Raw genomic sequence first — 144,179 nt, forward strand, 5'->3', positions numbered from 1 at the left:
CCGAACATAGAAATCCCAAATTATAGAAAAACGAACATAGAGACAACCCACCCAACTCACGCGCTGACCATACTTAAACAAAGATATAATAACAGAACTAAGGTCAGAACGTGACAGTTATTGGAGCACATGTATAGCCTACATTAGATTATGTCAAACGGCAGCCAAGCATCAATTATCACGTCACCAGAATAAGACCCTCGATATTTATTGGAAAGGCGCATCAAGCTCATCACCATGGACTTTCACCACACTGTGAAGTTCATCATCATTTATTTCATCTGTTGCCTAATAAACTGCATGCTTTCCCGACGAGTCGTAGTGGGAGGACCACACAACATGTCATTGCGTGACTCCAAATTTTAATTTAATATGATGGTTATTTTATCAGTATTTGCGCATAAAAGCATGTCTACCGACATTTATCACATAATTAATTTTACTGACACAAAAATAGTCCACCTTGTTTAGCATATTTTGTTTGGTTGACATTTGGAAAGTTTACTGACATTGATTCTTTCCATCAGGCCTGTCATTAAATGTTTTATCCAACATGTACTTTACTCACATAAAAAGATTGGATGGTTAGTGTGAACTTTTTTCTTATTATTTTTTATCCTTTTCTCTGAAGTGTCCACTCCACATCATACACTTGGCTAGAGTTTACTGATAAGATTGACAGACAAGAAGAGTAGAGAGTAGCTTTATGCCTGTCTGTCTCTCTTTCTTTCGCTCTGTCTCGCTCACTGACTCACTCAGTTTCAATTCAACTTCAATTTGCTTTATTGGCATGATGTATTGATACATGTTGCCAAAGCACAATGTTACTCACTCGCTCTGTCCATCCCTGCTCTCTCTCTCTTTCTTTTTATCTCCCTCTTGCTCATACTCTTATCGCTCTGAGTAAATTGCGCAGGGCTTCTCATTTCTCAAATGAAGGCAATTGTCCATTTTAATTCTGTCACATGACAGCTCAGAACATGGGAAGGGAAGAGCACTCCTGAGATGACAGTGACATATGCAATGGGCTTAATTACAATCAAACAGAGCAGGAGGCTTAGAGAAGGGATTTGGCCTTTGACCAAAGTTACACTCACTCCGTACAAAACCATGTCACGTCGTTGCCACTCAAAAATATCAATCAATCAATCAAATGTATTTATAAAGCCTTTCTTACATCAGTTGATGTCACAAAGTGCTGTACAGGAACCCAGCCTGAAACCCCAAATAGCAAGCAATGCAGGTGTGGAAGCACGGTGGCTAGGAAAAACTCCCTAGAATGGCCGGAACATAGGAAGAAACTAGAGAGGAACCAGGCTATGGAACCAGGCTACATAGAGAGGAACCAGGCTATGAGGGGTGACCAGTCTTCTTCTGGCTGTGCCGGGTGGAGATTATAACAGAGCATAGCCAAGATGTTAAAATGTTCATACTCACCTTTCCCTCTACCACACGATACAAAACAACACAATAACCAAAAAACTTCACCACTTCTACAAACGTATTTCCAAAACATCTTCCCCAGCTATACAGACAGCCCCCCCCCCCCCCCCCCAACACATGTCCTGAAACATCTCCACACTTTTTATGATTTTATAGAACTCAAGGTGCACAGAGACCATCCCATTAAATAATAGTAAAAGATCTGTTATCCCCCCACTATTGACCCTGTTACTCCTTGTTATCCAACTTTTCCTGAGCAAACAGAAAATTCAACAAAACACATTTGGCCTTTTCCTTATTTGAATACTTGTACGTCATTATAAACATCCCAACAGTAAAAACCACCTCCCAAACTCTCACAGACATTAATGGCATTAACCTGACTCACACAGAAAACACATGAATCCCAGTTTCTCTCATAACACAGAAAGGACACTCCTGCCCGACTCCCGGTTCAACCCGTGCCAACCGACTCCCGGTTCAACCCGTACCAATCAGAAACATGAACACTTGCCTCCGGAACGAAACAACGTGCTTAACGACATCTGCCTGAAAACTTGCCGAGAATACATGAACAACGCTAGCAAACTTACCAAAACGACTCAGCTCTTTCCTGATTTGATCATCTGTAATAAAAAGGAAAAAGGAATAAAAAGGAAATGTGCAACTACCGCCCTTGTCGAAGGGGTAGAAAGAGGTGAAATTGGCACCAACACACCCCTTACAAATATTCCACTAGCAATTAGCCTACCAACCAAATTTTCTCTTTTCATGAATACAACGACAGCTTTGTTCATTCTGGAAGCAGAATGTATAAATTCAGCTCCTACCTGTTCAGCGACTGCGAGCAGAACCTCCTCCACCTTAACTCCATTCTCAGGAACACACTTGAATCCATGCCGTAACGACAGAAACTCCTCCGCGCTAGGCTGAGAAGCCATCGCGCACAACACACCTTCCAAACCCCAGGAAACTAACTCTGTCCTCTTCCACCCTAACTTTGAAAAAACCTGTGGAGACCACTAAAACAAATAGTGCATTAACCCACCAACATAGAAAATAAAAATTGAAAGAAAAGACCAAGACAGAATCCAGAGAAAATGACTTAAATTCACACAGGACACCGGATGAGACAAGAGAAATACTCCAGATATAACAGACTGACCCTAGCCCCCCAACACATAAACTATTGCAGCATAAATACTGGAGGCTGAGACAGGAGGGGTCGGGAGACACTGTAGCCAGGGGTCGGAACCACCAACTTACCATCCTGAGACAAGGCCAAGTACAGCCCACGAAGATCTCCCCCACGGCACGAACCCAAGGGGGGGGCGCCAACCCGGACAGGAAGATCACATCAGTGAATCAACTCACTCAAGTGGCGCACTCCTCCTAGGGACGGCATGGAAGAGCACCAGTAAGCCAGTGACTCAGCCCCTGTAATAGGTTTTGAGGCAGAGAATCCCAGTGGAGAGAGGGGAACCGGCCAGGCAGAGACAGCAAGGGTGGTTCGTTGCTCCAGTGCCTTTCCATTCACCTTCACGCTCCTGGGCCAGACTGCACTCAATCATTGGACCTACTGAAGAGATGAATCTTCAATAAAGACTTAAAGGTTGAGACCGAGTCTGCATCTCTCACATGGGTAGGCAGACCATTCCATAAAAATGGAACTCTATATGAGAAAGCCCTGCCTCCAGCTGTTTGCTTAAAAATTCTAGGGACAGTAAGGAGGCCTGCGTCTTGTGACCGTAGCGTACGTGTAGGTATCGTCGTGGGAATATTCAGTCAATAATATTTCACAAATGCCCGAGCTTGTGCGTTCAAATCGACTTTTATTACAATATAATTAAAGCCGAGCTGGTTCATGAAAACAACTTTTTCCAGTCTTGGCACATACTTCTTATACATTTTTCCTCCTTACGTCACACGTCACACACAGTAACTCCTCTTAATGACTCATCTCCTCTGGCATTTAGCCACCGTTATCTTAATTCCTTGCACTAATTTTAGTTTGGTTTCATATTAGGGCATGGCAACTGTAGAGCCACACCAATAGTTCAAAAATACATGTTCTCGACTAAGACGGGTGCATGTCTAATGGTGTCTAATGACCTAGAGCACATAGAGAGTGCACTAGTCTTGCGGACTATCCTGAAATGTATAATGGCCACACATGTTCTGGAAAATTCTCAATTGTATGTACTGCAGGACCAAATCGGAAAGATAGGTAGGAGCAAGCCCATGTAATGCTTTGTAGCAGTAATACCTTGAAATCAGCCCTAGCCTTCACAGGAAGCCAGTGTAGGGAGGCTAGCACTGGAGTAATATGATCAAATGTTTTGGTTCCATTCAGGATTCTAGCAGCTGTGTTTAGCACTAACTGACGTTTATTTAGTGCTTTATCTGGGTAGCCGGAAAGTAGAGCATTGCAGTAGTCTAACCTAGAAGTAACAAAAGCATGGATACATTTTTCTGCATTATTTTTGGACAGAAAGTTTCAGATTTTTTGCAATGTTACGTAGATGGAAAAAAGCTGTCCTTGAAACAGTCTTGATATGTTCGTCAAAAGAGAGATCAGGGCCCAGAATAATGCCGAGGTCCTTCACAGTTTTATTTGAGACGACTGTACAACGAAGATTAATTGTCAGTTTCAACAGAAGATCTCTTTGTTTCTTGGGACCTAGAACTAGCATCTGTGTTTTGTCCTAGTTTAAAAGTAAAGAATTAGCTGCCATCCACTTCCTTATGTCTGAAACAAACTTGTCCGTGTAGACCAATTTGGGTTTCCAATCTCTCCAAAAGAATGTGGTGATCGATGGTATCAAAAGCAGCACTAAGGATTAGGAGTATGAGGACAGATGTAGAGCCTCGGTCTGACGCCATTAAAAGGTAATTTACCACCTTCACAAGTGCAGTCTGTCCTATCATGGGTTCTAAAACCAGACTGAAGCGTTTCGTATACATTGTTTGTCTTCAGGAAGGTTGTGAGTTGCTGTGCAATAGCTTTCTTTAAAAACAATGTGGCATCCACTTAATTGTTTTTAGACCCAGCAGGAGTGTTCTCTCTCTCCTACATAAAGACTGTAAACTGGGCTTCCAAACACGCTGGAGTGTTTGTCTAATCGACTGAGGAGGCACTGTGGAGCTGTGATGGCCAGCTTTACTAAGAGTCACATCATTTAGCATGCATATCACAGCTACAGCTCAGTGAAGGCATACGACTTCACACACACAATGACTTTCCCATTTAATTTGAATGATGGACCTGTGTGTTTTAAACATGTGCCAAATAATCTTCACTGAGAATGCATCTGTTCTGTGTGACTGAGTGTGTGCGTATGTTGGTACATGTGCGGGTGTGCACATCTGAAGTCACACAGCTCTGAGTCATCTCGGAATCACACTGCCATGCCAAGACTAACATTATGCAGCTGCATGAGTCTTAGCGTTTAAAACCATAACCCTTACTGTGTTTTATGATAACACATCATTAAAATATACTATCATGCCACAACAAAATGCAGTATTCATCGCACTCATTTCCCAAATACTCAATATGCAATATAAGATTACGCTAAAGAGCAGCAGGCTATTACTCTGGCCAGATCTATAACTGAATCAGTAGGTCAATTGAATAGCTGTGCACATATACTGCCCCCCCCCCCCCCCCCCCCCCCCCACCAGCGCCACCCACCATGAATATACTTCCAATCAACCATCTTGCCACATAGAAAAAGCCCTCTATTTTCCCTCAATCTGATTGATATCCAGTGCCTTCAGAAAGTATTCACACCTCTTGACTTTTTCCACATTTTCTTGTGCTACAGTTACAACATAAAATTGATTTAATTTAGATTTTTTTTATGCTGAAATGTCTTGAGTTAATAAGCATGCAACCCCTTTTGTTATGGCATGCCTAAATAAGTTCAGGAGTAAAAATGTGCTGAACAAGTCACATAATAAGTTGCAAGGTCTCACTGTATAACAATAATAGTGTTTAAAAATTTTTTTTATGACTGCCTCATCTCTGTACACCACACATACAATTTTCAGTAAGGTCCCTCAGTCAAGCAGGGAATATCATACACCGATTCAACAACAAAGATCAGAGAGGTTTTCCAAAGCCTGCTCAGGGATATAACCAAGAGGCCAATGGTGACATTAAATGGCGGTGATAGGAGAAAACTGAGGGTGAATCAATAACATTGTAGTTACTTCACAATACTAACCTAATTGACAGAAAATATTCCAAAACATGCATTCTGTTTGCAACAAGAAACTAAAGTAATACTGCAAATAAATGTGTAAAAGCAATTAACTTTTTGTCCTGAATACAAAGTGTTATGTTTAGGAGAAATCCAATAAAACCCATTACTGAGTACCACTGTCCAAATTTTTAAACACAGCGATGGCTGCATCATGTTATGGGTATGCTTGTAATTGTTAAGGACTATGGAGTTTTTCAGGATAATAAAGAAACGGAATGTAACTAAGCACAGGCAAAATCCTAAAGGAAAACCTGGTTCAGTCTGCTTTCCACCAGACACTGGGAGATGAATTCATCTTTCAGCAGGACAATAACCTAAAACACAAGGCCAAATCTACAATACAGTTGCTTACCAAGAAGACAGTGAATGTTCCTTAGGGGCCGAGATAGAGTATTGACTTAATTCTGCTTGAAAATAAATATAAAGCAAGATCTGAAAATGGTTGACAAGCAATGATCGACAACCCATTTGACAGAGCTTGAAGTTAGAAAATAATAATAGCCAAATGTTGCCCAGAAAGACTCAGCTGTAACTGACGAATACTTATCTAATGAAGATATATTAGTTTTATTTTTCCTAATTGTTTGTACATAATAATTATGACAATTCAATTAATTTTAATCCCACTTTGTAACACAACTAAATGTGGAAAAAGTAAAGGGGTGTGAATACTTTCTGAAGGCATTGTGGATAGTCATATGGTGAGACGTGCATTCATGCAATTACACACACAGGCATCCTGGCACCTACGATGGTGGGTGGCTGAGTTAGGGGGAGAGAGAGGAGGAGGAGAAGTAGGAGGAGGAGTGGTGTATTAATAAGATATGTAATAAAAAACAGGAACAACTACAGTTGGTACACTGGAGCAGAGAGGTAAAGAGAGGGGAGAAAATGGAGGATAAAAGGCAGAACAAGGAGTGAAAACAAATCAACTTCACAAGTTTTTTTGTTTTGGATTAAGCCCTTAACTTTGAGGAAAAATAGGAGTTTAGCCTCTAGGAAACAAGCAAACAAATAAACATTTAACATGACCTTTTGCTAGGGGTCCCTGGGGGTGTGAGTGTGCATGTGCGTGCATGTGTTAGTTGGGGAGGATTGTTTGTTTACCAATCCCTTTTAACGAGGACATGTGTCAGAGCCCCTCCATCACCATGGTCATGGGCGGAGGAGTGTGGTGGTACCACAGTGAGGGGCTGGGTGATTATCCCCACCAGGGAGCCAGGAAAGGGGCTGAAGCTGGGATTTAAAGCCTGGCTGCCTGCACACACAGTCTTCTCCTCTCCGCTCCTGTCCTCTACACACCCAGAGTTAAATTAGAGATGTTGTCAATCCTGCCTACGCTAACCCAGTTCCTAGCTATACATTTCTCTCAGTTTTATTAACTCAGATTTTCACTCTCTCTCTGAGCCACCCATTTTCTGGATTAGTTGACTTCAAACGTATCTGAGGAATTTTGAGTCTCATCGATTGCATATAGAAAACAATTGACAAATCTCTATTGACTCAATGACGAAAAACAGTCACAAGTTCATTACAACATGCAACCATGTGAAGAATGACACTTCACTTTTATCCTTCATCATCCTTCTGTGTCTTTCACTTCTCTCTTTGGCTCTATGTGCAGCTGGGAAATAACAATGATAGCTCTAGGCATCTCTGGCACAGTTGACATTTCTCATTTTCTCCTCCCTTCACTTTACACCCAAATTAAGTCATTTCTTTTGAATTTTTTATTGTTCTGTCCATCTCACACTGTAAACAACTCCAAACGCTGCAGGTAAGAGAGAGGAGATGAAGGCACACAGTAAGCCATTCTATATTGAATGAATATCCTGCAGACGATGCCTCTCACTTGTTGCACAGTCAGGGGGTACCCATGTTTGCATCACTAACTCTGCAGGCATTTATCTAATTAGGAGAGAAATATTGGGGTAGTGTCCTTCAGCCTATTACCTCCTCATTCTGGGCAGCACTGGATTGCAATCGTGGTGTAGTAAAATAATCCAGTCCAGTCTAATGAATTACAGTGTAGACTAATCCAAGTATAGGCTATGAAACAATGTAAATGGAGAAAAAGGCTAAAATGTGGTCAGCGTCAGATCAAAATAGTGGAACGAAATCTCTGGGTGAACGGAGGAGTTGTCAATGGTGCTGTCATTCAATGTCCTTTATTTACCTTGTTTGTAATGAGCACAGGAGTTTTGGCGCATGACACTTTCAACTTTAGCTAACCATCCTAAAATCTCATTAGAAATTAGGTGTTTTTGTTGTAACAGTAATGTTATAGGCTTATATGCTATTCAGCTACGTTATAAAAAACAACAACTAATCGTTAGTGTAGTCTAACAGACCCTGCGTCCCAACCAAGAGTCACTATAGGCTAAAGATCCCAAGCAGCGCTACAGTAACTTCCAGAGAGAGTCAGGCTTTATGGTGGCCACTCTGGTTTGGGTATCCTCAGCAGAATGGTGTTGCTGTAAACAAAGTGGTCACATATCATTCTGGATTCCACTGCCGCACGAGCAGGTTGGTGGAGTTTTATGAACATCAAGGTAGACAGGTGAAATTTGTTTTTCAACGTTCGGAAGTTGTCAAGTCTCCGATGGGCCTCTGCAGTGCCTACAGTTCTTCATAATTCGAGAGAATACAGGGAAGAAACCACTATTTACCTACTATTTACGCCCTCCTCCCCCCGCAAGAAAATCGCAGCAGCCCCACCCCAAACAACTTCCCGCAGCTATATGTGTATGTGTGCGTGGGTATGGGAGTGTGTATGGGCGTGCTTGAGTGTGTGTGTCTGAGTATAGAGGTTGTTGCCATTAACAACACTCCTGTACATGTGTCAACCTTGTAAGTCCTTGTTGAAAGATTCACAGCTGAAAGATTTTCTTTATAATAACTCAGTTTTATCTCAATTCCAGTCGAGTTTTAGAGCCAAGCATAGTACAATTACTGCTGCAAGTAAGGTTGTAGGTGATATTCTAGATGCTCAGGACTTATGGAAGGCCTTCGACACTGTTGACCATGCCCTGCTGTTGTATAGACTAAAAAAGGTTTTGATACATTGGACTGGTTCCAAAACTACCTTTCTGACAGAACACAGTGTGTAGCTCACTATGGTATGAAATCTGAGTTTTGAAGGCTTACAAAAGGAGTTCCCCAGGGCTCAATTTTAGGTCTGACCCTTTTTAAACTGTAAATAAATTATATAGGGAAGACTGTTGACTCTGTGTCATCAGCATGCAGATGGAGATTTGCAATCATTTATTCTAGCTCATTTAATATTGAGAAGGCTTTTTCGGACTTACAGTTGACTTACAGTTATTCAAAGGTAGCTTTTCCAATTGAAACTTGTGCTTAATGCAAGGAAAACAACGTTCATGGTTTTCTCTTCCCTGAAAGTAAACAGATGGAGTCACTTGCAGATTTGAACTATAACAGGCATTTTGGGATTTGGTTAGATGAAAAGCTGAATTTTAAACAGCACATTGATAACTTTACCAAGAAACTGAGTTAGAAATTGGGTTTCTATTTCAGGAACAACTCTTGCTTTTCAATGTTAGTCAGAAAGGATCTTGTTCAAACTTTTTTTTTGATCAGTGCTGGATTATGGTGATATTGTCTATATGCAGGCCTCATCAAGAACCGTGAAGACTCTGGACACACTGTATCATGGTGCTTTAAGATTACACATGCTAGATCACTGACCCATCACTGTGATCTGTATGCTATGGTGCAATGAACCTGTCTTTCCACCAGGAGGCTAAAGCACTGGTACACTTTTGTGTACAAAGCACTGATGGGACAACTCCCTTTGTATCTCTGTTCCTTACTGTCCAGATCTTTAACTCGTGACACTCGTGACATCTTCAATTGTATCTTTAACTCGTCTTTTGTGTGTGTTTGGTATTTTCCTGTAATATTTTATGGACACGTTGCTATTTCCCTGTTTTGCCTTTTTGCCAGGTTGCCCTTGCAAAATAGGTTTTTAACATCAATGTGTTTTACCTGGTTAAATTGGTTAAAAGGTAAAAAATAAAAAATACAAATGTTAAAAGTCCTCATAAACCAAAGACACAGCGTGAACAGTTGAATGGCTCCAGGAGCTAAGTACATGACATGGACTAACACAAAGAACTACCTCTTTCCCTACTGTATTTATTTTATTTATTTATTTTGCTCCTTTGCACCCCATTATTTTTATTTCTACTTTGCACATTCTTCCACTGCAAATCTACCATTCCAGTGTTTTACTTGCTATATTGTATTTACTTTGCCATCATGGTCTTTTTTTGCCTTTACCTCCCTTATCTCACCTCATTTGCTCACATTGTATATAGACTTGTTTATACTGTATTATTGACTGTATGTTTGTTTTATTCCATGTGTAACTCTGTGTCGTTGTACAGTGCCTTGCGAAAGTATTCGGCCCCCTTGAACTTTGCGACCTTTTGCCACATTTCAGGCTTCAAACATAAAGATATAAAACTGTATTTTTTTGTGAAGAATCAACAACAAGTGGGACACAATCATGAAGTGGAACGACATTTATTGGATATTTCAAACTTTTTTAACAAATCAAAAACTGAAAAATTGGGCGTGCAAAATTATTCAGCCCCTTTACTTTCAGTGCAGCAAACTCTCTCCAGAAGTTCAGTGAGGATCTCTGAATGATCCAATGTTGACCTAAATGACTAATGATGATAAATACAATCCACCTGTGTGTAATCAAGTCTCCGTATAAATGCACCTGCACTGTGATAGTCTCAGAGGTCCGTTAAAAACGCAGAGAGCATCATGAAGAACAAGGAACACACCAGGCAGGTCCGAGATACTGTTGTGAAGAAGTTTAAAGCCGGATTTGGATACAAAAAGATTTCCCAAGCTTTAAACATCCCAAGGAGCACTGTGCAAGCGATAATATTGAAATGGAAGGAGTATCAGTCCACTGCAAATCTACCAAGACCTGGCCGTCCCTCTAAACTTTCAGCTCATACAAGGAGAAGACTGATCAGAGATGCAGCCAAGAGGCCCATGATCGCTCTGGATGAACTGCAGAGATCTACAGCTGAGGTGGGAGACTCTGTCCATAGGACAACAATCAGTCGTATATTGCACAAATCTGGCCTTTATGGAAGAGTGGCAAGAAGAAAGCCATTTCTTAAAGATATCCATAAAAAGTGTTGTTTAAAGTTTGCCACAAGCCAACTGGGAGACACACCAAACATGTGGAAGAAGGTGCTCTGGTCAGATGAAACCAAAATTGAACTTTTTGGCAACAATGCAATGGCGTAAAAGCAACACAGCTCATCACCTTGAACACACCATCCCCACTGTCAAACATGGTGGTGGCAGCATCATGGTTTGGGCCTGCTTTTCTTCAGCAGGGACAGGGAAGATGGTTAAAATTGATGGGAAGATGGATGGAGCCAAATACAGGACCATTCTGGAAGAAAACCTGATGGAGTCTGCAAAAGACCTGAGACTGGGACGGAGATTTGTCTTCCAACAAGACAATGATCCAAAACATAAAGCAAAATCTACAATGGAATGGTTCAAAAATAAACATATCCAGGTGTTAGAATGGCCAAGTCAAAGTCCAGACCTGAATCCAATCGAGAATCTGTGGAAAGAACTGAAAACTGCTGTTCACAAATGCTCTCCATCCAACCTCACTGAGCTCGAGCTGTTTTGCAAGGAGGAATGGGAAAAAATTTCAGTCTCTCGATGTGCAAAACTGATAGAGACATACCCCAAGCGACTTACAGCTGTAATCGCAGCAAAAGGTGGCGCTACAAAGTATTAACTTAAGGGGGCTGAATAATTTTGCACGCCCAATTTTTCAGTTTTTGATTTGTTAAAAAAGTTTGAAATATCCAATAAATGTCGTTACACTTCATGATTGTGTCCCACTTGTTGTTGATTCTTCACAAAAAAATACAGTTTTATATCTTTATGTTCGAAGCCTGAAATGTGGCAAAAGGTCGCAAAGTTCAAGGGGGCCGAATACTTTCGCAAGGCACTGTATGTGTCGAACAGCTTTGCTTTATCTTGGCCAGGTCGCAATTGTAAATGAGAACTTGTTCTCAACTTGCCTACCTGGTTAAATAAAGATGAAATAAAATAAATAAACACAGTGGGTGTAACTGTTTATTCAGCACCACTTGGGGACAAAATTACACTTCAGCACCATGGACAGCGCAACCCTCAACACAGCCTGCTAGAAACAGGGAATCCTTCACCGCATAGGGAAAGAGTGGCATTGGGGAAAGGGTCTGGAGAGACTACTGTAGCTACTAACATTCCCAGTTCCCTCCCACCTTCCCTCACCCTTTCCCTCCTCCTTTCCCTCTTCCCTTCCCTCACCACCTTCTTCTCTTGTCCATTCCCTCCCCCATTCGCTCCACCCTTTCTCTCCACCCTTACCTGAGCCACTTCAGAAATGTTTACCTTTTCGATACCTAACCTTTTTAAACTGAAATTAGTACTTCCAGATGTAGTCTGCCACATGATAGCTGTATTGTTCACCTTGCTGGTTGAATCCTCAAAACACATCTGCCCCATGGGAACGGCTTGAAGTGTGATCGTGTCTGACAGGTTTGCTTTATTTCCTTCCTAGATGCCTTCTTCCAATTTCCAGGTTGCCGTGTTCTAAGATCAGCAGATTTGACCGCCTTGAGATCAGGATAATGCACACCTGCTTTAATCTTTTCAAGAGCAACACTGAAGGCAAAAAGCTAAAATGTCCACATGTACAGTATATCTGGGTGCAGGCCTTGCTGGGATTTTAGATAAGAGTTGGCAACACACATATGATACTGCATCCCCAACACATTGACATCGTCTCCACATCCCTCTACAGCAAACAAGTAAGTGACAGAGCAGACTTAGAGCGTGCTGATTGGATGGCAACCAGAAGCACAATGATTCCCTTGTGAGTTTCTGAGACAGTGTGGCTGTCTTCAAAGATGCATGTTTCTCTCCTGCCATGACAACATCCATCCGCAGCCTCGCCCGTCATCACATCTGCATTCCGCCCCACCAGGCCTCCATACACCGGCATCGCCGCTCATCAGGCAGCCCAGCGGAATATGACCTTTATCCAATCAACAGGGTCAGAACCAGTGAGACAGTTTTAGAGATGGAGCAGGCCGAGTGCTTGTCTGCCTGTCAGCCATTAACCAATCCTGACAGGTTTGTGTCTGAGTGGAGCGTGGGCGGCCCGAGACGGTAAACACACGCAGGCTGCTGCCTGTTCATTTTGAGAGGGGTCATTAACGTCCTTAGCACCTCAATATTAATAAATCATATCACTACGCCACAGATACCACAGAATCTGATAGACAATGGAGATGAGTGACACAAAACAGCTTCCACAATACTGATGTGCAGACAGAGACTAGAGGGAGAGAAATAGAGGGAGAGAGTCATGATAGGAGGAAAGAGAGAGAGAGAAATAAATGATGGGAGGGCAGAGGAGAGATGGGTTGTAGATAAATGTGCAATGTTCTGGAGCGGTATAGAAAAGAGGGGAGGATTTGAGCAAAGAGAAGAAGATCAATAGTGAGTGGGTTTTTAGAGACACGCTGAGAATCACTCCAAACTGGGAGATATTAAAACAAGCCTAGACAGACAAATACCCCTAAGGTTATTGATGCCTAGAGAAGAGATCTCATTTCAACCACAGAGTCCTGAGGAGAATTGACTTATGCCTTTAAGATCAATTCAGTGAAAGCACTAATGCCATCTCAATACTATGCTATAATTACAGTTCCTTGCTAACGTCTTCACATTTGATTGTGATACAAATTGGGATTAAATTGTACGTGTCCTTTTTTTTGTCAATAATCTACACAAAATACTCTGTAATGTCAAAGTGGAAGAATTTAGTTATACATTTTTAAAAAGATTAATAAAACAATAACAACTAAAATATAGTCATTGCGTAAGAATTCAGCTCCCTGAGTCAATACATGTTAGAAACACCTTTGTCATGAATTACAGCTGTGAGTCTTCTTGGGTAAGTCTCTAAGAGCTTTCCACTCCTGGAATGTGCAATATATGCCCATTTATTATTTTCACAATACTTCAAGCTCTGTCAAGATGTTGGGGATCATGGATAGACAGCAATTTTCAAGTCTTGCCAAAGATTTCAAGCATATTTAATTAAAAACTATAACTTGGCCACTCAGGAATATTCATTGACTCCAGCATAGATGTGGCCTTGTGTTGTAGGTTATTTTCCTGCTGGAAGGTGAATTCCTCTCCCAGTCTCTGGTGTAAACCAGACTGGAGCAGGTTTACCTCTAGGATTTTGCCTGGCTCCATTTCCCATTTCTTTTTATCCTGAAAAATGACCCAGTATTTACAGATGTCAAGCATACTGTCACACCCTGGTCAAAGTATTTTGTGTTTATCTTTATTTATTTGGTCAGGCCAGGGTGTGGCATGGGTTTTTGTATGTGGTGTGTATGTATGGGGATTGTAGCTAGTGGGGTGTTCTAGCTAAGTCTATGGCTGTCTGAAGTGGTTCTCAATCAGAGGCAGGTGTTTATCGTTGTCTCTGATTGGGAACCATATTTAGGCAGCCATATTCTTTGAGTTTGTCGTGGGTGATTGTCCTTAGTGTCATTGTTCTGTGTTAGGTTACACAAGTATAGGCTGTTTCGGGTTTCGTTAAGTTTATTGTTTTGGTAGTGTTTGTGTTTAGTGTGTTACTTCATTAAACATGGATTGCAATAGACACGCCGCATTTTGGTCCGACTCTCCTTCTCATCAAGAAAACCGTTACAGAATCACCCACCACAAAAGGACCAAGCAGCGTGTCAACAGGCAGGAGCAGCGCGAGGAGATGCGCAATAAGGATTTCTGGACATGGGAGGAAATCCTCGACGGGAGAGGACCCTGGGCTAAACCAGGGGAGTGTAGCTGCACCAAGGTGCAGCAGGAGAAGGAACAGAGGCAGCAGGAGCAGCAGCAGCTGCAGTGGGAGAGGCTGCACCACCTGGAGAAATGGACATGGGAGGAAGAACTGGACGGTAAAGGACCCTGGGCTCAGCCTGGAGAATATTGCCGCCCCAAGGAAGAACTGGAGGCTGCGAAAGCTGAGAGGCGCAGATATGAGGAGGCAGCTCGACGTAGCGGATGGAAGCCTGAGAGGCAGCCCCAAAAATGTCTTGGGGGGGGGGGCTAACAGGGAGTATGGCTACGCCAGGTAGGAGACCTGGGCAGACTCCCTGTGCTTACCGGGGGGCTAGAGAGACCGGACAGGCACCGTGTTATGCAGTGGTGCGCACGGTGTCTCCAGTGCGGGTGCATAGCCCGGTGCGGTATATTCCAGCTCCGCGTGTCGGCCGGGCTAGATTGAGCGTCGAGCCTAATGCCATGAAGCCGGCTCTACGCAGCTGGTCCCCAGTGCGTCTCCTTGGGCCGGCTTACATGGCACCAGCCTTGCGCTCGGTGTCTCCGGTTCGCCTGCATAGCCCAGTGCGGGCTATTCCACCTCGCCGCACTGGCAGGGCGACCGTGAGCCTTCAACCAGGTAAGGTTGGGCAGGCTCGGTGCTCAAGAGCTCCAGTGCGCCTGCACGGTCCGGTCTACCCAGTACCACCTCCTCACCCCAGCCCTCCGGTAGCAGCTCCCCGCACCAGGCTTCCTGTGCGTGTCCTCGGCCCAGTACCACCAGTGCCAGCACCACGCATCAGGCCTACAGTGCGCCTCGCCTGTCCAGCGCTGTTGGAGCCCTCCTCCTCTCCAGTGCTGTCGGAGTCTCCCGCCTGTTTAGCGCTGTTAGAGCCTTCCTTCTCTACAGCGCTGCTGGAGTCTCCCGCCTGTTCAGAACTGCCAGTTAGCATAGAGCTGCCAGTTAGCATAGAGCTGCCAGTTAGCATAGAGCTGCCAGTTAGCATAGAGCTGCCAGTTAGCATAGAGCTGCCAGTTAGCATAGAGCTGCCAGTTAGCATAGAGCTGCCAGTTAGCAAGGAGCTGTCAGTCTGCATAGAGCTGCCAGTCTGCAAGGAGCTGCCAGTCTGCAAGGAGCCGCCAGAGCTGCCTGTCTGCAGGATGCCGCCAAAGCTGCCAGTCTGCAAGGAGCCGCCAGAGCTGCCAGTCTGCAAGGAGCCGCCAGAGCTGCCAGTCTGCAAGGAGCCGCCAGAGCTGCCAGTCTGCAAGGAGCCGCCAGAGCTGCCAGTCTGCAAGGAGCCGCCAGAGCTGCCAGTCTGCAAGGAGCCGCCAGAGCTGCCAGTTAGCATGGAGCAGCCAGGGCCGCCAGTCAGTATGGAGCAGCCAGGGCCGCCAGTCAGTATGGAGCAGCCAGGGCCGCCAGTCAGCATGGAGCAGCCAGGGCCGCCAGTCAGCATGGAGCAGCCAGGGCCGCCAGTCAGCATGGAGCAGCCAGTCAGCATGGAGCAGCCAGTCAGCATGGAGCAGCCAGAGCTGCCAGTCAGCATGGAGCAGCCAGTCAGCATGGAGCAGCCAGAGCTGCCAGTCAGCATGGAGCAGCCAGTCAGCATGGAGCAGCCAGAGCTGCCAGTCATCATGGAGCAGCCAGTCAGCATGGAGCAGCCAGAGCTGCCAGTCGACCAGACTCTCCCAGATCTGCCAGTCGACCAGACTCTCCCAGATCTGCCAGTCGACCAGACTCTCCCAGATCTGCCAGTCGACCAGACTCTCCCAGATCTGCCAGTCGACCAGACTCTTCCAGATCTGCCAGTCGACCAGACTCTTCCAGATCTGCCAGTCGACCAGACTCTTCCAGATCTGCCAGTCGACCAGACTCTTCCAGATCTGCCAGTCGACCAGACTCTTCCAGATCTGCCAGTCGACCAGACTCTTCCAGATCTGCCAGTCGACCAGACTCTTCCAGATCTGCCAGTCGACCAGGATCTGCCAGTCAGCCAGGATCTGCCAGTCAGCCAGGATCTGCCGAAACCACCCGCCAGCCAGGATCTGGTAGATTCATCAACCTGCCTGAGCTTCCTCTCACTCCTGAGCTTCCTCTCACTCCTGAGCTTCCCCTCAGTCCCGAGCTGCCTCAGTCCCGAGTTGCCCCTCAGTCCCGATCTGCTCCTCAGTCCAGTGGGGTTCTGGGTGAGGACTACTAGGCCATGGTCGGCGGCGAGGGTGGACTATCCAGGGACGCGAGGAGAAGGGACTAAGACATTGATTGAGTGGGGTCCACGTCCCGCGCCGGAGCCGCCACCATGGACAGACGCCCACCCGGACCCTCCCTATTGTTTTGAGGTGCGTTCGGGAGTCCGCACCTTAGGGGGGGGGTTCTGTCACACCCTGGTCGAAGTATTTTGTGTTTATCTTTATTTATTTGGTCAGGCCAGGGTGTGGCATGGGTTTTTGTATGTGGTGTGTATGTATGGGGATTGTAGCTAGTGGGGTGTTCTAGCTAAGTCTATGGCTGTCTGAAGTGGTTCTCAATCAGAGGCAGGTGTTTATCGTTGTCTCTGATTGGGAACCATATTTAGGCAGCCATATTCTTTGAGTTTGTCGTGGGTGATTGTCCTTAGTGTCATTGTTCTGTGTTAGGTTACACAAGTATAGGCTGTTTCGGTTTTCGTTAAGTTTATTGTTTTGGTAGTGTTTGTGTTTAGTGTGTTACTTCATTAAACATGGATTGCAATAGACACGCCGCATTTTGGTCCGACTCTCCTTCTCATCAAGAAAACCGTTACACATACCCATACAATGATGCAGCCACCACCATGCTTGAAAATAAGGAGGCAGTTACTCCGTGATGTGTTGTGTTGAATTTGCCCCAAACATAAGGCTTTGCATTTAGGCCAAAACGTTCACTTATTTGCTGCTTTCTTGGCAGTATTATGGTATTATTCTGTATATTTGTATTCTTCTTTTACTCTTTCATTTAGGTCATTATTGTGGAGTTGCTCCAGCCTCAGTTTTCTCCCATCACAGCCACTGAACTCTTTAGCTGTTTTAAAATTCCCAATGGCCTCATGGTAACATCCCTGAGCAGTTGCATTCCTGTTCTGCAGCTCAGTTCAGAAGGACGACTGTACCTTTGATGTGGTGGTTTAATACATACTCCACGGCCTCATTATTAACTTGACCCAAAAGAGATGTTGAATGACTGATTTGTTATTGTTAGCCATCTACCAATCGCTGCCCTTCTTTATGACTCTTTCAAAAAGCTCCCTGGACTTTGTAGTTGAATCTGTACTTGAAATTCAATACTTGACTGAGGTACCTTAGATGTTGTATGAATGGGCGATTCAAAAATCATGTCAACCCCTATTATTTTACACACAGTGAGTCCATGCAACTTGTTATGGGATTTGTTAAGCCAAAGTTTACTCCTGAATATTCAGGCTTGCCTAAAAAAGGTTGGTGAATACTTATACAGCGATGTAGGCTGAGAGTCAGGGAGGGAATACATTAAATCAATAAATGAACAAAACAAGACACAAACAGCGCACCGACATGAAACAGGAACAATGATGACTGGGGAAGAAACCAAAGGGAGTGACATATAAAGGGAAGGTAATCAACGAGGTGATGGAGTCCAGGTGAGTGTCACTGTTGCGTAGAACGATGGTGACAGGTGTGCGCCATAACGAGCAGCCTGGTGATCTAGAGGCTGGAAAGGGAGCACATGTGACAGTACCCCCTCCCCGACGCGAGGCTCCAGCCACAGTATTCCAACTACAGGGACGATCCCGGGGATCAGCTGCGGACAGCTCGCCTCCGCTGAGGCGCGTGAACCTGACGAACCGGCTGAGGTGTGAGAGCCTGATGAGCCGGCTGAGACCTCCCCAGTTGCCTGGGTCGAGGCATGGGAACCTGTTCACCCCAAGTTCTCATTTACAACTGTGACCTGGCCAAGATAAAGCAAAGCAGTGCGACACAAACAACAACACAGAGTTACATATGGGATAAACAAACGTACAGTCCATAACACAATAGGAAAAATACATGTATATACAGTGTGTGCAAATGAGGTAAGATTAGGGAGGTAAGGCAATAAATAGGCCGTAGTGGTGAAGTAATTACAATTTAGCAATTAAACACTGGAGTGATAGATGTGCAGAAGATGAATGTGCAAGTAGAAATACTGGGTTGCAAAGGAGCAAAAATAAATAAATAAATAACAATATGGGGATGAGGTAGTTGGATGGGCTATTTACAGATGGGCTATGTACAGATGCAGTGATCTATGAGCTGCTCTGACAGCTGATGCTTAAAGTTAGTGAGGGATATATGAGTCTGATCAGTGATTGATTCAGTGATTCAGTGATTTTTTCAATTCGTTTCAGTCATTGGCAGCAGAGAACTGGAAGGAAAGACGGCCAACGAGGAATTGGCTTTGGGCTACGGGTGGGTGTTGCTATGGTGACCAATGAGCTGAGATAAGGCGGAGCTTTACCTAGCAAAGACTTATAGATGACCTGGAGCCAGTGGGTTTGGCGACGAATATGAAGTGAGGGCCAGCCAACAAGAGCATACAGGTCACAGTGGTGGGTAGAATGTGGGGCTTTGGTGACAAAACGGATGACACTGTGATAGACTGCATCCAATTTCCTGAGTGGAGTGTTGGAGGCTATTTTATAAATTACATCACCGAAGTCGAGGATCGGTAGGATAGTCAGTTTTACAGGGTATGTTGGGCAGCGTGAGTGAAGTAGGCTTTGTTGCGAAATAGGAAGCCGATTCCAGATATGTTTTTGGATTGGAGATGCTTGATGTGAGTCTGAAAGGAGAGTTTACAGTCTAACCAGACACCTAGGTATTTGTAATTGTCCACATATTCTAGGTCAGAATGATGCTGGATGGGCGGGTAGGTGCGGGCAGCCATCGGTTGAAGAGCATGCATTCAGTTTTGCTTGCATTTAAGAGCATTTGGAGACCACGGAAGGAGAGTTGCATGGCATTGAAGCTCGTCTGGAGGTTAGTTAACACAGTGTCCAAAGAAGGGCCAGAAGTATACAGAATGGTGGCGTCTGCGTAGAGGTGGATCAGAGACTCACCAGCAGCAAGAGCGACATCATTGATGTATACAGAGAAAAGAGTCGGCCCGGGGATTGAACCCTGTGGCACCCCCATAGAGACTGCCAGAGGTCCGGACAACAGGCCCTCTGATTTGACACACTGAACTCTATCAGAGAAGTAGTTGGTGAACCAGGTGAGGCATTCATTTGAGAAACCAAGGCTGTTGAGTCTGCCAACAAGAATGTGAGGATTGACAGAGTCGAAAGCCTCGGCAGTATTGTCTTTTATTGATTGCGGATATTGATATCGTTTAGGATCTTGAGTGTGGCTGAGGTGCACCCATGACCAGCTCGGAAACCAGATTGCATAACGGAGAAGGTACGGTGGGAATGGAAATGGTCGGTGATCTGTTTGAACCTGTCTAGGACTGGGGTTCCCCTCGCCAACAGCCAATGAAATTGCAGGGCGCCAAATACAAATCAACAGAAATCTCATTAATCAAATTTCTCAAACATACTCAAACAAGTATTAGGCACCATTTTAAAGATACAATTCTCGTTAATCCAGCCACAGTGTTTGATTTCAAAAATGCATTACAGTGAAAGCTCCACAAACGATTATGTTAGGTCACCACCAACTCACAGAAAAACCCAGCCATTTTTCCAGCCAAAAAGGAGTCAAAAAGCACAAATAGAGAAAATGAATCACTGACCTTTGATGATCTTCATCAGATGATACTCATAGGACTTCCTGTTACACAATACATGTATGTTTTGTTTGGTAAAGTTCATATTTATATCCAAAAATCGTATTTTACATTGGTGTGTTATGTTCAGTAGTTCCAAACATGCAGTGATATTGTGGAGAGCCACATGAATTCACAGAAATACTCATTATACATGTTGATGAAAATACAATTTTTAGACATGGAAATTTAGATTCACTTCTCCTGCAACCGCTGTGTCAGATTAATAAAAAAAAAAAAACTTTACGGAAAAAGCTTAATCTGAGAACGGCGCTCAGAGCCCAAACCAGCCAGAGAAATATCCGCCATGTTGGGTAGTCAAATGTATTCATAAATAGCATTATAAATATTCACATACCTTAGATGATCTTCAAGGTAAGTCAGAATGCACTCCCAGGAATCGCAGTTCCACAATAAATGCTTGTTTTGTTCGATAATGTCCATCATTTATGTCCATTTATGTCCAATAGCTTCTTTTGTTAGGGCGTTTGGTAAACAAATCCAAATGCGCGATCTTGTCCATTCGGAAAGTTATATTACAGGTTGAAGAAACTTGTCAAACTAAGTATAAAATCAATCTTTAGGATGTTTTTATCATAAAAGTTCAATAATGTTCCAACCGGAGAATTCAATTGTCTGTAGAAAAGCAATGGAACGACAGCTACCTCTCAAGTGAAAGTGGGTGACTGAGAACGAGGCTGTAGGCAGACCACTGACTCAAAGAGCTCCCATCCGATCCCACATCACAGTAGAAGCCTGAAACAACGTTCTAAAGACGGGTGACATCTAGTGGAAGCCTTAGGAAGTGCAACATAACCAATATCTCACTGTGTATTCAATAGGGATGAGTTCAAAAACTACAAACCTCAGATTTCCCACTTCCTGTTTGGATTTTTTCTCAGGTTTTTGCCCGCCATATGAGTTCTGTTATACTCACAGACATCATTCAAACAGAGTGTTTTCTATACAACAACAATAATAATAATAATATAATATAGTATAATAATAATATGCATATATTAGCATCTGGGACTGAGTTCACTCTGGGCACGCTATTCATCCAAAAGTGAAAATGCTGCCCCCTATCCCAAAGAAGTTAACTTGGCTTTCGAAGAGCTTAGAAAGGCAGGGTAGAATAGATATAGGTCTGTAACAGTTTGGGTCTAGAGTGTCTCCCCCTCTGAAGAGGGGGATGACCACGGCAGCTTTCCAATCTTTGGATCTCAGACGATACGAAAGAGAGGTTTATAACAGGCTAGTAATAGGGGTTGCAACATTTACGGCGGATAAATTTAGCAAGAGAAGGTCCAGGTTGTCTTGCCCAGCTGATTTGTAGGGGTCCAGAATTTAAAACTCTTTCAGAACATCCGCTATCTGGATTTGGGTGAAAGAGAAATAGGGGAGGTTTGGGCAAGTTGCTGTGGGGGGTGCAGGGCTGTTGACCGGGGTAGGGTTAGCCAGGTGGAAAGCATGGCCAGCCATAGAAAAATGCTTATTGAAATTCTCAATTATCATGGATTTATCGGTGTTGAGTGTTTCCTAGCCTCAGTGCAGTGGGCAGCTGGGAGGAGGTGCTCTTATTCTCCATGGACTTTACAGTGTCACATAACTTTTTGGAGTTAGCGCTACAGGATGCAAATTTCTGTTTGATAAAACTAGCCTTTGCTTTCCTAACTGCCTGTGTATATTGGTTCCTAACTTCCCTGAAAAGTTGCATATCGCGGGGGCTACTCGATGCTAATGCAGTTTGCCACAGGATGTTTTTGTGCTGGTCAAGGGCAGTCAGGTCTGGAGTGAACCATGGGTTATATCTGTTCCTGGTTCTACATTTTTTGAATGGGGCATACTTAATTAAGATGGTGAGGGAAGCACTTTTAAAGAATAACCAGGCATGTTCTATTGACGGAATGAGATTAATATCATTCCAGGTCGTTTAGAAAGGCCTGCTCGCTGAAGTGTTTTACGGAGCGTTTGACAGTGATGAGGGGTGTTCGTTTGACCGCAGACCCATTATAGACGCAGGCAATGAGGCAGTGATAGCTGAGATCCTGGGTGAAGACAGCAGAGGTGTATTTAGAGGGCAGGTTGGTCAGGATGATATCTATGAGGGTGCCCGTGTTTACAGATTTGGGGTTGTACCTGGTGGGTTCATTGATATTTTGTGTGAGATTGAGAGCATCTAGCTTAGAATGTAGGACGGACGGGGTGTTATTAAGCATATCACCTAACAATACGAGCTCTGAAAATAGATGTGGGGGCAATCAATTCACATATGGTGTCCAGGGCACAGCTGGTGGCAGAAGGTGGTCTATAAGAAGCGGCAACGGTGAGAGACTTGTTCCTGGAAAGGTGGATTTTTAGGAGTAGAAGCTCGAATTGTTTGGGCACAGACCTGGATAGTAATACAGAACTCTGCAGGCTGTCTCTGCATTAGATTGAAACTCCGCCCTCTTTGGCAGATCTATCTTGTTGGAAAGTGTTATAGTTAAGGATGGACATTTCAGGATTGTTGGTGGCCTTCCTATGCCAGGATGCAGACACGGCTAGGACATACAGGTTGGCAGAGTGTGCTAAAGCAATGAGTTAAACAAACTTAGGGGTGAGGCTTCTAATGTTATGCATGAAATGCATGCATGAAACCAAGGCTTTTACGGTTACAGAATTCAAGAAATGAGGGCACCTTGGGAATGGGAGTGGAGCTAGGCACTGCAGGGCCTGGATTAACCTCTACATCACCAGAGGAACAGAGGAGGAGTAGGATAAGGGTACGGCTAAAGGCTATAAGGACTGGTCGTCTAGTGCATTCGGAACAGAGAGTAAAAGGAACAGGTTTCTGGGCGTGGAAGAATAGATTCAAGACATAATGTACAGACAAGGGTATGGTAGGATGTGAATACAGTGGAGGTAAACTTAGGCATTGCGTGACGATGAGAAAGGTTTTGTCTCGTTTAGATCAGGTGAGGTCACCTGGTGAGGTCAGCTAAGGAATATTGAGCAGGGCTGGAGTCTCTACAGTGAAAAAAGACAATAATCCCTAACCAAAACAGCAACGGACCAGACATATTTACATTAGGGAGAGGCATACGTAGCCGAGTGATCATAGGGACCAGTGGGAGGCTAGACGAGCTGGAGACACGGCGATTCAGACAGCTAGCGGGCCGGGGCTAGCAGGCTAGCAGAAGGGGGGACATCGCGATGGAAGAAAGTCTGTTGTAGCTCCCTCGGACGGTTAAATCGGCAGACCAGTCGTATTGGATTGGCAGGGCTCCGCGTAGGCAGTAAAAGGGTCCAGGCCAATTGGCAAAATAGGTATTGTAGCCCAAGAAATTGGCTGATGGTTCTCTTCAGCTAGCAGTCCGATATGCTCTAGACAGCTAGCGGGCCGTGGCTAGCAGGCTAGCGGATGGGCTTTCAGGGGACGTCGTGACGGAGGAGCCTGTTGACACCCCTCGGGCGGATTACCTCGGTAGACCACACGTGGTGGAATCGGCGGGGCTCCATGTCGGGCAGTAAAAGGGGTCCAGGCCAATTGGCAAAATATGTATTGTAGCCCAAGGAGTGGCTGATGGAGCTCTTAAGCTAGCCGGGGGCTGGGCCTAGCACGAGACTAGTTCCAGGCTCACTAGCACTTGCTTCGGGACAGATACGTTAGCCAGCGGGGTAGCCACTTGGATAGAAGCTAGCTAGCTGCGATGATCCAGGTCATAAGGTTCAGAGCTTGCGGTAGGAAACCGGAGATGGAGAAAGAGCAGTCCGGTAAGCTCTGGGTTGAAACGCGCTGATGACGCGCTGATGCGCTGATGACCGCTAGCTGTGGCTAACTGACTAGCTTCTGTTGGGGCTTTCCGGTTCTAAAGAATAGAAAATAGCAGATCCATACCACATTGGGTGAGGTGGGTTGCAGGAGAGTATGTTGAAACTGATGTTAAAATATAAAAAAATATATATGAAGGAAAAAAAAGATATATACACAACAAGATGAAGACAAAGTCGTCTGAACTGCTTCGCCATCTTTGTTCAACTAAATAATTGTTTCTACCGCAGTTTTTTTAAAGATACAGTGCCTTGCGAAAGTATTCGGCCCCCATGAACTTTGCGGCCTTTTGCCACATTTCAGGCTTCAAACATAAAGATATAAAACTGTATTTTTTTGTGAAGAATCAACAACAAGTGGGACACAATCATGAAGTGGAACGACATTTATTGGATATTTCAAACTTTTTTGACAAATCCAAAACTGAAAAATTGGGCGTGCAAAATTATTCAGCCCCTTTACTTTCAGTGCAGCAAACTCTCTCCAGAAGTTCAGTGAGGATCTCTGAATGATCCAATGTTGACCTAAATGACTAATGATGATAAATACAATCCACCTGTGTGTAATCAAGTCTCCGTATAAATGCACCTGCACTGTGATAGTCTCAGAGGTCCGTTAAAAGCGCAGAGAGCCTCATGAAGAACAAGGAACACACCAGGCAGGTCCGAGATACTGTTGTGAAGAAGTTTAAAGCCGGATTTGGATACAAAAAGATTTCCCAAGCTTTAAACATCCCAAGGAGCACTGTGCAAGCGATAATATTGAAATGGAAGGAGGATCAGACCACTGCAAATCTACCAAGACCTGGCCGTCCCTCTAAACTTTCAGCTCATACAAGGAGAAGACTGATCAGAGATGCAGCCAAGAGGCCCATGATCACTCTGGATGAACTGCAGAGATCTACAGCTGAGGTGGGAGACTCGGTCCATAGGACAACAATCAGTCGTATATTGCACAAATCTGGCCTTTATGGAAGAGTGGCAAGAAGAAAGCCATTTCTTAAAGATATCCATAAAAAGTGTTGTTTAAAGTTTGCCACAAGCCACCTGGGAGACACACCAAACATGTGGAAGAAGGTGCTCTGGTCAGATGAAACCAAAATTGAACTTTTTGGCAACAATGCAAAACGTTATGTTTGGCGTAAAAGCAACACAGCTGAACACACCATCCCCACTGTCAAACATGGTGGTGGCAGCATCATGGTTTGGGCCTGCTTTTCTTCAGCAGGGACAGGGAAGATGGTTAAAATTGATGGGAAGATGGATGGAGCCAAATACAGGACCATTCTGGAAGAAAACCTTGAAGGAGTCTGCAAAAGCCATGAGACTGGGACGGAGATTTGTCTTCCAACAAGACAATGATCCAAAACATAAAGCAAAATCTACAATGGAATGGTTCAAAAATAAACATATCCAGGTGTTAGAATGGCCAAGTCAAAGTCCAGACCTGAATCCAATCGAGAATCTGTGGAAAGAACTGAAAACTGCTGTTCACAAATGCTCTCCATCCAACCTCACTGAGCTCGAGCTGTTTTGCAAGGAGGAATGGGAAAAAATGTCAGTCTCTCGATGTGCAAAACTGGTAGAGACATACCCCAAGCAACTTACAGCTGTAATCGCAGCAAAAGGTGGCGCTACAAAGTATTAACTTAAGGGGGCTGAATAATTTTGCACGCCCAATTTTTCAGTTTTTGATTTGTTAAAAAAGTTTGAAATATCCAATAAATGTCGTTCCACTTCATGATTGTGTCCCACTTGTTGATTCTTCACAAAAAAATACAATTTTATATCTTTATGTTTGAAGCCTGAAATGTGGCAAAAGGTCGCAAAGTTCAAGGGGGCCGAATACTTTCGCAAGGCACTGTATCATGAAGAACTGAAAAAGTGTTGCTAGTGCTCTCAACTTTGCTGCCCTGAAGTTAACAAGTGCTATCGACAAAGATCAGTGGGAACAAAATTGTAATGGACTACTTTCTGGATGATGATGTACACACACACTCATGAATTTATATAGAAACTTTCCCTCACACGTTACAATATTACATTCTGACAACAACGCCCGCGTCGCGTGTGCGAGCATGGCAAAATAAATGTACACATACATGTTATTTAATCATTGCTCCCACACTGCCTTCGCCCGTCAACGAGCGTCTGCGTAGCCAGGCGTTAAAATAGAACTTAGTTCTATTTGTGATGATTGACACGCTGCAGGTCCTGCCTCTCCCATCTCCTCATTGGTTTTTAGAGCATATACCCACCTGAGTGATTGAAAGATGAACTGAGGTCCACACTCTGTCCAGTTGGTGGTGGTAATACACCTTAAAATTGGATTCCAACCGCCGTATAAAGTCCAAAGAAGAAGAAGAAGAAGAAGAAGCCTGAAGGAGGAGCGATTACTTGAAACAAACTCTGTTTACCCTTTTATCTGTGGATTAATTGTCAGAGTAGAGGACCTTGTGCATTTCCGGTAAAATAACAACCCAATGTTTATATCCCAGGACAAATTAGATAACAACAGCTAGCTAGTTAAATTGCCATAAATATTTAATGCTTTTCGACCTGTCCCCAAATTAATATAGTTGGTTCAGAGTTTGTTTTGATATTTCAACCTGTGTGTCCTGATCGCGTCTTGTGTGGGTGTACAAAATCAACATGCATGCGATGGCACACGCACCGTGTGGTCAGCATGTTATGCCCCTCATGCGTCATTACTGTCACCTCACCATTGACCTTCCTCCTCTCCAACCATACCAGTTCCTGGACTCTGGATGTAAGTCTGACTGGATCAGTAGACTTTGATCCAATTATCTGATCAAGCAGATAATCAATCTCATCTGTTCCCATCTGGGTAAATCAAAGCCAGCGTGAAAGTGATCTTTCCTGAGCCACAGCGTACACACACATATGCACACACACACACACACATATGCACACACACACACACACACACACACACACACACACACACACACACGCACACGCACACGCACACACACGCACACATCAATAAGTGTTCATTGTTCTGTATCAAAATATGTCTGACAATGTTTACAACCCTGATCTGAATATACATTTTAAGATTACATTTTTGTGAATCAGCACTCACTATGTATCTGATCTGAGATAGCGAAGGGGGAGCAGTTCTGGCTGCTCATGTAATCACAGGCAAATAAAGGCAGCCTTCACTCAACTGAACAATGAATGGCTCTAGTAAACAGTACAAATTATGTATGATTGTGAAGAGCTTTAGTTAGACCTGGACTGCAGTGCTGTTGATTACAATCAGTGAATTTCTAATTAATTTCTAAGAAGGTCTGTCAGAATGTATGCTATACATCGTTATTTATAGCACACTTCCTGACAGACCTTTCTGTGAATACATGTGAAACTCGAGCATTAATGGGGCAATCTGCAGTTGCTACATCCATTTTTTTCCTTATAAATGAATGATGTACCCATTGATTCTTGAAGAACAGAAGTTATAAATCCCTCATGAGTTTAGTTCAACTGTTGTACCTGTCACACCCTGACCTTAGAGATCCTTTTTATGTCTCTATTTTGGTTTGGCCAGGGTGTGAGTTGGGGTATGTTTTGTGTTCTATGTTTTCTATTTCTGTGTGTTTGACCGGGTGTGGTTCTCAATCAGAGGCAGTTGTCTATCGTGGTCTCTGATTGAGAACCATACTTAGGTAGCCTTTTCCCACCTGTGTTTTGTGGGTAGTTTTCTGTTTGTGACTGCAGCAGACAGAACTGTTTCGAGCGTTGTCATTCAGTGGTCAGTTCTATTAATAAATCATGAACACTTACCATGCTGCGCTTTGGTCCACTTCTTCATGCAACAATGACCGTTACAGTACCCTGTCAGAACCCAAAATACAAGGTTGTTTTACACCAATGTTTGTAAACATAGTAAATGTAAACAAACACTACATAGCCTCAAAACATTGTTAAAACTATACTTTTTACATCATGGATGATCAGCTCTTTCTTTGAATTTGAGAGTTGTTGCATTTCTCCAGCCCCATCCCTCAGCTTTTTACCAAAACAAGCTTTGTTATTGTTTCAACTGCTGATTGCTGGTTTAATGATCATAAGAATGTACAGGCTATTTTACATCATGCATTTTACTTGCTATGCATGTACAGCGTGTTTATTACTTACTTGATTCGATTTATGTTGCACTTATCCAGATGCTTAAAAAACATTCCATTGTAAGTGCATCTGTATGTCTACTTAGCCTATGTGTGACCATATGTGTAGACAGCAGAAAGAGTCAACACATGTGCCAAATCATCTCAGTCATGACTCACGCCCCTGCGGCTACTAAAGGAGGGCCTTCGGACCGATGTAATGGATCCAGTGCCAAGCGGTGTGTGTTTGTGTGTTGTGGCTATCCCCCTGCCTGCTTGGTCTTGTCACACACTGCACACAGAGAGATATTGGAAGGCATGCAGTGAGTACCTTATTCAGCCGGATATCAGCACATGGTTCACTGTCTTGTTAGAACAGTATCGATCAAGCCTGAAACGCTTAACACTGGCCTGGCCGTCGGCCATGGAAGTATGCAGCTCACTGAATGATCTGTAATATATCATTACATTCAGGGCTTCGATCAATCAGACATGCACTGCAGTGTTCCAATGGTAGGAAACAAACCTTTTGTCCTGTAGTCAAATCAAAGCTTCAGGGTACTGTAAAGGGCAGGTTGACTCATAGCATCTATGGGTTGACTTCTCTCACTGGTGCAGGTTCTAGTTTTCATATTAAGATACTCTATGTGTATAGACACCTGTACGTGACCTGGTTTCCTGGACATGAGTGGCATGGCCCCTTACTGCCATGGACAATGGATCATATCAGAATCGATAAACCACTAAACCATGCCAGTCAACACATGGTCCATATTGTCCATAACTTTTCCTGCTCCTGACCTGAATCCTTTTCCATCATGCATTCATCAGTAAAGAAAGATGAACTGCATGTTCTTTACATATTTGAGAGAATACTATTCAGTATGTATGGTGTAAGTGCTCATTTCCCAGTATATTGTCTTTGTACCTCTGGTTCATTGCCAAGGGCTAGGAAAACCTTTAAAGACAATGTATGAGCTATTCAGAGCATCCATCAAAATAATATACACTGAGTACAAAACATTGGGAACAACGTCATAATATTGAGTTGCACTCCCTTTTTCCCTGAGAACAGCCTCAATTTGTCAGAGCATGGACTCTACAAGGTGTCGAAAGTGTTCCGCAGGGATGCTGGCCCATGCTGACTCAAATGCTTCCCACTGTTGTGTCAAGTTGTCTGGATGTCCTTTGGGTGGTGGTACATTATTGATACACACAGTAAACTGTAGAGCGTGAAAAACTCAGCAGCATTTCAGTTCTTGAAACACACAAACTGGTGCGCCTGGCACCTACTATCATACCCCTTTCAAAGGCACTTAAATATTTTGTCTTGCCCAGTCACCCACTGAATGGCACACATACACAATTCATGTCTCAAGGCTTAAAAATCCTTCTTTAACCCGTCTCCTCCCCTTCATCTACACTGATTGAAGTGGATTTAACAAGTGATATCAATAAGGGATCATAGCTTTCACCTGGATTCACCTGGTCAGTCATGAAAGAGCAGGTGTTCCTAATGTTTTGTGCAGTGACATTCGGTCAGGGTAGGCAGGGAAGGCAGTGCCTACCCTGTGAAAATGAATGAAAAAAGAACTGCAATGAAAAATATTGCATGATCAAATCGATTTCTGAACTAGTACTTCCCAAATGTGCAGGGATCTGGTAGAAAATGCTCTCTATGTTTGTTTGGTCAGGGTGTGACTTGGGTGGGAAAGTCTATGCTTTCTGGTTCTTTGTTTTTGGCCGGGTATGCGTTGTCTCTGATTGGGAATCATACTTAGGCAGCCTTTTTTCCTTTTCTCATTTGTGGGTTGTTGTCTTTGTTAGTGGCATGTATAGCCTTACAGAGCTTCACGTTCGTTTTGTTGTTTATTGTTTTGTTGGCGACATTTAAAAATAAAAGAATGTACGCTTACCATGCTGCACCTTGGTCTCCTTCTTCATCCGACGACAGCCGCTACAGGAGGCCAGAGGCTATTCAAACTCCAAACTCAATGCAAGGCATTGACATGACTAGCACGTGTGTTTCTACCTTATACTGCCAGCTAACAAAGGCAGAGCGCTTAGCTACCTTTCATGTGTCAATATGTCCCATTAATTTCCATTGCATTTAAATAATAAACATTTGTGCTTATTGGCATGAAAAATATTATGGGATAGGCAGGAGCATAGACAGAGCTCAGCCCTGCCTCTGGACATTACACATTTGTTTTACTGCTAGCTAAAGTAAGTGGAATGGAATCATCGGAAAGACTGGCTCTGTGGCTGCGCTGCTAGCAGCCGACTCTACTGCTTCCCCTGCCTGCTGTTTTGCACCAGTGACAGTGTGTGGACAAGTTACTGCAACTTGAACAACTTGCCTATAGCACTCAACAAGCATGAGAAATCTGTGTCTCACATCCAAAGCTTACGGATAGATCTGGCATTGAATGAACAACAGAGATTGCACATCAGCATGCACAATGCAAAGGTAAAAGAGAACCGTGAGATTTTGAAAGATCTAGCTACATCATGCATTTTGTTGGCATTTCATGGTAACAATGAGATTGCCAGCTCATCAAACAGGCCAAAGGGCAGCTATGCGAAACTATTACATGCCTTTGCTGAAAAAAAGGAACAGTTAGCAACCCATTTAGAGACGCCACCGTGTTTGCTTTTTGCACATGGCCTATGATGGAATTTTCAATGAAACTGATGCTCTCTTCCGTGTTCTGCAGAACAAAGTGATGGATATTGCTTTCTGAGGTACCAGTATCAGTGACACAATGAAAGCACCGGAACAGAAACAACAAGACTAGTTTCTATGAGCGATTTGAGCAGAAATGCAAGGAACTGGGCCTGGCAGAAAGAGAAACTCGTAGTAAACAGCCGATCAGAGTATAGGGGGGCGAATCTACTACAACATACTGGACAATATCATTGTTCAAAGGAGAGCCAGGTTTGACCACTTTGGTGAACTTGACAAATGACCTGGACAGCTCTTCAGCTTTTTGTTCCAGCATGACCTGATACAGACTGTCCCCGAGGCGACAAAGTTACTGCAGCTGGTCCTCACTATACCAGCCACAACAGTATCTGAAACAAATAAAGACATACTGTTGAATCGGGACTGATCAAGGACGACTCTCATCCCTTGCCAACATCTCCATCACTTCGAAACCGAGAAACTTTTAAAACTGAGAGCCAACAGGGAAAGTGCTTACCTGGCCTCAGACCTCACCACACTTCACTGAGCCCTACCATGTTCTGATCTATAGGGATGTCTTCCGGGATCATGTCAGGAAGTAACTCCGGTAATAACTCCGACATATGTCTGGGTTGATTAATTAACACTTGGCTCTATGTAAACACATTAGACATTCTCATTCCAGGAGAGAAAAACAGGTTCAATGTATCTTTCTTGTCTCTCGTGTCTCCTCCTCCCCTCCCACCTTCAGCATCATTGAGGACACGCTCTTCCCATATGCACCTGATGATAGATCATCTGTGCTAACGGTGCGCAGCAGACGGGTGATAATTTGCAGAGCGCTACACTTGAACACCATCCACCACCTGCACATGAGCCACATGTCATGCGGATTAATGCCGAAACTGATGAAGGCACGGTGGAATCAATCCCAACGCAGAACACGACATATGAAGCGTAAATCTAATTAACACACTGCCAGCAAACAAGATAGAGAGACACAGGTAAACCACATGTGGAGCTACACAGTGACATGTCCACAGGTGGGTAGAGGACTGGGATATAATTCACCAGTAATGTTTGTGGAAGGAGTAGGAGGGAGGGGTTGTTTTCCTACATTGATGAACATTAACTCAGCCTGATGAGGCTGCTGGGGTGGATGTTATGCTTATATACAATAATAATGGACAAAAAAAGCAAGGGTAAAATATATATATATTTTTTTTAAAACAAGGGTTCAGTACCAGATCAATTATGATGCAAGATTTCAGATGCTGATGATCTACTTTTTATTTTATTTTACCTTTATTTTACCAGGAAGGGCTCATTGAGATTTAAAATCTCTTTTTCAAGAGCGTCCTGGCCAAGATAGGCAGCACCAAGTCATTACAAAAATGACAGACAAACAACATGGAAAAACTACAAGTAATATAGTAAAAACCATTGAATTCACAAGAGTATAACAAAATCAAAAATAGCAAATTAAAAACATTGACAGGTCAGGGAATCAGTCTCAAGATCATTCATCAGTGATTTAAAAATAAGGCGTTTTAAGGCGTTCCAAGACGATGGCGCAGAGTACATAAAAGCCCTTTTACCAGATTCAGTTCGGACATTTGGAACAGTTAGCAGGATAAAGTCCAGAGAATGAAGAGAGTACCCACCACATTTCTGAACAATAAAAATGCCCAAATGAAAAGGTAGTAAACCCAAAATGGCTTTGTAAATAAAAGTATACCAGTGCCTGAGCCTACGAGTGACTAGAGAAGGCCAGCCAACCCTGGTATACAAAGTGGAGTAGTGCGTAAGGGTTTTGCAGTTTAAAATAAATCTCAAAGTGCCATGGTAAAGGGTGTCAATTGGTCTCAAACACTGAGAGGAAGCATTCATATATAAAATATCCCCATAGTCTAGTAAAGGCATAAATGTTGCTGATACTAGCCTCCTTCTGGCTTCAAAAGAAAAACAGGCCTTATTCCTAAAATAAAATCCCAATTTCAGCTTCAATTATGCAATTTAAAAGAGAGGCCGTCATCAATTAAAATTCCAAGATATTTATATGTGGTTACAACCTCAATCTCCTTGTCCTGACAGGTAGTAATAGGTGAAAGGTTCAGAGGTCTATTTCTTGCTTTACAAAACACCATTATTTTAGTTTTGTCAGTATTGAGGATACGCTTCAATTGACACAAGGTATGTTGAACAGTATAAAAAGCAGTTTGCAAGTTCTGGAAAGCTTTTGTAAGAGACGAGGCACAACAGTAAATAACAGTATCATCAGCATAAAAATGAAGTTGCGCATTTTGGACATTTTTGTCTAAATCATTTATATAAATAGTGAATAAGAGAGGACCAAGTACAGAGCCTTGGGGCACACCATTAAACACAGACAATTTAACAGACGTAAGCCATCAAATTGAGTGCACCGAGTTCTATCAGACAGATAGTTAGCAAATCATGCAACTGCATGCTCTGAAAGACCTACACTCGACAATCTCTGCCTTAGTATAGCATGATCAACTGTATCAAAAGCCTTAGAGAGATCAATAAAAAGTGAGACACAGTGCTGCTTTTTGTCAAGGGCTTCAGTGATATAATTTAAAACCTTCATGGCTGCTGTAATTGTGCTATGCTTCTTCCTGAAGCCCGATTGGTACATTGATAAAATAGAGTTAGTAAATAAAAACTCTCTTAGCTGTTCACTCACAAGGGTTTCAAGTATTTTCACCAGGGGTGACAGCTTTGAGATTGGCCTATACTGAATTAAAAAGAGTTGGATCTCCCCCTTTTAAAAGTGGTAGGACAAATGCTGATTTCCAGATTTTCGGAATTTCATTACATTCCAGGGTTAGATTGAACAGATATGTAAATGGTTCAGCTATGAAATCAGCTGCCAGATTGAAAAAGCAGGGATCCAAAAAATAAGGACCTTCAGGCTTTCTCTGATCTAAGGATTTCAGGGCTTTATGTACCACCTGCACTGATAATGGCAAAAAGCTAAAAGTTTGACCAGCTCTCACTGGTTCATCCACACAGGGTTGTGCAGAGACAGAGGATACTGAATCAAACAGCCTACCAGATGATACAAAGTGCTCATTGAAACAATTCAGCATTTCAGTTTTGTCATATACAGCAACAGAGCCCTTCAAAACACATGACGGTAATTCCTTAACATTACTGTTACCAGACATAGACTTACTGACGATCTACACATATTATTCTCTAATTACTATCCAAGACCAAGTGACATCAATTTTCCAAATATAGAAGATGAACGTACCGAACTACAAATGACCTGTATTATTGAAAGCCTACAGTGTTAAACCAGAAAATCCTGGATGGAGGATGGAAGAGTATCTTGATAAAAACAGGAAACCAGACAAAACATAATCTACTTAACTTTGGAGAAAACCCAGCATACACAAATACAGTCATTGAAAAACTCCAAAACCTCATTGATCTTGATGCTGAGGACTGAGGTCCTGTCAAGAGACGTCTCCAGCATGTGTACTGACCCCTGAACCTTCCATATGAGCTCTATGTATCCTTAGACCAGTTCCTCACACAAATCAAAATAAACAAAAATGTATTGGTTGCATACACAATTAAGCAGATGTTATATCGGGTGCAGCGAAATGCTCCTCAAGCAATGCAGTAGAAATGTTAGAACAAATTTAAATTACAGTCCAAATCAATCAAATGTATTTATAAAGCCCTTCTTACATCAGCCAATGTCAAAGTGCTGTACAGAAACCCAGCCTAAAACCCAAAACAGCAAGCAATTCAGGTGTAGAAGCATCGTGGCTAGGAAAACTCCCTAGAAAGGCCAGAACCTAGAAAGAAACGTAGAGAGGAACCAGGCTATGAGGGGTGGCCAGTCCTCTTCTGGCTGTGTCGGGTGGAGATTATAACAGAACATGGCCAAGATGTTCAAATGTTCATAGATGACCAGCAGAGTCAAATAATAATAATCACAGTGGTTGTCGAGGGTGCAACAAATAACACTATACAATCTGTGCAAGGGATGAACGAACATAAGATATACCATGTATGATATGTGCAACAATAGATACTGTATATTAGGGCGAGGTCTGTCTAGTGCAGTGGCGTGTATTCATGGATGCAAGGCTTCTCCGAAAAATTGAAAAATATATATACAGTACCACTCAAAAGCGAGAACACACATACTCATTTAATGTTTTTTCTTTATTTTTACTATTTTCTACATTTTAGAATAATAGTGAAGATATCAAAACTATGAAATAACACATATGGAATCATGTAGTAACCAAAAAAGGGTTTTATTTTATATTTTATATTTCTCAAAGTAGCCACCCTTTGCCTTGATGACGACAGGGACACTCTTGGCATTCTCTCAATCAGCTTAATGAGGTAATCACCTGGAACACATTGTTAAATATTAATTAGAGGAATTTCTTTCCTTCTTAATGCGTCTGAGCCAATCAGTTGTGTTGTGACAAGGTAAGGGTGGTAGACAGAAGAGAGCCCTATTTGGAGACCAAGTCCATATTATGGCAAGAACAGCTCAAATAAGCAAAGAGAAACAACAGACCATCATTACTTTAAGACATGAAGGTCAGTCAATTCGGAATATTTCAACAACTTTGAAAGTTTCTTCAAAAGTGTGCAAAACTGTCATCAAGGCGGCTACTTTGAAGAATCTAAAATATAAAAATTATTTGTTTAACCGTTTTCTATATGTGTTATTTCAAAGTTTTGATGTCTTCACTATTTTAATTTTTTATTTTACCTTTATTTAACTAGGCAAGTCAGTTAAGAACAAATTCTTATTTCCAATGACTGCCTTGATCAGGGGCAGAATGACAGATTTTTACCTTGTCAGCTCGGGGATTTAATCTTGCAACCTTTCAGTTGTAAGTCCAACGCTCTAACCACTAGGCTACCTGCTGCCCAGGCATGCAACAGGTATACAATGTATAAAATAGTACAAATAAAACAAAGGTAAGTCCAAACTTTTGACTGGTACTGTAATTACTTGCAGAGTGGAATCTTTTGTTTAGACATGTAGCTAGCTAGCTAAACAATTAACCATAATCACAACTCAAACGTTACTACCCTGCATGAATCTGCAGGTAACTAACCAACCAGGTTCAACCAGGTTCAGCAAACTTCCAAGATGGCGTAGCAGTCGGACGTGTGTTTATATTTTAATATCACTTTCCATCTACGAACTGAATATACTCTCCTGCAACCCGCCTCACCCAATGTGGTACGGATCTGCTATTTTTTATACTTAAGAACCGGAACCCCCATCAAAAGCTAGCCAGCTAACTGGCTACTAGCTAGTAGTCAGTTAGCATTCTGCTGGGCCCATCTCCCGGATAGCCGAAGAGGTCCATTAGCCACTATTAGGGCTTCAAAACCTATTTTGCCGATTGGCCTGGACCCCCGCCGAACCATCACGACTGGACGACGTGATTCGCCTGAGGGGGTTTCTCAACTGGCTCCTGCGTCGCGACGTCCCCTGAATGCCCATCCGCTAGCCTGCTAGCCGCGGCCCGCTAGCTGTCTAGAGCACATTGGACTGTTAGCTTAAGAGGCTCATCGGACAAATTCTTTGGCCACTATACCTATTTTGCCAATTGGCCTGGTATACAACACGGAGCCCTGCTGATCCGCCTGCCAACGTAACAGCATGAAGGGGCCACAACAGACTTTCTTCCATCGCAACGTTCCTCAAAGGCCCTTCTGCTAGCTTGCTATCCCGGGCCTGCTATCTGCCTGAAGCCACTCACTGGACTTCTATGATCACTTGGCTACGCATGCCACTCCCTAACATCAATATGCCTTGTACAATGGTGTTTTGGTTAGTAATTATTGCCTTATTTCACTGTAGAGCCTCTAGCCCTGCTCGATACGCCTTAGTTAACACTTTAGTCCCACCTCCCACACATGCGGTGATATCACCTGGTTTAAATGATATTTCTAGAGACAATATCTCTTTCATCGTCACTCTATGCAGAGGTTTACCCCGAATGTATTCACATCCTACAATTCCTTTGTCTGTACATTATGCCTTGAATCTATTCTACCGTGCTCAGAAATCTGCTCCTTTTTAACTCTCTGTTCTGAATGTACTAGACGACCAGTTCTTTTAGCATTTAGCCGTACCCTTATCCTACTCCTCCTCTATTCCTCTGGTGATGTGGACGTTAATTCAGGCCCTGCAGTGCCTAGCTGCACTCCCATTCTCCAGGCGCTCTCATTTGTTGACTTCTGTAACCGTAAAAGCCTTGGTTTCATGCATGTTAACATTAGAAGCCTCCTCCCTAAGTTTGTTTTATTCACTGCCCTAGCACACTCTGCCAACCTGTATGTCCTAGTTGTGTCTGAATCCTGGCTTAGGAAGACCACCAAAACCCTTGAAATGTCCATCCCTAACTAGAACATTTTCTGACAAAAAAGAACTGCCAAATGGGGCAGAGTTGCAATTTACAGCAGGAATAGCCTGCAGTGTTCTGTATTACTATCCAGGTCTGTGCCCAAACAATTTGAGCTTCTGCTTTAAAAAATCCACCTCTCCAGAAACAAGTCTCTTACCATTGCCACTTGCTATAGACCACCTTCGGCCCCCAGCTGTGCCCTTCACACAATATGTGAATTGATTGCCCACCATTTATCTTCAGAGCTCGTGATGTTAGGCGACCTAAACTGGGACTTGCTTAATAATACCCCGGCCATCCTACAATCTAAGCTTGATGCTCTCAATCTCGCACAAATTATCAATGAACCCACCAAGCACAACCCCGAATCCGTAAACACGGGCACCCTCATAGATATCATCCTAACCAACCTGCCCTCCAAATACACCTCTGCTGTCTTCAACCAGGATCTCAGCAATCACTGCCTCATTGCCTGCGTCCGTATTAGGTCTGCGGTCAAGCGACCACCCCTCATCACTGTCAAACGCTCCCTAAAACACTTCAGCGAGCAGGTCTTTCTAATCGAACTCATTCCGTCAGTAGAGGAGGCCTGGTTATTCTTCAAAAGTACCACGGATGCCAAGGTTACTCTTAGTTTGAAGATGTAATCTGGGGCCTTCTATGTGTTCTCTTTTCGACTGTCTGCATATTTGCAATCAAACGCTATAATTCTTGCCATCTCCCTCGCTATCATACTCTAATTCCACTGATTTCAAAACTCAGTCCTCCAGAAAGTGGAGAGCAACACTTGCGCAGTTCTACTATGTGATGTCTTTCAAAAAAACATAATTAGAAAAGATTACCTACACATACTGACCAGCATATTATAGACAGAAAAGCATGTCCAGCCCATCCATGATCTCAGCCAATCATGGCTAGCAGGATGGTTGCTAACTTTTTCCATGGCTAAACCAACTAGGCTCGTAATTTAACAATTGCATTCGTATTTACAGATGGCATACCAGTTGGTTATTAAGGAAGATGAAAGTTCACAGGCATTTCTGGCAAAAAAACTCATTTTAATTAAAAAAAAAGTTTACGTTCAAATGGCGCTCCTGTGAAGTACTGACGTGTGACCTACGCCTAGTCACAATTGTCTTTGTTTTTGGGAAGAATTATGTGAGGTTATATGTGTTGTTATTGGAGATGCGTCTTGGCCAGTTTAGCTCAGAAAATGACACACTCGTCAATCTGGCGCCATAGGCGGCCGCCTAATCCTGCTTAATGAGCGGGCCGCCCGTGGATGGGACCATGTCAGGTCCATGTCAGGTCCAAGGAACTTGAAGCTTTTTACCCTCCCTACTGCAGTCCTGTCGATATCAATGGGTGATCTCCCATCTGTCTCCTGTAGTCCATAATGCGCTCCTTGGTTTTGTTGACATTGAGGGAGAGGTTATTATCCTGGCCCCACTCCGCCAGGGCTCTAACCTCCTCCCTGTAGGCTGTCTCGTCATTGTTGGTGATCAGGCCTACCAGTAACACGTCGTCAGCAAACTTGATGATTGAGTTGGAGTCGTGCGTGGCCCCGTAGGTGGCCTTACGGGATAAATAAAACCCACCTACCGTACAATAATACCTATCTGAATTATGAAAATTCATCAGAAAAGGAAAGGGCACTTTGTGAAGACATATTCCCTTGAAGTGGGAACTGTGAAGGCATTCTCTAAAGAATCTGATGTTTCTCTGCTAGTTACTTATTTAGACTCCTGGACGGTCAGTGTGGCTGTGGTTAATCATTGATGCTGCCTTGATGCCTTTGAGTGGGTGAAATGCCATGCAGCCATTGTTGGCTCCTTTACAAAGAGTGTCAGACCACGGGCTCCAGTTGGTGTCCCACTGAGACTAGCAGACACACAGGTCTTCAGACGAGACAACAGGCCTCCCTCTTTTTCAGACTCCTGATACAGACAATGAAGAAGAATTTACTTATTAATAGTCCTGTTTCCTGGCATTTAGGAGAGAATGACAGTGAAAGACCAATGCTGAAAGAACCAGCTCAATATTGAAGCTCATGCAAACAAACACACTCAGTGCTGTAAATCCACAAACAAATAAATAGGGCCGGGACGGTACCAGTATCACAATGCTCATTAGTATCGTGGCAAGGAAACAAAACACAAAGCAGATTCAACTTCTTTAGGAAAACAGCCCTAATGTTGGAAACAAACATCATTGTGTTGCCTAGTTAAAGAAAGGTGAAATAAAAAAATAATAAATTAAATGTTGTCATCCAGAGTCACATATATTTATTTTCCAATCTCTAAGCACACATTATTTTACAAACATCAGGTTTTTAAAGGATCAAAGAGTTTGGTCTGCTTCGTGGTTTCATTTTTTCCATGGAACATATAGTGTAATATTGGTATCGTCCCGGCCCTACAAATAAGTGCAACTGTTGAACGAAAGCTATTTAAATTACATGCAAAACAAAGTGAATGAGCCTGAGGGTCAGAGTCCAATTTTGGTGGGGATCTCCTCACTGACATGATAGGAGAGACAAAATGTGGCAATGAGTCAATGAAGAATGAGTCAGGAAAATAAACAATTGTGTGGCTTACCCATAGAGATGGCCTTGAAAAAAACCTGTAGAACTGTTCGTAGGGGAGAGTGAAAACATTCCCCGGTTTGTCTCTAGCTGCCATGGTAGATATTTTGTACCTTTTTATTTACCTTTATTTAACTAGGCAAGTCCATTAAGAAAAAATCTTATTTTCAATGATGGCCTAGGAACAGTGGGTTAACTGCCTGTTCAGGGGCAGAAGGACAGATTTGTACCATGTCAGCTTGGGGGTTTCAACCTTTCAGTTACTAGTCCAATGCTCTAACCACTAGACTACCCTGTACCTTCATTTTGACAGGGAATCATATTGAGACAGAGGTCTATTTTTTTCTCTTTTTCAATACAAAAAATACACACATAAAATATACGAATATGAAATGCCTAACCGAAATAGGAGGCACCAATACATCAAATTGTAGAGCATTTTATGATTAGTGCACAAGTGAGGTGTACAAAAATGAAAAGCTTTTTTGGCTAACTGCAGTGACCAAAGGAATTCCTTGTGACCAGGTAATATGGACGTTTTTGTAAAAGAGCTTTATACATTAAAAGAACACAATGCTTCGACCTATGTGACATCAGAGAGGGCCAACCTACTTTCTGGTAGAGAATGCAGTGATGAGTACTAAACCTGTCGCCCGTAATAAAAGTAAGTGTCCTTTAAACTGCATCTAACAGCTTTAATAAAGTGGCAGTTGCATTCATATAGATGACGTCACCATAGTCTAGTACCGGTAGGAACGTCGACTGAATGATCTGCTTTCTACTATTCTACAATTATCATGTGGTGGATATGGTGGAGATCATGTGTTCATATGCAAATCCCAAAAGTTTGAGTAAAGACTTTAGAGAAGGTTGATGGGATGGTGAGAGAAAACGGATGGCGGATATGGCCATGAAAATAACAAGATATTCCAGAAGGCTGACAACAATCAGAGAGGAGCAAGATAAAACATTGAGAGGAGCAGACAGACATTGATGAGGCCAGAGTGTAGGCAGAGCAGATGCTCACAGGAGATTTTCTACAGGCTGTGGCGAGAAGAACATATACAAGGGGAGCAATTTCCTCTGTCCATGTGTATGGTGGAAAGAGTGAGGGGCTGCGCGCAGATAGGTCAGGGAGGTGCAGCTCTACAATCAGACATAACCTAAATGTTAAAAGTGACTGCTCGAGGTGCCGTAATAGGAGCAGCGACATATGGGTGTGCTATCCTGACAAAACACAGAGAGACTTTGGTTAGACAATTACTACCATCAGCAGTGATCAATTATAGTAATTGTTAACCCTTTTCTTGTTACACTTTATGGTAGCTTCTATGATCTGGCAAATCTGATCATCATAACTGTGTTCTCAAAATATGAAAACATGGGTTAAGAATTGTAGTGGTGGAGTGTATAAAGCAAACATTTTACCCTGTCAATAGCTCACTAGAACTTTGCAAGTTCTAGGCACATGTATTTCTGCACATATTTAAACTTATGTTATTATCAACAAAAGAAACATCTAAATCATGGTCTTTTGGTGTTACTTCATTCTACAGTAAAGTAAGAATTTAAAGTGGCAATATGTAACTTTTTGTCCGACCTGACTAAATTCACATAAAAATGTGAGTTATAGATATATCATTCTAGTCTAAGAAGGAGTAGATCTGTTCTATATGCGCTATTTCTATGCTTACCATTCTTAAGTTATGTTTTTACTTTTGGTTTTGTACACCAGCTGAAACAACAATATTTTTGGTTATGGAAAATAATATTTCACAGCGGTTTAGATAGTATAGTAGAGAATTATTGTACTATGATATTTTGTCACAAACTGAAATTAGGCGAAATGTTTAAGTTTTAGCAACTACGAAATGGCGGAACAATTTCTACATATTGCAACTTTAAATTGTGAGGTAAAAGGTGTTGCCTTGTTTAATGAGTTGTGTGCTGACACATCATATTGTCACATGGAATAATGCGGTAGAGACGAAACAGGTATGGGGAGTAAAACATTTAATATAGAATGGACATGGAACGAGCCAGGAACAGCGTCAGCAAACGAGTAACACAAACTAAAAACAATCCATGCAGAAGTGGGGAACAGAGCAGGGGAACTGGCAAATATAGGGGAGGTAATAACAGGTGATGAGAGAGCCCAGGTGAGTCCAATATCGCTGATGCGCGTGACGAGGGAAGACAGGTGTGTGTAATGGATGGAAGGAGTGCGTGATGCAGGGCAAGCCTGGCGCCCTCAAGCGCCAGGGGGGGAAGAGTGGGAGCAGACGTGACACATATACTGTATTAATACAAAACAATATATGTTAAAAGTGAAATATTAGCTTTGTCTGAAGACCCCCCAAAAAAACATGACCTGAAAGTGACTCATTAGCCTTGCTGGATTCACTTTTGTCAGCTGGTTGGTTATGGCAGAGTTTCCGCCATAACAATGGGAGTCATTGTCCCAACGGCAGGAAGGCAGGCAATGTGCTTTTTGGTCTGCTTATCGTGGACAGATTTTGACTGTAAACCTACTCACTTCGCCTCTTCCTCTCTGGTTATGCTGTCAAGCAGGAGAGCGTGTTTGGGACACTCATAGTCGGTAGGTAGTTAGTTAGTTGTCTTTTGCGTCGGTGCACAAAGGTTTAATAATGTTAACCAGGTAGTTTTGAGCCAGATAACATTAACAACTAATTTAGCTAGCTAGCTAGATAAAAGTTTCCTTATGCCATTTTTCTGCAGATCATTGCTAGTAACATAGTTTGTATCTTAGCTAGCTAACTTTACATGTTGCACATAGACACAAGTTAGCTAGCCATACAGGGCCTTCAGAAAATATTCACACCCCTTCACTTTTTCCAGATTTTGTTGTGTTACAAAGTGGAATTTAATTTAATTTAACTGTCATTTTTGTCATTGATCTACACATAATACTCTAATGTCAACTTGGAAGAAAAATTATAACATTTACAAAATGTATTATAGAAAATAAAACACTAGTAGGGAAAGGGGATACCTAGTCAGTTGCACAACTGAATGCACTCAACCAAAATGTAACCCAACCCCTCTGAATCAGAGCGTCGCGGGGGGCTGCTTTAATTGAAGCCCATGTCATCGGCGCACAGGGAACAGCTTCTGTTTGGGGTTAACTGCCTTGCTCAAGGGTGGAACGGAAGAATTTTCCACCTTGCAGGCTTAAACCAGCGACCTTTTCAGTTACTGGCCCAACTTTCTTAACTGCTAGACTACCTGCCTCTGTATCTTGAAAAGAGAGAGAGAGTGAGAGAGCTGGCTACAGTGCATTCTGAAAGCATTTGGACACCTTCCTTTTTTCTACATTTTGTTACCTTAGTCTTATTCTAAAATGGATTCAATAAATAAAAATCCTCATCAATATACATTCAATACCCCATAATGACAGAATAAAAACAAGTTTATAAATGTTGGTAAATTTATAAAAAAAATGAAAACAGAAAACATAAGTATTCAGACCCTTTGCTGTGAGAACCGAAATTGAGCTCAGCTGCATCCAATTTCCATTGATCATCCTTGAGATGTTTCTGCAACTTGATTGGAATCTGTGGTAAATGCAATTGATTGGACATGATTTTGAAAGGCACACACCTGTCTTTATAAGGTCCCACAGTTGACAATGCATGTCAGAGCAAAAACCAAGCCATGAGGTCGAAGGAATTGTCTGTAGAGCTCCGAGACAGGATTGTGTCGAGGCACAGATCTGGAAAAGGGTACCAAATCATGTCTGCAGCATTGAAGGTCCCCAAGAACACAGTGGCGTCCATCATTCTTAAATGGAAGAAGTTTGTAACCACCAAGACTCTTCCTAGAGCCGGCCGCATGGCCAAACTGAGCAATCGGGGGAGAATGGCCTTGGTTAGGGAGGTAACCAAGAACCCAATGGTCACTCTGACAGAGCTCCAGAGTTCCTCTGTGGAGATGGGAGAAGCTTCCTGAAGGACAACCATCTCTGCAGCACTCCACCAATCAGGCCTTTTATGGTAGAGGGGCCAGATGGAAGCTACTCCTCAGTAAAAGTCACATGACAGGCACCTAAAAGACTCTAAGACCATGAGGAACAAGATTCTCTGGTCTGATGAAACCAAGATTGAACTCCTTGGCCTGAATGCCAAGCGTCACGTCTGGGGGAAACCTGGCACCATCCCTACGGTGAAGCATGGTGATGGCATCATGCTGTGGAGCGGTTTTTCAGCGGCAGGGACTGGGAGATGAACAGAGCAAAGTACATTAATGAAAACCTGATCCAGAGCACTCAGGACCTCATGATTTGGACGAAGCTTATAGCGTCATACCCAAGAGGAATCGAGGCTGTAATCGCTTCCAAATTTGTTTCAAAAACGTACTGAGTAAAGGGTCTGAATAGTTATGTAAATGTGATGAGTTTTTTATTTTTAATACATTTTCAAAAAAAACTAGCTGTTTTTGCTATGTCATTATGGGGTATTGTGTGTAAATTGAAGAGGGGGAGAATGAATAAGGGTGTAACATAACAAAACGTGGAAAAGTCAAAGGGTCTGAATTCTTTCCGAATGCACTGTATATTTGATTGTATAGTTTAGCCTACTAGTTTAGCCTACTCAAACACGCTGCTCAACCAAATAGGGATGCTACAGTATGTTAGCTAGCTGGCTAAGGCTATCCAACACTGGAACTCTTCCATGTCAAGGTAAGATTTTGGTTTAATGAATTTATTGCCACCACTGTAACTGCTAAACTGCTGTCTGACTGTACTCCATGATTGTAGCGGGTTTACTAATGACTTAGTTCTAGTAGCTATGTTGACTATGAGGTGACAAAAATGTGTAGCGGTTAGCAGTCATGATATGAACGTTTGGCTCTGAAAGTTATTTTTGCCTGGCCACAGACAGCTGATGTGTTGTGCACTGAAGTCCATAAGCAAAGGGAAAATGTGAGTGGAGGAGAGCGCGTAGTAATGATGATCAAGTAAATTGATCAAGCTGTCTTTATATGGCTGCTATGAAAGTGAATTGTGTTTGCGAGTGATTAGGAGTGTATTCTTTCCGCCAATTCTGTTGAAATGTTTTTTTTCTTAAACGGAAGCAAACTGAACACGCATACCTGAATTTGTCCAATAGAAACTCTAATTTGCAACTGTTGGACTACTGATTACACCCTAGATCAGCTAGATGCAAGCAAGAGTGTGCAAGGCGTTATTGAATGCGTCACTGTCTGTCACCTTGATTACTCAAAAATTCTCCCGACCTGTGCACCTACGTTGTAAACTTTCACACATAGGCTAGGTTGTAGCAACCTCATGATCGGTAAAGAGAAAATTCTGCTATCATGTAGTAGCCTAAACCTATTGATATTGAGTTGGGTGAATGGAATATGAATAAGTCATCCAATATGCTGTAATAGAAATAAGGCCATGATATTAAAATAAATCATCCTCCCTCATTTTAAACGTCACTGACTGCCACTGCCCAGTGATGCATGATGCAGCCACCACCATGCTTGAAATATGAAGAGTAGTACTCAGTGATGTGCTATGTTGGATTTGCCCCAAACATAACTCTTTGTATTCAGGACATAATGTTAATTTCTTACAGTTTTAATTTAGTGCCTTATTGCAAACAGGATGCATGTTTTTGGAATATCTTTATTCTGTACAGGTTTCCTTATTTTACCTCTGTCATTTAGGTTAGTATTGTGGAGTAACTACAATGTTGTTGATCCCTCCTCAGTTTTCTCCTATCACAGCCATTAAACTCTGTAACTGTTTTAAAGTCACCATTGGTTAAATCGGTTTCCTTCCTCTCCGGCAACTGAGTTAAGACTATATCTTTGTACCATACACAATCCAAAGTGTCACGACTTTCGCCGAAATCGGTCCCTCTCCTTGTTCGGGCGGCGCTCGGCGTCACCGGCCTTCTAGCCATCGCCGATCCACTTTTCATTTCCATTTATTTTGTCTTTGTTTTACACACCTGGTTTCAATTCCCCAATTACATGTTCATTATTCAACCCTCTGTTTTCCCCATGGTTTTTGTGTGTGATTGTTTTATGTATGTTCAGTCCGTTATCGTGTGCGCTCTATTACGACATGTTATTGGAATATTTGAGTAAAGTTACTTGTGTTACTCATCTCTGCTGTCCTGCGCCTGACTCTTCTGCACCAGCTACACCCAGACCATTACACAAAGTGTAATTAATAACTGCAACAAGCTCAAAGATATAATCAATGTCTGCTTTTTTTTACCCATCTACCAATGGGTGCCCTTCTCTGCAAGGTACTGCTCGACTGAGGGACCTTACAGATAATTGTATGTGTGGTGTACAGAGAGGAGGTAGTCATTAAATAATTATTTTAAACACTATTGTTGCACATAGAGTGAGTTCTTGCAACTTATTATGTGACTTGTTGAGCAAATTTAGGCTTGCCATAACAAAGTGGTTGAATACTTCGATTTAAGACATTTCTGCTTTTCATTTTTATTTAATTTGTAAACTTTTGCGAAAACATAATTCCACTTTGATATTATGGGGTATTGTATGTAGGCTAGTGACATAACATCTCAATTTCATACATTTTAAATTCAGGCTGGAACACAACAAAACGTGAAAAAAGTCAAGGGGTGTGAATACTTTCTGAAGGCACTGTATGTAAGGGTGAGTGGGAGTCAGTGCAAAAAAGTTATTCAGAGCAGGTGTGAATAGTCATTGAAAATACTCTCTAATGGGCAGGTGACTGTCTGTGGTCTATTGAACAATCAGATGTTCTGGGTAGGGCTGCAATGGAGGTAGAGAATTGCTCCTGTTTTTGTTCTGACTGCGCTTTTTCTGCCCATAAGCTTGCTTGGCCCTAATCAGGTCCTCAAACTCAGGGGAGCGCCAGGGTGGGGAGGTTATAAAAAATGCATCAGGGTCCTCTGGGTCATGACACCATGCCTTCAGTTGCCCCCGCAAATTGCTGCTTCTCTTCAGCAGAGAGTTCTTTTGACCAACTGGCCAGAGCTTGTGAAATTAGTCAACAAACTTGATTATCAAAGCTGAAAAAGCACACTCTAAAATCTGGGGAATAAGTGTCAACTTTGTACTTGTACAGTATTTAAATGTTTGCATTAGTTTACATTTATAAACATACCTGTCTCTGGTGAAGATGCCTTCGTTTCTTTGCTGTCTGAGGTTTCTGACGACTTATCTTATCTTATCTTGTCTTTCAGTCCAATACCAATTTGCAGCTGCATTTGAGGAGTCAGTGTAGTTTATTAGCCATGGCTATATGCATCAAAATCCTTGTGAAAATTGTAAGATGTAGAACTGTTATGGACTGACTATGTCTTTATTGGACTACTCCCCTTCATAATCTGCCATGCTCCGCTCTCCATCTGTGTATCGTAATCTCAGTTGACTGACCAGCAGACCCAGTACACAGGTGTTGTGTGGACTCTTCTTCCTAAAACATGAAGTTCAGTTCATGCATGATATTCGCACCACTCTTTCATGTAACAATGCTAAGGTAACCATCATACTACAACATACCCTGATGGCTTAATTTTTTTTTTTAAATACACATATACATGTACTGTATATAGTACCAGTCTAAGGTTTGGCCACACCTACTCATTCTGTCACGCCTGCCCCCGCTCTCCCTTCCTTGCACTCGCTCTCCCTCCCTGGCACTCGAGGGCGCCAGGCTGCCCAGCACTACGCACTCCTAATACCATCATTATACGCACCTGTTTCCCTCGTCACGCACATCAGCGATTCTGTTTCCCTCGTCACGCACACCTGCTTTCATTTCCTCCCCTATATCTGTCTGTTCCCGAGGTTGTTCCCCGCTTCAACATAATTGTTGTTTGTCGTTGTGTTACCCGGTTCTAACGCTGTTCTTGTCCTTGTCTGTGCAATATTAAATGTTCACTCTCCGTACCTGCTTCTCTACTCCAGCGTCGGTTCTTACACATTCCAAATATGTCAAGGCTCATCAACACTTTTTTGGTTACTACAGGATTTCATGTGTTATTTCATAGTTTTGATGTCTTCACTATTATGCTACAATGTAGAAAATAGTAAAAAATAAAGAAAAACCCTTGAATGAGTAGGTGTGTCCAAACTTTTGACTAGTAATGTAGATCAAATAGATATGCAATCAAGACATGCTACATTTTCACTTTGACTTAGACTGTAATCCCAATTCTGTCTATCTTGCTCTGCTTCTCCTTACAACAAAAATGCATTATTAGCCATTATCATTTGCCTTTCCAAATGTAATTTGTCAGCTTTCCTTCATTTTTTTATGGAAAAGATAGCAGAGTAAATATATGTTTTAATATCATCAACAACACCTTTCTCAGATATTGAAATGGATGGCACTTCTGATTTTTAATCTTTCTCTGCTATTCGAGTGTCACTGTTGACAAATGCATGGAATTTATTAAATGTCTCCTGAGATCTCACCTGTGGGATAATGCTAATATTTCAACCCCCCTTTTGCAAGTAAACGGATCGTGCCTCCATCTGGCGACCATTTAGATAAAAGAGTTCTCAGCTGAGGTACCAAATTTCATTCAGGAATATGAAGTATTGAATAAGAAGAGGTGGGTGAAAAACTCACTTTAGCAAGCATTGGCCAATCAAAACCTAATATAGATGTGACTAACCATACAATTATTACATCTAGGCTAATTAGATCAAGATCTGTCTTTCTCATCCACAAAGCCTTGAGCCATGAATAGCTGTTAAGCAGAGCTCTTCTGGCTCTGAAGAGAGGCTATACTGTAGATAAGTACACTGGTAAATATTAATATAGGTGGTTGTGACAGACTGGGACTGGAGCCTGCAGACAGAGCAGAGTAGCCCTCCAGCGTAGCCAGGCCCGTTGATTAGCCTGGCCTGAGGACAGCGAGTGAGTCAAGAAAGAACCCCATCTCCCTCAGCAGACAAATGTCAGTTTACAGGGTTATAAGATAAGAATCCCTCATTGACAGATAGCAAGAACTTCTCAGTTTGACAAATGTGTCAATGTTAAAATTACGCCAAGCATCCATCCAGCTGAGAGCCAGCACACAATGAATGCTACAGTGTTGAATCCACACAATATAGCTCACTGTGCACTGAAGCAGATAAACAAGGATGGATTCTGAGAATTATCTTTTTTAAATGCTGTATTAAAAACAACTTGTGGAGATGTGTCTGAGGTTAACTGTGTGCAACATCAGACTTGCCTGCCTCAGTGGGCTCTAAAGCAGCAGATACGACATCCCATCGCCTTTCAGAGGCTCGGCGACATTCTTTCCTTTTCTTTGCGTTTGGGTCATCATCACCAGGCGACTCACTATGCGCAATCTACCGTTTATGGTTTCCAGCTGTGAAAGAGTTTTTCTTTTTAACCTCTGCACACTGTGGGGAGAGTGTGTGAGTTATGCACCTGTAACAACATGTGTGGAGCATACCAGCGCCCACTTCTTCCCACCTATGTCATCATCAACTTTGCAACAAGATGTCACGGTTTTACCAATTTCAATTTAGATTCTGACTTTTATCCACGTTTCTCGAAAAGTTACATTTTTAAGTTGCTCCAAATGTCAAATTTGTATTTTTTTTCACACCCTGGGTTGCTCCTCCTACTCCGCCGCATCGTTCAGAATGGTTGAGAGAGAAAGAGAGACTTTTGGTCTTTCTTTAATGAAACATTCTCATTTCATCAAAGCCCCCCCCCCCCCCTTAAAATAAAACACCAAAATGTATCCTGTAGAGAGAGCTATCATCTACACACAACCCACTGGGCACACACTGCTTGAATCAACGTTGTTTACATGTCATTTCAATTAAATTATGTTGAACCGACGTGGAATATCAAATAAAATTGTATTCGTCAATGCATCGAATACAACAGGTGTAGGTAGACCTTACCTTGAAATGCTTACTTACGAGGCCCTAACCAACAATGCAGTTTAAACAAATATGGATAAGAATAAGAAATAAAAGTAACAAATAATTAAAGAGTAGCAGTAAAATAGCAATAGCGAGACTACATACAGGGGGGTACAGATACAGAGTCAATGTGCAGGGGCACAGGTTAGTTGAGGTAGAGTTATTAAAGTGACTATGCATAGATGATAACAACAGAGAGTAGCAGCGGTGTAAAAGAGGGGGAGGGGGGATGCAAATAGTCTGGGTAACCATTTGATTAGATGTTCGGGAGTCTTATGGCTTGAAGCTGTTTAGAAGCCTCTTGGACCTAGACTCGGCGCTCCGGTACCGCTTGCCGTGTGGTAACAGAGAGAAGAGTCTATGACTAGGGTGGCTGGAGTCTTTGACAATTTTTAGGGCCTTCCTCTGACACCGCCTGGTATAGAGGTCCTGGATGGCAGGAAGCTAGGCCCCAATGATGTACTGGGCCTTTCAATGACAGCCTAGGAACAGTGGGTTAACTGCCTGTTCAGGGGTAGAACGACAGATTTGTACCTTGTCAGCTCAGGGATTTGAACTTGCAATCTTTCGGTTACTAGTCCAACGCTCTAAACACTAGGCTACCCTGCCGCCCCAGATTTTGGGTCATCACAGCGTGATCACACAGTCTTCTGCAACAGCTGGTGCTCTCAAGCATGTTTCAGTGTTCTTTGCCTCAAAGCGAGCATAGAAGTAGTTTAGCTCATCTGGTAGTCTTGTGTCACTGGACAGCTCTCGGCTGTGCCTCCTTTTGTAGTCTGTAATGGTTTGCAAGCCCTGCCACATCCGACGAACGTCAAAGCCGGTGTAGTACCATTCAATCTTAGTCCTGTATTGATGCTTTGCCTGTTTGATGGTTTGTCGGAGAGCATAGCGGGATTTCTAATAAGTGTCTGAGTTAGAGTCCCGCTCCTTGAAAATGGCAGCTCTAGCCTTTAGCTCAGTGCGGATGCCATGGATTTGTATGTACGGTCACTGTGGGTGGGGGGGGGGACATCATCGATGCACTTATTGTTGAAGCCAATGACTAATGGGGTGTACTCCTCAATGCCATAGATATTGTGCACCAGCTGTTAGTTACAAAAATACATAGTCCGCCGCCCCTTGTCTTACCAGACGCCGCTGTTCTATCCTGCCGATACAGCGTAAAACCAGCCAGCTGTGTGTTGATAGTGTCGTCGCTCAGCCACGATGCTGTGAAGCAAAAGATATTACAGTTTTGATGTCCCATTGGTAGTTTAATCTTCCGCGAAGGTAATCTATTTTATTCTCCAAAGCTTGCACGTTTGATAGCAGAATGGAAGGGAGGTTTATTCGATCGCCTACGAATTCTCAGAAGGTAGCCCGCCCTCTGGCCCCTTTTTCTCCACCTCCTCTTCATGCAAACCACAGGGATCTGGGCCTGTTCCCGAGAAAGCACTATATCATTCGCGTCGGGTTCGTCAGACTTGTTAAAGGAAAACAAGGATTCTGCCAGTCCGTGGGGAGTAATCGTAGTCCTGATGTCCAGAAGTTGTTTTCGGTCATAAGAGACAGTAGCGGCAACATTATGTACAAAATAAGTAAAGAAATACGTTGTAAATAAATGAACAGAAAACACAATCGGTTGGGGACACATAAAACGTCAGCCTTCTTCTCCGGCGCCATTGTTACCATAGACGCTAAATTGACATCTGTCCCCAGTGGAAAGCTTCTAAGGATGTGGTAGCTTAAATCTTCTCCATGGGGCCCTGTGTAGAAATATCTTGGAGGAGAGGGAGTCGGCACCTTCTCCAACACAAAATCCATTCAAAAAGATTTAGGTGCTTCTATATCCCATTAGCAATAAGGCTGTACAAAGAGCCCTCTATAAACTAATGCATGCAATCATTGTCTGCTTAGTTGATTACATTTTTTTTGTTTACATTTTCTTTTTTTGCTGCTGTATATTTCACATTGATTAGGCATTATCCTCTGCTCTGCTGCTCTCCATACAGATGTGAGTTACTGTAACCATTCATCATGAATCTTTCTCTTGGGTACACACACACACACACACACACACACACACACACACACACACACACACACACACAGACAGTCTCTGATACGAAGAGTAGTTAAGCACACCCAAGCACTCTAGTTTTCTAAAACTATTACATATCAAAATCCAGAGATCACTTGTCATTTTCATTCAGTCATTTCAATGTCAATTTTTTCCCCACAAATATATTAGTCCAATAGCCAATGATATTTCAGTCAACATTTATAGACATAGATGAAGGCTATCTACTTTCTAAAGCCATTAGTGGAAAGAATCCGTTTATAATGATCAAGTCTACTTTAGGTATTCAAGGTGAAATATCAATGCATATATCAAAAAAAAAAAAAAAATTTTTACTGAATGCCACTGCGTCATCGTACAAGGTTTCGAGTCAAAGCACGCCTCCTCCTGTGCCAGATATAAAATCATCACAACTTGCCTCCTGGGCTCTAATCCACACTCTCGCTTTGCTGCTTTTACGCGCAAACTCACTTCCCTCACTAACGCTACATGTGTTTTCTCAACAGGATTTTAATATTTTGCAGTCTTTAACAAGTGATTCTACGAGTCAATTATTTACATTACACAATATGGAGGGTAATTTTACACTGACAGGGCGCGACTTTCTAGATTTACGCGCGTTGGCTCAGAAACTTCTGACTCGGGGAAACAACTACTCTCTGCGTCTGGTGAACTACTCTCTGTTTGACAACGGATCGGGGTTCTATGAGGAGGACTCATTGGACGTGAACACTAACATCTACTCGAAAGTCCTGGTCACTGTGATCTATATCGCGCTCTTTGCGGTCGGTTGCTTAGGAAACTCCGTTACGTTGTACACCCTGCTGACCAAGAAGTCACTACAAAATCTCCAAAGCACTGTCCACTACCACCTAGCGAGTCTCGCCGTCTCCGACCTGCTCATACTTGTCCTTAGTATGCCCGTTGAACTCTATAACTTCATCTGGGTCCATCACCCTTGGGCGTTCGGGGGAGTCGTTTGTAAAGGTTACTATTTCATTCGGGATGCTTGCTCTTATGCCACAGCATTCAATATCGCCAGCCTCAGCGTGGAGCGTTATATGGCAATTTGCCACCCTTTCAAGGCGAAGAGCATCATGTCGCGCAGCCGCACCAAGAAGCTGATCAGCGGGATGTGGGTGGCTTCGTTCCTTCTGGCCTCTCCGATGCTCTTCACCATGGGCCAGAAGTACCATGGGCCCCAAAGGGAGAAGATATGCACCACAATCGTGTCACCTGTCTTATTGAAGATAGTGATTCAGGTGGGTTTGAAACGCCTCCTTATTTCACAACAATCAGTTGAGTAGTGCACAGGAGGTTGGCCCGTACCTTAATTGGGGAGGACTGGCTTGTGGTAATGGCTGGAGCAGAATGAGTGGAAAGGTATAAAATACATCAAAGATATGGAAACCATGTGTTTGATGCCATTCCATTTACTCCGTTCCAGCCATTATAATGAGCCATCCTCCCCTCAGCAGCCTCCACTGGAGTAGTGGTATTTTACGCACCTATTTAGTCACTGCACAGCACACACAGAGAGAGGGGGAGAAATGGTGCAGGAGAGTAGGGTGAGAGAGATACAGAAACAGAGATGAATACCCAATAATCAGAACATTTTCATTCATTTCCCCACTCATGAGAGACAACCTGGTGGTATATTTTGGAGATGCAATACCTAATACTGTTGAGGGGTCCTTGGATGGAAGTGGTCTGGTTGTCATGGTGATGGGCTGCTGCAGTTGTTTGTGGAAGTGTGTGACTGGTGATATTGTGGCATCAAGTAGCCTAGTGACTAAAAAAGCGGGCCAGCAACTGGAGGGTTGCTGGTTAGAATCCTAGCTCAGAAGATTTATTGCAGAGGGTTGCTGGCATTATCCTAAATTCTATCGCCTGCTGTTGTGCATCTAAACTAGGCACTTAACCACCTATAATTGCTGCACTGTGGTTGCTTCCCACCACTTGGTATATGTGTGTGTCTCAGGGGGTTGGGTTGTGCATAAAGATATGTGTCCAATCCCTGTACATTAATGCACTATAAAGTACATATAATCTTGTCCCTCCTTGCAATGTCCCCACACCCTCTACTTCCATCCTCACATATCATTGTCATATACAAAAACTGAGAGAACAGCATCCAAATACAGGAAATCCTGTCTTCTAAGGGTGCTGTTGTTGCGCAACATATTTCTTCAGAATGAATGGTATAGCAAGGTCGAGCTCGGAGCTTGATGGAATGGGACCATAAATTGTATGAATTTTGCGCTTCCACAGAACTTATCATAATCTCCAAACTCATAAGAATTGCATTGCCAGAGCTGTCAGTTTTTTCTTTCCACTTCTCTTTTCCCTACATGACCATTTCTTACATCATGTAATTTCACTTCTTCTCCTCCTCCTACGCATAGGGATGTCATTACACATGCTGCAGGAACACACACTCTCCTCCGCAACAAACCATGTGTAGCCTAGGATACCTGGAGGGCAGCCACAAATGTCTTCGCTCATTTTATTTTGTTGGGCATAAATACTGACATTGTCAAGCATCAGGACACGGGAGGCAGTTTATCAACCTAAGGAATGGTGTGTGTGCATGTGTCAGAGATGTATTAGTGACTCCCATTTCAGAAGCAACTGAACTAATAAGTCTGTTGACCTTTCAGTTTAGCTTCCTGCTGTTTGGTAGTGCAGGGCCCTATAACACTTCATCCACCAGTTTGACCACTTCAGAGAAAGAAAGAGAGTCAGATAGTTGCTCCACCAGCTGCCCACAGATGTTTTTGGGTGTGGTGGAAAAGTAGCCCTCTAAAATTGTTGATATTTGTTTGTCAGTGTATACGTGCATGTTTGTGTGTGTGTGTCAGTGTTTATGTGTTTGTGTATGTGGGCGTGTGCAGTATTACTTAGTTTTTGGCATAGAGCACCACAGAATAGTAGGGGAACTCCGGGATTAACATGAGTGGTGTCCCTCTGTGCAGGGAACTCTCTGGTTGTATTTCTGGAGAAGTCCATGCTGTGTGAAACACTTGGGATTGTGGTCTTTCTTATTCCAACCACCTCAGCCTGCTGTGACGTCACTGGGAAACAAACCAAACTCTAACACTCATGACTGATGACAGAACCGTGGCACAGCTTTCTGTGCCTTCCAGGTAACACCTCACAAACTCAGCCAAGGCTCGACATGAGTCTTAAAGTGTCTTGCTGTGTTTAGGCAGCCGAATTCTGATCTTTTGCCCAAGTATTGGCCAAAGATCTGATCTGATTGCTCAAAAGACCAATTAGTGAAATTGGTCTGCCTGTGCACTGTATAAAAGTTGAGATTCAGTCAAAATGTCTCATCTTATCAAGCCAAGTCAACAAAATTAGGAAAATGTTAAGTTGACTCACTGAGAAAAAAAATAATTCAGTTGAGTAAACAAAAACAATGTGTTTCCTCAAAGTAGAAGTACACAGCCATGAAGTCAAAGAAACTGAAGCAACATACATTTTGTTGACTAAAAATGTGACTGAATGGCTCAAATCGGTCTAATGTAGCAAAAATTGAAATTGTGTTTTTTACATTGGAAAAAAGTAGAGACTCAGAGGTACAAAATGGTATATCATATACTACAGTTAAGGAACAATGGGGAAGTAATTCTGCTTTGAAAGTTGATAAACATGTGAACTCACTTTTGAGGAAATGGATTTAAAAATGTTTTGGTACTACTACTGGAGAGCTGTTCTTTATCTACACCCATTCAGCATCGTTCACACCCTCTTAAGCTTTAACCCCACCCATCCCACCCACCCCACCCACCCACCCCAGCGGGGTTCTCCATTCATTAAAAATTCTACATCGTGATTTTCTGGATTTTTTTTCTCATTTTGTCTGTCATAGTTGAAGTGTACCTATGATGAAAATTACAGGCCTCTCTCATCTTTTTAAGTGGGAGAACTTGCACAATTGGTGGCTGACTAAATACTTTTTTGCTCCACTGTATATGAAATCACATTTACATACACTACCAGTAAAAAGTTTGGAGAGACCTACTCATTCAAGGGTTTTTCTTTATTTTTACTATGTTCTGTATTATAGAATAATAGTGAAGTCATCACAACTATGAAATAACGCATCTGCACTTGAAGAAACTTTCAAAGTTCTTGACATTTTCCGGATTGAATAACCTCCATGTCTTACAGTAATGATGGACTGTCATTTCTCTTATTTGAGCTGTTCTTGCCATAATATGGACTTGGTCTTTTACCAAATAGCGATATCTTCTATATACCACCCCTACCTTGTCACAATACAACTGATTGGCTCAAATGCATTAAGAGGGAAAGAAATTTCACAAATTAACTTTTAACGAGCACACCTGTTAATTGAAATGCATTCCAGGTGACTACATCATGAAGCTGGTTGACAGAATGCCAAGAGTATACAAAGCTGTCATCAAGGGAAAGGGGGGCTATTTGAAGAATCTCAAATATAAAATATATTTTGATTTGTTTATCACTTATTGTGTACTACATGATTCCATATGTGTTACTTTGATGTCTTCACTGTTATTCTACAATGTAAAAACAAATACTAAAAATAAATAAAATCCTTGAATGAGTAGTTGTGTCCAAACTATTGTCTGGTACTGTATATGCAGGTATAGTCTATTTAATTTGATAGTAAATTAGATTAATTGAAAATGTGAAGTTCTCTACCAAAACATGAATTGATTCAACTATAAATCGCAGGTTGTACTGAAACTGTAAAGTTGACTTGACTTTCTTTTATTAGTCAAAGTACATTTGGTGTTAGTTTGGAAAACTCTACATTTAAAGTTATAACTAAAATTGACTAGGAAAATTGTAGGTTTTTGTTGTTGCGTTATTTCTTACATTATTACCTACAGCTGAAAATAACTTTTTGATATTAGATCAACGGTCACTTACCTACATAAGGGACGCTGATGGCAGCTTCCGTATGGTTGATGAGCAATTTTACAAGGCATGACTTCCCTTACCAGAAATGTCCCTTTGTTTGAACTGCCCGAGTCAGCCCCGTTCATCCCGGAGATACTCCAAAACGTCACCGCCGGAGTGCGGTCTTAGTCAGACTCGGAAAGCAAGCATACCACTCACCGCTTCTGAGTATATTACTCTCTAACGTTCAGTCCCTGGAAAATAAAATAGATTAACTCAGGGCGAGGATCTCCTTCCAGAGCGACATAAAGGACTAACATACTCTGTTTTACGGAATTGTGTCGCTCTCTGGATATATTTTCCCCGTCCATACAACCAGCGGGGTTCTCCATTCATTGCGCGGACAGGAACAACAAACTCACCGGGAAACACAGAGGTGGAGCAGTATGTCTCATGAAAACTCATGGTGTGATTGGGGTAACGTACAGAAACTCATCCTTTTATTGTCCCGATCTGGAATACCTCACCATCAAATGCAGACCACATTACCCCTCAAGATAATTTTCTTCCATTATAGTCACTGCCGTGTACATTCCCCCACAAACCGACACCAACACGGCTCTCAGGGAACAACACTGTACTGGGCGGCAGGTAGCCTAGTGGTTAACCTGTCTGGGAACGGGGTTCCGCTAGCGCCAACAGCCAATGAAATTGCAGGGCGCCAAATACAAATCAACAGAAATCTCATAAATCAAATTTCTCAAACATAAAAGTATTAGGCACCATTTTAAAGATACAATTCTCGTTAATCCAGCCACAATGTCTGATTTCAAAAAATGCTTTACACTGAAAGTTCCACAAGAAAATCCCAGCCATTTTTCCAGCCAAAGAGAGGAGTCACAAAAAGCACAAACAGAGATAAAATGAATCACTAACTTTTGATGATCTTCATCAGATGACACAATACATGTATGTTTTGTTCGATAAAGTGCATATTTATATCCAAAATCTAATTTTACATTGGCGTGTTATGTTCATTAATGTTGCAGAGAGCCACATCAATTTACAGAAATACTCATTATAAACGTTGATGAAAATACAACTGTTATGCATGGAACTTTAGATATACTTCTCCTTAATGCAACTGCTGTGTCAGATTTCACATTTTTTTACGGAAAAAGCATACAATGCAACCAGCCAAAATAAATATCCGCCATGTTGCACAGTCAACATTAGTCAGAAATAGCATTATAAATATTCAGAATCAGAATGCACTCCCAGGAATCCCAGTTCCACAATAAATGTTTGATTTGTTCAACAAAGTTAATAATTTATGTCCATATCCCTCCTCTTGTTAGGGCGTTTGGTAAACAAATCGAAACGCGCGTGCTTCCAGCGGAAAGGTCGGACGAAAATTCCAAAAAGTTAGATTACTGGTTGTAGAAACATATAAAACGTTGTATAGAATCAATCTTTAGGATGTTTTTAGCATGAATGTTCAATAATGTTCCAACCGGAGAATTCCATTGTCTGTAGAAAAGCCATGGAACGAGAGCTAACTCTGTGACACTCTGCCAGAGCACTGACTCAAAGAGCCCTCATTCCCCCCTCCTTTATAGTAGAAGACGGTTGACATCTATTGGAAGCCTTAGGAGGTACAATTTGACCCCATAGACACTGTATTTGATAGGCCAAGCTTTGAAAAACTACAAAACTCAGATTTCCCACTTCCTGGTTGGATTTTTCTCAGATTTTCGCCTGCCATATGAGTTCCGTTATACTCACAGACATCATTCAAACAGTTTTAGAAACTTTAGAGTGTTTTCTATCCGAATCTACTAATAATATGCATACATTAGCATCTGGGACTGAGTAGGAGGCAGTTACTTGGCATGCACATCATTGACGACCTGAAATGGTCCCTTCACACCGACAGTGTGGTGAAGAAGGCGCAACAGCACCTCTTCAACCTCAGGATTTGGCTTGACCCCTAAGGCCCTCACAAACTTCTACAGATTGAGAGCAACCCGTCAGGTTGAGAGCAACCATTGAGAGCAACCTGTTAGGCTGTATCACCACCTGGTACAGCAATTGCACCGTCTGCAACCACAGGCCTCTTCAGAGGGTGGTGCCCTCCAGGACATCTACAGCAGCTGGTGTCACAGGAAGGCCAAGAAGATCATCAAGGACCTAAGCCATGGCCTGTTGACCCCCACTACCATCTAGAAGATGGCGACAGTACAGGTGCATCAAAGCTGGGACCGAGTGACAAACAGCTTCTATCCCCAGGCCATCACACTATTAAACAGCCACCACTAGCCTGGAACAGCCACCACTAGCCAGCCTCCGCCTATTACCCTGCCCTCTGCCCAGTACGCTGCTCCTCAGTCACTGTCACTAGCCAGCTACCATCGGGTACTCTACCCTGCACCTTAGGGACTGCTGTCCTACAGAATTTACATAGCCATTGAACACTAGTCATTTTAATATTGTTTACATACTATTGATATATCTGCTGCTGTACTAAACTTTTGATATTTTTTTTTATTTTGTATTATTGTGTGCTTGTTGACATTTACTTTTTCACTTTATTGATTGATAGGTACTAGGAGCATAAGCATTTCACTGCAGCCACCACAACACCTGCTATACTGTGTATGGGACCAATAAATACAATTATTTTATATTTTATTAGTACATTTTGTGTAAGCTAAGTTGATCGAGCTTGATAGAGGCCATGCAACTTTATGACTGGAAATAATAAGTTGAAACAACAAATACTTTTTTACGGTGGTCTAAACACAGCCTATTAGTGACTATTGCTGTGACTTGCAAACATACTCCATCTGCTTTATCACCAAAGCTTACATTCGGCAAACAAATCCCTTACAATTTGGGTAAGATTCAGGGGTAAATTACCACTTAATAACATTTTAAAGCTAGCTGTGTCTCTTCACCCACCGAACATATTAGACACAAAGGGACACACAAACATGTCCTGTCATTCCCACTACCATGCCAATTCATCTGCCATTCAGAACCTAGCATTAGGGTTGGCCAATGCCTCTGCGATATTGACATGTTGCACAGAAACACTCTCACAGAGAGTTGGGAGGATGGACACTAACACCCGTTTGGCTCTCTGGCCTGCTGGCATGTGGTCCTGGCACCACTCCCCTTGGAGAGAGAGCCTGTGCTGGGGTCTGGACACTGGTTTCCTGGCCCGTCTGGTCCACCTAGCTGCTGGCTAGCTGTTGATGCGATGACTCCTCTATCCCCACTCCTTCCCTCCTACATCCCCTCCCAACACTCAGGCTCAGAAAGAAGAAGATATTTGGTTTGAGAATTTGAAAACCTACAATATGGCCAACAGGAACTAGTCCACCAAGCCTTGTGTAAAAAGTAGATTAACTTTCTCAATGCAACCTAATCAACTTTTATGTTTTGTGATTATTCAGACCAAAGCATATTTTCTCCCGTGTGTTTGTATTGTAGGCTTCTGGCCTCAAACTCAGATACAATAACACATGATAAAGAGTTAACAACACCGCAGGGAAGGCAGTACCCAGACTCCTGTTTCCACTGTTCCATCTCTGAGGCTGGAATTCAGCACAAACTTGGCTGACAGGCAAACATTGTTTTCAACCAAAGCAATTGAGAATAAACAAAATAAACTGAGTTTAAACTGAGAGTAGTTTGGGTCTCATGTTGGTGATGCCTGTGGTTTTGTTTTGTTCATGCCAGTTTGACGGTGCCAACAAGTTTATTTGGGTGTCTTTTCCAAACTAGCCAAAGCAAAATATGCCATTGTGGTGAGGTTGGCATGCTCATGTGTGAGGGGGAGGATATTTGGAAGGGTTGTGCAACCCGATGTATGGTCATCTCTGACTCTAGAATTACTTCAACAATGGATGATCAGTGAACTGCTGTTCAATGTGCCCTCATAGGAGAGGGAGAGGATGCATTGTAAATTATAATATGGATTGAACCTTGGGGCTAAGAGTTCATTTCTTTATTACAAAGGTATTACATTTTTTGGAATCCCATACCCAGGGCATAGGTATCAAAAACATTCATCATTTGTCATTTGCTCTCCATCACCCAGAGAGCTTCTAGACACCAGGTGAATTGAATCTCATTTCAGCTCCAGACTAAAAGCTATATCAATAGCATGAGTTACACCATTCAGAGAACTGCTCAGCTTAGTGTGCCTACGTGACCCAGGGACCCAGGATTTTTTTGGGCACACTAAGGGCTATGCTGGCCATAAGATTAACAGTAAGGTAATCACAACCTACAGTTAATTTATGAATTGATCTTCTACAGGGCAAACAGTAAGAGTTATTGCTTTTTTGGAGTGTGTAATAGCCTGCTAAATCCTTGAATACATTTTCAATCTATCCTGGTGCCATTCTAGTGATTTAGTTTTAGATTAAAATAAGAAAATCTAACAGAATAGCAAATGACAGTTTTCTTGGCTCATCTATGTATATTGTTATGGCTCAGATAGCTGTCCAGTTGATTCCCTTGCTCTGTCCATCCACCAGGAAGAGACAGAGATCGTGAGCAAAGTATGTGAGCGCAGCATGCCCAATTAGACTTGAGTGCGGAGCGAGTTTCCCAAAGGCTGGAGAATCGGCCTTCACGCCCTCTCCAATTTCCGTAATGAGTTCAGGGCATGCCCAGCCCAGCATGTATTTGTAGGCTACTTGTGTGCTGCTATAACCCCTGGGCATCTAGTTCGGTGGCAGCTCAAGACCACTGATAATCTCCCTTGATCTGGGGCTCCACGCAAGATCTCACCCCGTGGGGTCAAAATGATCACAAGAACGGTGAGCAAAAATCCCAGAACCACATGGGGGGACCTAGTGAATGTCCTGCAGAGAGCTGGGACCAAAGTAACAAAGCCTACCATCAGTAACACACTACGCCGCCAGGGACTCAAATCCTGCAGTGCCAGACGTGTCCCCCTGCTTAAGCCAGTACATGTCCAGGCCCATCTGAAGTTTGCTAGAGAGCATTTGAATGATCCAGAAGAAGATTGGGAGAATGTCATATGGTCAGATGAAACCAAAATATAACTTTTTGGTAAAAACTCAACTCGTCGTGTTTGGAGGACAAAGAATGCTGAGTTGCATCCAAAGAACACCATACCTACTGTGAAGCATGTGGATGGAAACATCATGCTTTGGGGCTGATTTTCTGCAAAGGGACCAGGACGACTGATCCATGTAAAGGAACGAATGAATGGGGCCATGTATCGTGAGATTTTGAGTGAAAACCTCCTTCCATCAGCAAGGGCATTGAAGATGAAACGTGGCTGGGTCTTTCAGCATGACAATGATCCCAAACACACTGCCCGGGCAACGAAGGAGTGGCTTCGTAAGAAGCATTTCAAGGTCCTGGAGTGGCCTAGCCAGTCTCCAGATCTCAACCACATAGAAAATCTTTGGAGGGAGTTGAAAGTCCGTGTTGCCCAGCAACAGCCCAAAAACATCACTGCTCTAGAGGAGATCTGCATGGAGGAATGGGTCAAAATACCAGCAACTGTGTGTGAAAACCTTATGAAGACTTAGCAGAAAACGTTTTACCTCTGTCATTGCCAACAAAGGGCATATAACAAAGTATTGAGAAACTTTTGTTATTGACCAAATACTTATTTTAAACCATAATTTGCAAATAAATTCATTAAAAATCCTACAATGTGATTTTCTGGATTTTTTTTCTCTCATTTTGTCTGTCATAGTTTAAGTGTACCTATGATGAAAATTACAGGCCTCTCTAATCTTTTTAAGTGGGAGAAATTGCACAATTGGTGGCTGACTAAATACTTTTTTGCCCCACTGTACTGGAGGCCTGGTACGTGGAGCAGAGACGCACTGGAGGCCAGGAGCGCTGTGCCGGCACCATCCATCCTGGCTGGATGCCCACTCTAGCCCGTCCAATGCGGGAAGCTGGAATGTAGCGCACCGGGCTGTGAACGCGCACTGGAGACACCGTACACTTCACCACATACACGGTGCCTGACCAGTACCACCCTCCCTACCGTGAGCACGGGGAGTTAGCTCCGCCAACCTCCCCGTGTGCCTCCCCAAAAATATTTTTTCGAGTGGCCTCCCGGTATTCCTTGCCAGCCGTGAACCTGTGTAATGCTGGTCCCCTTTTCTCTCTACTTCCGCCTTCCTCGCTGCCTCTGCCTGCTTCCACGGCAGGCTCTCGTGTCCTGACATCACCTCCTCCCAGGTCCATGATGTCCTCCACTCTGTCTGCCCCTCCTGGCCACTCTGCTTGGTCCGTTTGTGGTGGGTAGTTCTGTCACGATCGCTGTCTTGAAAATGACCGGACTAAGGTGCAGCGTGGTGAGCGTACATTTTCTCTTTATTTTTTAATGTCGCCAACAAAACAATAAACAACAAAAATTAAACGAAGGCAACTACCCACAAATACAAAAGGAAAAAAGGCTGCCTAAGTATGATTCCCAATCAGAGACAACGATAGACAGCTGTCCCTGATTGAGAACCATACCCGGTCGAAACAAAGAACATTTGTTTCCCGCCCGAGTCACACCCTGACCAACCAAACATAGAGAATAAAAAGATCTCTACGGTCAGGGCATGACAGCAGGATTTCCGACTGCTCAAGTCAGCTCACATACTCTGATCATGAGAGATGAAAGAGGACCATCAAGATCTCTTTAGGTTGGGAATAAAGTGCTTTAGAGAGACGAGTCTGGACCTTAAAGGGATACTTTGTGATTTTATCTACTTCCCAATAGTCAGAAGGAAGTTGGAGGTAGTTTTGCGAGCCAATGATAACTAGCGTCAACGTAATGGCTGGAAGTCTATGGGTATCTGCTAGCATGCTCATTTCCACAATCCTAAAGTATCCCTTTAAATGTATTTCAACCCTGAAAGACGAGGCAGAAATGGAAAGGTGAAGGAGAGTTCTGTGTTTGAAGATATATTGTCATTATCTGAGAGAAAGAAGAGGAAAAATAGAGACCTTTACAGCAGGGCTGCAGGAAGATGTTTTGGTTTGGGGGTGCTGTCAACTAAGGAAAGCTAAGGAAAAATCTAGACCTTTACGAGTGGAGGGAGATTTAATTTCACCGTATTTTCTTTCATTCCAGTGAAATTTGTTCCACATCTGCCCCTACTGTTTCTGAAAAGTGTAAATAAATTCCTTTGCATATTTAAGGTCCTTTTCATTATTACATCAACAGTAATATCAAATGCCTTCATTGCATGTACAAGTGGGTAACTTGAAAAAATGTGAGGTGTGAAATGGAAATCCAAACTAGGGCTGTGGTGGTCGTGAAATTTCGTCAGCTGGTGACTGTCAAGCAAATAACGGTTAGTCTCATGGTAATTGACCGTTAATTAACAAAAACATTTAGCATCTCCTGGCATCTCCTGATGCAGACCTTTGGAACATCTACATTTTAAGGCGTCTAATAAATCCATGTAATATAGTCTACACCTTCACAATAAATCCCTTATTTATTTTAGACAGGTCTAAAGAAGCATGATAATGTAGTCTATTTCAAAAGGACAGAATATCATACTCTGAGAGGTCCTGATATGGCTATGCCAAATGGCTGTGGGCTACACTAATTGATTTGCTTAGATTTCCTTGGCATTATTTTATATTATTTTATAGTATGAAGAATACAATTGTACATAGCTGAATAAAATACACTGGATATTTTCTCCAAACGATTTGAGGGAGTGCTGACATGCTGCTATTCTGTATTGAGCGGTTAACAAAGAAATAGGTACCCCTGTGTGCTTCATTTAGAGTTGCTAATATAACTTTAGTTATACAAACGTTGGGCTATATGTTTTGATTTTTAATACATTGTAAGGCTGCATGATGGGACACTAATGATGATTTGAAAAAAAGTTGCATGAAAGGCATGTGCTCTGCTTTGTTTTTTTTGTGCAGGCTGTACACACTTCAGTCTCTCATTCAACATTTGACAAGCACTTGATAATGCCTCAAATATCACGGTGGCATCACTTTTGGGTGGCCCTAATGCACCCCAAAAAAATCCATGCCTTTTGTGGCCATTGTGCCCTTGGCCCGGAGTGCTGCGTTGTGCCCTTCTCCCTGAGTGCTGCGCGCTCCAAAGCACCTCTCACTCACATGGCTCTCTGTCACTTGATCGGGTCTTTCTCACAGGCTACAAGTGAAGACAGACACAGAGGCAACTGCATGCGCCCTTATCCAATTCCGAACCCAAAGCACCTCTCACTCACATGGCTCTCTGTCACTTGATCGGGTCTTTCTCACAGGCTACAAGTGAAGACAGACACAGAGGCAACTGCATGCGCCCTTATCCAATTCCGAATTGTCCACATTTACTTTTCATCAGCCAACAAGAACAGCAAAAGCACTAGCCTATGTCAATCTACTATCCCCCATAGTATAAAAGTTGACCTATTCTGTGTGAGAAATAAATATTCCAAACATGGTCTAGGACAGTTGTGGGATGCGATAGATCCCAAATTAATTAAACCGCAACCGTCAAAAACCTTTTTTTCACTATGAGGCTGACGCAACAGATCAGAACATTTAGCTTTAAATGTTGATCAACTATTAGGCTATTTCTTCACATTATAAGCGCAGCAATGTGCACATGGCAGTAGGCTATAAGTGCAAATGTTCCATTATCGGGAAAACACCATTATCAAAAGTGACCACAAATGTGACTGACCGGCTCAAATCAAGGTCCTGGGTGTCGTGAATGTGGAGTCAGGCGCAGGGAAACAGAGTTCAGAGTAGTGCTCTTTTAATGCACACATGGTGAAAACACGGCTACCCACTAAACACTGGGTGCTTAAAACAAAATGCCCCAGATACGGGGAACGAAAATATAACAGAACTATACACTAACATACAACAGCACGTTCGTCTCTAACCAACACCAGGGTTACAATATTCAATCCCGCACAAAGAAACGAGTGGGCCGGCTGACTAATAAAGCCCAACTAATTACAAACTTAAAACAGGTGCTATCAATAAACATATAAGGAGTGGGAGGAAAGAAATCAGTGGCAGCTAGTAGACCGGCGACGACGACCGCCGAGCGCCACCTGAACGGGAAGGGGAGCCACCTTCGGTTGGACTCGTGACAGTACCCCCCCCCCCCTGACGCGCGGCTCCAGCAGCGCGCCGACACCGGCCTCGAGGTCGACCCGGAGGACGAGGTGCAGGGCGATCCGGATGGAGGCGATGGAAATCCCTCAACATTGACGGATCCAAGATGTCCCCCACCGGTACCCAGCACCTCTCCTCCGGACCGTACCCCTCCCAGTCCACGAGGTACTGCAGGCCCCTCACCCGGCGTCTCGAGTCCAGAATGGCCCGTATCGTGTACGCCGGGGACCCCTCGATGTCCAGAGGGGGAGGAGGGAGTTCTGGGCCATTTCAGCCCGGACGATGTATCTCGCCCACTCCCCTGGCCGATCCTGGCAATACGACCGCAGAAACCTACCCACCTCCTGGTTCACTATCTCCACCTGCCCATTACTCTTGGGGTGATAACCGGAGGTCAGGCTGACCGAGACCCCCAGACGCTCCATGAACGCACACCATACTCGGGATGTGAACTGGGGACCCCGATCAGAAACGATGTCCTCCGGCACCCCGTAGTGCAGGAAGACGTGGGTGAATAATGCTTCCGCAGTCTGTAGGGCTGTAGGGATACCGGGAAACGGGAGGAGACGGCAGGACTTAGAGAACCGATCCACAATCACCAGAACTGTGGTGTTCCCTTTAGACGGGGTAAGATCGGTCAGGAAATCTACGGATAGATGAGACCATGGCCATTGTGGAACGGGGAGGGGTTGTAACTTCCCTCTAGGAAGGTGCCTAGAAGCCTTACTCTGGGCGCATACCGAACAGAAGGAGACATAAACCTTAACGTCCCTAGTCAAGGTGGGCCACCAATACCTCGCCCGAAGGCTCCCCACTGTCCTCGCCACCCCAGGGTGACCCGAGGAGGATAGGACGTGAGCCCACCGAATCAGTTGGTCCCGGACACCAAGCAGCACGTACTTTCGCCCCGCCGGACACTGAGGAGGCGCGGGTTCCGCCCGTAACGCCCGCTCGATGTCCGAGTCCACCTCCCATACCACTGGTGCTATCAGCCTCGAGGCGGGAAGGATGGGAGTAGGTTCGGTGGACCTATCCTCCGTGTCGTAAAGGCGGGACAGTGCGTCAGCCTTTACGTTCTGGGAGCCCGGTCTATAAGATAATGTAAACTGGAACCGGGTGAAAAACATGGCCCACCTTGCCTGACGTGGGTTCAATCTCCTAGCTGCCCTAATATACTCCAGATTCTGGTGGTCGGTCCAGATGAGAAAGGGGAGCGTAGCCCCCTCAAGCCAGTGTCTCCACACCTTCAGAGCCCTGACCACCGCTAGCAACTCCCGGTCCCCCACATCATAGTTACGCTCCGCTGGGCTGAGCTTCCTTGAGAAGAAAGCGCAGGAGCGGAGTTTTGGTGGCGTACCCGAGCACCCACCCCAGCCTCGGAGGCTTCCACCTCCATTATGAATGCTAGAGAGGGGTCCGGATGTGCCAACACGGGAGCATCCGTGAACAGCGCCTTCAACCTGTTGAAAGCTCCGTCCGCCTCTGCTGACCACTGTAACTGCACCGGGCCCCCCTTCAGCAGTAAGGTAATGGGGGCCGCTACCTGACCAAAATCCCAAAACCGCTGCACCTCTTTTACCGTGGTCGGAGACTGCCAATTACGCAGGGCCCTAATGCGGTCACATTCCATCACCACCCTCGAGGAAGGAAGGAGACAGCTCGTTTGGAGAACACGCACTTCTCAGCCTTGACATATAGGTCATGCTCCAGCAGTCTACCAAGCACCTTGCGTACCAGAGACACATGCGCGACGTGAGTGGCGGAGTAGATCAGAATGTCATCGATATAAACAACCACTCCCTGCCCGTGCAGGTCCCTGAGAATCTCATCTACAAGGATGGAAAAACAGCTGGAGCATTTTTTAACCCATACGGCATGACGAGGTACTCATAGTGGCCCGATGTGGTACTAAATGCGGTTTTCCACTCGTCTCCCTCCCAAATACGCACCAGACTATACGCGCTCCTGAGATCCAGTTTTGTGAAGAACTGCGCTCCGTGAAATGATTCCACCGCCGTAGCGATGAGAGGTAGTGGGTAACTAAACCCCACTGTGATGGCGTTTAGACCTCTATAATCAATACACGGACGCAAACCTCCCTCCTTTTTCTTCACAAAAAAATAAACTTGAGGAGACGGGCGAGATGGAGGGCCGAATGTACCCCTGTCCCAGCGACTCCGTGACATATGTCTCCATAGCCAACGTCTCCTCCTGGGACAATGGGTACACGTGACTCTTGGGAAGCGCAGCGTTTACCTGGAGATCTATCGTACAATCCCTTCCCGGCCGATGAGGTGGTAATTTAGTCGCTTTCTTTTTACTGAAAGCGATTGCCAAATCGGCATACTCGGGAGGAATGCACACCGTGGAACCCTGGTCTGGACTTTCCACCGACGTGGTACTGATGGAAACTCCCAGACACCTTCCAGAACACTCCTCTGACCACCCCTGGAGAACCCCCTGTTTCCACTAAATTTTAGGATTGTGCCGGGCCAGCCAGGGAATCCCTAGCACCACTGGAAACGCAGGCGAATCAATAATAGAGACTGATACGCTCCCTATGATTCCCCTGCGTCACCATGTCCAGTGGAACCGTGGTCTCCCTGACCATCCCTGACCCTAATGGCCGGCTACGGGGAGGAACGGGGAGGGGGAGGGGTTGTAACTTCCCTCTAGGAAGGTGCCTAGAAGCCTTACTCTGGGCGCATACCGAACAGAAGGAGACATAAACCTTAACGTCCCTAGTCAAGCTGGGCCACCAATACCTCGCCCGAAGGCTCCCCACTGTCCTCGCCACCCCAGGGTGACCCGAGGAGGATAGGACGTGAGCCCACCGAATCAGTTGGTCCCGGACACCAAGCAGCACGTACTTTCGCCCCGCCGGACACTGAGGAGGCGCGGGTTCCGCCCGTAACGCCCGCTCGATGTCCGAGTCCACCTCCCATACCACTGGTGCTATCAGCCTCGAGGCGGGAAGGATGGGAGTAGGTTCGGTGGACCTATCCTCCGTGTCGTAAAGGCGGGACAGTGCGTCAGCCTTTACGTTCTGGGAGCCCGGTCTATAAGATAATGTAAACTGGAACCGGGTGAAAAACATGGCCCACCTTGCCTGACGTGGGTTCAATCTCCTAGCTGCCCTAATATACTCCAGATTCTGGTGGTCGGTCCAGATGAGAAAGGGGAGCGTAGCCCCCTCAAGCCAGTGTCTCCACACCTTCAGAGCCCTGACCACCGCTAGCAACTCCCGGTCCCCCACATCATAGTTACGCTCCGCTGGGCTGAGCTTCCTTGAGAAGAAAGCGCAGGAGCGGAGTTTTGGTGGCGTACCCGAGCACCCACCCCAGCCTCGGAGGCTTCCACCTCCATTATGAATGCTAGAGAGGGGTCCGGATGTGCCAACACGGGAGCATCCGTGAACAGCGCCTTCAACCTGTTGAAAGCTCCGTCCGCCTCTGCTGACCACTGTAACTGCACCGGGCCCCCCTTCAGCAGTAAGGTAATGGGGGCCGCTACCTGACCAAAATCCCAAAACCGCTGCACCTCTTTTACCGTGGTCGGAGACTGCCAATTACGCAGGGCCCTAATGCGGTCACATTCCATCACCACCCTCGAGGAAGGAAGGAGACAGCTCGTTTGGAGAACACGCACTTCTCAGCCTTGACATATAGGTCATGCTCCAGCAGTCTACCAAGCACCTTGCGTACCAGAGACACATGCGCGACGTGAGTGGCGGAGTAGATCAGAATGTCATCGATATAAACAACCACTCCCTGCCCGTGCAGGTCCCTGAGAATCTCATCTACAAGGATGGAAAAACAGCTGGAGCATTTTTTAACCCATACGGCATGACGAGGTACTCATAGTGGCCCGATGTGGTACTAAATGCGGTTTTCCACTCGTCTCCCTCCCAAATACGCACCAGACTATACGCGCTCCTGAGATCCAGTTTTGTGAAGAACTGCGCTCCGTGAAATGATTCCACCGCCGTAGCGATGAGAGGTAGTGGGTAACTAAACCCCACTGTGATGGCGTTTAGACCTCTATAATCAATACACGGACGCAAACCTCCCTCCTTTTTCTTCACAAAAAAATAAACTTGAGGAGACGGGCGAGATGGAGGGCCGAATGTACCCCTGTCCCAGCGACTCCGTGACATATGTCTCCATAGCCAACGTCTCCTCCTGGGACAATGGGTACACGTGACTCTTGGGAAGCGCAGCGTTTACCTGGAGATCTATCGTACAATCCCTTCCCGGCCGATGAGGTGGTAATTTAGTCGCTTTCTTTTTACTGAAAGCGATTGCCAAATCGGCATACTCGGGAGGAATGCACACCGTGGAACCCTGGTCTGGACTTTCCACCGACGTGGTACTGATGGAAACTCCCAGACACCTTCCAGAACACTCCTCTGACCACCCCTGGAGAACCCCCTGTTTCCACTAAATTTTAGGATTGTGCCGGGCCAGCCAGGGAATCCCTAGCACCACTGGAAACGCAGGCGAATCAATAATAGAGACTGATACGCTCCCTATGATTCCCCTGCGTCACCATGTCCAGTGGAACCGTGGTCTCCCTGACCATCCCTGACCCTAATGGCCGGCTATCTAGGGAGTGCACAAATCCTCAAAATGCACTGGTTGGTTCAGGGCTTGTAAGTAAGTATTTCACGGTAATGTCTACACTTGTTGTATTCAGCGCATGTGGCAAATAAAGTTTGATTTGATTTCAACAACATAAAATTCAATGTGGAAAACTGATTTGGATTTGCAAAAATTAATCAACCTGAGGGATTTTTTGTTTTCTCTCAACTTTTAACCTAAATCCAATTACATGGTGACATTTTCTGTTGAATTCACGTTAGTTGCCAACTCAACTAAACCTAAATCAAAACTAGATGTTGAAATTGGGTCACATCAACTTGTGGTCACAGTGAGTCACAGTGAGTCACAGTAAGCAATCTGTATACCCCCCCAATCTGTATCGTTGAAGTGTTACAGATAGCACACTAGAAATGTAAAGGTAATTTCCGATTGAGCCAACATATGCAGCGTTTACCGTAAATGCATTGTCTGCTAACGTGGGAACATTGCCTTAAATTTCAATCACGCTGTAACGCTGAACTTCTGTTTATGGATTGAATAGAGCCCAAGTCATAGTGACCCATAGGGCAGGAGGACCCCCTGTTTCTGTAGCGAGTGTCACGCCCTGACCTTAGAGAGCCTTTTTATGTCTCTATTTGGTTTGGTCATGGTGTGATTTGGGTGGGCATTCTATGTTTTGTATTTCTTTGCGTTTGGCCGAGTGTGGTTCCCAATCAGAGGCCTCTGTCTATCGTTGTCTCTGATTGGGAATCATACTTACGTAGCCTTTTTTCCCACCTAAGTTGTGGGATCTTGTCCTTGTATTGTTGCAGTTGAGCCCTTCAAGGCTGTAGGTTTCGTTGGTTTTCTCTTTCTTGTTGTTCCTGGTTATCATTAAATAATGAGTAACCTACCTCACGCTGCATCTTGGTCCACTTCTTCAGACGAGCGTTACAGCGAGAGACAGCTTGGTGTACAAGTACACCCCCTGGATAGAACGCTAGACAGGATGCTAGTCTGTCACAGGGCTTTACCCCTAATTCATCTCCTTAATGCTGAGTGCCAATCAGAGAGGGATATGTTGGAGTCTTTGGTATGACTCGACCGAGGATCCAACTCCCAACCCGCCGATCGAACACCCAACCTTCCGATCACCTTACTTTCCACAACTTTTTTTTAACCTAAAAAGTCAGACCCCCACATACTGAGAACAGAATAATCACACATTTCATTAGGATCTTCAATAGACAAATCTGATTGTTTAATGAGTCAATTGTGCAAATATATTTTTTTAATTAGTCAAGACATGTCTAATGCAATGTACCTGGCTGTTATGAACACACCTGTTTATAGAACACTGCTGAACTATAAATACAATTTTATTTCACATACACATGGTTAGCAGATGTTAATGTGAGTGTAGCGAAATGCTATAGCTATATGGTTTAGTGGTATTCAAATCATAATTACATTATAGTATAGAGTGAGGGTTTCAAGGGAATTCATAATTCATATTTTCTTATCATGAAGCCTTTATTCAGGTCTTTGGGCACAGAAACTCCAAATTGGCCTGGTCATAAAAGGGTGGTCAAAACAGCCAAACTAAGAAAGGTTCACACAACACCCACAATAAGGGAATGGATGGAGAACAAAAGGGTAAAGAACTGTGAAATTAATTGCTACAGAAATTACGAAAAGAGACTTACAAAAAACATCTGTTAATTAAAGAGAAACGCGGTTAGCAGCGTTTGAGTTTGGATCAGGAGCAGGAGGGCTGACAGAATATGGCTACCCAGGACCAGTCATCATCAGAGCAACAGCCAATACTGCTGTTGGTAATCATGCAAATTCCACACATTGTATTTCCAAACGGAGCCAAAGTGTGTTTGATTAGTCCTGCTGGGTCCCTGTATGCGTAACGCCACAGAGCCAATAGCCTGACGTCAGCTGTCCTCTGATCATAAACAAAATTTATTTTTATTGAACTTAATGAGATTGGAGAGGAAATGAAACATGCCACTAAACATCAAGACACTTCCATCTACTTCTAAAAAAAACAATATCCTCTCCCCATCTGTACCTGCATAATTTTATGTATATGAGAGAGAGAGAGAGCAAGAGAGAAAATTGAATGCATGGGCATTCCCGGGAGGAGTGTTTTCATGGTGCTGAGGTTTCTGGGCAGGTATTCTTTGTTTTGTGTGTGAGACTGGCCTTGAGCCCAGAGCAGACAGCTCTCCCTGGGACCCAGTCAGAGACAGCACCGGGGTTAAACCCAGGGGCAAACCCAGAGCCAGCCTGTCAGATGCTCAATGGACTCGCACATTCCACAGACTGCAAAACAAACAAAAAATGTGTGTGTGCGTATGAAAAGCAACAATCATCGCCCAGCATTGACAATGCAATCTAACTCAACTGTATACCCACAAATGACAACTGGACGCCCACAGAGGACGTTTCTGAAAGGTAGCGTTCATGACATTGCATTAAACAGTTAACATAGTACCAAAATAAAGCTGTTTTGGCTTTTCATCTTTTACTGGAGGCTAGGAGCTGCTGTCGCTGGAACATACTGTATTGATCTTGGGGACAGACAGAGACACAGTATGATTTAGAGATGTTTTATAGTCTAGACGGGTGTCCTCAGATTCATGATCCTTCCCTTAATCATGTCAGTTCCGCTGAACAAATGGGGAATGCTTAACGAGTGATACAGTATATGCTCTGAAGTTCAAAGGTCTGCTAAAGCCATGGAGTGCTAATAACATGGCATTCTCAAAGCATGCAACAGAGCATGCGAGCAAATTGTTTAAATCCTAATTTAGCCTATTTTTTTTCTCACAAAGTACAAGTTCAGAGAAAGAAATATGTAATTAGAAAGCTCTAATCATTGAAAGCTGTCATTGAAAGTGGCTCAGACTGGCTGCAGCTCGTTAGGGTCTTGTCTCCTCTAATTGCCTGCCCCAGCTTAGCCTCGTTAGGGCCATGCAATCAGATGGTTCATGTTTTCCCAAAGCATGTTCTGCCCTGCCGTTTCTGACCCTGTTCATTACGCACACTAAGTCCTCTCAGGTTTTCAGAAGGGGGAGCTTTTACACCAATTTTCCTGGCAGACAGACCAACCACCTAATTTCCAGTCATCTGTCTAAAAGCAGGAGGGCAGAACAGGGCAAAGGGAAACCCCAAACTCCTAGGGACCAGTGCCAAGACAACAGACTTATGCCGTGTCTGAATACTTGCATTCTAAATAGTAGGCATTTTGGGTATGCGAAAAAATTGTTTTATTAGAAATGTAGAATTGTTTTAATCTATCAGAATTCGCTGCACACTTGAGGAAGATAATCATCTTCAGAAACCCATGTGTGTCTGATAACGTCTAATAATCAGCTGAGGAGACGCACTGTACCAAAATGAATGGATGGCGGGACACAACCTTTGGAGTGTAGGGGTATAAAAAAAACTATGTACTGGCTGATCCTACTTTCAGTCATGTTAAATAGAAGTCACAGGCTCTCTGATTTGAAAGATCACAGGTGTTTTGAGGGTCCATACTGCTGTCGTGTCTTTGGCATCATTAAAACTGAAGACTTATTTATCAAATAACTCTGTAATTATTATTACACGATGTAACTGTAATTAACTAGGAAGTCGGGGCACCAAGGAAAATATTCAGCTTAGAAAGTTATTTTCCTAATATCTGATCAATTAGTCTTCGAATTAATGAATGGGGAGTTGGACGTGAATGAATTTGCAAAAGCAAATTAAATTAATCGATAATGATTAATCATGCCTGGATAGGCTATCTGGGAAGTTGGTTCATCTAGGTTACTATTGCAAAGTTTAAGATGTCTCATTTAATTGGAAGAACCTAGAAAGGTATGTTCGACAATTTAAATCAATTCAATGAGACGATGATACCCAATTGAGATTGCTGGGTTGTCATAAAAGTAATGTTAGGTACATTCACCACTATGGTATACTTTCCCCTCAGGCCACAGCCATATGGGATTCCCGCTGGAGGCGGGACAGATTGATTGTGCTTTGCAAAAGCAGATTTTACTGATTGATCAAACCTGTATAGGATATCTGGGAATTAAACTTTCAATTAACCTGAGAGCTTCATCTAAGTTAAAACTTCTTAGGGCTGCAATCCTGTTCACGGGATGATATGACAACAGCCAGTGAAAGTGCAGGGCGCCAAATTCAAAACAACAGAAATCTCATAATTAAAATTCCTCAAACATACATGTATTTTATACCGTTTTAAATGTAATCTTGTTGTTAATCCCACCACAGTGTCTGATTTCAAATATGCTTCACAGAGAAAACACCACAAACGATTATGTTAGGTCACCACCAAGCCACAGAATAAACACAGCCATTTTCCAGCCAAAGATAGGAGTCATAAAATTAATCACTAACCTTTGATGATCTTCATCAGATGACACTCATAGGACTTCATGTTACACAATACATGTATGTTTTGTTTGTTAAAGTTCATATTTATATAAAAAAAATCGGAGTTTACATTGGCGCGTTATCTTCACTAGTTCCGAAAACATCCAGTGATTTTTTATGGCCACATCGATTCAACAGAAATACTCATCATAAATGTAAATGATAATACAAGTTATACACATGGAATTATAGATATACCTCTCCTTAATGCAACCGCTCTGTCAGATTTAAAAAAACTTTACAATAATCTGAGACGGCGCTCAGAAAAATAATACAATTAGCCGCCATGTTGGAGTCAACAAAAAACAGAAATTACATGATAAATATTCCCTTACCTTTGATGATCTTCATCAGAATGCACTCCCAGGAATCCCAGGTCCACAATAAATGCTTGATTTGTTCGATAATGTCCGTTATTTATGTCCAATTAGCTACTTTTGTTTGCGAGTTTGGTATACATATCCAAAACGCTCGTGCATTTCTTCGGACAAAAACTTTAAAAAGTTATATTACAGGTCGAAGAAGCATTTCAAACTAAGTACAGAATCAATCATTAGGAGGTTTTTATCATACATCTTCAATAAAGTTCCAACCGGAGAATTCCTTTGTGTCTTGAGGGGGAATGGAACACAAGTCGATATCATGTGGAATACGCGTGACCAGGAAATGGCTCTCTGCCAGTAAGCTGACTCATTCAGCTCTTATTCAGTCCCACAACACAGTAGAATCCTCATTCAAGTTTCTAAAGACGGTTGACATCTAGTGGAATCCCTAGGAAGTGCAACTTCATTCATATCCCAATGTGAATTCAATTGGGCCTGGTTTGAATATCCACCAACCACAGATTTCTCACTTCCTGTTTGGATTTCTTCTCAGGTTTTTGCCTGCCATATGAGTTCTCTTATACTCACAGACATCATTCAAATAGTTTTAGAAACTTCAGAGTGTTTACTATCCAATACTAATAATAATATGCATATATTAACAACAGACTGAGGAGCAGGCCGTTTACTCTGGGCAGCTCTGGGCACCTTTCATCCAAGCTACTCAATAGTGCCCCTGCAGCCGTAAGAAGTTAATGTGGAAAACCTTAATCTTGTCTCATTGTAGAAGCCCAATAAAATAGGATATTATTTAAAAGGTAAATCTGTCAATTTCACTTGTTAGTTAACTTGAATGAAACATCGATATCCAGTCAATTCCGATTGGCTGGATATCTTAACGTGATCCACGTTTGGATTTACCCTACTTCTTTTAAAAGATGTACTTGCGATTCTTCACCATCAGTGATGCAGAATGCTGAAATCAAACGGAAGTACAAAGGGCTGGACATCCGTCGCGCAAGGCGGAGGAATTTAAATGGACACAGGAAATAATGTTTCCATTTTGTTAGCTTAGCATCCCGTGCAAGCTAATCCTACGTTGTTCAGAAATATCACTTCCAAGCACAAAATAGGGTCCTCTCACCATGGAAAGGGTGGGTTTACTAGTGACGTCTCACAATAACCCATTCGGCATAGCGTTATGTTGACCGGAGCGACACGGTACATAAATACAGATATGCCTGTGGTCTGCCCACACTTGCTTAGTGCGGTAGGAGGACAGAATACTTCGGCTCGGTCACGGAACAGATATCTTCTAATTTCTAACCTTACTGGCTCTATGTACTTGCTCTAGAAGTTAATATTGACCGACAGAAATAGTACCGTTTGGCCTAACGGACTAAATCTGGAATGTTTCACTCATTGCTCTGACGCTAACGACACACGACCGGAGGCGCTCCGTAATAGCTTGTTCCAATGGGAATACACACACAACCAATTTGTATAGAAAGCAGTCTGTTTGTACAATTCTGTTTGCACAATTGATATATAGAATTCCACAGCTGTCACGCCCTGACCTTAGAGATCCTTTTTAGGTCTCTATTTTGGTTTGGTCAGGGCGTGAGTTGGGGTGGGCATTCTATGTTTTGTGTTTCTATGATTTTCTATTTCTACGTTTTGGCCGGGTATGGTTCTCAATCAGGGACAGCTGTCTATCGTTGTCTTTGATTGGGAACCATACTTAGGTACCCTTTTTCCCACCTGTGTTTGTGGGAAGTTAACTTTCTTTGATGGCACATAGTCTGAAGCTTCATGGTTTGTTTTGTATTGTTTGTTTTGTCGGCGTCATTTCGAATAAAAGAGAAAATGTACGTTTACCACGCTGCACCTTGCTCCAGTTCCTTCAACAGCCGTGACAACAGTAAAGTCTAGTACTCTTAGATTCCTCGCACGGGGGCATCAAATATGTCGTGTCTTTGGCATCATTAAAACTGAATACTTATTTATCAAATAACTCTCTGTAATTATTATTACGCGATTAAACTGATTAATCATGTAACTGTAATTAACTAGGAAGTCATTACCTCATTCCAAACATTGTAAATTGTTGGTTATCTGCACGAACCCAGTCTTCACTATGAGTCATCCATACATCAATTGTCTTAAAATGATTTATTTACTAACTAAGTACTCACAGAAATGCACCACAAACAGTAGATATGGTTACAAGGAAATTATAGGAGAATGTGCCCTAGTGGACTAAACCGGCATGGTGGCTTGTAAGAGACAAAGGGGGAGTGTGTGGTGTGGGGGGGGGGGGGGGGGTCAGCTGAGAAGGCACTACAGAGTTGATAATTATAACCATTGAAATGCTAATCCTTTGCACATGAACGCTCACTCATTCGGAAATAATTGCAATCAATATATACAGTGGGGCAAAAAAGTATTTAGTCAGCCACAAATTGTGCAAGTTCTCACACTTAAAAAGATGAGAGAGGCCTGTAATTTTCATCATAGGTACACTTCAACTATGACAGACAAAATGAGAAGAAAAAAATCCAGAAAATCACATTGTAGGATTTTTTATGAATTTATTTGCAAATTATGATGGAAAATAAGTATTGAATGGGTGTGGACAAAGAAGAGCTATCCAGTAGGTTTACCAATTCATTCAAGGGCCATTTTCTCAAAAGTGGGTTTACAAGTTTATCAATTTTCAAAGCAGAATTACTTTCCCATTTCTTCTCACCTTTAGTGTATAATATACCATTTTCTAGTCCCTACTAGAAGTCCCTACTTTTATCCAATGTAAAAAACATAATTTCAAACGTTGCTACTTAAATCCGAATTGAGCAGGTCGGTTACATCAGATTTATTTTCAAAACATGTGCTTTGTCATTATGGGGTATTGTGTGTAGCTTGATGAGGGGGAAAACAACACTTTTAATCAATTTTAATATGAGGCAGTTGCATAACAAAATGTGGAAAAAGAGAAAGGGTCTAAATATATTATTCTTTAACCTTTCTTTAACTAGGCAAGTCAGTTAAGAACAAATTCTTATTTACAATGATGGCCTAACCTGGCCAATCCCGGACGACGCAGGGCCAATTGTGCGCCGCCCAATCACAGCCGAATGTGACGCAGCCTGGATTCGAACCAGGTACTGCAGTGTCTTAGACCACTGCACCACTCAGGATTCCGAATGGCGCAGTACATACTTTCCGATGCACTGTAAATTAGATTTTTCTGTATTTAATCTTCAAACACTTTGCAAAAATGTATAAAAACATGTTTTACCTTTGTTATTATGTGTTATTGTGTGTAGATGGGTGAGCTGTTTTATTGATTTAATCAATTTGGAATTCAGGCTGTAAGAGCGAGGAGTGTAATTCAACCAGATACAATTTTTCTCTGTCCCTGCTCTACCTAGCATTTTTCATTTCCTTTATAACTATTATTTTAATTAGCCTACCCCACCCTCATTAGCCAGTATCTAGTTTATATTCTACTTTATAACATTATGATATGTCGTTTCTATTTTAAAGGAATTCAAATCTATTAACGAATGTTTTAGGTAGGAAAGACATAGGCTACTGTAAAATGTAATTGAATTTCTCTTGGAATAGAAGCACCATAATATAAATTAAATCCTATCTCGGCGCTCTGCAGACAATTTCTTCGACCTCATGGCTTGATTTTTGCTCTGACACGCACTGTCAACTGTGGGACCTTATATAGACAGGTGTGTGCCTTTCCAAATCATGTCCAATCATTTGAATTTACCACAGGTGGACTCCAAGTTGTTGAAACAACTCATGTATGATCAATGGAAACAGGATTCACCTGCACTCAATTTTGAGTCTCATAGCAAAGGGTCTGAATACTTATCTAAATTATGTATTTCTGTAGTTTTTAAAAAATGATATAAATGTGCAAAATAAAACAATACAACCCTTTTCGCTTTGTCATTATGGGGAATTGTGTGTAGATTGATGCGGGGGATTAAAATAATTTAATCAATTTTAGGATAAGGCTGTAATGTAACAAAATGTGGCAAAAGTCAAGGGGTCTGAATACATTTCGAATGTGTGGGCATGTGGACTCAGCAGACCAAAAACATAAAGCATGGCACGTCTTTGTACTTGAGCAGCTGTGCCTTTTTAGGTCTTCTTAGCTCAAACTCCTCTCCTAATGTGCATTATGTCATTATACATACATTGAAGAAAGACTGACAGTTAAGTACTGTGGTCAGTTTGTATTACCTTATAAATTAAAGTATAGTGGCTGTTGGGGTCTAATTTGGGAGAGAGGGTCCACCTAGAGACTGAAATGGGATCAGTGGAGGCACCACACACGCCTAAGAGAAATGTCTGATGCCCTCCCAGTCACCCCAACCCAATCCCCTGGCTAAAGCCCCTCTCCATTCTCACCAATAACCACCATTGAACCTTTGTTATTATGACAAGCAAGGTATAATAATGATTAAACATCCTTTCTTATCTGTCCAGAACTCAAATTCATTTTACAATGGGTTTGCAAGTCACACAAAAAAAGCATTGTAGTATATAATTAAGTCCTTCCTTCTCACTTTCTCTCTCTATCCCAAACCAAATCCATCCCTCTCCACCACCCCTCCCAGTTCTCCCCCTTTACCCTACCCAAGTTTATTCCAACCTCACATTTGTACTTTTTACTCACCCTTTTTGCCAAACAAGCATAGCTTGTTCCACCCTCCCATCCATACCCATCCTTGCGCCCCCAAGCCAAGCTTATCACCACCTCCCATTCATGTCCTCTCTTACCCACCTAGGGCAAGTTTTCCCAACATCCATCTTTTCCACCCTCCCTTCTTCTCAGACATGTCTACACCCCTCTCTAAATCAAATCAAATCACATTTTATTTGTCACATACACATGGTTAGCAGATGTTAATGCGAGTGTAGCGAAATGCTTGTGCTTCTAGTTCCGACAATGCAGTAATAACCAACGAGTAATCTAACTAACAATTCCAAAACTACTACCCTATACACACAAGTGTAAAGGGATAAAGAATATGTACATAAAGATATGTGAATGAGTGATGGTACAGAACGGCATAGGCAAGATGCAGTAGATGGTATCGAGTACAGTATATACATATGAGATGAGTATGTAAACAAAGTGGCATAGTTAAAGTGGCTAGTGATACATAAAGATGCAGTAGATGATATAGAGTATAGTATATACGTAGACATATGAGATGAATAATGTAGGGTATGTAAACATTATATTAAGTAGCATTGTTTAAAGTGGCTAGTGATATATTTTACATCAATTCCCATTATTAAAGTGGCTGGAGTTGAGTCAGTGTGTTGGCAGCAGCCACTCAATGTTAGTGGTGGCTGTTTAACAGTCTGATGGCCTTGAGATAGAAGCTGTTTTTCAGTCTCTCGGTCCCAGCTTTGATGCACCTGTACTGACCTCGCCTTCTGGATGATAGCGGGATGAACAGGCAGTGGCTCGGGTGGTTGTTGTCCTTGATGATCTTTATGGCCTTCCTGTGACATCGGGTGGTGTAGGTGTCCTGGAGGGCAGGTAGTTTGCCCCCGGTGATGCGTTGTGCGGACCTCACTACCCTCTGGAGAGCCTTACGGTTGTGGGCGGAGCAGTTGCCGTACCAGGCGGTGATACAGCCCGACCCGATGCTCTCGATTGTGCATCTGTAGAAGTTTGTGAGTGCTTTTGGTGACAAGCCGAATTTCTTCAGCCTCCTGAGGTTGAAGAGGCGCTGCTGCGCCTTCTTCACGATGCTGTCTGTGTGGGTGGACCAATTCAGTTTGTCTGTGATGTGTACGCCGAGGAACTTAAAACTTACTACCCTATCCACTGCTGTTCCATCGATGTGGATGGGGGGGGGGGGGGGGGGGGGGGTGTTCCCTCTGCTGTTTCCTGAAGTCCACAATCATCTCCTTAGTTTTGTTGACGTTGAGTGTGAGGTTATTTTCCTGACACCACACTCCGAGGGCCCTCACCTCCTCCCTGTAGGCCGTCTCGTCGTTGTTGGTAATCAAGCCTACCACTTGTGTCGTCCGCAAACTTGATGATTGAGTTGGAGGCGTGCGTGGCCACGCAGTCGTGGGTGAATAGGGAGTACAGGAGAGGGCTCAGAACGCACCCTTGTGGGGCCCCAGTGTTGAGGATCAGCGGGGTGGAGATGTTGTTACCTACCCTCACCACCTGGGGGCGGCCCGTCAGGAAGTCCAGTACCCAGTTGCACAGGGCGGGGTCGAGACCCAGGGTCTCGAGCTTGATGACGAGTTTGGAGGGTACTATGGTGTTTTAAATGCTGAGCTGTAGTCGATGAACAGCATTCTCACATAGGTATTCCTCTTGTCCAGATGGCTTAAGGCAGTGTGCAGTGTGGTTGAGATTGCATCGTCTGTGGACCTATTTGGGCGGTAAGCAAATTGGAGTGGGTCTAGGGTGTCAGGTAGGGTGGAGGTGATATGGTCCTTGACTAGTCTCTCAAAGCACTTCATGATGACGGAAGTGAGTGCTACGGGGCGGTAGTCGTTTAGCTCAGTTACCTTAGCTTTCTTGGGAACAGGAACAATGGTGGCCCTCTTGAAGCATGTGGGAACAGCAGACTGGGATAAGGATTGATTGAATATGTCCGTAAACACACCAGCCAGCTGGTCTGCGCATGCTCTGAGGGCGCGGCTGGGGATGCCATCTGGGCCTGCAGCCTTGCGAGGGTTAACAAGTTTAAATGTTTTACTCACCTCGGCTGCAGTGAAGGAGAGTCCGCATGTTTTTGTTGCGGGCCGTGTCAGTGGCACTGTATTGTCCTCAAAGCGGGCAAAAAAGTTATTTAGTCTGCCTGGGAGCAAGGCATCCTGGTCCGTGACTGGGCTGGTTTTCTTTTTGTAATCCGTGATTGACTGTAGACCCTGCCACATACCTCTTGTGTCTGAGCCGTTGAATTGCGATTCTACTTTGTCTCTATACTGACGCTTAGCTTGTTTGATTGCCTTGCGGAGGGAATAGCTACACTGTTTGTATTCGGTCATGTTTCCGATCACCTTGCCCTGATTAAAAGTAGTGGTTCGCGCTTTCAGTTTCACGCGAATGCTGCCATCAATCCACGGTTTCTGGTTTGGGAATGTTTTAATCATTGCTATGGGAACGACATCTTCAACGCACGTTCTAATGAACTCGCTCACCGAATCAGCGTATTCGTCAATGTTGTTGTTTGACGCAATAAAAAACATATCCCAGTCCACGTGATGGAAGCAGTCTTGGAGTGTGGAATCAGATTGGTCGGACCAGCGTTGAACAGACCTCAGCGCGGGAGCTTCTTGTTTTAGTTTCTGTTTGTAGGCAGGGAGCAACAAAATGGAGTCGTGGTCAGCTTTTCCGAAAGGAGAGCGGGAGAGGGCCTTATATGGGTCGTGGAAGTTAAAATAGCAATGATCCAAGGTTTTGCTAGCCCTGGTTGCGCAATCGATATGCTGATACAATTTAGGGATTCTTGTTTTCAGATTAGCCTTGTTAAAATCCCCAGCTACAATGAATGCAGCCTCAGGATATGTGGATTCCAGTTTGCAAAGAATCAAATAAAGTTTGTTCAGAGCCATCGATGTGTCTGCCTGGGGGGGGGGGAATATATACGGCTGTGATTATAATCGAAGAGAATTCCCATGGTAGATAATGCGGTTGACATTTGATTGTGAGGAATTCTAAATCAGGTGAACAGAAGGACTTGAGTTCCTGTATGTTGTTGTGACCACACCACGTCTTGTTAATCATAAAGCATACGCCCCTCTTCTTACCAGAAATATGTTTGTTTCTGTTGGCGCGATGCGTGGAGAAACCAGCTGGCTGCACCGACTCCGATAGCGTCTCTCCAGTGAGCCATGTTTCCGTGAAGCAAAGAACGTTACAGTCTCTGATGTCCCTCTGGAATGCTACCCTTGCTCGGATTTCATCAACCTTGTTGTCAAGAGGCGAGAAGTATGCTAGGGAGTGGTGCGCGATGTGCCCGTCTCCGGAGTCTGACCAGAAGACCGCTTCGTTTCCCTCTTTTACAAAGTCGTTTTTTGGGGTCGCCGGCTGGGATCCATTCCGTTGTCCTGGGGGAAAGGCAGAACACAGGATCCGCTTCACGAAAGTCATATTCTTGGTTGTACTGATGGTGAGTTGACGCTGCTCTTATATTCAGTAGTTCTTCTCGACTGTATGTAATGAAACCTAAGATGACCTGGGGTACCAATGTAAGAAATAACACGTAAAAAAAACAAAAAACTGCATAGTTTCCTAGGAACGCGAAGCGAGGGGGCCATCTCTGTCGGCGCCATCCATTCTCCTTCATTCACACACAACACACAGAGGGTACAAAATATTATGGACACCTGCTCTTTGCATGACAGACTGACCAGGTGAAAGCTATTATCCCTTATTGATTTCACTTGTTAAATACAATTCAATCAATGTATATGAAGGGGTGGAGACAGGCTATAGAAGGAGTTTTAAGCCTAGAGACAATTGAGACATGAATTGTTTATTTGTGCCATCCAGAAGGTGAATGGGCAAGTTGAAATATTTAAGTTCCTTTGAACAGGGTTTGGTAGTAGGTGCCGGGTATACCGGTTTGTGTACAGAACTGCAACGCTGCTGGGTTTTTCATGTTCAACAGTTTCCCTTGTGTATCAAGAATGGTCCACCACCCAAACAACATCCAGCCAACTTGAAGCAACGGTGGAAGAATTGGAGTCAACATGGGAATGCTTTTGACACCTTGTAGAGTCCATGCCCTGATGAATTGAGGCTGTTCTGAGGGCAAAAGTGGGGGATGGGGGGAGACTCAATATTACTAATGTTTGGTATACTCAGTGTATATCTATATGCACATACACCCACTCACACCCTCTCTCCCACACAAACAGGTCAATTATTGACAATTACTAACATACATGCTATATTTCCCATTTATATTGTGTTTTAGTGTCCATGTATCTCATTGGCATCGGCTAATTCCATGCCTACTTCCTAAAGAAGAACAGTTACTTGGGGACAATAGATTGAGTCTTGATTTTATTGGAGGAGGGGGAAAGAATATTGTCTGAACTTACAATAAACTGGTATTGGGCATCACTGTATGTAGCCTAGTATGCTTATCACTTATTTCAGCTTCTTCCTCTCCTTAGGGCATTGGGCTCTCATGTCACGCCCTGGTCGAAGTATTTTGTGTTTATCTTAATTTATTTGGTCAGGCCAGGGTGTGGCATGGGTTTTTGTATGTGGTGTGTTGGTATTGGGATTGTAGCTTAGTGGGGTGTTCTAGTTAAGTCTATGGCTGTCTGAAGTGGTTCTCAATCAGAGGCAGGTGTTTATCGTTGTCTCTGATTGGGAACCATATTTAGGCAGCCATATTCTTTGAGTGTTTTGTGGGTGATTGTCCTTAGTGTCCTTGTTCCTGTCTTTGTGGTTTGCATCAGATAGGGCTGTTTTGAGTTCTCACGTTTATTGTTTTCGTTAGTTTATTCATGTATAGCGTCTTCATTAAAGAAACATGAATAACCACCACGCTGCGTTTTGGTCCGCCTCTCCTTCACCTAAAGAAAACCGTTACATCTCAACTGGAAAGATTTCCTGCAACCTGTTCAGAGCTTCATTGGCGAATGTGAACTCCATCCTCTGTGTTCCCTTCCATACCCACAGCACTGCCGGGAATCGGAATTGAGTCTTTATTACTTTTTCCTCCAGTGACTGTTTGAACAGAAGGAATTGCTTACGTTTTTCCCTCGGTTTAGCAGACAGATCCTAGATTAATCATGAACTGGCCATGGATTCTTCACGATGCTGTCTGTGTGGGTGGACCAATTCAGTTTGTCTTCAGAATATTGAGTTTGGTCGCATAGTTTCACAGTTTACAGATTACCATGCAAGGGTATTTAGCGTTCTTCTGTTTTATGCCAATCTGATGGCATCGCTCCAGATCCTCCGGTGATACATCCACGCCAAGCTCCTCTGATAGTTTGTGTTCCTTTTGGGTCTGTTTTGGGTAGTTTGGGGTGATTCATTTGGACCCCCTATCTCCCCCCATGAGCACAGCAAAGTGCATGACACAAATAATTATCCAAAGGTTTAGCTTGGGCACACATTACAGCACCAGCTTTGCAAAAGCACTTGCCCAAATTATTATTTTGACAGCATACCATGGCATTATCTGTTTTCTCCCATTTCAAGCCTAATCAGTATGTAATCTAGGCAAACTGAGAGCCACTAAAATTCTGCAATCTGTTAATTAAGACGATTAACATCTTTCTTCCGAAATTATCGTTGCGCTTGAAAAAGCAATGGAAGCGGTGCAAGGCGGGGACTGTGGGGGCACAGCAGGAAGGGCGGGGTGGGGATAGGGGTTCCCAGAATACTAATGATGAAACGCATATTGTTCAAGCACCACCACTGATATTAAAGGACAGCAGCTAATAAGAGAGGGGAACTTGGCTGAAACTTCTGGTCTGTTTCCAGACACAGGTACAGGGCCATCTCTCACATTGTCCTCTCCTCTACTGTTTACTCTCTCTCTTTCAGACCAACTTTTAAACAGACTTAAAAGGAATCAATATGTCTATTGATCGTTGATGATTGCATTTCCAAAACTGTTTGAGGCAAATACTATATTGGCTCATTGGCAGAATTCCAAAAAGTACACAGTCTTACTAACTTTATCTCACTGCCCCTCCCTTTCTCTGGACAGGTGAATGTGTTCCTGTCCTTTGTGGTTCCCATGGTAGCCATATCTGCTCTGAATGGGGTCATCGCCAGTCAGCTGCTGCGTATGTTCAGAGAGACGAAGCAGGACACCCGCATCTGCATCATTGAAGGCAACCCTACCATGCTGAGTATCGCTGTGGAGCCAAACCGCACACAGTCGCTGCGTCATGGAGTCATGGTTCTACGTAAGTATATAATGCTCACTTGTGTACACATACAAGCACGCACGCACACACACACACAGCTATGAAGAGTTAAACACAAGACTATGCCTTTTAACTGGCAGAAATGCTTAAACAGGTATGTGCAGTTGAAGACGTAAGTTTACATACAGTTAGGTTGGAGTCATTAAAACTCGTTTTTCAACCACTCCACAAATGTATTGTTAACGAACTACAGTTTTGGCAGTTTCTAGAAAATGATGTCATGGCTTTAGAAGCTTCTGATAGGCTAATTGACATAATTTAAGGAAATTGGGGATGTACCTGTGGATGTATTTCATGCCTACCTTCAAACTCAGTGCCTCTTTGCTTGACATTGTGGGAAAATCAAAAGAAATCAGCCAAGACCTTAGAAAAATAATATGTAGGCCTCCACAAGTCTGGTTCATCCTTGGGAGCAATTTCTAAACAGCTGAAGGTACCACGTTCATCTGTACAAACAATCGTACGCAAGTATAAACACCATGGGACCATGCAGCCGTCATACCGCTCAGGAAGGAGACACGTTCTGTCTCCTAGAGATGAACGTACTTTGCTGCGAAAAGTGCAAATCAATCCACAGAACAACAGCAAAGGACCTTGTGAAGATGCTGGAGGAAACAGGTACAAAAGTATCGATATTCACAGTATATAGTATTCCTTGCCTCTCAGCAAGGAAGAAGCCACTGCTCCAAAACCGCCATAATAAAAACATACTACGGTTTGCATCTGCACATGGGGACCAAGATCGTACTTTTTGGAGAAATGTCCTCTAGTCGGATGAAACAAAAATAGAACTGTTTGGCAATAATGACCGTCGTTATGTTTGGAGGAAAACGGGGGATGCTTGCAAGTTAAAGAACACCATCCTAACTGTGAAGCACAGGGGTGGCAGCATCATGTTTGGTTCTTTGCTGCAGGAGGGACTGATGCACTTCACATAATAGATGGCATCATGAGGAGGGAAAATTATGTGGATATATTGAAGACATCAGTATATTGAAGACATCAGTCAGGAAGTTAAAGCTTGGTCGCAAATGGGTCTTCCAAATGGACAATGACCCCAAGCATACTTCTAAAGTTGTGGCAAAAAGCTTAAGGACAACAAAGTCAAGGTATTGGAGTGGCCATCACAAAGCCCTGACCTCAATCCTATAGAAAATTTGTGGGCAGAACTGAAAAAGTGTGTGCGAGCGAGGAGGCCTACAAACCTGACTCGGTTACACCAGCTCTGTCAGGAGAAATGGGCCAAAATTCACCCAACTTGTTGTGGGAAGCTTGTGTAAGGCTTCCCAAAACGTTTGACCCAAGTTAAACAATTTAAAGGCAATGCTACCAAATACTAATTGAGTGTATGTAAACTTCTCACCCACTGGGAATGTGATGAAAGAAATAAAAGCTGAAATAAATCATTCTCTCTACTATTATTCTGACATTTCACATTCTTAAAATAAAGTGGTGATCCTAACTGAACTAAGACAGGGAATTTTTACTAGGATTAAATGTCAGGAATTGTGATAAACTGAGTTTAAATGTATTTGGCTAAGGTGTATGTAAACTTCCGACTTCAACTGTATGTATGTATTATGTATGTATGTTTGTAAGAACTACTACATACCGAAGAACAGTCATTAGTCATTAGAGACCCCATCTCCAAGCCAATAAATAACATATTGGTAACAACTGAGATTAAGGTTGTTTATGTCCTGATACAATTGTAAGTAGCCTTGCACGAGCAATAACAGCTCATAGGAACAGTAGTATGTCCTATTTCTGTAGTGTGAGCCGGCTTGATGTACAAGTAAAACCCCTGGACAGGACGCTAGTCTTTCGTAGGGCCTTACCCCCTATCTATCTATTTAATGCTGAATGCCAAGCAAAAACGCATCAGGGCCCATTTTTACAGTCTTTGGTATGACTCGGCCAGGGATCAAACTCCCAAACTTCCAATCTTAGACACACTAACCGTAAGGCCACTGAGTTGGTTGATACAATAGCGTACTGGAGCTATAAAGAGTACATTTATCCAAGGACGCCAAAGTAGTCCTCCCTCCCATGACAAATATGCGTAAAGATGTTTAAAAGAACAGACGCCGGCCCATCCAGCCTGAGCCTCACTCTTCATATCTCTAAGCACCACTGATTTCATTTGCAGTAAGGGACACACTATCTGAGAACCTGCAGCCAAATCTACTACCTGAATAAATCCTTTCCATTAGCTAGGTTTTCATCTAATTGGTGACAAATTTTCATGTGAATATCCTAAAATCTGCATACAGAAAATATGCAAATCTTCCCACAGTGGCGTTTCCAACAAATGGACTTGTTACAGAAAACAGCGCGTGAGGATGTAGTGCACACAAAATGTACTTTTTCGCTTAAATTTTCATGTACTAAATAAAAATCGGAAGTTCAATGTGTTTCCATCGCATTTTCAACTCTACTTAGAGTTTTGTCACAAAAAATCTGGTCGTCTTGGCACGTGCGCTCTAGCCAGCAGCTGGAGATACATAATTAAATCATTATAGATCAGAGCAAGAATATACAGTACCAATCAAATATTTGGACACACCTACTCATTCAAGGGTTTTTCTTTATTTTTACAATTTTCTACATTGTAGAATAATAGTGAATACATAAAGTATAAAATAACACATGGAATCATGTAATAACAAAAAAAGTGTTAAACAAATCAAAATATGTACATTTTATGGACACAATGTATTTTACAATAGTTATATTTTGTTTGTTTTTAATTCCGTCCTTCAGCTACGTACAGTGCCTTGCAAAAGTATTCATCCCCATTGCCGTTTTTCCTATTTCGTTGCATTACTACCTGTATTTTAAATAGATTTTTACTTGGATTTCATATAATGAACATACACAAAATAGTCCAAATTTGTGAAGTGAAAATAAATAAATAACTTGTTTAAAAAAAAAAGTGGAAAAGTGGTGCGTGCATGTGTATTCACCCCCTTTGCTACGAAGACCCTAAATAAGATCTGGTGCAACCAATTACCTTTAGAAGTCACATAATTAGTTAAATAAAGTCCACTTGCATCCAATCTAAGTGTCACATGATCTGTCACATGATCTCAGTATATATACACCTGTTCTGAAAGACCCCAGTGTCTGCATCACCACTAAGCAAGAGGCACCACCAAGCAAGCGGCACCATAAAGACCACCATTAAATCTATTATTAAAAAATGGAAAGAATATGGCACCACAACAAACTGCTAAGAGAGGGCCACCCACCAAAACTCACAGACTAGGCAAGGAGGGCATTAATCAAAGAGACCAAAGATAACCCTGAGCTGCAAAGCTCCACAGCGGAGATTGGCGTATCTGTCCGTAGGAACACTTTAAGCCGTACACTGCACAGAGCTGGGCTTTACGGAAGAGTGGCAAGAAACAAGCCATTGCTTAAAAAATATACATATATACAGTGCCTTGCGAAAGTATTCGGCCCCCTTGAACTTTGCGGCCTTTTGCCACATTTCAGGCTTCAAACATAAAGATATAAAACTGTATTTTTTTGTGAAGAATCAACAACAAGTGGGACACAATCATGAAGTGGAACATTTATTGGATATTTCAAACTTTTTTAACAAATCAAAACCTGAAAAATTGGGCGTGCAAAATTATTCAGCCCCTTTACTTTCAGTGCAGCAAACTCTATCCAGAAGTTCAGTGAGGATCTCTGAATGATCCAATGTTGACCTAAATGACTAATGATGATAAATACAATCCACCTGTGTGTAATCAAGTCTCCGTATAAATGCACCTGCACTGTGATAGTCTCAGAGGTCCGTTAAAAGCGCAGAGAGCATCATGAAGAACAAGGAACACACCAGGCAGGTCCGAGATACTGTTGTGAAGAAGTTTAAAGCCGGATTTAGATACAAAAAGATTTCCCAAGCTTTAAACATCCCAAGGAGCACTGTGCAAGCGATAATATTGAAATGGAAGGAGTATCAGACAACTGCAAATCTACCAAGACCTGGCCGTCCCTCTAAACTTTCAGCTCATACAAGGAGAAGACTGATCAGGGATGCAGCCAAGAGGCCCATGATCACTCTGGATGAACTGCAGAGATCTACAGCTGAGGTGGGAGACTCTGTCCATAGGACAACAATCAGTCGTATATTGCACAAATCTGGCCTTTATGGAAGAGTGGCAAGAAGAAAGCCATTTCTTAAAGATATCCATAAAAAGTGTTGTTTAAAGTTTGCCACAAGCCACCTGGGAGACACACCAAACATGTGGAAGAAGGTGCTCTGGTCAGATGAAACCAAAATTGAACTTTTTGGCAAAACGTTATGTTTGGCGTAAAAGCAACACAGCTCATCACCCTGAACACACCATCCCCACTGTCAAACATGGTGGTGGCAGCATCATGGTTTGGGCCTGCTTTTCTTCAGCAGGGACAGGGAAGATGGTTAAAATTGATGGGAAGATGGATGGAGCCAAATACAGGACCATTCTGGAAGAAAACCTTGAAGGAGTCTGCAAAAGCCATGAGACTGGGACGGAGATTTGTCTTCCAACAAGACAATGATCCAAAACATAAAGCAAAATCTACAATGGAATGGTTCAAAAATAAACATATCCAGGTCTTAGAATGGCCAAGTCAAAGTCCAGACCTGAATCCAATCGAGAATCTGTGGAAAGAACTGAAAACTGCTGTTCACAAATGCTCTCCATCCAACCTCACTGAGCTCGAGCTGTTTTGCAAGGAGGAATGGGAAAAAAATTCAGTCTCTCGATGTGCAAAACTGATAGAGACATACCCCAAGCGACTTATAGCTGTAATCGCAGCAAAAGGTGGCGCTACAAAGTATTAACTTAAGGGGGCTGAATAATTTTGCACGCCCAATTTTTCAGTTTTTGATTTGTTAAAAAAGTTTGAAATATCCAATAAATGTCGTTCCACTTCATGATTGTGTCCCACTTGTTGATTCTCCACAAAAAAATACAGTTTATTATCTTTATGTTTGAAGCCAGAAATGTGTCAAAAGGTCGCAAAGTTCAAGGGGCCGAATACTTTACGGAGCTATTTCTAATACACAAATAATATTTTTGGAAAAACTGAGCATCTGCTATCTAACTGAGAGTCTCCTCATTGAAAACATCTGAAGTTCTTCAAAGGTAAATTATTTTATTTGAAGGCTTTTATGTTTTTGTTGAAATGTTGCGTGCTGGATGCTAACGCTAATGCTAATGCTAAATGCTAACGCTAAATGCTACGCTAGCTAGCTACTTTTACACAAATTATTGTTTTCCTATGGTTGAGAAGCATATTTTGAAAATCTGAGATGACAGTGTTGTTTACAAAAGGCTAAGCTTGAGAGATGGCATATTTATTTCATTTCATTTGCGATTTTCATGAATAGTTAACGTTGTGTTATGCTAATGAGCTTGCTGATAGATTTACACAATCCTGGATACAGGGGTTTTTTCATAGCTAAACGTGACGCAGAAAACGGAGCGATTTGTCCTAAACAAATAATCTTTCAGGAAAAACTGAACATTTGCTATCTGAGAGTCTCCTCATTGAAAACATCTGAAGTTCTTCAAAGGTAAATTATTTTATTTGAATGCTTTTCTGTTTTTTTGTGTAAATGTTGCCAGCTGAATGCTAATGCTAAATGCTACGCTAAATGCTACGTTAGCCATCAATACTGTTACACAAATGCTTGTTTTGCAATGGTTGAGAAGCATATTTTGAAAATCTGAGATGACAGTGTTGTTAACAAAAGGCTAAGCTTGAGAGCTAGCATATTTATTTCATTTAATTTGCGATTTTCATGAATAGTTAACGTTGCGTTATGGTAATGAGCTTGAGTCTGTATTCACGATCCCGGATCCGGGATGGGGAGATCAGAAAGGTTAATTTTACCGACACAGAAAGATCCCACCATGTCGAAGGAAGGAATTATCTTTCTGCATTTATAAAATTGTACCGAAGCGTCCTATTTCCATCCCAGCTGTCATTATTTATTTTTTCTAAGTTATGACTTTACTCACCTAAAAACTGTGGATGGAAATGTGGTTAATGAAGTACCAAAAAGGAGAATAGTATCTCACAGCTTTCTCCATCTGCTGTGGCTAGTTGGGTAGACACATGACCAAAGTCTTCAAAGGACAAGTTTAACCTCCAACTCCTGATTACCATAATAATAGGATGGAGTTGTTTCTTTATGCCTGGTGTCAGGCTGTCAGCATTATTAGCTCAATGCCTCCTCCTCATAGAGTGGAAGACGGACGGACGCCACTCAGTGATTACATGCACTTGAAACAATAGTGGACCATAATCATCAGCCTCTGTCCTCTTAGTGAACTAGCTGCCCGCTGATAAATACAGGCAAAGGGAATCTTTCTGAAAAACTGCCATATAGTAGTAGGACAAGGCCATTACTGTTGGCACTTAACCTCAGTGACAGCACTCAGAGTCCCACTCAAACTGATGCAACTGGCTTGTTTTGGTAACATACATTAACCTCCCCTGAACACACTAGCCCATGCCTGTCACTCCGGCCTCTGATCACAATCATGACGGGAAAAAATGGAAAGGCCCCTTCTTAATTGATTGGCAATCACAAAGTGGAACTAAGTGGACTTAATGTGAGTTAATGTGTGTGTATGAGCGCGTTCAGAAATTAACCAACCCTGGAAAAAATCAGAGGCTTTAATCACTGTGACAGTATTATCCAGTCTGTCCGAGCTGAGTCACTGAGAAATGACTGTTTTACTCTTTCATGTTTATTTGCTCTGTGTTAATGTTTAAGTGTGTGTCTTTGCCCGCCTGCTGCTTCGTGTTGCTAACGGCTGGATGGTGGGGTTAAATAGACTTTGATCAGAGCCACAGTGGAGCTCCACATGGAGACAGACAGCGCTCTGACTCACAAAACTACAGCGAGATGCCCTTTCTTCCCGCTCTATCATCTCTTTCATGAGCTAATGAGCCAACATGATATCATATGCCATTTGTAAAGGTAAGACAATGAAACCTGCAGCGTTCATAGACTCAAAGCACTCTTAGCTGAACTCTGTATTGTAGACTTTCCAGGGAAATAGGTGTCTCGCAAGGAATTCCACCACCCAATGGATAAAATTCCATACAGTCCATCATAGTTCCTGTAACAACTGATTGTCCATTGTGAAAGCATATGTGCCGACATGTAAGTTAAGTTTGCTAATTAGACACAGGTTTGTTACCTTGACCATAAGATAAAGACCCAAATACACAGAAACAGACTGGGTTTACACATCCATATCTGTATACTACTGTCTATTCTGTGAACTTGATAGCACTGCTTGCTGATAATCCTAACAGTTATCACAATTTAATTCATCCTCTGAGATTCAAGTTTGGTCGTTTTCCTCGCTATTAGATCATCAAGGACAATAAAACAAATATATGAATGAATTGGAAAGACATGTTAATTGTGATTTACAGATACAATAAGCTTGACCATAACAAGGCTCCAGCATCTCTAATTATCCTTTATGGTCCATGACTAAAGCCCGGGCTCTGATTTAACCAGGGTATGTCACTGACACTGCCTAATGGACACCCATCTGAGGTAACGTTTCAGCCCTTGCAAATATCCAATTAAAATAGTTCAATTAGTTTTTCATTTGGACCCCAGATCAGCGCTCGCTTAAACTAATCTTGGCACTGAGAACCAATTCTCATGTGTGACATCACATCTGTCACAAGAGACTAGTAAAAACAGCAAACTTGATTTTAAAATGTAAAGTAATTTCGTATAGGGACAAACTTTTCTGCTCTGTTTCACACACATTTTTAACTGCTTCCACGGACCACAACAGGGTGGTCATTGTGTGGGTGTCAAGACTGAGGAAGAGAGATTGGCTTGGACTGAGAGCAGTTGTGAAACCGCCAGCCTGTAATGTACTCATCATGACAAAATGTGACCGACAGAAAAACAAATGTAAAGAAGAAACAAAGGATGTCTCCATGAAACTGATGTACTCCCACAGCGCAGAGACACATTGAAGACTATGGAAAAGGACAAATTCACACATCATGGTTGTCACGTCTACTCCCGCTCCTTCCCTCCAGCGTTTGATGTCGCCGGAATACTAACCCCCGGTCCTGGGATCCATCATTACGCACACCTGCTCGTCCTCATCAGACACACCTGGACTCCATTACCTCACTTATTACCTCCCCTATAGCTGGCACTCCCTCAGGTTCTTTCCCCAGGCAGTATTGTTCCTGTGTTTATGCGTAGGCACTAGTGTTATGTTGTCTCGTTCCAACTTTGTTGTTTTATTAAATGTTTCACCTGCTTCTCGACTCTTAGCATCTCCGGTACAACGGTGGTTGTCAATAAATATCATGGATCGCGGAATCTGTTCAATTTCGGAATTGACTGGCATCGATGTGGAATTGACTCAAATTCCAAGGGACAATGGTCTGATTATGAGAAAAAGTTCTGTTGAGTTGCATTGAACATACTTGGTAATTTGTTACACCTTTGCTGGCTATCATCACATGAGAAAGAATGTTCTGTTCAAAGAGACCATTACAAAGTACACAGATGCTCCCTTTTTAAAACCTCCCTCAATAAAATGTAGTCTTTGACCACACCACACACACCCACGTCAATGTCCCAGTTTAGGCCCATGTCCCACAGTACCTGGATAGGGAATATGGGGCAGGTGATCCCTATCGCCCTACAGTCCCTGACAAACTTGAGGAAGGGGTCGATACGGAAAAAGAGCTGGGTGATTATGAAGTCGGCCCCGGCGTCCACTTTCTTCTTCAGTCTCAGGTCCTCGTCGTAGCTCTCCGTGGCCAGTGGGGTAGCCTGCCACAATGAAAGGGTTTTAATGCTCAATTCGTGTGTGTTTGAGTTTATATAGATCACATTTGTGACCCGTTTCAAGAAACTAGGCGTATGTCACACGTCACTACTTCACAGGAGAGGAATTTTAACTTTTAACTTTTAACTTTTAATTTTAAGTTTGTTTTTTATCTAGAAAATGCCTTCTTGAACATGTGAACTTTCAGGTGCCTTAATAACAAATGTGTATGCCATTTGGAAATATGAATACAATTGTTAAATTATGGGCTGGACATGCCGAGAGATGAGTTCGGATTGGCCCGCCATGTAGCTCGCTTCTTTCTATAACATGAGCTGCTCAGTATTTGTAGATAATCCTTGCTACCGCAGCTTTTTGGAAAGATATAACGTTAGCCATGGAAAACTGCAAAAGTGTTGCTACAGCTCTCAACATCGCTGTGCAGAATTTAGCTATCGACAAAGATCCGTGGGAAAATTTATGGTGGACCACTTTCTGCACATGGTCAGTGTGAACTGGAGCAACTTGACACAACAACGGGCCAGGTATTCTAGTGGAGCGGCAGGTAGACTAGTGGTTAAAGCGTTGGGCCAGTAACCAAAAGGTTGCTGGATTGAATCCTCAAGCTGACAAGGTAAAAATCTGTCATTCTGCCCCTGAACAAGGCAGTTGTTCCCCGGTAGGCCGTCATTGTAAATAAGAGTTTGTTCTTAACCGACTTGCCTAGATAGTACATTTTTTTTCAAACTAAAAAACAGGCTGTAGCTATCTACAAACCAAAACGGAAAAGACACGCTGCCGTGAAGCGTTCATCCATGTATACGGGTAACAGTCTAGCTACATTTTCAGATATTACACATTTCTAATTTTGTCAGAAAGTAATTTCATTGCAAGTTAAAGTGTACTGTTCACAAGCTACATGTCTAAAGAAAATACTTCACTTTTTCAGAGGATTACATGACCCATCAACTTAGCCAGGTGTGTCTAGGGGTGATTATGGCCATCTATTATATTTCATGAACATGTGTACAGTATCAGTCAATAGTTTGGACACACCTACTCATTCCAGGGTTCTTCTTTATTTGTACTATTTTCTACATTGTAGAATAATAGTGAAGACCTCAAAACTATGAAATTACAGATGTGTAATCATATGGGGCGGTAGGCTCACGTCACTAGGCAGCTCACGGATGCGTTTCCCTTTTGTAATGCATTATAATTTTCAAGGCCTGCCACATCCAACGAGCATCAGAGCCGGCATACTAGAATTTGATCTTAGTCCTGTATTGACGCTTTGCCTGTTTGATTGGTCGTCGGAGATCATAGCGTTATTTTACATAAGCGTCCAAATTAGTGTCACGCTCCTTGAAAGCGGCAGCTCAAGCCTTTAGCTCAGTTGCCTGTAATCCATGGCTCCTGTGTGGATACATATGTACGGTCACTGTGGGGACGACATCATAGATGCACTTATTAATGAAGCCGGTGACTGATGTGGTAAACTCCTCAATGTTTTCAGATGAATCCCGGAATATGTTCCTGTATCTTAGCATCTGCTTCATCGGACCACTTCCGTATTGAGCGCATCACTGGTACTTCCTGCTAGAGTTTTTGCTTGTAAGCAGGAATCAGGAGGATAGAATTATGGTCAGATTTGCCAAAGGGAGGGCAAGGGAGAGCCTTGTATGTGTTTCAGTGCGTGAAGATCTAGCATGGTGTCATCTTTAGCAGCACAGGTGACATGCTGGTAAAAACAGAATATTTCAGGTCCCGTTGATGGAATAGTCTCGAACAGAGGTCATCCAGTTTATTCTCTAGTGACTGTATGATAGAACGGAGAGTAGAGGCAGTTTATTTGCTTGCCAACATAGTCCCGTCAGGATACGGTCTCCTCTGCCTCTCTTACTCCGTCGCATCCTCTTTCAAGTTCTGGGATTAGGGCCTGGTCCGTAGTAAACACGTTGAAGTAGAAATTGTCATCCAAATCAAGGTTAGTAATCTCTTTTCTGATGTCCAGAAGCTGTTTTCGGTTGGCAGAGATATTATGTACAAAAACAGTTAAGATCAGCGTCAGAAAATAGCAGAATTGGTCAGGAGTCTGTAAAATGGCTGCTATCCACTGCAGCGCCATCTCACCCTGTAACAATTAAGCTAATTAGTCTTTGGTTTATTTAGTAGAATGTCAAATACCTACAGCGCGGTTCCCCAACTGGCGGTCCGCGGCCTGTGTGTGGCCCCCCAAGTTTTTAGAGCCTTTTTAAATGTATTTTTATTTCAACCACCGGGAAATCAGCAATTTTTATTGAAGAAATCTGTATTCCCACGCATAATTTGAGAGAAGTGATCGTATACAAATGTGAGCAAGGTTCGAAATGATTTGGTTTTAGTTAAACATCTGTTTGGGCTTCTTGCGGTCAATTTGCAGTCTACAAACTATTTGTAATTATGTTGCGAGCTCCCGACCATCAGCTCAAGAAAAAATCGTCCCGCGGCTGAATCTATTTGATGATCCCTGACCTATAGTATACTGCTCATATATTACTGTACTGCTACTGTAACTGTGAAAGCAATGTTTGTCTTAGACCCACTGCACCTAATTCAACTGTGCAGGCTTTGATCATGTGTTACCCTGATGACTATATAAGGGATAGGGTACCATTTCAGATGGAGCGTCTGTCTCTGCCTGAATAGTATAACATGTCTTTACATCTCTCTCTCTCTCTCTCTCGGCAGGGGCTGTGGTTGTTGCCTTTGTGGTGTGCTATCTACCGTATTATGTACGGCGCCTCATGTACTGTTACGCAGAGTTCACAGAGTGAGTAACCTGCAGACATTTCAATGGGTACATATACCAGTAAATAAGTGTTTTGTATACTTTATTTCATACATAGTACACACACATTTGTTGACTGGTCAGAGAGTCATCCATCAGAGCAGGGTGACAGAGGGGAGCTCAGCCACCCATTCAGAGTAGATAGATCTCCCTGAATAAATTAGCTAAGTCTTTCTCTCGCCAATGTCCAAACGATCGCCTGACTACTATCAATATATGTTTTTTTAATTGAACCAAATGCACACCATTGAGTAAGTGATTGCAGAAGGGAGTTAAGCTAAGGAAGCACGTCCCAGAAAGGATTAAAATAAAACTTCACAGATGGAGAAGGTATATATGTATATATATTTATACTGGGTGTACAAAACAATAGGCATGCCTTACTAATATTGAGTTGCACCCCCTTTTGCCCACAGAACAGCCTCAATTCATCAGGCATGGACTCTACAAGGTTTCGAAAACGTTCCACAGGGATGCTGGCCTATGTTGACTCCAATGCTTCCCACAGTTGTATCAAGTTGGCTGGATGTCCTTTGGGTAGTGGACCATTCTTGGTACACACGGGAAACTGTTGAGCGTGAAAAACCCAGCAGTATTGCAGTTCTTGACACACACAAACCAGTGCGCCTGGCACCTACTACCATGCCCAGTTCAAAGGCACTTAAATATTTTGTCTTGCCCGCTCACCCTCGGAACGGCACACATAAACAATCCATGTCTCAATCGTCTCAAGGCTTAAAAATCCTTCTTTAACATGTCTTCTCTCCTTCATCTACACTGATTGGAGTGGATTTGACAGGTGACATCAATAAGGGATTATAGCTTTCACCTGGTCAGTTTGTCATGGAAAGAGCAGGTGTTCCTTATGTTTTGTACACTCGACGTGTAAGCCTTCTGTAAACAAGTTTTCCCATCTGACATTCTTCAATGGTTTACTTCACCCCTCTATCATCTGAGACCTAATGCTCAATTTAAACACATTTGTCTTGGAGAGGACAGTAGAAGTACATGTTGTTAACAGTTGTGGTTAATAAAGAGGAAAACTATGGGCAAACAATTATTTAAATTTACAATGACACATTAATTGGCATACATGTTGGTGATATGAAGCTTTTCAGTATTACATCAATCAATGAAAACCACTGATTGTTCCTCCCTGTGCTCCCCTCCCTCCACCTCCCCGACAGGGAAGGGTATGATTACTACCACTACTTCTTCATGGTGACCAACGTCCTCTTCTATGTGAGCTCAGCCATCAACCCAGTCCTCTACAACCTGGTCTCAGCCAACTACCGGGAGATCTTCTTAAACACGCTCCGCTGCCTCTGCCTACCATGTCGTCGCAAGAAACAGAGACGTCCTCTGACCAGACACTCCATCAGCATCTGCAGTAACCACACCTTCTCCTCCAACATCATCAAGGAGACCGTCTACTGACGACGACAGAACCACACCCCTGATAACATTCCATTTCAGAACTACAATGTATGTATTCTAGTACTCGTCAGGACTAAATATGGGCTTGATGGGGACTCTGGCACTTTGAATCACTGACACGTTGTGCTACATAGGCTACACACACAGAACATATCCAAAATGTGATATTGGTATGATTAATAGAAAGAAAGAAAGATTAAGTGTTGGATGTAAAAGTCTTTAACGCTGTAAATAATGTAACATCTATGTACATTCAGATTTTTATAGAACTATCAATGCTACTCGGTTTTAACCACACAGTAGTTTATAAAATGATATGATGACGATCAGAACACGTATCTTTGAAGTAGGAGGCAAAAAACGTTATGCTGTGACAGTTACCAGGAAGTGACTTCCCCTCAGTTTTTGAACATTGTAAGCTTTTTAATTGGTCTTCAATGGGAAAAAACTAAGGGCAATGGTGTTTCAAGGGCAAAAACATAATAAAAGGCATCTGGCAGAAGTAAATTCATCCACATACACAAATATGTGTATATATATTTATCTTTAATGCGTTTTCACGAATTGTATGTAATAATCGTAAAGCCAGTGCATAAGATTAGGGGACATGACGTGGCAGTAAAGTGGAAGGGGCTCTTTTTTTGTGCCTGGAAAGAGTATTGATAAAAACAAAATGTCTGGTCATTAAAAAAATTAAATGCTCTGCTTGAACTGTGAATGTTAATGAAATGCTGAGAGAAGATGTAATATTGTGAAGAGGAGCAACAGATGGCAGTTACAGTTCATGGATGATCTGCTGTGGGGTTGAGCCCTATAGGCTGTTCTAGTATGCCAACTCCTGACCAATTACAGCAAACACAGTTGAAGTCAGAAGTTTACATACACCTTAGCCAAATAAATTTCAACTCAGTTTTTCACAATTCCTGACATTTCATCCTAGTTAAAATTCCCTTTCTAAGGTCAGTTAGGATCACCACTTTATTAGAAGAATGTGAAATGTCAGAATAATGGTAGAGAGATTTATTTCATATTTTATTTCTTTCATCACATTCCCAGTGGGTCAGAAGTTTACATACACTCAATTCGTATTTAGTAGCATTGCCTTTAAATTGTTTAACTTGGGTCAAATATTTTGGGTAGCCTTCCACAAGCTTCCCACAATAAGTCGGATGAATTTTGGCCCATTCCTACTGACAGAGCTGGTGTAACTGAGTTAGGTTTGTAGGCCTCCTTGCTCGCAAATGCTTTTTCAGTTCTGCCCACACATTTTCTATAGGATTGAGGTCAGGGCTTTGTGATGGCCACTCCAATACCTTGACTTTGTTGTCCTTAAGCTTTTTGCCACAACTTTAGAAGTGTGCTTGGGGTCATTGTCTATTTGGAAGACCCATTTGCGACCAAGCTTTAACTTCCTGACTGATGTCTTGAGATGTTGCTTCAATATATCCACATCATTTTCCCTCCTCATGATGACAATATTTTGTGAAGTGCACCAGTCCCTCCTGCTGCAAAGCACCAACACAACATGATGCTGCCACCCCCGTGCTTCGCGGTTGGGATGGTGTTCTTCAGCTTGCAAGCCTCCCCCTTTTTCCTCCAAACACAACGATGGTCATTATGAACAAATAGTTATATTTTTGTTTCATCAGACCAGAGGACATTTCTCCAAAAGGTACGATCTTTGTCCCCATGTGCAGTTGCAAACCGTAGTCTGGCTTTTTTATGGCAGTTTTGGCAGCGACATCTTCCTTGCTGAGTGGCATTTCAGCTCATGACGATATAGGACTCATTTTACTGTGGATATAGATACTTTTGTACCCGTTTCCTCCAGCATCTTCACAAGGTCCTTTGGTGTTGTTCTGGGATTGATTTGCACTTTTCGGCACCGAATTTCATTCATCTCTAGGAGACAGAACGAGTCTCCTTCCTGAGCGGTATGACGGCTGCATGGTCCCATGGTGTTTATACAGATGAACGTGGTACCTTCAGGCTTTTGGACATTGCTCCCAAGTATGAACCAGACTTGTGGAGGTCTACAATTTGTTTTGGGCTGACTTGGCTGATTTCTTTTGAAAAGAGGCACTGAGTTTGGAAATCGGCCTTGAAATACATCCACAAGTATACCTCCAATTGGCTCAAATGATGTAAATTAGCCTATCAGAAGCTTCTAAAGCCATGACATCCTTTTTGGGAATTTTCCTAGATGTTCAAAGGCAGTCAACTTAGGGTATGTAAACGTCTGACCCACCGGAATTTTGATACAGGGAATTATAAGTATGTCCTAACAAAGTAGGTGTCCTAACCGACTTGCCAAAACTATTGTTTGTTAACAAGAAATTTGTGGAGTGATTGAAAAACAAATTTTAATGACTCCAACCTAAGTGTAGGTAAACTTCTGGCTTCACCTGTATTTTGTAGGGCTGGTTTTGGAATAATTTGGATGTATCACATCACTACACACATGGCGTCAATTGGTCAAGTAACCAATATCTTTCCTACTGAGGCTTTTACCTAACTGTGATTTAACTTACCTTTTAACAGTGTTTTATTTGAAATAATAATGTTTAAGAGGCTTGTATGAAATGAATGATGCATTACAAAATGGAGAACTACGGACACAATATGGACTCTATTCTTTGAAGCATGGAGAGAGCACTGTAGCTAACCTGGAAGTAGTTTACACCACACTGTCATGACCACTGAGTGTCTTTACAATATGTTGTGTACCATGGAGAATGGTGAACATTTCAGAAATTGAGACAGTGAGTCAGAAACTGATCACGCGGTTCCAATTAATCAAACACATTGAAAGAAGAAAAGTCGATTTAAAGTGGATGCAGGAAATCGACCAGATTATTTTTTTAGGACAAAGGAGGGGAAATAAGTGTATTCTCCTGGACAGAGGGAAGGCCCACTCAAATCAAAATCAAATGTATTTGTCAGAGACTTGTCCCGATCCACAACCTGCGTTGTCTTGGCTTTGTGCTGAGGGTCGTTGTAATTTTTGTCCTCATCAGTCTACACCCAATAACGCATAACGACAAAGTGAAAACAGATTTTGACATTTTTGCAAATGTATTAAAAATAAATAGAAAACATACCTTATTTACATAAGTATTCAGAACCTTTGCTATCAGACTCAAAATGAAACTCAGGTGCATCCTGCTTCCATTGATCATCTTTGATATGTTTCTACGACATGATTGGAGTCCACCTGTGGTAAATTCAATTGATTGAACATGATTTGGAAAGGCACACACCTGTCTATGTAAGGTTTCACAGTTGACAGTGCTTGTCATAGCGAAAACCAAGCCATGATGTCAAAGGAACTGTCCGCAGAGCTCCGAGACAGGATTATGTCGAGGCACAGATTTGGGGAAGGATACCAAAACATTTCTGCACCATTGAAGGTCCCCCAAGAACACATCATTCTTAAATGGAAGAAGTTTGGAACCAGCAAGACTCTTCCTAGAGCTGGCGGCCTGGCCAAACTGAGCAATCGGAGGATGGTCACTTTGACAGAGCTCTAGAGTTCCTCTGTGGAGATGGGAGAACCTTCCAGTAAGACAACCATCTCTGTAGCACTCCACCAATCAGGCCTTTATGGTAGAGTGGCCAGACGGCAGTAAAAGGCACCTAAAGGACACTCAGACCATGAGAAACAAGTTTCTCTAGTCTGAACGAAAACCAAGATTTAACTCTTTGGCCTGAATGCCAAGCGTCACGTCTGGAGGAAGCCTGGCACCATCCCTACAGTGAATCACAGTGGTGGCAGCATCATGGTATGTGGATGTTTTTTTAGCAGCATGGACTGGAAGACTAGCCAGGATCAAGGGACAGATTAATAGAGCCAAGTACAGAGAGATTCTTGATGAAAACCTGCTCCAGAGCACTCAGGACCTCAGACTGGGGCGAAGGTTCACCTTCCAACAGTACAACGACCCTAAGCACACAACCAAGATGACTGAGGAGTGGCTTCCGGACAAGTCTCTGAATGTCCTTGAGTGGTCCAGCCATTCGAACATCTTTGGAGAGACCTGAAAATAGCTGTGCAGCGACGCTCTCATTCAACCTTACAGAGCTCAAGAGGATCTGGTGAAAAGAATGGGAGAAACTCCCCAAATACAGTTGTGCCAAGCTTGTAGCGTCATACCCAAGAAGACTCAAGGCTGTAATCGGTGCCAAAGGTGCTTCAACAAAGTACAGAGTAAAGGGTCTGAATACTTATGTAAACGTGATATTTCAGTTGTTTTTTGTATACATTTGCAAAAATGTCTGACAAACAGTTTTTAATTTGTCATTATGGAGTACTGTGTGTAGATTGAGGGGGAAAAAACAATTTAATCAATTTTAGAACAAGGCTGTAACCTAACAAAATGTGGAGAAAGTCAAGGGGTCTTAATACTTTCCAATGGCACTGTTTTAAGTGCATTAATGACAGAGTAACAGTTTGTTGTACAAGGCTATGCTCAGGATATCTAGGCACAAATCTATTACCACTTTCCCAGCCGTTGCCATGGTGATGGTTTGAATGTGATCCTAATTAGAACAGGAAAGTTATGTTTTTCTCCCCAAAGATAGCTTGGATATGAGGTGAATGTAGTCAACAGTAGCACAGCGTAGCCTAAATGTTTAAGTCTGGAATCCTAAATCAAAATAATGATTAATGCTTTAATTCTTTGAATAATGATAATCAAATTCCTGAACTGAACGTGGGTGCAGTATGAACAAGCATGCCCCTCTTCAACGCTGCCGGCAGGCTTTGATTAGTAACACTCAGGTGTGCAGGTTCCACAGCTTAGTATGCACCAACAAACGCCTTGTAGCCTTCAATATAGTTTGGAGTTTCAAAGTTTATTCCCCACATGCACAGGATACAACAGGTGTAAATAGTACAGTGAAATTCTTCGTGGCTAAGGAGGGTGTGTCACGCACCTCAATACGCCACAGTACATTGAAAGAGATCCCAACCCTGAACCATGGTACTTACCTACTGGACAAAAACTGGTTAAATCAATTGTTTTCTATGTGATATTGTTAAATCAACACGGAAAACTCATTGCATTTGCAAAAAGTCATCAACGTAAGGGCATTTAAAATGTTTTTCACATAGCTTTTAACCTAAATCTAATGACATGGTGACATGTTTTGTTCATGTCACATTGAATTCACAATAGTTGACATTTCAACCAAATGTATATCAAAACTAGATGTTGAAATGACATCTGCGTCCAGTGTGTAGCTTCTGACAGGTGCTGTTGTATGTATTCATACCGTTTGTCTAAGTATTTTCTCATGATGTACCCCTGCAGCTTACTGTAACTACTGTGCTCTATGCCAATGGTGATGTCTGAGTTCTGTTATGGAAAATGGAGGCTTATTTCTGCTTTATCTAAGAGTGATATACTGTATAGATGGCTCTGCTTTATAAATGTTTTGAAAATAAATAGTTCCATCTCATTTTGCTATATATGAATAAAAGAGTGAATATAGTGATATCAGTTTTCTTGATGTGTTGTTCATGATCTTCCACACACACAGGCACACAGTGCATTCATACTGCCACACAGACAGGCACACACTCGCACACCAAGTACACACACTCCCAGATGGATACACCAAGCACACACACAGAGGCAGGCACATGCACCATTTAGCACAGATGTGTCTGACCTTCTCTAAAGTGTACCCTGGTGGCTTATCAGCTCTGCCTTTATAATGGAGCTGTCAATCACGGGGGTCATGGGACAAGCTGAGATAGTGTGTTCTTCATCCACCTAGCCCATTGAGTGTTTTGTGGTGGTGAAAGTCCTCAGCCATAACTACAGTTGAAGTCGGAAGTTTACATACACCTTATCCAAATACATTTAAACTCAGTTTTTCACAATTTCTGACATTTAATCCTAGCAAAAAATTCCCTGGTCAGTTAGAACCACCACTTTATTTTAAGAATGTCAAATGTCAGAATAATAGTAGAGAGAATGATTTAGTTCAGGTTTATTTCTTTCATCGCATTCCCAGTGGGTCAGAAGTTTACATACACTCAATTAGTATTTGGTAGCATTGCCTTTCAATTGTTTAACTTGGATCAAATGTTTTGGGTAGCCTTCCACAAGCTTCCCACAATAAGTTGGGTGAATTTTGGCCCATTCCTCCAAACATAACAATGGTCATTATGGCCAAACAGTTCTACTTTTCTTTCTTCAGACCAGAGGACATTTCTCCAAAAAGTACGATCTCATCCCCATGTGCAGTTGCAAATCGTAGTCTGGCTTTTTATGGCAGTTTTGGAGCAGTGGCTTCTTCCTTGCTAAGCAGCCTTTCAAGTTATGTCGATAAAGGACTCGTTGTACTGTGGATATAGATACTTTGTACCTGTTTCCTCCAGCATCTTCACAAGGTCCTTTGCCGTTGTTCTGGAATTGATTTGCACTTTTTTCACCAAAATACGTTCATCTCTAGGAGACAGAACGTGACTTCTTCCTGAGCGGTATGACGGCTGCATGGTCCCATGGTGTTTATAATTGCGTACTATTGTTTGTACAGATTAATGTGGTACCTTCAGGTGTTTGGAAATTGCTCCCAAGGATGAACCAGACTGGTGGAGGTTTACAATTTTTTTCTGAGGTCTTGGCTGATTTCTTTGGATTTTCCCATGATGTCAAGCAAAGAGGCACTGAGTTTGAAGGTAGGCCTTGAAATACATCCACAAGTACACATCCAATTGACTCAAATGATGTCAATTAGCCTATCAGAAGTTTCTAAAGCCATGACATCATTTTCGGGAATTTTCCATTGTTTAAAGGCACAGTCAACTTAGTGTATGTAAACTTCTGACCCACTGGAATTGTGATACACTGAATTATAAGTGAAATAATCTGTCTGTAAACAATATTTGGAAAAATTGCAGTAGATGTCCTAACAGACTTGCCAAAACTATCGTTTGTTAACAAGAAATGTATGGAGTGGTTGAAAAACTAGTTTTAATGACTCCAACCTAAGTGTATGTAAACTTCCGACTTCAAATGTACCTCTATGTGATGAACAAAGAAGGCAGTACATCACTTATGAAGATTTGTTCAACAATTTAGCAAATGATAAAGCTGTTTTAAGGCATTGAACATGCATGCAGCTGCCTTGAGTTTATTTTCAAGTGCTTTCCCTGTTTCACTAGTCTACCCTATACCGTACTGTCTCAGAGATACAGATGCAGTACACTGTCACTCAAGATAACTCCCCATTCATTTGAATACCAAATTAACAGTGCAGAAGTTTACAGTTTGTAAAGCCTTTTTCTGAGAGCAATAGCTTTCTGAAAGTCCAACCCTGATGCAGCTTAATGTTCATGCCATTTCACCCATCTGTGCTGTTCGTCCTCACCCAATTCCTTATTCCCCTCTGCCTCTCTCTCTCACTCCATTTTCTCTCTCTCTCTCTCTGCCTGTCCTGTCTCTGCTCTCTCCAGCAGGTCCTTGTTAGGGTTCTAGGAAACAGTTACCCTATTGGGCAAAAACTGGTTGAATCAACATTTTTCCACGTTATTTCAACCAAAAAAATGTATGTGATGGTGTTGAATCACTGTGGAAAACTGATTTGATTGGCAAAAAGTAAAGGCATTTACTCTTTTCACCAAACTTTTATCCTAAATCCAATGACATGGTGGCATTTGTTGTTGATTTCACGTTGAATTCACGGTTAGTTTTGACAACTCAACTAAATGTAAATCAAACTTAGAAGTTAAACTGATGTCTGTGCCCAGTGGGATGGCTCTGCCTTTCTCTCTCTGTCCAGAGGGCTGAGTCACCCCCCTCATGATTATGTCACGCAGGCAGGACTTGATTTACAGCAGGTGTTGGGGGATTGCACAAAATAGGAACATGTGGATTAAAACAACCGGGATGGCACACCGGGTAGAGTTCACCTCAGTGACCAGCCTTCTCTTCTCAGGAAATCATGCAACATAAATCTTAATCTCATCTCATTTCAGCTCTGTCACCCGCTTGGCTACTCCCGTTCAGGGAGGGAGAGGAGCTTACAAGATTCCTGCCTGGCAGAGTGGAGAGAGAAGAACTTGCAGACTGAATAATTCACTACAGCCAGGTTATGTTCGTTTTGTTTTCAAGCTGGAACCCAAGGGATTGTCTATTCCTGTAAACTCAATCTCCTTACTCTCACTAACGATAAATGCAGTGATCAGATGACAGCCTGAGTTAAGGAATGTATATAAGATATAAAATCATCTAAGACTTGCTTTATCTAAGACAGGTGCATAAGATCTTCGATATTACCAGTGGCGTCATTCCCATAGGGAACACAAGGGCATGTGCCCCCTCAGATATTGTTTTCTTTTTTGTGTTCAACTAACTACTAAACTTCATTTTTAAGCCCATGGTTTATCTATTCTCCCTAGTATGTGGTTCCTTCCAAGGTGCACAAAGGAGCAAAGATATGCTAGGCTGGACGCTAGCATATCTGAGAGAGAGAGTATCGTATGTGGAGGAGGAGAAAGAGTGTAGCGTTTGATTGTTTTTTAGCTGCCGGTGATGGGAAGGACTCGCAGGATGTATGTTTTTAAATTAATTTGATCAAGCTATGTAGCCTATTAATTAATTTTTGATGAATAAAAATAAAACAACGTTTTGTTATTTCTCTGTAATACTAGCCACCTACTGTAGCAATTTTATGAAGTTGGCTTTAGCTAGACAACTATATAAGTTCCCAATCTCCCAACTTCATATCTAGCAACCAATCCAATTCAGGCTATCAATCAAGTAGAGAACCTTGCCTAACTATCTTAGCCGGCATGCCTGTTGGCAAGGTTGCTACATTAGAAAAGTAATCCACTACTAAATGTACTGAATAAGACTCACATTCCTTTCAATCTATTACCCAGATTTTAGCAGAGATGCAGGGAAGCATATTTACAGTGCCTTGCAAAAGTTTTCACCCCCCTTGGTGTTTTTCCTATTTTGTTGCATTACAAACTGTAACTTAAATTGATTTTTATTTGGATTTCATGTAATGAACATACACAAAATAGTCCAAATTGGTGAAGTGAAATGAAACAAATAACTTTTTAAAAATTCTACAAAAAACTAAACGGAAAAGTGGTGCATGCATATGTATTCACCCCCTTGCTATGAAGCCCCTAAATAAGATCTGGTGCAACCAATTACCTTCAGAAGTCACATAATTAGTTAAATAAAGTCCACCTGTGTGCAATCTAAGTGTCACATAATCTCAGAATATATACACCTGTTCTGAAAGTCCCCAGAGTCTGCAACACCACTAAGCAAGGGGCACCACCAAGCAAGCGGCACCATGAAGACAAAGGAGCTCTCCAGGTCAGAGACAAAGTTGTGGAGAAGTATAGATCAGGTTTGGGTTATAAAAAAATATCCAAAACTTTGAACATCCCACAGAGCACCATTAAATCCATTATTAAAATATGGAAAGAATATGGCACTACAACAAACCTGCCAAGAGAGGGCCGCCCACCAAAACTCATGGACCAGGCAAGGAGTGCATTAATCAGAGAAGCAACAAATAGACCAAAGATAACCCTGAAGGAGCTGCAAAGCTCCACAGTGGAGATTGGAGTATCTGTCCATAAGACCACTTTAAGTTGTACACACCACAGAGCTGGACTTTACAGAAGAGTGGCCAGAAAAAAATAAGCAAACATTGTTGTTCGCCAAAAGGCATGTGGGAGACTCCCCAAACATATGGAACAGGTACTCTGGTCAGATGAGACTGAAATTGAGCTTTTTGCCCATCAAGGAAAACGCTATGTCTGGCACAAACCCAACACCTCTCATCACCCCAAGAATACCATCCCTACAGTGAAGCATGGTGATGGCAGCATCATGCTGTGGGGATGTTTCCATCGGCAGGGACTGGGAAACTGGTCAGAATTAAAGGAATGATGGATTGCGCTAAATACAGGGAAATTATTGAGAGAAACCTGTTTCAGTCTTCCAGAGATTTGAGACTGGGATGGAGGTTCACCTTCCAGCAGGACAATGACCCTAAGCATACTGCTAAAGCAACACTTGAGTGGTTTAAGGGGAAACATTTAGATGTCTTGGAATGGCCTAGTCAAAACCCAGTCCTCAGTCCAATTGAGAATCTGTGGTATGACTTGCTGTACACCAGTGGAACTCATCCAACTTGAAGGAGCTGGGGCAGTTTTGCCATAAAGAATGGACAAAAATCCCAGTGGCTAAATGTGCCAAGCTTATAGAGACATACCCCAAGAGACTTGCAGCTGTAATTGCTGCAAAAGGTGGTTCTACAAAGTATTGACTTTGGGGGATTTGGGGGGTGAATAGTTATGCACGCTTTTTTTTGTCTTATTTCTTGTTTGTTTCATAATAAAAAATATATTTTGCATCTTCAAAGTGTGTAAATGTTGTGTAAATCAAATGATACAAACCGCCCCAAAAATACATTTTAATTTCAGGTTGTAAGGCAACAAAATAGGAAAAATGCCAAGGGGGTGAATACTTTCGCAAGCCATTGTAGTTTCTTAAGAAAAAGAACCACCAGTCAGAAGGATACAGTTATGCTTCGATATGCAGAAAAATACTTGGTTTATATGTACAGTAGCCTGGCACCTTAATTAAGATATTATCATGATATTTTTGCATTTATTATGATGCCATGACATGTGCCTGTATTGACGATGTGTGTTATGATATCATGTATGGTGTTTTCATTTGGATGGAATATTCTAGGCATGTTAGTGCAGTATTTTGAGTGATTTAGGAACGGTCAGAATGACAATTGAACAGGTAAAGAGGTATGATTAGATAACCTATGTAGAAAAATTTACATTTTTTACACAAAATTAGGCACAATGATTATGGTTCTGGATTGCAGGTGTTTGAAAAAAATCAAATTCTCCAACTTCTTCATACTCAAGTACTTTGTGGCCCCTCTAAAATAATGGATGCATGACACCCCTGGATATCCCACATAGATAAGTAGGTGAAAGGTTGTGCTATTCATGTTTATGGCAATGTTCGCTAGTCACGGTTGGGAACACAATGTACTGATATGTATATTGCATTTCCCTTTTCACCTTGCAGTGAGCATATAAGGGAATTAATGTGTAAAACTAAAACGATACATCAACACATTATTGGATGCTAACCAATCTGTTTGAAATGCAAGGTCATCTGGTCATAATGTGAAGTGTGGCTCTCATCTTGTCCCATTCCATTGATGAAAGGTCATAGCCAGGTCACGTTTGTTTCCCCAATGACAGTTCGAAAATAAATACGAGTTTCCATTTCCTTACTCTAGAAATGGCAGCATTGGTTTCAGTCTGTGCTTTTCTCTCCCCATTGCTCTTTCACATTTCTTTTTCTGTCCTCAGTGTTGTCTGAAATTGGACTGGTTTCATGGTTGTTTTTCGTACACTGTGGGATGTGCCTCCTCTGAGCCAGTCTTTCTCTGGAGCCGGGAACACGGGGGAACACGGACCAGTCAGGCAGAAAATGCTCTCAATACACACCCAGAAGGAAAAGAGAAATAAAATACTGAGTGATATGAAGCGTATGAACCCCATGTTATTGTCCAACCACATGGGGCTGTCAAACTAATACAGGTGCAAATAGTCTCAGGTCTGGGAACCTGGTCTGCAAATTATTTTTAAGGAAAACATTGCAGCACGAACCACACTGTAAACAATACATTTTTGGATCAACCAAGTACATTTGTTTTCTCAATTGGAAAAAAAATGTTTTTTGTTAAAACCCAATATATGATTCTGCCACCCCGAAATTGCCCCCACTGCTATTCAAATAGCAAGTGCTGAAAGCAATTTAGAAACACATTGATCTGACAAATTCGTTATTGGATTTCAGACAGTTTGAATAAAATAGTTTGAACGCACCAAAGCGTAATTTTTAATCATTCCAGTCAGTAAAAGCACTTCAGATGAAAACCAGCGCTTTCCCACTTTTTACAGTGCAGCTTCCCACAGACTTTGGCAAAGCAACAGAGGCATGCCCAGGCAGTGGACTGGAAGAGTCAAGTTGGCAAGCCAAAGAGGGCATTCCTCACTTTCTTCCCTTTCTTTTACAGAATGATCACTTTCTTTTACAGGAGTTTAAATGAAAGGGGCTAAACAGGGGCTTATTGGAATACCACCTGGAGGGGCTCAGATATCCCTGGACGTGTCTGAAGATAGGTGAGACAAGCAGCGCATCCATCAGGACCAATTGATGCCACTGCTCATTAGTGTCACAGCATCGTAGATACCAAATTCATTAATGTAGACTAATAATTGGTCCCATCAATCAAGCAGGCGACAATGTCCATACAACACACAGAGACAGTTACAGTGTGTGTCTGTGTGCTGAATAAACAGTATTAACAGGATGTGATTCAATTTATCTAGAGGAATGAGAAATATTAAAAGTGTGGAAAGTAGGTGTGAAAGGAGAAGGAAGTGAAAGGAGAAGAGAATTTGGCTTCAAGATTTGAAAACAACTGTAAAAAAAAAAGCTTATGCTTGCTTTGTTCATCACTTATTTGATGTCTTATCTCAGTGTCACACAAAGCCGCTGGGCAAGCCAAAATCAATACATTCAAGACAGTTGAGATAAATTGAACAAATTTGGTGTTCAATAGGGAGGCTGTTTTTGAGTGTGGCGAAAAATGCAAAAAGCTATGGTAATAAACTTAACATTTACAAAAACGTGATGAGCTATTGCTTTCTCCTCTTTCTTACTGGATCTAAAATGTGATAATCAATACTAGGCAATCCTTGACTAAACTTTAGGCCTCTGTGGGAATATCATTATTTAGATACGTGTCTTCATGTTGCTTGTGTTGTGACAGGGACAGTTAAACTGAATAACGCGTAATCATCTCACATGGCCGCTCTTAATATTAATTTATTCTCTATAGCCATTATTATTATCTCTCACACTGCTGTTCATAAATCATCTTCTCATTCCATATTTCCCCCCTTGTTAGACATTTCGGCTCTTCTCACCCATTTCTCCATTCCTTCCCTCAAAACGTATTTCCTCTCCTAGTTGTTGCTGCCATGATTTCTGCTATGTAATAATTAGCTCATTATCTTTTCTTTCTGAATATGTCTTTCTACCTGTCTTTCTGTCTGCCTGCATGTACAGAAGTTTAGACCCCTTGACTTTTCCCACATGTTGTTACGTTACAGCCTTATTTAAAATGTAATAAATATTTTTTTCCCTCATCAGTCGACACACAATATCCCATAATGAAAATAATCTTGTTTTTCATGGTCTGAGAGTCCTTAAGGTGCCATTTGGCAAAAGCCAAGTGGGCTGTCATGTGCCTTTTACTGAGGAGTGGCTTCCATCTGGCCACTCTACCATTAAGGCCTGATTGGTGGTGTGCTGCAAAGTTGATTGTCCTTCTGGAAGGTTATCCCATCTCCACAGAGGAACTCTGGAGCTCTGTCAGAGTGACCATCAGGTTCTTGGTCACCTCCCTGATTAAAAAAAAATATATATATTTTAGAATAAGACTGTAACATAAGAAAATGTGGAAAAGGGTCTGAATATTTCCGAATGCACTGTAATTGCTTACAGTGTTTACAACCAATGTTTCAGTGATGTAAAAGTATCATTTAGATTTTCAAAACAGGTGAAAAATATTTTTTACAAAGCAGACTTCCTATGCCTGTGTAAAAAAAAAGTGGGGGGGGTGAAAAACGTATAAACACCTCCTTGCAGATAACACACTTATACAGCAAGGCCATTATGGCCAAGGCAGCTACCATGGTGACAAGACTGACTACAGAGGAATTACATGTGTCAAAATAATAGGTCAGAAGGTCCTATTATAAAAAAACGATGTTTTTGTTTTAATTGATTGGCATTTCCATCTAAATGACCTTTAGGGAAGCACTAAGATGCCATGATGGGGCGGCAGGGTAGCCTAGTGGTTATAGCATTGGACTAGTAACCGGAAGGTTGCAAGTTCAAACCCCCGAGCTGACAAGGTACAAATCTGTCAGTCTGCCCTTGAACAGGCAGTTAACCCACTGTTCCTAGGCTGTCATTGAAAATAAGAATTTGTTCTTAACTGACTTACCTAGTAAAATAAACATAAAATGGTTGTGACCATTCAAAAGTTTGGGGTCACTAATAAATGTCCTTGTTTTTGAAATAAAAGCATTTTTTGTCCATTAAAATAACATCAAATTGACAAGAAATACAGTGTTCATGATTCATGATGTAAATGACTATTGTAGCTGGAAACAGCAGATTTTTTGGGAATATCTATATAGGTGTACAGAGGACCATTATCAGCAACCATCACTCCTGTGTTCCAATGGCATGTTGTGTTAGCTAATCCAAGTTTATCATTTTAATAGGCCAATTGATCATTAGAAAACCCTTTTGCAATTATGTTAGCACAGCTGAAAACTGTTGTCCTGATTAACGAAGCAGTAAAACTGGCCTTCTTTAGACTAGTTGAGCATCAGCATCAGTGGGTTCGATTAGAGACTCAAAATGGCCAGAAACAAAGAACTTTCTTCTGAAACTCGTCAGTCTATTCTTGTTCTGAGAAATGAAGGCTCTTCTATGCAAGAAGATCTCGTACAATGCTGTGTACTACTCCCTTCACAGAACAGCACAAACTGACTCTAAACAGAATAGAAAGAGGAGTGGGAGGCCCTGGCCTGGCACAACTGAGAGCAAGACGATAAGTACATTAGAGTGTCTAGTTTGAGAAACAGACGCCTCGCAAGTCCTCAACTGGCAGCTTCATTAAATAGTACCCGCAAAACACCAGTCTCAACATGAATAGTGAAGAGGCAACTCCGGGATGCTGGCCTTCTAGGCAGAGTTCCTCTGTCCAGTGTCTGTGTTCTTTTGCCCATCTTAATCTTTTCTTTTTATTGGCAACTCTGCCTAGAAGGCAGGCATCCCGGAGTCGCCTCTTCACTGTTGACATTGAGACTAAAGCCATGACATAATTTCCTGGAATTTTCAAAGTTGTTTAAAGGCACAGTCAACTTAGTGTATGTAAACTTCTGACCCACTGGAATTGTGACAAAGTAGATGTCCTAACCGACTTGCCAAAACTATAGTTTGTTAACAAGAAATTTGTGGAGTGGTTGAAAAATGAGTTTTAAGAGTATGTAAACTTCCAACTTCATCTGTATATTATCACAGAGCTTCTAAACCAAGAGGCACAACATCGTGAGGCTTCTGAGAATGCTTACCAAACAGACCAGGCCCGGGGTTTGGGGTTTGAGTAGTCAATTAGAGAAGTTAAAGATTCTTCCTTAGTTGTTAATTTCCTCGAAATCTAAAGCCACAACCTAGATTCGAGCCAATGTCTTTTCATATTTTTTTTTTAGATCAGCTAATATTGCAGATAGATTGTAATCTAATTGTATATGTTTGTTAATATATGTTCCTTTATTATTTTCACCTAACCCTACCACCTCTCCCCTAATTGGAGTAAACTAATGGACAACAACACTTACGCTTCTAGTTACAGCTTATGCATACTATATACATTTTACGGACAATGTATATTTTTCAATAGTTATGTTTGTTTTTTGTCCCATCCTTCAGCTACCCTCAACCCATCCCATCTATCTCTGAAGACCATCCAGTTTTGATTTCTATTTGCCATATTATTTTCTTCATACTGGACACAGAGACATAAAATGGAATCCACAAATTAATCTGACTCTGGTGAGGTAGATTAAGGGCCTCATTGCCAAAATCTCTAAGTATCCCTTTAAGAAGCATTTTTCCCCCTCTGTATCTCATGTCTGATTTATGATCTAAATTCAGAGGTGAATTATGGGTATGCTGCCCAGGGGATGGGGGTATAGGAGAACTCAGGCTGGTGAGCCAGAGATCATTAATCAGGTTGGTACTAACCTATATCACCGCCATGAACTAGCATTCCCCATTTACCCACTCCCCTCACAGCTCCCACTCACTCGTTCATTCACTCACCTCTCTCTCTCTAACTCACATGCTCTTACTCAACTCACAACTCAAATTCTAAGAGTCTAAATCGTAACATAACATATACTGACGACACTGGGAGACTGGGGATTCTTGACGAGAAAAAGAAAGACAAATACAGACCATGACCCTGAACGAAATGCAAAATAGAGAGGGACAGGAAGAAGATTAGAAAATGTAAAGCTATAAGTTAAAATAATTGGGAGGAAAGACATTGAGGCTGAAATATAGAAATAACAACGGAGAAGATACTGAAGGCAGTATGTCCTATATTAGGAAGCGGAGACAGAGGGTAGATCACTGTCTCTGCCATGCTCCTTTTCCCTGAGGCAGGACAGGGCAGAGCAGAGCGTTGGGGGAATTACTTATGAGAGCGTGTAGACTGATCGCTGACACAACACACTTTGTTATCTCCCATCCCCATCACCATCATCCCCCGCATACTCCCTCCCACTCACCCTAAAATGTAACTTAACTCAGACAAAAAAAAGTAAGATAATACAGTCGAAATGGAGTTACAATTAGAAGCCTCAAGTAGGGAGACGCTGCTAACAACTGTTTTTCTCCGCTCGTACAGGAGTAATAATGGCCTAGTGCACTAATTTGGTGGAAATAAAAAAATAAAACATCTCAGCTCATACTGGAGTCATAAAGGCTCAGTGCACTAATTTGGTGGGAGGAAAAAGCACCCCTACTTCCCGCAACTATGAATACACATGTGACACAAACGCAGATGTATATTGGAACACATAGATGCATAAGAACACACGTACACACCAGCAAACCCAAGGATTCATCAATCAATTATAGAGCCAATTCATAACGCAGCTTGCCCTCAAACATATAGACCTTCAATGAGGCAATCTGTTACAGATTCATAAGACATGAAATAGACAACAATTGAATCTGAGAGAACGAGAAGGATGGGGTACAATGATCCCATTGTGGCGTGAGCACGAAGGGGCCAATAGACTGACCACTGTGCAGCTCAACAAAAGATGTGCAATAAAATAAGCATTTTCCTTTACGAAGAGAACAGTACAACTGAGAAAGAGTGTATTGCAATGGAATCAATGGAAAATATAAAAGTTCTGTCGGTAAAAAAAAAAAATTAATATGACTACAACAACACACTATAGAGGAGTTCATTCTGATGATGAGTAGCATGACTCCCAAACTTACTCCATATTTGAAGGTTTAAAATAAAAATGTAAAAACGTAAAATAATATTATCATCAATATTATCATCAAACTTGAGACCAAGAATGCTGCCATCCTCAATAGAGAGGAAATACTCATTAGAAATCAATGCCTGATTTTAAGTACAGACTTGATGAGAGAAAATGCTAATTAAATAGATCAACCCTGAGGAAATCAATTATAGTGAAATCATTTTCAATAAAGGAGTTTTGGAGACCACTTTCATAATTACTCCAATATGAAAGGAGTAACCACTTAGCCTTACGAGGTTGTTGTTTATTGTCTATTACTCCTCAGTTGTCCTGGACACGAAGCAGTCATCTAAGACCAAATGGGATAGGAATGAGAGACTGCGCACCACACCGCAATTAAACATTCAAGACTCAATGAGGTATACATTTATGGGGAAAGAGTTCTCTGGAATAGCATCATCCACTCTTGTATCAATTTTATAGCACTAACACTGCAGTCAGAGTTTCAATTTCAATTTCAATTTGATCAGAGAAGTAACGCAGTGATGTAACAGACCCAGAGAACAACTGAGAGCTCATGAGTGTGCTTTAGAGGAGACAGATGAATCTCTATCAACAGAAACATCACAACAATCTGGCCCATAGCCCAGCTCAACCAAACAGCTGGTATAGGGTGCTGGGGGTGAGGTATACGAAGGAAGGTTTAAAAAGGGATCCTTTATTTATCTGTGGTCATCTTCAACAACATTGTTGTCAATCATTGTGACAGCTTAAAGCCCCCATGCAGTCTTTTTAATAAAATGTGTAAATCATCACTTTGTGTCTAATAAATTAATGTGTGTTTAAAACATTATTTTTTTTAAATGATTCCCCTGATCCTCCTTGGGCCGCTGAAATGCTCAGTCTGATCGTGTGGGTGAAAGGAAAAATAATGAAATATGAAATTAGATATTTACATACACAACTTGATTGGCTGATAGGATGGTCTAGAGCCGCCTCCTTTACCCCTTCAAAAATCAATAACATAGGCACATGGTAGTCAACCTGTCAGTCAGAGTCAGAGTTGGAAAGTGAAAGAAACAAATCTCCATAGCTGTGTAGGCTACTTTGTTTTGTGATCAAAACAAAAGGCATACTTAATACATCTTCATTTGCTGTACCATTGTTGTACTGTTTTCAATAGGTCACCAGAAGATTCAGGACCAGAACAGCCTGTTTGCATGCTGGACCATCCTGGCCTATACTGTGTCTGCGGTCTATTCATTGCAGAGTGCCATGATTATCTACAGGGCAGACTACAGGCTGCGTTAGGCCTCTGAGATGCAATGTTATAATCTTCAGTATCATCACAATTTCTGTTTTATCAATTCAGTTTTCTTTATTGTAAACTGTGCTCCATCTCAGATTGTAAACAAATCATGGCATGTAAGTATCTTTTCAAGTTATTGTTTTACAAGTCGAGCTCTGGAAGGTTTAACTCATTAACAGTAAAATGTATTTATATTCTGATCCTTAGAAAATAAGGATCACCTGTTTTATTGACTGATGGTACTTTAAAAAAATTCTATGGAATTTTCCGGGATCAGACACTTTCTTATCCGGATAGTAAATTAAACACATATCTGCGCCAAAACAAATTTCAGAAAGCTTTGAGTCTTAAATATGATAAGGAAAGACATACACAGGTAATATAATATGAATAAAACAATAACATTATTGAAAGAATAAGGTTTGGGGAATACATTGTCTCATTCAAACCTGAAAACACAATGCAAGTTACATCACTATCATAATCATCACATCATACAACCGCTTACCCTTGCATTCAGTTGCCACACAAGGAAATCACATAATATCCTCCTTTCTATCTTTCCTGTAAACAAAGCCAACATTTTCTAGAGTAATCCTCAAGTACATTGAAGTTTCATTCTTTCTGTTCTGACAATCAGCCAAATGTTAGCTTGATTTTTGATCTGTTTGTGATATATAGCTACAGTGGGCCAAATAAGTATTTAGTCAGCCACCAATTGTGCAAGTTCTCCCACTTAAAAAGATAAGAGAGGCCTGTAATTTTCATCATAGGTACACTTCAACTATGACAGACAAAATGAGAAAAAAAACCCAGAAAATCACATTGTAGGATTTTTTATGAATTTATTTGCAAATTATGGTGGGAAATAAGTATTTGGTCAATAACAAAAGTTTATCTCAATACTTTGTTATATACCCTTTGTTGGCAATGACAGAGGTAAAACGTTTTCTGTAAGTCTTCACAAGGTTTTCACACACTGTTGCTGGTATTTTGGCCCATTCCTCCATGCAGATCTCCTCTAGAGCAGTGATGTTTTAGGGCTGTTGCTGGGCAACACAGACTTTCAACTCCCTCCAAAGATTTTCTATGGGGTTGAGATCTGGAGACTGGCTAGGCCAATCCAGGACCTTGAAATGCTTCTTACGAAGCCACTCCTTGGTTGCCCGGGCAGTGTGTTTGGGATCATTGTCATGCTGAAAGACCCAGCCACGTTTCATCTTCAATGCCCTTGCTGATGGAAGGAGATTTTTACTCAAAATCTCCCGATACATGGCCCCATTCATTCTTTCCTTTACACGGATCAGTCGTCCTGGTCCCTTTGCAGAAAAACAGCCCCAAAGAATGATGTTTCCACCCCCATGCTTCACAGTAGGTATGGTGTTCTTTGGATGCAACTCAGCATTCTTTGTCCTCTAAACACAACGAGTTGAGTTTTTACCAAAATGTTCTATTTTGGTTTCATCTGACCTTATGACATTCTCCCAATCTTCTTCTGGATCATCCAAATGCTCTCTAGCAAACTTCAGACGGGCCTGGACACGTCTGGCACTGCAGGATTTGAGTCCCTGGCGGCGTAGTGTGTTACTGATGGTAGGCTTTGTTACTTTGGTCCCAGCTCTCTACAGGTCATTCACTAGGTCCCCCCATGTGGTTTGGGGATTTTTGCTCACCGTTCTTGTGATCATTTTGACCCTACGGGGTGAGATCTTGTGTGGAGCCCCAGATCGAGGGAGATTATCAGTGGTCTTGTATGTCTTCCATTTCCTAATAATTGCTCCCACAGTTGATTTCTTCAAACCAAGCTGCTTACCTATTGCAGATTCAGTCTTCCCAGCCTGGTTGCAGGTCTACAATTTTGTTTCTGGTGTCCTTTGACAGCTCTTTGGTCTTGGCCATAGTGGAGTTTGGAGTGTGACTGTTTGAGGTTGTGGACAGGTGTCTTTTATACTGATAACAAGTTCAAACAGGTGCAATTAATACAGGTAACGAGTGGAGGACAGCGGAGCCTCTTAATAAAATAAGAAGTTACAGGTCTGTGAGAGCCAGAAATCTTGCTTGTTTGTAGATGACCAAATACTTATTTTCCACCATAATTTGCAAATAAATTCATTAAAAATCCTACAATGTGATTTTCTGGATTTTTTTTCTCATTTTGTCTGTCATAGTTGAAGTGTACCTATGATGAAAATTACAGGCCTCTCATCTTTTTAAGTGGGAGAACTTGCACAATTGGTGGCTGACTAAATGCTTTTTTGCCCCACTGTAATTCCTATGTATCGCCAAGCCAAATGGAATAGCAACATGGCATGACAACTATCAAACATTAGTTTGTTATCAAGACAGCATAAACCGATCTGGGACCAGGCTATAGCATTTCTACAACCTGCACCACCATAATTGTATGTAGAGCAGCCAGTTCCACCAACATTTGTAAATTATGTGTTGGATTGTGCCCCTGGCTATCCGTAAATTTAAAAAACTATAAAATCGTGCCGTCTGGTTTGCTTAATATAATGAATGTGAAATGATTTACGTAAATTTTACCAATTTACATTTACTTTTGATACTTAAGTATATTTAAAACCAAATACTTGTAGCATTTTATTGGGTGACTTTCACTTTTACTTTACTCATTTTCTATTAAGATATCTTTACTTTTACTCAAATATGACCATTTGGTCATATACCATTTGGTCAGTACCATTTGGTACTTTTTCCACCACTGATTCCCAGTCATGTGAAATCCATAGATTAGGGCCTGAACTGTAACTCAGTGAAAACGTTGAAATTGTCGCATGTAGCGTTTATGTTTTTGTTCAGTATAATTAGTAGGAAACAACATTCCTCCTTTAGAAATGTCATTGTTTTTCCAAGTCACTTCAATGTACTTTAGACTAAATCTTCATCAATATATGGCGGCTCAGAGAAGATCATTGAGTAGCTAGTAAAATGTTCATTTGGGCATCAGTCCTCAAGAGAACGTTCAGAACAATATTGTGCCAAAGCATGCAACCCATGAAAAATACGTCCTTTACTTATAATAGAAAAATAACTAACTATCTTTCCTTCCAGTTCTCTGCTGCCAGTGACTGGAACGAATTGCAAAAATCGCTGAAGTTGGAGACTTTTATTTCCCTCACCAACTTTAAACATCAACTATCTGAGCAGCTGTAAATAGTCCATCTGTAAATAGCCCACCCAATCTATCTACCTCATCCCCATACTGTTTTTATTTTATTTACTTTTCTGCTCTTTTGCACACCAGTATCTCTACTTGCACATCATCATCTGCTCATTTATCACTCCAGTGTTAATCTGCTAAATTGTAATTATTCGCTCCTATGGCCTATTTATTGCCTACCTCCTCATGCCTTTTGCACACACTGTATATAGACTTTCTTTTTTCTACTGTGTCATTGACTTGTTTATTGTGTTATTGGCTTGTTTATTTTTTATTCCATGTGTAACTCTGTGTTGTTGTCTGTGCCACACTGCTATGCTTTATCTTGGCCAGGTTGCAGTTGCAAATGAGAACTTGTTCTCAACCAGCTTACCTGGTTAAATAAAGGTGAAATAAATAAAAAATAAAAATAAATAGATACTTCATGAATGGTTGCTACTACCGATTTCAAGATCTATGTGATGATGGAGCTGCTTGGAAATCCACATGTACCTAGCCTGGTTTGCAATGTAGTCAGATACAAAGTATGCCATGCCGGAAGTTCCACTGAGGCGTCACTACAGACACCCTGGTTCAATTGGGAGTCCAATAGTGCAGCGCAAAATTGGGCCAGCGTCGTCCGGGTTTGGCCGGTGTAGGCCGTCATTGTAAATAAGAATTAGTTCTTAATTGACTTGCCTAGTTAAAGGTTACATTTTAAAACATGTTTTAAAAAACTTATCTGACAGTTGATTATGAAAAATAAATTGAAGCCAAATCAGACGAAGTGATTGCTCGGATGGAATTACAGTGCAAAGGCAGCCATACCTCACAATCACTCTTTTTGGGGGGGGCGGGACCAGCACCAAAAGTAGGAACGAAAATGCAAATAAATGAATGTTAATTGACCTATTCAAATCAGATCACCGGGTGGCGTTATGCGGTGGGCCAAAATTACATCTCACATGCCATCTCACCTGAACAAGCTGCAATTCCAGGTGGGTTTTTTTTCGAACAGCTCTTACACAAAAAAAGGCATTATCATAATTTTCACAATTACCGAGTGTTATTTCAACCTCATAGTGTAGAAATCTATTACTTTTTTTTACAACAGAGAAAACATGTTTTTAACTACACTGCCCTTTTAATTAACATTATCAAATCACATTTGTCACAAACGCCAAATACAACATTAAATGTTTACTTTACAAGCCCTTAAACAACAATGCTGTTCAATAAATAGAGTTAAGAAAATATTTATTACATAAATTAAAGTAAAAAGTAACATAAAATAACAATACCGAGGCTATATGCAGGGGGTACCGGTACCGAGGCTATATGCAGGGGGTACCGGTACCGAGTCAATGTGCAGGGGGTACCGGTACCGAGTCAATGTCAATGGAGGTAGAGGTTAGTCGAGGTAATTTGTACATGTAGGTAGAGGTAAAGTGACTATGCATAGACATTGCACACCAACTGTTATTGACAAATAGACACACACCCCCACCCCTCGTCTTACCAGACGTTGCTGTTCTGTCCTACTGATGCATGGAAAACCCAGCCAAAACCCATTATCCATGTTGTTCAGCCACATAAGATGCTACAGTTTTGAATGTCCCGTTTGTAGGATAGTCTCGAGCAGAGATCATCCAGTTTATTTTACAGTGATTGCACACTGGCTAATAGAACGGATGGTAGAGGCGGGTTACTCACTTGCCGACAAATTCTCACAAGGCACCCCCATCTCCACCCCCTGTATATCCGTCACACACGTTAGCAGAATCCCTCTCCCCAGTCTGCACGCATTACAGTGATATATATTGCATTCAGAAAGTATTCACACCCCTTTACTATTTCCACATTTTGTTGTGTTACAACCTGATTTAAAAATGTATGAAATTGAGATTTTGTGTCACTGGCCTACACACAATATCACATAACGTCAAAGTGGAATTACATTTTTAGAATGTTTTTCTAATTAATAACAAATGTAAAGCTGACGTATCTTGAGTCAATAAGTATACAACCCCTTTGTTATGGCTAGCCTAAATAAGTTCAGGAGTAGTAATGTATTTAACAAGTCAGATAATAAGTTGTGTGGATTCACTCTGTGGGCAAAAATTGTGTTTAACATGATTTTTGAATGACTACCTCAACTCTGTATCCCGCGGACATGCGAGCAGTACATTTCTAAAAAAAGAATCAACCACAAAGATCAGGGAGGTTTTCCAATGCCTCGCAAAGAAGGGCACATCTCTCCCGGCTTAGACAGGGGTTGAACTCTGATGGGTTAAATTAACGATAGGGTAATTAATTAAACCACTTTGTCTCACATGATGTGAATAATAGTAGATAAGTAGTTGTTGGAATGAGCCCAGTGTCTCTCTGTCTATGACATCTGCAGGGGAGTGTGTGTGTGTCAGGAGAGTTGTAGAACTCCAGCTCCAGTGGATGTCTGAACCAGACAGACCTAGTCTCATCAAGTAGAGGTCTTCACGGATCCACCTGTACCCGAGTGGGTGTCACGACTTCCGCCGAAGTCGGCTCCTCTCCTTGTTCGGGCGGCGTTTGGCGGTCGACGTCACCGGTCTTCTAGCCATCGCCACTCCCCTTGTCATTGTTCCATTTGTTTTGTCTTGTTTCCCCTAACCCTAACCCTGCTCCCCTTGTCACTGTTCCGGAGGAGAGGTGCTGGGTTCTGGTGGAGGACGTGTTGGACCCCTCAATGCTGCAGGAGTTCCACCGTCTCTGGCCGGTAGTCCCTGAGGCCGGGGTCGGCGCGCTGCTTGAGCCGTGCGTCAAGGGGGGGTACTGTCACGACTTCCGCCGATGCTGGCTCCTCTCTTTGTTCAGGCGGCGTTCAGTGGCCGACGTCACCAGTCTTCTAGCCATCGCTGCTCCCCTTGTCACTGTTCCATTTGTTTTGTCTTATTTCCCCGCACACCTGGTTTTCATTCCCTAATCACACTACATATATATCCCCTCTGTTTCCCCCATGTCTGTTGGAACTGTTTTGTTACATGTTTCCTGTTACTGGCCAGGCTGGTTTTTCCCCCGGTACCGTGTTGAATCCGAGTGTGTTTAATCGTGTGACTGTTGTCGTGCTTTGCACTTTTGCCATTTGGCTGGAGTTTTTATGATGCAGTTGTCCATCTGTTGTTAATTCTGCCAAATAAAGTGTGCGCCTGATCACAACTCTCCGCTCTCCTGCACCTGACATCTTACCAGTAGCGCACAACCTGACAGTGGGTCCGGATCCAGAAGTTGAAATAATGTCACGAGTCTGTGTCGGATCTAATATGATTGTCACGGGTCTCTGGTATGTGTAATTTTAACTGACTTGTCAGGAAGGGCCGTACAGATCCAAAAGCGACTGCTGCAGTAGAAAGAGAGAGCAAGAGAAAGGATTTATGCTGCTGCTCGCGCGTGTAGATTGTTGTTGTTAGCCAATCATAAGTCAAAGTGGCAATAGGTTACAGTCATAGAGCCTCTGTGTTAAACAAGTTAGGAGATATCTAATCAATGGAAAATGTAATTAAATTATAGATTTAAAGAATAAAGGGGAAGGATAGGCTACAACGACCAAGAGACAACAGGTAGGCTGCTACTTAATATTCTAAATGGAGTTGTTATTTGTAACTGTAGGATGAGAAAGCGCATGCAGAACAGCCTCAGTTAGCCTAGTTAGCTAGCTTAAAGGTGCAATATGCAGAAATTGCTCAGCCATTTCCTGGTTGCAAAAGTTCTACTAGTTTGCCTAATTTCATTTTATGTGACAAAACAACCAATGTGTAGTGTAGATAATCATTGTCCCATCCAAAACACTGTGAAATATATTTACAATAGCCAAACATCAAATTTTTTCAGGTGTTTGAAGCTGGTGTACAGAACCAAAAGTAAAAGACTCAAAAACAAAACTTAAAAATGGGAAGCATATAAACAGTGCACATAGAACACATATACCACTTCTTAGACTTGCTTTCAATGAGAATGACAGATCTATAACTCAAATTTCTATGTGAATTTGGTCGGGTCGTCCAAAAAGTGACAAATTTCAGCTTTAACTAGCTTTTCCCGGTTTGACACAGTCAAGACAGATACTATGTAATCATATTTGATGACAAATAACCTAGCTAGGGCAGCTGTTCATCTATTTTTATTGTTGACCTTTGTTTAACTTGGCAAGTCAGTTATGAACAAATTCCTATTTTTAATGACAGTCTAGGAACAGTGGGTTAACTGCCTTGTTCAGGGGCAGAACAATAGATTTTTACCTTGTAAGCTCGGGATTTCGATCTGGCAACCTTTCGGTTACTAGGCCAACGCTCTAACCACTAGGCTACCAAAAGTAGCTTAAAAAATAATTTTCTGCTGTTTCCCTCACTTGGAACGGGTCTAGTTGTCCTCAGGTCCATTCGGAAAGGGTCTCTATATTTCAAACATTTATTTATGCATATTGGGTCCAAGTGGGAAAGCCTCAGGTCCATTTCGGAACGGGTCCAACTTCTATGGTCAAGTCATCTCACTATTTTAGTGATGGCTGTTTAACAGTCTGCCACGGAACCCAAACCGGCTGCATGCGTCCCATCGTGCATAAATGTATTTTGTCCCCCCACACCAAACGGGATCATGACACGCAGGTTAAAATATCAAAACAAATTCTAAACCAAGTACATTCATTTAAACATATATGGAACTTTAGCTAGCTAGCTTGCACTTGCTAGCTAATTTGTCCTATTTAGCTAGCTTGCTGTTGCTAGCTAATTTGTCCTGGGATATAAACATTGAGTTGTTATTTTACCTGAAATGCACAAGGTCTTCTATTCCACCAATTAATCCACACATAAAACGGTCAACCGAATCGTTTCTAGTCATCTCTCCTCCTTCAAGGCTTAATCTTCTCTTGACTTTATATTGCGATTGGCAACTTTCATAAATTAGGTGCATTACCTCCACTGGCCTCGTTCGCCTTTCAGTCACCCATGTGTGTATAACCAATGAAGTATACCTGCTTCTATAAACCAATGAGGAGATGGGAGAGGCAGGACTTGCATCGCGATCTGCGTCAGAAATAGAACTGACTTCTACTTTAGCCCTTGGCAACATACAAGCTCGTTGGCGTGCGCAAGCAGTGTGGGTGCAATAATTTAATAATATAGATTTCTAAATTGAATTTGTGACGCGAGCAGTGTAGTCAGCCTGTTATGGCCTTGAGATAGGAGCTGTTTTTCAGTCTCTCGTTCCCAGCTTTGATGCACCTGTACTGACCTCGCCTTCTGGATGATAGCGGGGTGAACAGGCAGTGACTCGGGTGGTTGTTGTCCTTGATGATCTTTTTGGCTTTCCTGTGACATCGGGTGGTGTAGGTGTCCTGGAGGGCAGATAGTTTTCCCCCAGTGATGCATTGTGCAGACCTCCTTACCCTCTGGAGAGCCTTACGGTTATGGGCAGAGCAGTTGCTGTACCAGGCGGTGATACAGCCCGACAGGATGCTCTCAATTGTGCATCTGTAAAAGCTTATGAGGGTTTTAGGTGACAAGCCAAATTCCTTCAGCCTCCTGAGGATGAAGAGGCGCTGTTGCGATTTCTTCACCACGCTGTCTGTGTGGGTGGACCATTCTAGTTTGTCTGTGATGTGTACGCCGAGGAACTTTCCACCTTTTCCACTACTGTACCGTAGATGTGGATGGGGGGGTGCTCCCTCTGCTGTTTCCTGGATTGACGTTGAGTGTGAGGTTATTTTCCTGACACCACAGTCCGAGGGCCCTTACCCCTCCTCCCTGTAGGCCGTCTCGTTGTTGTTGGTAATCAAGCCTACTACTGTACTGTTCTGCAAACTTGATGATTGAGTTGGAGGCGTGCATGGCCACGCAGTCATGGGTAAACAGGGAGTACAGGAGAGAGGTGATTACGCACCGTTGTGGGGCCCAAGTGTTGAGGATCAGCTGGGTGGAGATGTTGTTTCCTACCCTCACCACCTGGGGGCGGCCCGTCAGAAGGTCCAGGACCCAGTTGCACAGGGCTGGGTCGAGACCCAGGGTCTCGAGCTTAATGACGAGTTTGGAGGGTACTATGGTGTCAAATGCTGAGCTGTAGTCAATGAACAGCACTTTTACATAGGTATTCCTCTTGTCCAGATGGGATAGGGCAGTGTGCAGTGTGATGGCGACTGCGTCGTCTGTGGACCTATTGGGGTGGTAAGCAAATTGGAGTGGGTCTAGGATATCAGGTAGGGTGGAGGTGATATGATTCCTTGACTAGTCTATCTTCATGATGACGGAAGTGAGTGCTACAGTCATTTAGTTCAGTTACCTTAGCTTTCCTGGGAACAGGAACAATGGTGGCCATCTTGAAGCATGTGGGCACAGCAGACTGGGATAGGGATTGATTGAATATGTCCGTTAACACACCAGCCAGCTGTGTCATGTACTGTCATGTTGTGTCTTGTTTCTGTCCTTTCCCTTCACCCTGTCTCCCTCTGCTGGTCGTTGTTAGGTTACCTTTTCTCCCCCTCTTTTCCCCAGCTGTGCCTTGTCTCCTCCTAACTACCTCGTCACCCCTTTTCCCACCTGTTCCCTTTTTCCCTCTGATTAGGTCTCTATATCTCTCTCTGTTCCTGCTCCTGTCCTTGTCGGATTCTTGTTTGTGTTGTTCATGCCGGAACCAGACTATCGTCATGTTTGCTGCAACCTTGTCCTGTCCTGTCGGAACCTGCCGGTCCATCTGAGCCTACGTTTTGTTTTGTTATTAAAGAAGCTCTGTTTACGTTAATTCGCTTTTGGGTCCTCATTCACGCACCGTAACAGAAGAATCCGACCAAGAATGGACCCAGCGACTTCGGATCCTCTCCACTCAGCCGTCGAGATCCAGGGAGCGATGCTAGGCAGACACAAGCAGGAATTGTCTGCTGCTCGGCATGCCGTTGAGACCCTGGCCACCCAAGTCTCCAACCTCACAGAACAGGTTCACCATCTCCGCCTCGATCCACCGGCCACTTCCAGGGCTTTCGAATCTCCGGAGCCCAGAATCAATAACCCGCCGTGTTACTCTGGGGAGCCCACTGAATGCCGCTCGTTCCTCACCCAGTGTGATATTGTGTTTTCTCTCCAGCCCAACACTTACTCCAGGAGCACTGCTCGTGTCGCCTACGTCATATCTCTCCTTACTGGACGGGCTCGTGAGTGGGGCACGGCAATCTGGGAGGCAAGGGCTGAGTGTACTAACCAGTATCAGGACTTTAAGGAGGAGATGATACGGGTTTTTGATCGATCTGTTTTTGGGGAGGAGGCTTCCAGGGCCCTGTCTTCCCTATGTCAGGGTAATCGATCCATAACAGACTACTCTATTGAGTTTCGCACTCTTGCTGCCTCCAGTGGCTGGAACGAGCCGGCTTTGCTCGCTCGTTTTCTGGAGGGTCTCCGCGCAGAGGTAAAGGATGAGATTCTCTCCCGGGAGGTTCCTTCCAGCGTGGATTCCTTGATTGAACTCGCTATTCGCATTGAGCGACGGGTTGATCTTCGTCACCGAGCTCGTGGAAAGGAGCTCGCGTTCTCCGTTGCCCCCCTCTCCGCATCACTACCATCTTCCTCTGCCGGCTCGGGTGCTGAGCCTATGCAGCTGGGAGGTATCTGCATCTCGACTAAGGAGAGGGAACGGAGAATCACCAACCGCCTCTGTCTCTATTGCGGTTCTGCTGGTCATTTTGTCACTTCATGTCCAGTAAAAGCCAGAGCTCATCAGTAAGCGGAGGGCTACTGGTGAGCGCTACTACTCCTGTCTCTCCTTCAAGATCCTGCACTACCTTGTCGGTCCATCTACGCTGGACCGGTTCGTCAGCTTCCTGCAGTGCCTTAATAGACTCTGGGGCGGAGGGCTGTTTTATGGACGAGACCTGGGCTCGGGAACATGACATTCCTCTCAGACAGTTAAGGGAGTCCACGGCCTTGTTCGCCCTGGATGGTAGTCCTCTCCCCAGGATTCAGCGTGAGACGCTACCTTTAACCCTCACTGTTTCTGGTAATCATAGCGAAACCATTTATTTTTTTATTTTTCGTTCACCTTTTACACCTGTTGTTTTGGGCCATCCCTGGCTAGTTTGTCATAACCCTTCCATTAATTGGTCTAGTAATTCTATCCTCTCCTGGAACGTCTCTTGTCATGTGAAATGTTTAATGTCTGCTATCCCTCCTGTTTCCTCTGTCTCTTCTTCACAGGAGGAGCCTGGTGATTTGACAGGGGTGCCGGAGGAATATCACGATCTGCGCACGGTGTTCAGTCGGTCCAGGGCCACCTCTCTTCCTCCACACCGGTCGTATGATTGTAGTATTGATCTCCTTCCGGGAACCACTCCCCCCCGGGGTAGACTATACTCTCTGTCGGCTCCCGAACGTAAGGCTCTCGAAGATTATTTGTCTGTAGCTCTTGCCGCCGGTACCATAGTCCCCTCCTCCTCTCCCGCCGGAGCGGGGTTTTTTTTTGTTAAGAAGAAGGACGGGTCCCTGCGCCCCTGCATAGATTATCGAGGGCTGAATGACATAACAGTGAAGAATCGTTATCCGCTTCCTCTTATGTCTTCAGCCTTCGAGATCCTGCAGGGAGCCAGGTTTTTCACTAAGTTGGACCTTCGTAACGCTTACCATCTCGTGCGCATCAGGGAGGGGGACGAGTGGAAGACGGCGTTTAACACTCCGTTAGGGCACTTTGAATACCGGGTTCTTCCTTTCGGCCTCGCTAACGCTCCAGCTGTCTTTCAGGCATTAGTCAATGATGTCCTGAGAGACATGCTGAACATCTTTGTTTTCGTTTACCTTGACGATATCCTGATTTTTTCACCGTCACTCCAGATTCATGTTCAGCACGTTCGACGTGTCCTCCAGCGCCTTTTAGAGAATTGTCTTTTTGTGAAGGCTGAGAAGTGCTCTTTTCATGCTTCCTCCGTCACATTTCTCGGTTCTGTTATTTCCGCTGAAGGCATTAAGATGGATCCCGCTAAGGTCCAAGCTGTCATTGATTGGCCCGTCCCTAAGTCACGCGTCGAGTTGCAGCGCTTTCTCGGCTTCGCGAACTTCTATCGTCGTTTCATCCGTAATTTCGGTCAGGTGGCAGCCCCTCTCACAGCCCTTACTTCTGTCAAGACGTGCTTTAAGTGGTCCGTTTCCGCCCAGGGAGCTTTTGATCTCCTCAAGAATCGTTTTACATCCGCACCTATCCTTGTTACACCTGACGTCTCTAGACAGTTCATTGTCGAGGTTGACGCGTCAGAGGTGGGCGTGGGAGCCATTCTTTCTCAGCGCTCCTTCTCTGACGACAAGGTCCACCCTTGCGCGTATTTTTCTCATCGCCTGTCGCCGTCGGAACGTAACTATGATGTGGGAAACCGCGAACTGCTCGCCATCCGCTTAGCCCTAGGCGAATGGCGACAGTGGTTGGAGGGGGCGACCGTTCCTTTTGTCGTTTGGACTGACCATAGGAACCTTGAGTACATCCGTTCTGCCAAACGACTTAATGCGCGTCAGGCGCGCTGGGCGCTGTTTTTCGCTCGTTTCGAGTTCGTGATTTCTTATCGTCCGGGCTCTAAGAACACCAAGCCTGATGCTTTATCTCGTCTCTTCAGTTCTTCAGTAGCCTCCACTGACCCCGAGGGGATTCTCCCTGAGGGGCGTGTTGTCGGGTTGACTGTCTGGGGAATTGAGAGGCAGGTAAAGCAAGCACTCACTCAAACTCCGTCGCCGCGCGCTTGTCCCAGGAACCTTCTTTTCGTTCCTGTTCCTACTCGTCTGGCCGTTCTTCAGTGGGCTCACTCTGCCAAGTTAGCCGGCCACCCTGGCGTTCGGGGTACGCTTGCTTCCATTCGCCAGCGCTTTTGGTGGCCCACCCGGGAGCATGACACGCGTCGCTTCGTGGCTGCTTGTTCGGTCTGCGCGCAGACTAAGTCCGGTAACTCTCCTCCTGCCGGCCGGCTCAGGCCGCTTCCCATTCCCTCTCGACCGTGGTCTCACATCGCCTTAGATTTTGTCACCGGACTGCCTTCGTCAGCGGGGAAGACTGTTATTCTTACGGTTGTCGACAGGTTCTCTAAGGCGGCTCATTTTATTCCCCTTGCTAAGCTTCCTTCTGCTAAAGAGACGGCACAAGTCATCATCGAGAATGTTTTCAGAATTCATGGCCTTCCGTCAGAAGTCGTTTCGGACAGAGGTCCGCAATTCACGTCTCAATTTTGGAGGGAGTTTTGCCGTTTGATTGGGGCTTCCGTCAGTCTCTCTTCCGGCTTTCACCCCCAGTCTAACGGTCAAGCAGAACGGGCCAATCAGACTATTGGTCGCATCTTACGCAGTCTTTCTTTTCGCAACCCTGCGTCTTGGTCAGAACAGCTCCCCTGGGCAGAATACGCCCACAACTCGCTTCCTTCGTCTGCGACCGGGCTATCTCCTTTTCAGAGTAGCCTCGGGTACCAGCCTCCGCTGTTCTCATCTCAGTTCGCCGAGTCCAGCGTCCCCTCCGCTCAGGCTTTTGTCCAACGTTGCGAGCGCACCTGGAAGAGGGTCAGGTCTGCACTTTGCCGTTATAGGGCGCAGACTGTGAGGGCTGCTAATAAGCGTAGAACTAAGAGTCCTAGATATTGTCGCGGTCAGAGAGTTTGGCTCTCCACTCAGAACCTTCCCCTTAAGACCACTTCTCGCAAGTTGACCCCGCGGTTCATTGGTCCGTTCCGTATTTCTCAGGTCATTAATCCTGTCGCAGTTCGACTTCTTCTTCCGCGATACCTTCGTCGCGTCCACCCGGTCTTCCATGTCTCCTGTATCAAGCCCGTTCTTCGCGCCCCCGCTCGTCTTCCCCCCCCCCCCCATCCTTGTCGAGGGCGCACCCATCTACAGGGTCCGTAGGATTTTGGACATGCGTCCTCGGGGCCGTGGTCATCAGTACCTAGTAGATTGGGAGGGGTACGGTCCTGAGGAGAGGAGTTGGGTTCCCTCTCGGGACGTGCTGGACCATGCGCTGATCAATGATTTCCTCCGTTGCCGCCAGGTTTCCTCCTCGAGTGCGCCAGGAGGCGCTCGGTGAGTGGGGGGGTACTGTCATGTACTGTCATGTTGTGTCTTGTTTCTGTCCTTTCCCTTCACCCTGTCTCCCTCTGCTGGTCGTTGTTAGGTTACCTTTTCTCCCCCTCTTTTCCCCAGCTGTGCCTTGTCTCCTCCTAACTACCTCGTCACCCCTTTTCCCACCTGTTCCCTTTTTCCCTCTGATTAGGTCTCTATATCTCTCTCTGTTCCTGCTCCTGTCCTTGTCGGATTCTTGTTTGTGTTGTTCATGCCGGAACCAGACTATCGTCATGTTTGCTGCAACCTTGTCCTGTCCTGTCGGAACCTGCCGGTCCATCTGAGCCTACGTTTTGTTTTGTTATTAAAGAAGCTCTGTTTACGTTAATTCGCTTTTGGGTCCTCATTCACGCACCGTAACAAGCTGGTCTGTGCATGCTCTGGGTCGCGGCTAGGGATGCCGTCTGGGCCGGCAACCTTGCGGGGGTTAACACTTTTAAATGTTTTACTCACATTGGCCACGGTGAAGGAGGGCCCACAGGCTTTGGTAGCGGGCCGGGTCAGTGGCACTGTATTGTCCTCAAAGCGAGCAAAGAAGTTGTTTAATACAGTATGTCTGGGAGCAAGACATCGATGTCCGCTCCTCTCCTGATTTAGCCAGTAAACACACACACTAAAGAGGAAGACAAACAGCCTCACACTTGACCACTAACACACTATTAATAATGAGTTGACTATACAGTCTCTTAGTATACAAGATGTTCTATGTTGTATAGGCCTATGTTTTTTTGAGTGTTGTATATTACATTGTCATGTGTTTATTTTCTGTCTCTTGTCTAGACAATACATACTGGTTTCCTACAGGATCACTTTGGAGTGGATGCTGAGGGAAGAATGTCTCGGTCGAGGCATTCCCAGCCTGTGTGGTGGCAGCAATTCGATCTAAATACCATGTGAGAGAAGTTGGAGCTCAGGTTGATAGATGAGTGCAGGAGGTCTACAAAGCAGTCACACACTACATGTAACAGGTGTGAAATGGTGATGGGTAACAACGCTTCCTGTATGACTGATGAGTTTAGAAGGTCCCTGGTTCCAGCAGAGGCCTTGGCAAAGAGAAGGACGGAAGCAATGCGGGCAGTATAGCAGCTTAAAATGAAGTGTAACAACTTGTAAATGACATTGTAATTGTGCAGACATTACATGCGTTCTGTGGGGAACTAGTGTGTTTATCCTCCAACTTGGATGGCGCTTCCAGAAGTCTTAAAATAAAGGACAGGATGAGTAATGTACTATAGAAGTACATATTAATTACAAGTAATTATGCCTCAAGAACAAACACTTAATTTTAACTAGGAAAATCCTGTGTAACACCTAGTAATTACATATGCACCAATGCAGATATTATATATACACTATACTTATGGGTTTATCCTCTCACTTGGATGACAAGGAGGTTCAGGTTGTCCTAATGGGTAATGTGCACATTAAATATGTTATTTTGTGTCATAACTTTACATTTTAGTCATTTAGCAGACGCTCTTATCCAAAGCAATTAGGGTTAAGTGCCTTACTCAAAGGCACGTCGACAGATTTTTCACTTTCACGGTTACTGGCCCAACACTCTTAACCGCTAGGCTACTTGCCGCCACCTGGGATGACAATTATATGATAGATCCCAGTCAGTGAGGTTGACCTACCTCTGATCTGTTTTTGTAAACTCAACCAAGTTAACCCAGATGGTACAATCTTGAGGGGCAAGTGCCGACAACAACATTGAGTGGAGATTTTTACGAGTGTGCCTTCACGGGTGGGTAATTAGAGCCTATTGAGCCTCCAACCTTTGTAATCTCGGACACCCAGCACATCTGTCCACAAGAGATTACAACCTTGTGACAGTTATTATTGAATTGGATGCAACTGAGAAGAAAATAACACTAAATGGGTGAATTTAGTGGAAACTTTCCCATTTGGAAAAAGCATGACAACAAGCATTTGTTGTTACCACTATGTAATTACATACTGCATTTACCACCATTTATATTTTGATATTACAGTATAACTATGAGTTAATACAATTAACTACAATACTTGGAGTGTAATTACACTGTAATAAGGACCCTTAAAATGAAGTGTTACCAAATGTTTATGTAAAATTGGCATAGGGATCAGTGGTGGCCACTGATTGGCTGAATACCCAGGGCACAAGGTGGTTGGAGATGTCAACAAAGCAGCATGACAGAAATATGATGCCAAGTTTTTTGAACCACTCCTCCTACTGTTTGAGCAGATTAGATTATACTATTTACAATGAACAGTCAGCTCACAAACGAATGAGTGCCCCAGGAAGAACGCAACAAGCTAACAATGTCACAAAGCATGATGCGCTAGCCAGTTAACCATCATTCTGAAATAACTTCATATTTTCAATTTAGTCAGATATTAGTTTAGAAAGACTTGAAATTAGCATGGAAGCTAGCAAGCTACTTATCAAAGGTAGATAACTGGTTCATTTGACCCAAAAATCGCACAAATTATTTCTCAATATTTAAAAACATTACTGTAGCAGGCTAATTCCTTTGATCATGCTTTGTGATTGTTACGAATCCCTTTTGGCCCGACAATCTAGGGGGGATGGTAACAAGACCTGTAACATGACTCATGCAAATTATAATAATTAAAAAGTAAGAGTGAGAACGAAATAACCACAGACAACTAAATTACTGTCAAACACTCATGGTTTATTTGAAAACCCACGGTAATGGGGGGAGCAGGAAAAGGGGCTGAGCTGGACCCAAGGAAATAAATAATAAGTATCCAAAAACACCCCTAAACTAGACTAGCCTACTTCACCAACAGCTAACTAACTAACCAAAAATACAGTGGGTGGTCCGCCCAGTTCTAACTAGTGTTTTTATACAAAGTATTCCTACGGGTAATGTATGCCCATGGGTGACTTATGGTACCCCCTTTGTCCTCACAGGTGGGGACAAAGTGACATGTAGTTGTAAAAACCAAACAAGAGATCTACAGACAGATGACATTGACAGAGAGATTGAGCTCCAGAGGAAACATGGGACAGGGTTTTTAAACCAAGAGAAAGGGGATGTGATAGGGTAATGGAAATAGGAGGTGTGTCTTCTGATTGATGATTGATTGGTGACTGATTGGGGAGTATTGATTGCCACCTGTGAGGAGAGAAGGAGAGAAAATAACTATACACACACAGAATACCTGTATCCGTAACAGTGATACACCTGGTTTTATGCTGTTTTAGTCCACACAACATGTCACACTGTCACCTAAAGTAGAACCTGATTATCAACAGCAGTGGAGGCTCCTCAGAGGAAGAATGAATTTCATTAAAACAACGTTTTTAAATTAGCCCTTTTAGATAAAACTATACTCACCAAATAATTGATTAAAACACACAGTTTGCAATTATGGCCTACAGTAGCCTCAGCAGCACTCTGTAGGGTAACACTATAGTGTAGCTGGAGGACAGCTATCTTCTGTCCTCCTCTGGATACATTGACTTCAATACAAAACCTAGGAGGCTCATGGTTTTCACCCCCTTCCATAGACTTTCACAGTAATTATGACAACTTCCAGAGGACGTCCTCCAACCTATTCAAGCTCTTGCAGCATGAGCTGACATGTTGTCCACCCAATCAAAGGATCAGATAATTAATCTAGTACTGAAAGCATAAGCTACAGCTAGCTATCACTGCAGTGCATAACATGTGGTGAGCAGTTGACTCAAAGAGAAAGACAATAGTTGAACAGCCATGAACAAATTAATTTCTTCCAAAATTAAGGAGAATCGAGAGAGAGAGAGAGAGAGAAAGCTAGCTATATTTAAACAATAAAGCCTGAGAGGGTGTGACATATGGCTGCGGAGTGCCTGGATACAGCCCTTAGCCGTGGTATATTGGCCATATACCACAAACTCCCGAGGTGCCTTATTGCTATTATAAACTGGTTACAACGTAATTAGAGCAGTAAAAATACATGTTTTGTCATACCCGTGGTATATGGTCTGATATGCCACAGCTTTCAGCCAATCAGCATTCAGGGCTCGAACCACCCAGTTTATAATTGGTTGTATTTTTTTTACTTTCACTTTCCCTTAGCTAGTGACTGCAGCTAGCTAGTTTAGCCTACTCAAACACCTGGCTCAAACAAAGTGTGATTCTATGTTAGCTAGCTGGCTATGGCTGTCCAACACTGACACTCTTCCAAGACAAGGTACGTTTTTGGTTTTATGAATTTATTGCCCATCGGTGTAACTGCTAAAATGCTTTCTGACTGAACACTGTACAGCATTATTGTAGTAGGTTTACTAATGCATTAGTTTTAGTATGTTGACTATGAAGTGACAACGACGTAGGCTGTGTTTAGCGGTCATGCTATAGAGGTTTGGCTTGGAAAGGTTTTTTCGCCTGGTCACAGACAGCTGATGTGTTGTGCACTGAATTCCACAAGTGAAGGGAAGAGGTGAGAGGAGAAAAGTGCGTATATTTTTGTGAGAAGGAATTATATATTCAACAAGCAAAGTGATAATGCTGGTCTTATGTGGCTGCTATGAAAGTGAACTGTGTTTGCATGTGATCAGGGGTGTATTCATTCTGCTGATTCTGTTAAAAAAAGTTGATATAATCTAAGGATTGCACAGTATGTCTATGTTGCTATATTTTAAATTGTATATACAGTAACTGCCGTAATTTAGCTGGATCCCAGGAAGCTAATGGGGATACTTAATAAATACAAATACAATTGGCCACAATGCAACAAGCTGTATATTTAGCGCGCATGCTGTCCAAATTGCAGCATTCCCACTGTAGGTAACCAGTAACTGCCAAAGTAAAGTAAATACTTAAGTAAATGAGGGCTACAAAGTTTGTTATTGTGTGGGGAGCATTTTCCTGGCATGGTTTAGGTCCACTTGTAGAATCTATTCTGGAATTATGGCTGTTTGTTGTGGCTCAACACCCTTTCAAGACACATTATGCTGTTTCCTTTATTTTGGCAGTTACTGTTACGTTCCTCATAATGATTGGACCAAGGCGCACAGCGTGTGTAGAATTCCACGTTTAATAATAAATAATAAACTCGCCAAACAAAACAGAAGAAATATGAAATGTGACGCTAACAATAGTTCTTACAGGCAACTATACATATTCAAGATCCCACAAAGCACAATGGGAAAATGGCTACCTAGATATGATCCCCAATCAGAGACGACGATAAACAGCTGCCTCTGATTGGGAACCATACTAAGCCAACATTTAAATATAATTCACCTAGATAACCCCCACCCTTAAATCACACCCCGACCTAACCAACATAGAGAATAAAAGCTCTCTATGGTCAGGGCGTGACAGTATCCCCCCCCCCCCCCCCCCAAAGGTGCGGACTCCGACCGCAAAACCTGACTCAATAGGGGAGAGTCCGGGTGGGCATCTACCGTCGTGGGCGGCTCCGGTGTAGGGCGAAGTACCCACTCTGCTCGTGGACACGTCATCGGAGGAACCAGACCGTGGCTCGTTGCCGGAAGAACATGACTGTGGGTAATCACCAGAGGAACCGGACCGTGAATCATCGCCGGATGCTCCGGACCGTGAATCGTCGCCAAAGGAACCGGACCGCGGACCGTCTCAGGAGGTTCCGGACCGCGGACCGTCTCAGGAGGTTCCGGACCGCGGACCGTCTCAGGAGGTTCCGCACCGCGGACCGTCTCAGGAGGTTCTGGACCGCGGACCGTCTCAGGAGGTTCCAGACCGCGGACCATCGTAGGAAGCTCTGGACTGGGAACTGTCGCCGGAAGCTCTGGACTGGGAACTTTCGCTGGAAGCTCTGGACTGTGGAGGTGCACTGGAGGCCTGGTGCCTGAGACCGGTACAGGTGGCACTGGGCTGATGACATGCACCTCAGGGCGAGTGCGGGGAGGAAGCACAGGACTTACCGGACTGTGGAGGTGCACTGGAGGCCTGATGCGTGGGACCGGTACAGGTGGCACCGGGCTGATGACACAAACCTCAGGGCGAGTGTGGGGAGGAAGCACAGGACGTACTGGACTGTGGAGGCGCACTGGCGACACAGTGCGTAGAACCGGTGCAGGATATCATGGACCAAGGAGGTGTATTGGAGACCAGAATCGCTGAGCCGGAACAACCCATCCTGGCTGGATGCTCACTTTTGCACGGCAGGTGCAAAGAACGGGCACAGAACGCAATGGGCTGTGGATGCGCACTGGAGACAAATTGTGTATCTCCGCAAAACATGGTGCCTGACTGATCCCATGCTCCTCACGGCGACTGTCTTGCTCCAGACACCAAACCATCCACTCTACCTCATCACTCCCCTCAACTATCTCATAATTCTCCTTGCTCAGTCTATCCCAATATTCCTCTTCGCTCTCACACTCGCCCCTCGGCTTCGGCGACCAACCTGTGTGCCCTCCCCTCTCGGGCTTCCATCGTGGTCGTGAACTTCGGAGTCACCATTGATCCTCCTTCGCTGCCTCCGCCTGCTTCCATGGCAGGGTCTTATCTCCTGCCATAATTTCTTCCCACGTCCATGATGTCCTCCACTCCTTTTTCTCCCGGGCCCAGGATGTCCGTTCCTTCTGACCACGCTGCTTGGTCCGTTTGTGCACCACAATGATAATGATTTGGCCAAGGCGTAGCGTGTGTAGAATTCCACATGTTTAATAAACTCAAACAAAACAGAAGAAAAATGAACCGTGATACTAACAGTAGTTCTAACAGGCAACTATCCATAGTCAAGATACCACAAAGCACAATGGGAAAATGGCAACGATAAACAGCTGCCTCTGATTGGGAACCATACTAGGCCAACATAGAAATATTATTCACCTAGATAACCCATCCTTAAATCACGCCCCAACCTAACCAACATAGAGAATAAAAGCTCTCTATGGTCAGGGCGTGACAGTTACCTGTATGCACTTGTGATTTAAAAAAAATACTGTGTATAAAATGTTAACTACTGATCCTCCTGTTGTTGGATATTTTAAAAAAAGTAATATTTTGGGGGGTTTTGTTTTGACTCTTGGGCCGCCTATGGGCTTGGGCCCAATTGACCAGTCACATTTATTTATTATACAGTTGATTTTATTTTATTAAATCAGTTACCAAATCAAGAAAGGACCCCACAGGTATCCATATGGGCCCCCTACCTCCTCTCCTCCCCCCATCTGACGATTAGCAGAGTGGCAGTAGGCAGCAGCACGCTGTCTACACTCCTGTAGTTGGTGGTTCCAGTAAAAAAAATACAAAAGCTCAGCAAAAAAAGAAATGTCCCTTTTTCAGGACCCTGTTTTTCAAAGATGATTGGTAAAAATCTAAACTTCACAGATCTTCATTGTAAAGGGTTTAAATCCATGCTTGTTCAATTAACCATAAACAATTAATGAACACGCACCTGTGGAACAGTCGTTAAGACACTAACAGCTTACAGACGGTACACAATTAAGGTCACAGTTATGAAAACTTAGGACACTAAAGAGGCCTTTCTACTGACTCTGAAAAACAAGAAAGATGCCCAGGGTCCCTGCTAATCTGTGTGAATGTGCATGCTGCAAGGAGGCTTGAGGACTGCAGATGTGGCCGGGGCAATAAATTGCAATGTCCGTACTGTGTGACGCCCAAGACAGCGCTACAGGGAGACAGGACGGACAGCTGATTGTCCTTGCAGTGGCAGACCACGTGTAACAACACCTGCACAGGATCGGTACATCAGAACATCACACCTGCGGGACAGGTACAGGACGGCAACAACAACTGCCTGAGTTACACCAGGAACGCACAATCCCTCCATTAGTGCTCAGACTGTCCGCAATAGGCTGAGAGAGGCTGGACTGAGGACTTTTAGGCCTGTTGTAAGGCAGGTCCTCACCAGACATTACCTGTAACAACGTCGCCTATGGGCACAAACCCACCGTCGCTGGACCAGACAGGACTGGAAAAAAGTGCTCTTCACTGACGAGTCGCGGTTTTGTCTCACCAGGGGTGATGGTCGAGGAATGAGCGTTACACCGAGACCTGTACTCTGGAGCGGGATCAATTTGGAGGATGAGGGTCCGTCATGGTCTGGGGTGGTATGTCACAGTATCATCAGACTGAGCTTGTTGTCATTGCAGGCAATCTCAACACTGTGCGTTATAGGGAAGACATCCTCCTCCCTCATGTGGTACCCTTCCTGCAGGCTCCTCCTGACATGACCCTCCAGCATGACAATGCCACCAGCCATACTGCTCGTTCTGTGCATGATTTCCTGCAAGACAGGAATGTCAATGCTCTGCCATGGCGAGCGAAGAGACCGGATATCAATCCCATTGAGCACGTCTTGGACCTTTTGGATCGGAGGGTGAGGGCTAGGGCCATTCCCCCCAGAAATGTCCGGGATCTCGCAGGTGCCTTGGTGGAAGAGTGGAATAACATCTCACAGCAAGATCTGGCAAATCTGGTGCAGTCCATGAGGAAGAGATGCACTGCAATACTTAATGCAGCTGGAGGCCACAGCAGGTACTGACTGTTACTATTGATTTTGACCTTCCCCCCCTTTGTTCAGGGACACATTATTCAATTTCTGTTAGTCACATGTCTGTGGAACTTCTTCAGTTTATGTCTCAGTTGTTGAATGTTGTTATGTTCATACAAATATTTACACATGTTAAGTTTGCTGAAAATAAACTCAGTTGACAGTGAGAGGACAATTGTTTTTTTAATGAGTTTATATACTACGTACATATCTAATATATAATGTGTAATATACATTGCATTTTGTAGCTTATTTTTGCTGCCTCTTGGGGCCCCGTTAAGCCCCTACATTAATCTGGTTCTGCACATACAGATAATTCAGTTACATTAGTTTGAAGGACAGCGGTTGCCAAGTCTGTGTAAAGCCAGCATTGCGTGGTTTCCATGCAAAAAACATTCCAATCCTAGAAACGTTCGATCTCAATCTTTTTGTATCAGAGAAAACTATCAAACCCGAAGCTCAAACTTCTGTCAAGGTTATTAAGAGGCTGGTATTACTGAGAAATATCAGGGATTGGACAGTGTGCCCTTTATCAGTGTCCAGAATATCTTCCAAGTTACCAAAGAGTGCTAAGCAGGTTTGGTGGTGTACACACACACATACTTTACAGTGCAGGGATCAGTGTGTTCATGTAAAGCATGAATCGTTGAAAATAAAACCTGATTTGTGGGTAGTTAAATTGCTTCGCTAACCCCTTTGGCATTATCATTCATATCCACAAGTCGGCTGTGCTAAGTATTTGGCCATTTAGCTACCTACTCACCCTGCCTGCCCAGTGTTCCATCTCAAGCAAAATGATTGTCAAGAGAGGCTGACTGTCTGACAAGTGGAGCGTTTTATCAATGAAATTGCTTGATCAGCAATGCATCAGCTTTTCTGTATAAACCCTCAGCTCACTTTCTCAAACATGCCTCAAGCCATCACAATTAGAGGCAATAGGACTGTCAGGGTGTCTGCAAAATGCATCTATACTACATGACACCATCTGAGAAACACAGAAGAACAACCTGATGCAGAAACAGGCTGGGGGGGACACAGAGTGAGTGGCTTGAAGACATGCGCACAGGCTGCCTCCAGGTATTTATGCTTTCTATGTGATGAATGAAAACGTAATATCCCTGAATGAGGGAATCAGATTAGCCTGGTAGGGAAAGGGCAGGGACATACAGGCTAATGGATCTTTGTTTGGCATCAATTTATCAAATCAAATATCAAATACCGTGTTCTGGGAGAGAGCTGGGCGATGTAAGATTGTTACTCCTTTGTGTGTTGTTGTTTGTAGGAAAATCCTATTAAAAGGGCGACTCAGCAATTTGACGTCACCACAATTCCATGTCAAGAGAAATTGCGAAATGTAATTTTTTCGATGCATATCTCTTCAAGGAATGCAAAAGTGTTCCTGTGATTTGTAGCGTGCCCACCCTACAACACTTGCATAGTGGAGAGAGTTAATTCCACCCAGGCACTCTCTGCTCCTGTTCCATAGACCCTAATCAATCATTTGAAAAAAAATGTTTTACCTTTGTTTATTTAGGCAAGTCAGTTAAGAACAAATTCTTAATTTCAATGACGGCCTAGGAACAGTGGGTTAACTGCCTGTTCAGGTGATGACTTGCTACTCTCAAACCATTTCTCTGCTCAGTAAACGTCTGTAATAATCCTGATCCCTTTTCAGGTTCAGAGAGCGAGAGTGGAAAGAAGCGAGAAAAGGACAGAGGAAGTGCTTGAAAGGTAAGAAGATACAGAGGGAACAAAAGAGAGGGATGGAGATGATGGTGGCAGATGAGGTGATGGAACTTAACTGGTTGTGATGGAGAGGCAAAAGTGTTGAGGCAGACGCTATCTTTTCAACCAACAGACATAAACAACTTGCAAATTACCCACTCATCTGAAGCCTTCAATCTGTCAGACTACAAACACAAGGTTTCTGATCCTCCAGTTCTGAGCATTATGTTTGAATTGGAGTCTTTTTGGCTCACAAATGTAAGAGGTGTTCTCCATTCCTTTCTGACACACAGTGACCTTTTGTACATTTCACGTTGGCTGTGGAACAAACGTGTGTGTAAGATGGAAGGGAGGAAAGTCTGGCAAAGAAATGTGTATTGATGAGGGTGAAAAAATACACTTATAAATGGTTCAGAGACAAGGGAGCTGAAAGGTGTCAAATACCAAATGATAGCTGAATTACAACAGTTGCAACACCGCTGAAATTGAATGAAGGTGTAGAATGTTTTCAATCAGACAGTACATAAACACATGGCTGATGGGAAGATGGGGGGGGTTAAGTTGCTTAGGAGTTTTTTACTCCACTCATGCAGGAGTAATAAAGGCCTAGTTCACTAACTTCGGGAAAATTGTATTTTAATTTCAATCTATCAGGGAGTGCTGCACCCTCAGAATTCCTACTTAAAAGCATTCTCTGTGCTTTGTGCAATGTTTTTCAAATTGAGTAGAAGTCAGAAACAAACACGGCACTAATATCATTAATGCGCTTGTGTAAAACTGTGTCTCTGCCCTTATGTTTCCGTTCACTTTGGGGTGGCAAGGCAACATAATTACAAACATGCTAAGTCTGCAATAAGCTCCTTATGGATCACTTCCCTGTCTAAAGTATGATCTTCTTTCAAATCATTACCTCTCTCACATTGCACAAACCTAACAATCATACTCTACCCCACATCAGCTACCTCAGGCACAACTGGACCATATTAGCTGTTGGTGGTGGTGCCCAGACAAGAGATGACAGGACTGAACCAGGGGCCAGCTGTATATTTCAGTTCCGTCTGATGAGGTGAGGCCAGGAAGAGGCAGCGGAAGAAAGTGTCCACACATACCGTAAGGCATGTCACTCCTGTTACGACTACTGCTGTTAACGCCTCAGTTACTTGAGTGTGAACACCTAAGCAAACAAACACTGTCTTCAAACCCTCAGGCTCCAGGCTGACTCACTGCACGCTATCTCCTCATCGGAAACATCTGTGAAGGGGGGTTAGTATATTTTCTTTAGAACTTCTTAGCATATACTATTATAGGAAAGTATTTTGTGCAATCCTCTGTTGGCATTTGCTCTGACTTTTTTTATAGCTGGATAGATGGCTAAGGGAGTAATGTTCTGATGTATGTGACATCACAACCCAGTACCATAAAATAACTGTCCTATTACCTCATCTACCATTCCAAAAAATATTCATAAGTGAATTGTGATTGTGAGCCCTTTCATGCTACACTGTAGTGTCTCTGATTGATTTGTTTCTATATGAAGACATAGGGGTGCTGTTCCTCTGAGAGTATTCTGACCTTCTCAAACAGAATGGAAAGATTAGGAGTGGCGATGAGGGCTCCTAGATACCTGACAAGAATACCTGACAAGATAGCACAGCTAGAGGGGACAGAGAGGATAGAAACAGAGAGGAGAGGGACGAGGAGT

At 43.0% G+C, this 144,179-nt stretch overlaps 1 protein-coding gene across 2 annotated transcripts; it reads left to right on the plus strand.

The window, feature by feature from the left end:
* The first annotated feature begins 52,457 nt into the window (after positions 1–52,457).
* Positions 52,458–105,014, plus strand: ntsr1 (neurotensin receptor 1 (high affinity)). Of its 2 annotated transcripts, XM_090184468.1 has the most exons (5): positions 52,458–53,304; positions 86,198–86,399; positions 97,982–98,063; positions 98,498–98,635; positions 99,269–105,014. In XM_090184468.1, the coding sequence occupies exons 1-5, from the start codon at positions 52,612–52,614 to the stop codon at positions 99,516–99,518; spliced, it is 1,365 nt and encodes a 454-aa protein (XP_090040594.1). In that variant the 5' UTR covers positions 52,458–52,611; the 3' UTR covers positions 99,519–105,014. The 2 variants fall into 2 exon arrangements, with proteins under 2 accessions (XP_090040594.1, XP_021471649.1); XM_021615974.3 differs by lacking the exon at positions 98,498–98,635.
* The last annotated feature ends 39,165 nt before the right edge of the window (positions 105,015–144,179 follow it).

This window comes from Oncorhynchus mykiss, chromosome 9 (genome assembly GCF_057628025.1).
Source record: "Oncorhynchus mykiss isolate SJ-2025 chromosome 9, ASM5762802v1, whole genome shotgun sequence".
In the NCBI taxonomy this organism is placed as follows: Eukaryota; Metazoa; Chordata; class Actinopteri; order Salmoniformes; family Salmonidae; genus Oncorhynchus; species Oncorhynchus mykiss.

Coding starts and splice junctions, on each gene's coding strand:
- ntsr1 (XM_090184468.1), top strand. CDS start 52,612: ATGGAGGGTAATTTTACACTGACAGGGCGCGACTTTCTAGATTTACGC. Junction 86,400..97,981: donor TCATGGAGTCATGGTTCTAC/GTAAGTATATAA, acceptor CTCTCTCGGCAG/GGGCTGTGGTTGTTGCCTTT. Junction 98,064..98,497: donor TGTTACGCAGAGTTCACAGA/GTGAGTAACCTG, acceptor TTTTGCCCACAG/AACAGCCTCAATTCATCAGG.